This window comes from Leiobunum rupestre, chromosome 1 (assembly GCF_980474605.1).
Source record: "Leiobunum rupestre chromosome 1, qqLeiRupe1.1.hap1, whole genome shotgun sequence".
Lineage (NCBI taxonomy): Eukaryota > Metazoa > Arthropoda > Arachnida > Opiliones > Sclerosomatidae > Leiobunum > Leiobunum rupestre.
In genome coordinates this window covers 78428068-78572246 of record NC_143384.1, presented here as the reverse complement: position 1 = coordinate 78572246, position 144179 = coordinate 78428068, and the positions used below count along the sequence as shown (strand labels likewise).

The 144179-nt window shown below is 35.2% G+C and overlaps 2 protein-coding genes across 3 annotated transcripts; both read right to left on the bottom strand.

Annotated features, from left to right (window-relative positions):
- Positions 1 to 57421: 57421 nt before the first annotated feature.
- On the bottom strand, positions 57422 to 96104 carry LOC149966732 (ATP-binding cassette sub-family C member 1-like). Of its 2 annotated transcripts, XM_090154065.1 has the most exons (22): positions 95961 to 96104; positions 95819 to 95880; positions 94747 to 94887; positions 93903 to 94028; positions 93086 to 93260; positions 91237 to 91491; positions 90751 to 90954; positions 90223 to 90369; positions 90059 to 90161; positions 89157 to 89344; positions 83678 to 83854; positions 82378 to 82545; positions 76723 to 76949; positions 74725 to 74821; positions 73030 to 73563; positions 71394 to 71593; positions 70931 to 71057; positions 67466 to 67567; positions 65586 to 65732; positions 64611 to 64936; positions 58978 to 59172; positions 57422 to 57610 (listed from the first exon to the last, which is right to left on the bottom strand). In XM_090154065.1, exons 2-22 carry the CDS (start codon positions 95839 to 95841, stop codon positions 57493 to 57495), a joined length of 3780 nt encoding a protein of 1259 aa, XP_090010191.1. In that variant the 5' UTR covers positions 95842 to 95880; positions 95961 to 96104; the 3' UTR covers positions 57422 to 57492. The 2 variants fall into 2 exon arrangements, with proteins under 2 accessions (XP_090010191.1, XP_090010200.1); XM_090154074.1 differs by lacking the exon at positions 65586 to 65732.
- On the bottom strand, positions 95906 to 128321 carry LOC149966731 (ATP-binding cassette sub-family C member 1-like). Its single transcript, XM_090167596.1, has 6 exons — positions 128193 to 128321; positions 108421 to 108597; positions 99583 to 99696; positions 98972 to 99109; positions 95961 to 96101; positions 95906 to 95911 (listed from the first exon to the last, which is right to left on the bottom strand). Exons 1-6 carry the CDS (start codon positions 128238 to 128240, stop codon positions 95906 to 95908), a joined length of 624 nt encoding a protein of 207 aa, XP_090023722.1. The 5' UTR covers positions 128241 to 128321.
- Positions 128322 to 144179: the final 15858 nt, after the last annotated feature.

Genomic DNA, 144179 nt, shown 5'->3' with positions numbered 1-144179 from the left:
TCCGATTTAAAGTAGAGTTAAGATGTTTTAATAGTATCTTTCTACCTATATTTGCGTATCGGAAAAGTACGCCAAGTAAAGGGGTTTTTGAAGTATCTTTCCTCCTATATTTGCGTATTGAAATCTATTTTAACGTATTGAACGTAGAGTAAGAAGTTTTTGTAGTATTTTACTACCTATATTTGCATTTTGGAAAGCTATTTAAACGTATTAAACGTCAAGATGACTTCGGCCCATAAATTCTGTAACATAACCCAAATGCATCTATTACTATTTCTCAATATAATTTAAAATGGAATTAGAATATATATTTGTATATCGGAATGTAATTTAACGTATTCGTATACCCATTTGAAATGAGCTAGTCGAGAGCTTTTTTATTTTCATTAACCCCACACACGTCTTATACAACAGTTTATATCTTTAAAATATTGAAACACTAGAGAAAAAGATACGCAAAGATAAAGAAAACGCAAAACAAGCCAGTCCTGAGTAAACAAAAATGGACCAAAATGGACCAAAAGTACCCTAAAAGCGACCAAAGTCACCATTACCGGCCCTATGTACCCCATTTCTGAACAAAAGTACCCTAAACTGGACCTATTAGCTTTATTATAATGTTACACTCCCATACATATTCACCTAAAAGAAAAAAAACTTGCGGTCCAATTTTGGGTACATGAAGTATTTTGGAGAGGGAACCCTCTTTACCGCGATAGGCGCGAATACGTGTATGTGGATTTATCCGGTCCTCATAAGGTATCACATGTACGGGCAAAGAAGCCGTTTCACTCTTTACAACGTACACCATTTCAATACATTCTCAACTTATTCCGTACGCTATTTAAAACACAAGATAAAGAGAAACAAGCCGAACCATTTGAGCTAGGAGCAACAAACACAAGGAGAACGCAGCTAGCCTTTAAACACGCTAACGAATGGTTGTGTACAAATTTGATTGGACGAGCGTCACGAGCCTTTACGCTGAACGTTTTACGGTCTGGGGGGAAGACACTTTCCGAATTTTCCCCTTCCGAAGGCAGCAGGCGCTAAAGCGTATAGCCAATGAAAATTGTACACAAGAAAACCCACGACTTTTGATGGGTTGCGTTCTCCTTGTGTGGGGTGTTGTGTTTGTTGCTCCTAGATTTGAGAAAAACACTTTTCCCATTGTGAAAGTGGAATTTAAAATAGGTCCAATTTTAAATTCTAATTAACCGTGACCCGGGTAATCCGCGCACGCACAAGGGTATCACGCGCACACTATATCCCACACAGGTTATCAAGAACATATGTTTCACTCTTTACAACTTACAACATTTCAATACATTCCTAACTTTTTCCGTATGCTATTTAAAACACGAGGTAAAGAGAAACAAGCCGAATCTGAAAATATATATAAAAAACAAATCGTCGCGAGAACGTGAAAAGACAGACGAGGGTACTTATACTTTTAAGATTCTACGTCATGGCGATAATTTTCCGATAATCGTGATTAAAAAGTCCAAGCCACACATCTCGAGTTCTCCTCCTGCGACGTCGCCGCCAAATCCTTTTCGATTTTAGCAGTCCCATCTTCCGTCGTCTTCCCGTTTAGAAATTCTATATCTATCACAATGGCTTTTTTATCCATATAAAGAGAGTGGGTTATACGGCAATTATAAAATTATTTCCACAAAGCATCTCTCGTACTTATATAGCGAATGCTCGTTTTTTAACTCCCCGCTTGAAGCTTCGGTGCTCGTGAATAATTATTTTTCCAACTTCTGATGCTCGCGTTTGCGACGTCATATTCTCAGAGTTATCTCCCCACGTCACGATAATTTCACCCAATCAGAACGCCCGGTTTCCGAAACACCGAGCACCCCGTGCTTAAACGGGTATGATCGCCTTGCGCCACCTTTGCACCCCCTCTTGCACCCCTTGCAACCTTTTGCGCCCCTGTGCTTAAACTGGTGCTATGATGCTACTCTAGTAGTTTAATTATCAAATTGATATTTATTAATTTTAATTTGTTAAATGATTATAAATTAAAAAAACTATTTATTTTAGTTTTTATGGGACACTAATAATGTCTATCCAAGAGTTGCTGAACACACTATCTCCTTATTGAAAAAGTGTAACAAAACGTACGTATAATGATTTAAATAAGTTGGGATCTTATAAATTGTTAAAGTTCATATGCACAACAAAATAAAACTTTTTTTATAGGTAGATATACTTTAAATATAATCAAAAATATTATTAAAAAAAATTATTATAAATATAAAATTAGTTATTAATGAAATAAAACGCGAATAGTAGCAGACGAAAAGTTTCTAAATTCACGGGGAAATCACAAAACGGAAGTACGCGCGCGCGTCTATTCAGTGACGTCATCGGCGAGAGTCCCATCACATGAAATTTTACCAAGACTCTGCTACAAGCTCTTTTTGGATTGTAAGTATCCTAATTTTTATTATTTCGACGGTTTGTTTATTTATTTATTTGAATTTATATTTGTAGGTTTTTCTAATACAATTATGGCACATAACGTTGAGCCTTATCAATTTGAACCTGAAGAAAGCACCGATGAAAGTGAAAATGAGGATGATCATATAAATGATGGTAGTTCATCTGATGATAGTTTGAACCTAGAAGACAGGCTCATAGCTTGGCCAGTTATTTAATTTTTTATATATATATATATAGTATGTAACTTTCTAAATTAAATTTTTATGTTATTGTTTAGGTGTATGTGCAAGAATTGCGAAATTATGCCCAGTGCTTTGGAGTGTGTGAGGTTTTCAATTAAATTGTTTGGAAGTGGCTGTGTATGCACAGCTTACACAGCTTATGTTAGCCAAGAAATGAGAAGACTGGCGGGGAATGCCAGAAATTTAAACCAAAATGAGTAAGATTATTATTTTGAAGGTTACTAAATTACACTAAGAGGCTAATAGAGGGTGCTACAGCGTCCATTCTTTTGGCTGGATATTTTTTGCCGGCAGTTTTTAAAAAGTTATGTTACAAAATATTTTAATTTTTTTTTTGAGGAAATTCCGATATACAGCCTATCGTCAATTTATACGATGGATGTATACAACTATTGGCTTCAGAAATAGGGTTGTAATCCCGGAATGTGTCGTTCGCAAGATAAGAGAAACATTTCCCTCTCCAAATTTCGTTTATACTAACTTTATGTATACGTAGGGTGGTAATTTTTCTATTTGGGTGTAATTCTTTTTTTAAATTAGCCAATTTCTAGTTAGTTGTTTCCTAGGCATTTAATAATTATTTAAAGCATTTTAGTCATTTTTAATATTGAAGCATTTTGTGCTTTAATAATAATTCAATTGAATGTTAGTCATTTTTAATATTGAAGAATTTTGTGCTTTAATAATTCAATTGAATTTTAAGTCATTTTTAATATGTAACTATTTTAAATATTGTAAAAGCCTAGTCTCATTTATAAGCAAACTTTTATTAAAAAAAACACATTGGTGTTATATAGATAAAAATTAATATGGTTCTATTTTATTTTTTACCAAACCTTGAAACATGTTTCGCTATTAACTCCGATTTTTCAGGATGGTTATAGGTGCTAGACATTGGAGGTGGTACGGATATTTTTGTTTTCTAATTCAAGTAGCTTTTCAGCCGCTTTGTAGGTTGGTGACACTCTCCTCCTTTCCAAAACCATTTGTAATAGTTCATTTACATAATCTGTAAAAAGAACAATGTTCAAATTAAAAAAAAATGAGTGAGTTGGTCAATTAGCGAGTATTATAAATTAATAGCAAACTACCATAACTAGCATCCTCTTTAATAATTGATACTACACATTCTCCTTTTATGGCCTTTGGAAAGTGCATTTTGAACTGTGGGTTTCCCCCTACAGTTTCTTTTTGTACCCTCTTACAATTTTCATTGTTATGTAGTGCGGCAAGACTTAATCTAAATTAAAAAAATTAATAGTATATTTATAATTCTTTCAACTTTGGTTTAGAAGTAATTAAATTTTACTTGCATAACATTCCTTCGTAAAAGAAATGTACTTTTTTGGGGGCTTTTTTTTATAGCTGCGAGTGATATCCTTCTAAGCTACTAGTTGGGCCTTCACTAGATACCATTTTGATATCATTACACAGTCGTGTATTTCTGACAATCTTGGAGAGCTGTACATGGGCCAATGAACCTAGTTGTAGAAAATTAACATTCAGTAAACAATAAGCCATTTAGTTTACCATAGAGCTTTCTAGAACTTCGCGAAACTGCTGGAATTTGTCTCCTAAGGTTGTCTCACCGAGGCTTAGTGTGGTTAGCTGCCGGAAATACAGGAGTTCGCGCGAAGTTCTAGCTTTGTCCGCTAGAAGGCTCTAGTTTCATACCTTCGTGTATCCATTTCTTTTTTCTCCTACTTTCATCAATTGGTTGATGCGTGCAATTTTCAAAGTATGGCAAATCATGATTTTCATGCTTATTTGAAACGTGATTAAGCAAACTTAACCACTTGTCCCTCTTTTCAAGCGATCTTCCAGGACTACTACAAGCCGACCAGTGGAGATGATTCTGGATACTTGGATTCCACTCTCCAATTCGGTCACAATCAGTATATTTAGAAGCTTATGTTAACTTTTTACCAATGGCTTTCGTTATATGCCAAGCGTCGAATTGGTGCTCTAACACCGGATAATTATCTCTAAGATACTTTCGAACTTGTACATGCCTATCTGTAACGAGTGTTTGTAGGTAGGATTCTTGTTCTTCCACAACCTTCATGCATCTTTTAAGTCCTTCAAGTTCCATTTCATTTGATGATTTCACTTCGTTACATTGCAAGTTGAAATGTTACTATCTCTCCATTGGTTAGGTTCATTAGAGTGTAGGATCCAAACTTCGCATTGTGACCTAAATGAAGAATAATAATTAGGACTTGTGACACACAACCAGTTCATTTAATCCTTACCAGGGCTGTACATTCTCGCATCGCCTCCAAATTTATGTCTTTCTCCGTTCATTTTACATTTTGACTTTATTTCATTTTCCTCTTTTTTCCATCGTAAAAGAATACTTGGGTAGAGATAAAACTTTTGAATTTTAAAGAAAGTTCGCAGAGAAATGAATGGTATTTGCATAAATTTAAACATGTTTATCACAGTAGAGGAGAGACTTCCAGAAAATAATCTTGAAGCAGCGACAAATAAATTTCCAAAAGGCATCATTCCACTTATAGGTTGACTGTTCCAAGTTCTTACGTGAAGTCTCGGGCATTCAGACTCCACCGTAACCATAGTTCCAACTATACGTTTGATTCTTGCGATGCAAGGGAGGTTGCAAATGAAACAAGTTGAAAAAAGAGTCAACAAGCAGCTTTCAAAGACAATATATTTGCGTTCAAACGATTGTGGTTTCTCTTCGTCATCCGATCCTGATTCAGACCTATAAAACATCCACATTTATTTATATGGAAAGGTTTTATTTAAAAGATTTTCTTACTCGGAAAAAGTATCGGGTAGAAAGTCTGGGTCATTATTAGGTTGACTAGGATTACGTTCTGGCATATTTCCATCACTGCTCTGAGTTTCAAAACTATCATTCTCTGGGACATCTAAATTGTCGTTGGCGAATACAATATTACATTGGGTTGCTGTAGCAGAGGTTTTTTTATCATCAGTTTGAATACCTGCAACATAATTCCGAGCAAATTAGATATAGTTATAAATTATTTATAATAAAATAAAAATTTAAGTAAAGTTACATTTTCTTAGAGTCTTGACTTTCTTTGTGGTACTTGTTTGTGTGTAACAAGAGAGTCATTAGTTCGGGGGCCTTGGGTTTTAAGGTCAATAATCCACGGGTCAGTTTGACAAGCAGTATGCACTCTTGAGTCTTCGTTTGTGTCAAAAAAATAAAAATTTAAGTAAAGTTACATTTTCTTAGAGTCTTGACTTTCTTTGTGGTACTTGTTTGTGTGTAACAAGAGAGTCATTAGTTCGGGGGCCTTGGGTTTTAAGGTCAATAATCCACGGGTCAGTTTGACAAGCAGTATGCACTCTTGAGTCTTCGTTTGTGTCAAAAAAATTAGAGACAGATTCATAAGCCACAGTAGTAGCTGAAGCTTCAAAAATCTTTTCCCCACAGGTAACCTCCGGTTCGCTTGTTACATGTTCACTGAGCAACTGATTAACAACATCTTTACGTCTTCGTTTTTTAGGGGCTGGCCTTTTAATTGTTTCTTGGGCATCTTTACTCGACTTGGTTTGATTATACGAAAAATTCGTGGGCACAGCGTCTGATTTTAGCTTACGAAGCTTTTTGCCAGTGAAGCCAATGGATAACAAAAATTCATCGCTACTACCTGGTTCAAAACATTCCTTTTCAAAGTGCAGTTGACATAATCTTGAAAACTTGGTTGGTTTAAAGTTTTTTCGTTTAATTTTTACAATCCATTTCTTTAAAAATACTTCATTAGCAAGGGGAAACCGAAAAAAACTATTTCCAGGTGTTGCGCTTGAAGATGTGCAGCCATACGTGGAACAATAACCCATTTTTATAATAGCGCGAGGCTTACGCGAGCTTGGCCAACGTTTACATTTAAGAAACTCGGGTTTCCACGTAAATGTAGTCAAATACAGTGGTAAAATAAAGAATGTAAATCAATTATAAATAAATATACGAATATAGAATAATATATATACATATATTTATATAAAAATAATATAAACAAAAACGAACTGTTCAGGGGCTTATGCGAAAGCAGCGAAACTCAACGAAAAAATGCGGGAACATTCACTTCGATGACGTCTAACGATAAAATTTCCCGAGCATGCGCAATGACAAAACCGGATATAAGTCAGAGGCGCCTTTGCTTTGCAGGGAAGCATCTCCTTGATAGGGGGCAGTGCATATGAACTTTAATACTTTCAGAAGCTTTAATCGGAATGCAGATTCGTGCAACGAATAAGACCGATGAATTGTCTTTTTCACCAGAGTGGATGGCTCTTTTTTTCATCCGTCGTCACATAACCCTTACGAAAATGGTTAATGATATTGGAGTCCAAAACAATACCCAAAATTAGACAGCTCTTAATTCGATTTAAACGATCCCTTGAAACTCAAAATTGACGTTTGATTGATTCAGATATGGATTCAAATTTGATCGCTTTCGACGAACGGTTGAGTTTAACCTTTTCTCAATTCAGGAGATCATAAACCACTGAAGCCTTTTTTTGTTTTTATAAAATTAACTTAGAAACATTGAAATTCATAATTATAAATTATCCAACAATTTGACGAAGCAATCGAATCCGTGTTATTAAAAACCATTTTCAAGACGTATTATTCACCGAGTTTCTGGTTTCCATTTTTTTAAAGGTGTCTTCCCAAATGACTGTAAAGTCTTTTGACCGTTGATCAACAGCTAGAGTTTCTACGTCACAGATTTTTACGCTTTTATTTAGATTGGCCTCCCACTTTGGAAAAGGGGGCCAAAGCAGTTCAGTTCAATATTATTTTGTGCAATATATTTGATTATTATCCGCTGGCCCATATTTTAAAATATCGAACGACTCTAAATGTAACTAACTAATAAAGTAACACCATTATCCTATTAAGATTTAAAAAATTAATTTGCGTTAATTAAATTAAAACATATCTTAAATCCGCAAGTTTTTGAAAGGATCATCTCAAATTTAAATCTATGCTCATGCAACATTACAGAACCGTCAATTGGTAGTTGAAATTTCGATTTCACCAACTTAATAAAACCAACTATTAATAAGTTCGGATCAGAACTCCTGAAGCTATTGATATAATTATCATACATTTTCAAAACCACATTGATATTATGGCTTACCTTAACGGGAAATCCAGATATTGTTACGTTTTCTTATTTTTGATTCGTGGCTACGAGCGTTCGAATGATGATGCAACCGTTTGATTAATTAAATTGAAATTTCATTACGTAACCCTTTCAAAAACAGAAAAAAAATACACTTTTTTTATTTAGGTCAAAGATCACATTCTTTATATATTGATTAAAAATAAGTGAACGGTTTATCTACAATGTAAAATCAATGAAAAATTCGAGCAAATTTGCATTTGAGGCTCGTTTATTTTCCAAATAAACCACATTGTTTTTTTGTATTTAATGAAATACCGTGACATATCGTCTGCCCTGTCCAGTGACTTTTCGAATACTAACAAAGGTACGACAAGTGGCTTAGATTTCTTGCACACTGCGATATTAAAAAAACTAGTGATGTCCACGATCTATTAAAATTTGCGACATTGCATGGAGATAATGTCTACCAAGAATCCAATAGAAAATATTTTTTTGTCAGAAAAATTGACTAATTGTTTCTATAATAACAGCCCAACGATATGACAAAAAATTAAAAAATTATACCCAATATAATATGTTACATATATATGTGAATGTTTTTCAATACAAGTAGACTCAGTTTTTGTCAATGAATTCTTTAAAAAAATCAAATTTGACGTAAAACGGCATGTTATTCTTTTTATTTTAAACTATTTAAATATTTTTAAATTTTGTAAGATTGCGTAATATAACTTTGTTAGCTACTTGATTCAATCCTATTTAAAGCATTCGTTTCTTAGGAAATACGCGTTTTTTAACTTTTTTGTTCAATTGGTTTCAGTGTAGTTCCAGTATCTCTTCAATCTCTGAGTTATAATTGGACCTCGTGGGAGAATTATTTACAAATAGCCGTAAGACGAACTTTAAATCCTTGAAAGAAAACATTTTTGAAAAGAAATAAACAGAAAATATTAATTAATTAATATAAATATTGTGGTTCTTAAGGATGTCAATAATTAAATAATCAACTAGGCTAATCCCAAAGGCGTCACCATAGTCCTTAAATCTAGGTGAAAGCGTTACATTACGTTAGATACTTTCGGCAAGCCCTTCATGCCAACTGTTCTATACCTTTACTATAACCCTCAAACTTAACAATATTTTATTTAAAGAGGAAAGCGAAGAACTCGGGTGGAATAAGGAGCTTAGAGGTGAGAGGCCTTAAAGCGCTGTTTCGGAGAATCGTGCATAATTGGTATATTAAACGTTGAAATAATACTACACCATCATACAAACACTTGATATTTTACGTGGGCCCATTAGAAAAGAGTTTACTGTTGGATAAAATGTTTAATTTAAATATCTCAGACCTTTTTATACAATATTAAAAGAAACTAAATTTCCATTAGAGATACAAGCTCCGATTTAAATAAGTTTTTTAAGTAATAATAATTCATACTTAACTAAGTACTAAAGTATAACGCATCATCAAGCACCGTAATCAACTGCAAATGTAAAAAGGAAATGGCATAGAAATGAGAGCCATACAAATGAGAGCGCTCAAGGTGCAATGAACCTCGAATTGGGTTTCAAAAGTGGCAAAGGTGCTGCTTGATAAAGCGCCAGAGTAAAGGTCGAGTGGTGATAGGTCTCGTGATCGGGGAGGCCATCGAGCGGGACCGTTACTTCCAATCGAACGTTGAAGCAATACAGCATTTAATTGAGCTACACCAGCTTAAGATTGATGTGGTGGTGCACCGTCATGCTGAATTCACAGCCGGCGATAGTCAGCCAGAGAAATGTCGTCCAACGCATTCGCAACTTCGTTATGTAAGAGCTCCAACTAGGTCTTCCCGTTCAGACGATGTGGCATAAAGAGTGGCCGATCATACGTTAAGTTGAAATTGTACTTTATGATGGTAAGCAGATCCCCAATGAATATTTATATAATCCCAAGTGCAGTTATTCTGGTGGTTGAAAGAGCCATATCTGTAAAACTAACATTAATCGGACACCAAGAGTATATTTAAAATTTTCTTCACACATGATTCTCAGCGAGTTACAAAACTCATAACGACTTTCCGTATCACCATCGTGAAGTGCTTGGTAAAGAGTCCCTCGAAACGGATGTAAGTTGTGCTTTCTCAGCCTCACAGGGTTATCCTGACGTCGTCACTTGTCACAACCCAGGTCATTTCTTGCTCTAATGATAATGCTTCGAGGGTAAACATTAAAATAAATAAGGACAGTATCTTCCAAGTTGATGGTTTGATGAAATACTCCATGGTAAATAAAATCTCAACCACTGCGGGGGAATCGTGAAACAGTATCACACACAGAAATAACTATGGTACATCATAACAAAACCCTAGTTTTTCTAATATTTGTCAATATGCGCAAATTCCTTTTAGGCTGTTGCTAAATGCGAAGTTTCCAGATGCTCAATTTCCCAAAAACGCTTGCATTATTTACCCTTTGAAAACAGTGATGCCAGATAGCGAAAATGAAATAATATAAATACAAAATGGGCCTCAAGAAAACCGCCAGAATCATAAACTTATTATTAACGCCTAACGGCTGAGGAGGCACGTCACCGACCAGCCTATTCTTATATTACATCGTTGGGCCATTTGCAAACGTACCTAGTGCCATCGTAGCTGCGCCCAGACCACGTGGCCCCACATAAATTGTTTATGTATAACCACGCTTATGAAAACGCCGATTAATTGAAATTGTGCTTATTAATGTCTGCGCATTTGAGAAACGCACTAATACTTAGTTTATTAATCTATTGATTCTCTTAAAGCCAATTTAATAGCTATAGCATATAATTTTCTGATCTGGAATTATTGTTTTCAAAGAGTAAATAATGCCTGCGTTTTTGGGAATATGAGCAATTGGAAAATGCTTTTTTTTTGGCAACTTTTCTTTTGAGAACTGCGTTCTTAGGACACTGCACATTTGGGAATTATGGTTTTGGGACACTGAGATTTTGGAAATTGCACTTTTGCGTGTATTCCGATTTTATTTAGTTTACCAAATTAATGTTATTCTTGGTTTTAATTAGCCTCTCGAGAAGAGGTCATAGCCGATAATTTATTAGGACGAATGCGTTTAAAATTTATCCAATTATGATTAGTTGTTTTTAGGGATACGATGCATACCTTTTTACGTTCGAAGAAAACTACGAGTCTCGAAGAAATGCTGTTTTCTCTAGTTGGTTTTTTTCTGAAAGAATTCAACTATTTTCTGTGAACCCAAAAATAATAACGATAGATGTCGTTAGGAAGTTGTTTGAAATTGAACCAGAGGTACCGTAACACTTTCGTGTCTTTTATTTTGACAATTTTTTTACGAGAGGTTATCTCTTGTCACAATCGTTTCCTTATATTTCAATTTTCGAAGCAAAATATTTAACTAAAAATTTATTTTATTGAAAAACGATTCTCATTTCGCGGATCACATTATATTTTCATTCGTCGAGTTATAATTAGTAAATTATTTTTCGTTCAAATAATCGAACGCCCTTAATTATTCAACGATATCGTAATAAAAATTAAAATAGTGGCTCAGGAATTCTAAATCCCCTAAGAGATGGTGATATAATTAAAAAAAGCAATAGTCAACAGGCTTGCTCTTCTGTATTTGCTTAAACAATTCCACATTAAATCTCTTTCTCGCCTAAGTTATAGGTTAAGACTTGATTATTCAATTGAATTATAATGAGTTAATTTCCTGCACAATAAAATTTTAATTATTGAGCAGACGTATTTTCAAATTAATAAATAGCCCTTATAAGACTTAAATGGCATTTTAAATTGTGCATACTACGATAAGAAAGAATTTAATTGTGATTTTTGTTTAACAAATTAAGATAAAAAGCTTAAACTAATCAGGAAACGATAAACCAAAACACTAAATTAAAATTTTTTAACGAATCTACTCAACGAAAATTAACTGCAAATCTTACAAGTATCCCTTAACTATAATTAATAATCATCGAGGCTAACACACAAGGCTGCACCCTAAGCCCAAGTCCTCTAGTGACTTGAAAAGCCCTTCAAGCGAACAGCCTTACTTAAAAATAATGAATTTGTTCTTTTGGTAGGTTTTTGAGCTATCCATTTTGGGATTGTTTCTCATCGCCTTTATGCTGAGTCTTGATCTCTCACTAAATTGTGAAAAATCTACAAAAGGAATTTCGATAAAAACTCTAATATATGTACAGAAAACTAAGGAGATTTTAGCAAACACGCTAGTTTTCATAAACAATTTGGTCCCGGCACTTTTCATTAAAGGTAGGAAAGCAACCGAAGAGGCAAATCATTTTTAAGGTTAAGTAATGGTAAAGCATGAGCTTCCTCCGCCGGAGCCAAAGGCTCAAACTGATATGGTTAAACACCAATTTCAATTTCATCGTCAAGGCTCATGTTGTCATCATTATCTACTATTGATTCGCTATCTTCAGAATCGTCTATAGAACTGGAATAATTTGTTTCATTCCCAGATGCACTCGAATAAAATTTTTCATTACCGCTTTCACTACAAGAGTAGCGGTTTTCATGATTTTTTTTGCTATGGAACCCTTAATTATCCACCAAATTCTGGCGGAACCCCAACTCATTTTTTACTTATTTAAAAAGACTCTTGAAAAAAAAATGGCCGCGATGCAAATTCTCGTAACCCTATGACACATCATCAACACTTTCGAGAAACGAAAGAAAAATAGAATAATTCAACCAAGCAACAAGTTAATTCAAATAACTAGGAATCAAGAAAATGTCAATCCAACTACCCACAGTAATACAAATTTTAATAGCAGAAATAAGCAATAAACAAATATAATAATAACCCAATCAAACAACACGGTAAATAAAATACTTAGAAATCCAGAAAAAGTCAATCCATATACCCACGGTAATGAAAATTGTAATAGAAAAATCAAAAACACCTTATCGTTAACAATTCCCGGCTTATAACACACAAAAAACTCTTAACTGAGTAGTGAAGGCTAAACAACAGCGCGTATCACAAAATAAATAGAACCAACGTAGCCACATTAATCAAAATGTATCACACATTTATACTTTAAAATACGAGTACGGTAAGCAAAACGAAAGGGCTTAAATGGCCCAATTCACTTGAAAAGTAATTACGGATAGACAAAAAACTATGTAGACCACCCAAGGATTCTAACCTTTGTCCCTCTTATCTCAATATCTCTGCCGACCACGCTAAAACAAGATTTGACCTTTAAAATTTCATACGTAAAAAATGTAGACTTTAAATACTAAAAATATACTGTTCCTTTTAAGCTGAGCTTATAATTTTCATTGATCCGTAATACATGTCGGTGGTTCTGTGGTAGAACACTCGCCTGTCATGCAGGGGGGCTAGTGTTCGTATAATGATACTCTGACGTATACCGTGAACATTTGTTGGAAACCCTGCCATTTGGACGTTGACACGTTTACCGTAACCCTCAGCACTCGGTCCGTCCTAAACGTCGAAGATTCTTCACGTACAATCACAATTCGCAAAAGAAAATTATAATATACCTAATGACAAAAAGAGGGCGCTTTTGGAAAAACCTTTTCCCTGATTCTAAGAAACTGCGTACGCAGCGATTACGCTTTGCTCCGGAAATACGAACGCCTTCGCAGCCCAGACAGACAGACACACCCACACACACACACCCACCCTACGACAGACACGGTGATTGTAATACCCCTCCTATGTCCCCTAGGAGAGGTAAAAATTAAAATCGTTCACATGTCTAAACACGACTAAAACGTAACACTTTTGTAACTGCTCTCCTCAGAGCCACCAAGTATAATTAACATGAAGCGTCAGAAAATGCCTTTTGGTCCCTTATCTTTCCTCAAATCACTTTATTAGGCACTTAAGACTTAAAACTTAATATTCACGGCTTCATATTTTTTAAACAGTTGACTTATTTCGGTCTATCTAATTTTATTTTTAAATTGTTATTTGTAGTATTTACCGTTCTCGATTTCTATCACCTCGCCACGAAAAAAATTGTATATTTTTAATATGTCTGAAATTTTCAAATGAATAAGTTAACCTTTGAAAATCTGTGCCTTAAAAATCTAGAAATTCTCTATTTTATACATTTTGAAAAGTAGCTTACTCGAGGAATTTCAAACACTTTTCCTTGTGCAGTGTTTCTAAAGGAATAGGGCGGCAGTAAAACGCCCTGAGGGTCGATTTTCGATTAGACCCCGGATATTTTCTATGCATTTCGATTTGTAATTTAAAAATTAGAAACTAAGTTTCAAAGTGTGTTTCATCGTATTTCGAATATTGAATCGAATATTTATTGTTCGAAATTCTCGAACCTCATATATCTAATCGGATTCGTTACTATAAATTCATGCGAAGTGAATTTTGATAATCGAATCGAATCCTCCCTTTTTTCGTTTACTTTTAGAACCAGCTGTATTCGAAAAAGTCGAATATCGAATCGAATTTAGAAGGAAATTCGATTTAGATTTATAATAAAATTTTAATTTAAAATTAAACAAATTCGACCAACTTGTATAACACGAATTCGTATTTTCGAAGAATGAATAAACATCCATCAAATCGAATATCGAGCCTAATCGAAGATTCGTTCGAAACGATTCGAATCACCGAAATAGTTTCGATAGCAAAATTGTCTCCAGGTTAGAATGGGCAGACGTTTTTTCAGCGTTGATATACGTAAACGTTCAATTTTTATATCTTTATAGGAGTAATATTAAAATCCAACTTCAAAGGCTTAAAAACATGGATGTGCAGTGAGACGCAGTCTCGTTGTCTCACGTCTCTCACTAGCTTATTGAGTTAATTAACCCTGATTTAAATAATAGTGTACGTACGCATACTCAACTGGGCAAATTCAACCATCTCGCCGACGCTTTATCGAAAACCGTATAATTATCTTTGCGCTTCTTAGCCCTAGTATACGAGACAAATAAGGTCGAAATATAATTCCAAAGAATTTAGGCCAAGTGGTTTAGTTTCAACATTGCCAAGTGGAAATTTTTCGAGTCAATCGCGGGTATTGATTTCATTCGATAAAACGTGTAGCCTTATTTATCGGATAAATCAGTATGGTTTACTCTTACGAAATTTCGTTACGTCGTGCTTAAAGTCTTATTTCTAGTCAAGGCAGTCTCTGTTAAACTTGCTAACAGACGTTATCGGCGCAATCCAATGGACCAACGCTGCATTTCTGGCGTCACTTGAAACGAAAACACGCGGAACAATATGAAAATGACATAGAAGGGCTAATGAAGATGCAACGTCATTAGCGAACAAACATAAAAGCGGTCGCTTTGTTCGGCTTCTACTTTAAGTCAGTCAGAGTGTTTAACTTGGCAAAATAAAACGCGAACCATACCTCGGCGTCTTCCGAAGATATTATTAGAAGTAAATGTATTATTACCTTATAAATAAAGTGTTATTCCCTGCCACTGACACCATAAAGACGATGCCATGGACCGTTAGGCTTCATTGAAATGACAAGGTTGTGATGCTCACAAATTGCAGCTTGTGATAAATGGCGCGTTGGAGGTTCAAAAAGTGTGGAACAATTGATAAAAACACGTTTGCGATTGGCACATTCTTTCATTCATCCACTGCAGGAGCCAAATCATTCAGCAAATATAACTTTCCATCGGTTTTGCTCAATCGTCACCTCCTCTAGACGTCGTCACAGTACATACTATGGAATACTTGCAGAATAAAAGAGTAAAAAGTCATGGTTTAAGCATTAATTAAAGTATTTTACCTTGCCTCTTTTTATTTAAAATATTTCTAGTACATACTATCTACTACTTTGATTAAAGACATACAAAGTAGCATTGTCTCTGGAATTGGTCGAATGCATGGAGAAGAGACGTTGCACCAAAGGTTTACCAGCGGCATTAACAACGCAACTGCAGGAAACTTAGGAGTCGTCGTTTCTAATTTTAAAAGTAATAGCGGAAGCCACTGCCGACTCATCCATCACGGCCAGCCTAATTGTTCCACTTATTTCAATTCTGAAAAAAAAGATGTCAGTTCCACGCCAGCAAATAGAGTTAAAGCCTTCCGGGACGAACTGTTACACAATTGAACGACCGATTGGATCTGACAATGTACCATCAGTTGGTAGTGACGTTTGTTGACCCACGATTAAAAAACTGACTTGCAATCATTAAAGATAAAACAGTACTTGAACAACCAATAAGGGAACCGCAACGATGCCAACGATATAAGCAAACCAACTGAGATTCCAGGCCCAGCGTAATTCAAACAGTGATTCTGGTCAAGACGGAAATCGAGATTTAAACATACTAGACGTTCTAATCCAAATCGTCCGTCGAAATCACATACAAGTTCATCTTTGAAGATTCCACGTTCAAATCCAATGCACGACGAGATTGAAAATAATACCAAAAAAGCGGTATTGAAAAGAAGAGGCGATCCACTGAATTAGTGGAAAACAAATGTTCCGTCTGTCTTCTTATAGTGGAAGTCGCATCCAGTCTCCAGGCCTCCAGTCTTTGTAGAAATCGCTGGTATCCAGTCCTCAGTTAGTCACCGATTAAAAGCGTGTTCAATCGTTTTTAATCTATTAAATGCGAACGTACACATTTGAAATATATATATATATATATATATATATATATATATATATATATATATATATATATATATATATATATAACGATTGGCGATAGTGGTACACTTGCCCGATAATTAAATTAAGAACGCGCTGCCTAATTCAGAGATAAATATTTGGAACCGATAGATGGCGGTAGATTTATTGAACCTAAAAAATTCGAAGCTCGTTTTGAATTATTATGAAATCTTTGTTTATCACTCGTCTTGGTGTTTAGTTCAATAACCATTGAAATTCACAACATTGCCTACTGTAAAAGGAAACGTCAAATCGTGACGATTCAATTCGATTAATTCGGGATTTTGAAACAAGCATTCGCTTCATACGAATATCACTAATCGAATTCGATTTGATATTCAAGGTTCGAGAATTTTAAACCACGCAATCAATTTGATAATCGATGTACGATTAAACAAATTTCGAATCATACATGTAGTTGTCAATATTTAATTACAAATTTAACAGCATATTCGGGAAAATACTCGATGTCGAATCGCAAATCAAATATTTGCAGTTTCGATCAGGGTCCAGCGAATATTTGATTTCCGATTCGACATCGAATATTTTCTTGAATATGCTGCTCGATTTGTTGTTTAAAAATTCGCTACTTTATGTATGATTCGAATTGTGTCTAACGAATATTTGTGAAATAATCGATTCGATTCCACGTTTGTCTAAGTTCAATAGGGCTCGATATTCTATTCGATGGACATTTATTCATTCTTCGAAATTACAATTCGTTAACAAAGTCGAAATTCTATTCGATATTCGATTCTATTTTCGACTATGTCGAGCAGCTTATTCGCAGGGCCAAAATTTACAAGATTTAAGATTTTATATTTCTTATTGGTGAATAGTTACCTTTCTAGATATTTAAAAACGTATTGCCCCTTTTAATTAAAGCCGATAAAATTAATCTTCTAAAGCTCATTTAATTTGGACTGCTAAACCGACCGAACCTCCTGTTCAATGGTTAGTCGTTTTTTTCCCAGGACAATGAACTGTAAAAACAATCTTGTAGCTCTTTCTAGAATGATTTACTCAATATAATATTTTGGTTTCATTGGTGTCTCGTTGCAGATTACTTTTCAAAGAAAATTTCCATTAGAGCACGAACTCTTTTAGGTTGTTGGTTAATTTGTAGTTTTTTTGCTACCAATTCATTGTTATGTTTTCAAAAAGCCAAGGAAACTGTAGTCTATGACAAAATAAATACCCTTGAAGACATCGTTAAAAAACCAGATTTATTCTTTTTTGTGAAAAAAGAGTATTTTGCTTACAATCGTTTAAAGGTAAGAAGATTTAATTGTTAAAATTGAAAAAGAGTTTCGCATCAATTTTAAATGCTTATTTAAAAGAGTAAATTAAAAAGGTTTAAAATTATTTGGAAGAAGGTGAAACTAGTTGTATAAAGTGGACCAAACAGTTCACGTTAAAAAAGGAAATGGAAGAAAGTCGTACAGTAAATACACTCTAAAATATGCTACAATTGGAGAGAATCACAAATGATTTTGTATCATAACGCAACAATCCTTAATATTTTCTAGGTATTTTATTATTTATATTGTAGGAACTAAAAATTAATTAATGCAGAATTCATTAAAAGCACAAATGTGACATAATAACGAAAATTTATATAAAAACCATATTTATGGAAAATAACAGGTGGTCGTTGGAGCAAAAGGATCTTGGACAACATTATAAGAATAACATTCACTTTTAATCAAAGTCGCAAATATAATACATTTTTTATTTTCAGGTATTTCTATGAACTACTAAATCTGAAATATTTAAGCGTAATAAAAAATGTATTAGTAGTATGTAATATGAGCGTATGTGCCCACAGGCTATTGGTTATCGACGGGGTATCGATACCCTCTAAGGAAATTAGAGCAAGGTGATGTTACACTATTAGAAATATAACGGGTTATCGACTTTTTTCGCTTATGAATTGGAAACAATTTTGACTTCACGAATGTGAACATGTAATTCGACCTACGAAATCAATGGGTTTGAGTTCTTTGTAAAAATTTAGTTGCGAGTATGGACGGGACCCATCCGAATGCATATGAACGTGTAAAGTGCAAAAATTAAGTTAAAAAGGACGTTGTTTGGTTATCAAAGCCATCCCACAAGTTCAAAAAATACCCTAAGAAATGTAAGACGGTATCTCACCGGACACCGTACCCCATAGAATTAACATGGGTTATAATTTTAACCGTATCTAGATAACGATCACCGGCTCAAAATCGACCGTTGTTGTTTCCTCCCCCCGCGCACGTGTCGGGTATTCATCCAAGTATAACTAGCATGTGTTTTGAAAAAGGTTAAATAATTAATTAGATCAACAAGTTTATATATTTAATGCGGGTTAATTACCTGTGTGTACGTGTTTACGTAAACAAGTGTTTTATTTTCATGTAACATACCAGTGGTTACGGTTAACGGTAAATACCCTTCCATAAACTGCAACCTTGTACCTCTTCGTGGTGGAAGGGAGTAACAGGTGGAGGGGAAACCCTTCATGCTGGCCAACTAAGGCTCTGCTTCTTCCTTAAGCAAAGGTGTGAGGTATCGTGCTGAGGGCTGAGTGGTACCGGGGAAGCGTAAATACGGTATCGTGAACGATCCCCTCGGGGCACCAGGCGACACCCCGTTGTATTTTAGCCTTCCGCCAGGACAGAGGATGAAGGGCGGTGACTTTTTACTTTCCTCTTTTCTCGTGAGACCAAAATGGAAACACAAAAAAACAAACAAAAAAACCAAAAACCGGGCAAGGGTTCGAAAGAACCCGGCCTTAAGCAAGGGGAGGGTTCGAAAGGACCCGAACCAAAGCAAGGGGCGGGTTCATCTTCGGATGTTACCCCCCCCCCCCCTGTTTCTAACCTGGAGGGGGGACTTTCCCCTACAAGAACCCGGCCTAGCCTTCAAGGGTCTGCCTCTGGCAAGACCCAGTCGGTGAAGCAAGGGTTCAAGGGGGAGAAACCCCTCAGTAAAACTCAAAAGCGGAATCGACGCCGCAGGGAAAGATTGATGCAGGAGGAGGTCTCTGGTAAGGACGACCCCCCGCCATCACTTTTAAAACGTTCCAGGGAAAATGACTCCCCTGATTCCCAGTCTCAGGTTTCCAAAAAGGTGAAGTCTCACGACCAAACCTATGGCGAAACCTTAAGCTCCACAAAGATGGCCATCGTTAAAGAAGGCTATCCTGTGAAGACCATCTCCGCAGAGGAAATGGGCACCATTCAGCGTGAGGTCCTGAAGCGGATAGATGGGTCACCTTCGGGAGACCCTCTACCTCGTTTTGGGAACTTTCAGCTGGTTGGGGGCGCCATTCACTACCTCTGTAAGGATGCGTTTACTGCGGATTGGTTGGTGGGAGGATTTGACCAGAAGGAATTGGTCTCCGGGGGGTCACGGCTTTCAGTAATGAAGGCCGTCGACCTACCGAAACCTTTCAAGGTAGCCTTCCGCACCAAGGACGTCTACACCAAGGATGGCAATGTCCTCCTTCGTAGACTCAGGACCTACAACAACGCGCTAAATACGCAATGTTGGAAGGTCGTAAATAAAGCCGATGAGCCGACTGCCATCCGTTGGATCTTCCAGGTGGATGGAGAGTCGGTTAAGGCTATCAAGGAGGCAGGACACCGAGCCTTAACGGGTCTGGACAGTGGTATCTTTAAGATACTTCATGAACCTGACCCGACAGCTCCGGTGGATCCTGTAAAGGAGGGTGGTTCAGTCGAACCGTCTGCCTTGGAGATCTCAAGGATGGAAGATGAGGCTCTGGCTGGCGGGGACTCCGGAGAGGACATTCCAATGGAAGATAATCTCGTGGAGGAGCTAAAGGCCTTTGCTTTGTCGGACACCGACGAGATCAAAGAGGTTGTACCACTGGAGGGTGCAACAGGGGGGCAGGCTAGGGATGTAAGTCAGACCGGTGGGTGTGTTGGGGTTTCCACAAACACAACCACCACTGTGTCTGAATAGACATCTAAGGCCTGCAACCGAGCTCACCTTAAACCAAGATGAGTGTAAAGGTGCTGCAAATTAATTTGCACCACTGCAAGGCAGCCACTGCAGTTCTCTGCAGGAGGTTCGCAAAGGAGAGCTTCGACGTCGCTCTCATACAGGAGCCATGGACTGCCAATGGAAAGATACTTGGTCTCCAAAATGCAGGTAATATATTCTATGATTATAACTCTGCTACACCCAGGGCTTGTGCACTGACACGCAAGGGCATTCATGCCCTTCCGCTCTCAGTGCACGGAAGGTGGGGAGGTTACTATGGCATCGGCATACCTACCATACAACGATGCTCTCCCCCCTCCCTCGCAGGGGGTGACCAGATTGGTCAGCTACTGTGAGGGTTCGGGGAGGAGGCTAGTCATCGGTTGCGATGCTAATGCGCACCACGAAATCTGGGGCAGTTCAGACTGCAACCAGCGCGGTAACGACTTAATGGAATATCTGGTTAGTACCAGACTTCACATTTTGAATAAGAACAATGTACCAACTTTTGTTACTTCTAACAGAAGTGAGGTCATTGATGCAAATGTCGCAGATAAAATCAAGAACTGGCATGTGTCTAACGAACCGTCTTTGTCGGATCACAGACACATTTGCTTCAATATTCTGGTCAAACCTGTATGGGCTTGTACCACTATTCGTAACCCTAGGGGCACAGATTGGTCCGGTTACAGGGAAGACTTAAATTTCTTCCTAAAAGGTGATAAGCCACGGCTGTCATCGGTGTTGGATTTTGATTTGGCTATTGAACGCGTTCAACAGTCCATTATCGACTCCTATCACCGCATTTGTCCGGCAAAGCCTGCCAACCGGCCAAGGCTAGTGCCTTGGTGGAACAACGAGATTGGCAGGCTGCGCAAGGAAACTCGTAGGCTCTTTAATAGGGCAAAGAAGGGGGGTGATTGGGATGCCTATAAACGCATCCTCACCACCTACCACAAGTCTATCCGCGATGCCAAGAAGGCTTCATGGAGAGACTTCTGTGAGAACATAGCGGATGTTCCCAGTACGGCCAAATTAATGCATCTTGACACCATTAAGTTGAAAGATGGTAGTTTTTCCACGTTCGGTAAGGACACTCTGACACATATGTTAGATGTACACTTTCCGGACTCTAAGCTCACTAGCAATGGTAACACTGACAATCGCCCTTTGAGGATCAATCGAACCAAAAGGGAAGATTGGGCAGTGGCGAATAAGGTCGCCACGCATTCCAGACTTATATGGGCTGTAAAGTCATTTAAACCCTATAAGTCCCCGGGACCGGATGGGATTTTTCCTATCCTCTTACAGGAGGGCATTGATATTCTATGCCCTATGCTGCTGAGAATCTACAGGGCTTGTATTGCTCTAGGGCATTTACCTAGCACCTGGAAGCTTTCTCAAGCGATCTTCATACCTAAGCCTGGTAAATCTGATTACCTGGAAGCTAAGGCATTTAGGCCAATTAGTCTTACCTCTTTTCTCCTAAAAATTCTGGAGAAAATGGTGGACAACTACATTAGGGAGGAGGTTCTTTGCAACTCTCCACTGTCGGCTGCGCAGCATGCTTACCAGAAGGGCAGGTCTACTGAGACCACCCTGCATGGTATCAGCAGCTGCCTGGAAAAAGCAATTGAGCACAAGGAAATTGCGTTAGCAGTTTTTCTTGATATTGAGGGAGCCTTTGATAAGGTCTCCAGCGCAGTTATACTTAAGCTGCGAAAAGGTTTGGTATCAATGACACATTGTGCCTTTGGATCAAATCTATGTTAAGTGACCGAAAAGTGGTATCCTCCTTGCTGGTTGACTCCCTTATGGTCTCCACCAGTCGTGGTTGCCCACAGGGGGGCGTTCTTTCTCCCCTTCTGTGGTGCCTGGTGGTGGATGAACTCGTTCGGAGGTTGAACAGGGGAGGATGCCGCTGTTTCGGTTACGCCGATGATATTGCTATCATCATTACTGGGAAATTCCCGGCAACAGTGAAGGACGTAATGAGGAGGGCCCTAGCATCAGTTGAGAACTGGTACAGGGAGGTCAACCTCATGGTTAATCCTAATAAAACTGTCTTGGTTCCTTTTACTCGTAGAAGGATAAAAGGTATGTTTGAGGGTATTTCCTTATTTGGAAAGGACCTAGTGGAGAGCACCAAGGTGAAGTACCTCGGGGTCATCCTGGATAGCAAACTAACATGGAAACCACATCTTGACTACATAGTCAAGAGGGGCAAAATGTTATTTTGGAGAACTAGAAGTGCAGTTAGCAAGACCTGGGGCTTAAGCCCCAGGGCTGTTTACTGGCTGTACACCATGATCATCAGACCTATCCTGTCTTATGCAGCTGTGGTCTGGTGGCCAAGGGTTACTTTAAGGACTGTGCAGTTTGATCTGCGCACTCCTCAAAGGCTGGCTTGTGTCGGCATTACAGGAGCCATGAGAACAGCCCCAAGCGCTTCTCTGGAAATACTCCTGAATATGCTTCCTCTCCACCTTTTAATTGAGGAAGCTGCCCTTTTAGGTGCCTATAGGCTTAACCAAAATGGCTGGTGTAAGGCTAATAATTGGGAGCATAGCCACACCAAGCTCTTTCAAGATATGTCCAATCAGATGCCGATTTTAACAATGGGCTCTGATCTGATGGTTACTAAACTCCACTTTAGTAAACCTTTTGAGGTCAACTTCCCTAGCCGGGCGGAGTGGAGTCACTTGACCCTCGGTACCAGAGGAGAGATCGTCTGGTTCACTGATGGGTCTAAGACACACTATGCTCTCCCCATCTCCCGAGGACTTGTACGCGGCTTAATCTCCAAGTTTATGTCGGATCGTCAACTCAGACAATGGTCTGAAATTGAGGGTCAAAGGCAGGCCAAAGAGTTCACTCTTGGCCCATCTAGGGAGAGAGCTAGATAATTACTCTCGCTCTCTAGGTCCAGTATTAGGATTGTTACTGGCCTACTTACAGGTCACTGCCATCTTAACAGACATTTAACGCTTATTGGGGTCAGTGATGACCCGATTTGCAGATCTTGTCTAGCTGAGGAGGAAACTGCCTCACATGTACTCTGTATCTGCGATAACTATGCAGCCCAGAGGTTTGAGCATTTGGGTATGTATCGGTTGGAGACGTATGACGTCTCTAATATCACGGCCGGGCAGATTTTAAGCTTTATGTCGGCAATAGGACTTATTTAAGTCACCCAGTTTGGGGATGCACAATGGACCTTAGGTCGAAGTGTTTGGCTTGCCACCCCACTCAATAATAATAATAATAACGGTAAATACGTTAATGGAGCGATGAACTATTTTTATGTTGTTTTTAGGGGACGCTTTTAAACAAGGGGTCTCTTGAGAACGCGTTTTGTAGGAATTTGTCCCTATCTGAATATATGTACGGTTTGTTAATGATAATACAGTCTATTATTATAATAAAAAGTCTTATTATTAAGTCTACAAACAATTATAATGTCAATCATTTTATATTTATAAAAGGCGTCAATTTTCACCATTAGTCTTTTCGCAATTTAAAACTCCAGTATCTATCGATATTTTAAGAGTTTCTTTCGGGTATGCTAACATTTTATATAGCACATGTCTGGGGGCGCTTTCCAAGAAGCTGTCCGTATAAATACTTTTATGTATCATTTTAGGGTTCGTTAGTTAATGATTATTAACTTTATATTTTGTAACATTAAACCATTAGACCGCTTTTAAATATGTAATGGATCAATGACATGTTTCGCGTTTTACATTCATGGTTGTTTTTATATATATAATGAGCTTGGGGTAAAGTTTTAATGTGTAACAGTGGGTTAATTTTATATATCTCACATGTACGCTTCAATTGGATTATTGATGCATGATTCACTACCTAGAGAGGACTTAGTTTTTTTTAACCATTAGGTTTCAAACAAGTTGTCCCTATATGAAGAAAATGGCAAAATTTTCAGAGCACTCCGCTATCTTCTACGTTCCGTGGAACGGCGCAACCGAGTAATTATCCCTTCGAATAAATGAAATCATTCTCCATGTATTTGTTTAATAAGGAAAAGGGAGGGAATTAATTAGGGTATCTTGTTGAAGAATATAATTAAAAAGATGAGTTTTATTTACAGCCTCTGATGCGAGCATTTACGAGTTACTGTTAAGATAAACCCTATTTCCAATACTTATTTGCAGAATTTAAAAGGCGATTTGGGCAGAAAGGCTATAGCTCAAGCGGAACGGACTGGAGGTGTCTACGTGGGATTTCATGGCGGTGCTGAAATAACGAATAACTTTAAAATGGATACTCCTTTCGTAAGATTAGCCGCGCTTCCAACCATCTATCTGTTGGAAGTTGTGTTCTACCTGCCTTATTTTGATTCTGAAATAGACCGCGTATATATTGGAACAGAAATAATTGATGAAAGGTTACTGGCTATACCTTTTTCGAAAACTATATCGCCACTTTGCATGGAAATCGTAAACTTGGGGTACGTCTTTCACCAAATAACGTAAATGTAAAATAGTAACTATTTTGAAGCTACAGAACTATAGACCACTTAAGTTCCACAGTCAGTTCTGGCGTCATACGAAATTAGAGACTTTGACACATACAGGGTGTTACGGATAAGATAACCGAAACTTTCTATATGCGTTCTATGGGTCTCTATGAGTAAAAAATGTCTAATAAACATGGTTCCTAAAGTGCTTCTTTCAGAGATATGGGCTCCCAAAAAACTACCCCAAAATCCGGACACAGCCTTAAATCTGGTAAACAATTTTCTTCCTTGAACTAAATTGTTTTCATTAAACTATCAATTGTTTTTTATCGAGAAACTTTAATAACAAGTGGCAAAAGTTCATTAATGTCCTTTTAGAAGTAAAATGAGTTTGAAGACAAAGCCATTTTAATTCTATTGACACGGTTCCAAATAAAACAAAAAATTTTTTTCGTTACGGACGATTTTAATTATCAAAATTAAAGATACAAATGTCCTAAGATTTCAAAAAGAATGCTTTTAAGTTTGTCTAATTCGTTCTGTGGTTAATATGGCACGTCCAAGAACGCTTATTGGGTTAGAAGTTCAAAGATTCAATCGTTCGTCTACTTGGTAAAACCAGTTGAAATATTATTGGTACCTCTCTCCATGTTACATGCCAATCCCAAAAAAAAAACAATGTTTAAACTTTGTGTCGATCTGACACCAGTCTTTTAGGAATCTACTGCTGGTTGAATCTTTGAGCATCTAACCCATTTTTCTTGAGCACGTCCGTGCAATAAGCGTTCCTAGACCAATGTGCCATATTAGCTACAAAACGAATTAGACAATTTTAAAACCATTCCTTTAGAATTTTTATGACATTTGTATCTTTAAATTTAATAATTAAAATCGTATCACTAAATTAAAATGGCTTTGTCTTCAAAATCATTTTACTTCTAAGAAAGAAAATGAATTTTTGCCTCTTGTTATTAAAGTTTCTCGCCTCACGGATAAAAACAATTGATAGTTTAATGAAAACAATTTGGTTCAAGGAAGAATATTGTTTGCCAGATTTAAGGCTGTGTCCGGGTTTTTGGGGTAGTTTTTTTGGAGCCCATATCTCTGAAACGAAGCACTTTAGGACCCATGTTTATTAGACATTTTTTACTCGTAGAGACCCATAGAGTGCATATAGAAAGTTTCGGTACTCTTATCCGTAACACCCTGTATCATTCCGAATCAACTCTGGTAAATGTTCAAAATAAAAAGATTATTGTTATAATAATAAAAAGGTTTGTACTAAAGGTTTATATATAAAATAATCTAAATAATTATTTTTCTACATAAACATCCCATCCAAATTTACAAAAATTGATGTGGAAGTCCGTTCCTCTGAATCTCGGTGCTTAGTTAATGAATTAGGCCAGTAACAAGGCGCTACTTGAGGCAAATAATTCTGTAAAATGCGCGGCAGAGTGGTAAAAAGCCACTCGAGACAACAGCTCTTTAAATTCACTAACCTCAACCATCAACTTTAAGGAAGTAAGGAAACTAAATAATAATTCCCCTCCACCCTGACGGACAGATAATTCAATTTCAATATTTTCAAAGAAATACCATTATTCTGATATAAGACCCACTAATTAACAAAAAAAACTAAAATATTTAAATAATTTAAAAAATGTTTAGTGATAATTTTATGTAATATAGGGTTTTACTTTTAGCAGGAGTAAAACGCTATATTAAAAGTAATGCGACACGAGTTTCTTAATCTGACACGAGGGAATTGTTTTTTACACGATACATTTAGTTTGTAACCATAACAGTGCATTATGCGACCGATTCAGAACTAAAAAAAATTATTACGAATAACGTTAGACTTTAACAGAAAGTGCCTAATTTTTATGGAGTCTTACACATTAAAAGGTTTAGTAGATAACTAGATTGAGTTGGTCTAAGCGGTATAATAACCTGGTCTCCACGAAAGTAACAACGAAATATAAATTGCAACATTACCAACCTTTTATCGGTTTTCAAATTTTATGTTACGCCTGTTCTTCAACATAACATTTAAACGTTTATACACACTGAAATAATTTCATTAATTCAATATACCGGGTGTTTTGAATTGCTCTGACTGGGGCTCTGACTGGGAATTTTTGTTCAGAAATTGCAAGAGATAGAATTGCGAAATTTTCAAGGTATTAATTCTAGTGTGGGATCGCTATAAATCCTCAATTTCAGAAAAATAGGAAATAATTTCGGGTTTATGTAAATAATATTTTTTTACCGGTAGGTGATAGAAAAAACGTTTCAATGAGAAGGTTGTAGAGTGCTGTCGAAAATGTTCAAAGAAATTGGTTTCATTGGAAAATAACACTTTTTCACGAAGATATGAGCTGATGAAAAAAACAAGCTGTCCATAGGGGACAATAGCCTTCGCATTTTTGTACGTAAATGAAAATCACGTTAAAAGATTAAATTCCTTAAAAAAGTATATGTAATTTACAAAAACGCCAATTTAGGCCTAAAAACGTATCAGTGGGCCAACTGCGCACAAAGGTCAATTTTTCAATTAGTATTTTATGTGAAATCTTTTGGTTTTCAACCATTCTCTAACGTTTATTGAGTCTAATCACCATGTCCCTAAATTATTCTCATGATCAGCCTGCTTTTATGGTCGAGTTATTTTATGGTGAAGCCAATCGTAACGTGCATAGGGTTAGTGAATTGCTCACCGTTCGATATCCAGATAGAACACCAAGCCACAACATCGTTATTGGAGCTGTTCGTGACATTCAGACTTAAGGAAACGTCAATCCCACTCTTCACAATCACAACTTCCATCCGTATCGAGCGAACCTCCACCAAGCTCTGCACGAAGGAGATCTGGAACGTAGATTTGATTTCTGTAACTGGCTAATAACCATATCTGATGAGAACCCAAATTTCATCAATCAAATGCTGGTGACCGACGAGTGTTCCTTTGGGAGAGATGGGCCTTTCAACCATCAAAACACCTATATGTGTTGTGACGAAAATCCTCAATGGGGTTTTCCTCACCATTATCAACAACAACTCTGACTGAGTGTTTGGGCGGGTTTGCTCGGGGATCGAGTTATTGGCCCATTTTTCCTCCCAGCTCGTCTTAATGGACAACGCAACTTGGCACTTTTGCAGAACGAAATAGCAGACGCTTTAGAAGATATTCCGCTGGAAGCTTACACACAGATGTGGTACCAACATGACGGCGCACCACCCTACGTAACTAGATTTGTGGTGGAGAATCTTACCACCGAGTTCCCTCAGGAACGGTCACGTTTGATGGGATGCAAGGCCTCCGGACCTAACACCGATGGACATTTTCTTGTGGGGGTTGATAACATCGAAGATTTGCGTCACCGAATCATTGAAGCCTTCAAACTTGTCACTCCTGATATGATCAGACGCTCGTTTTAAAACATGCGTCATCGTGCCCAAACATGTATCGCGGCAAACGGAGGTATCATAGAACCTCCTTTGTAAAATTCGTGTTTATACGAATAAAATATACAATTAAATCTTTTAGACATTTCTTTCATTTACGTACAAAAATTCGAAGGCTATTTTCCCTATGGACAGCTTGTTTTTTTCATCAGCTCATATCTTCGTGAAAAAAAATTCTTTTCCAATGAAACCATTTTCTTTGAACATTTTCGACAGCACTCTACAACTTTCTCAATGAAATGTTTTTCTAACACCTACCGGTTAAATTTTTTTTTACAAAAACCCGAAATTATTTCCTAAATTTCTGAAATTGAGGATTTAAAGCGATCCCACACTTTAAATAATACCCTGAAAATTTCGCAACTCTATCTCTTGCATTTTCTGAAAAAAATGCTCAGTCAGAGCAATCATAAACACCCTGTATAAGTACGGGAATATTCGAAAATTTTTGTATTAATTTTTTTTAAGATAATATTTTTCATGGTGGTTCTATTTTATTTTACCAATGACCTTTGGTTGTTATTAAAAAATGACGTTGTTAGAGATTTACACGATATGAAACACACTGAAAAAGAACTACCCCTCATTTGTTGAGTTTGCTTTTAGCGCTTACGAGCTAAACGCCATTAAAAATTACGTCCATGTAACAAAAGTTGAAAGCCATGGCACGGTGGGTAGAAATGTTTCTAAAAGAACTATAAAGTTTCATGCAAAGTGGTTTGCTTGTGTACAAACTGCGGTATCCTGAATTATCTTTTGGCTGAAACGCTGATATAAATAACTATTTTGAAATTGACAAATTATATTAATTTTAACCGCGGTAATGTTTTATCTGTACCATGTCCTTTTGTTATCATGTCCGATAATTCAAAATATACTCATATTTATTAAGTAATAGTTTTTAATGCAAAATCATACATAGTCGAATTTTCATTTACTAAAATCGAACACTTTCTATTTAGATTATTGCGAATCTTTGAGTCAAATGTTTTTGAGGAAGAATGGAAAGAAGGTGAATTCAATTGGGAAAAAGTATAATTTCGAGATCCCGTAGAATCAAGCATCGCGTTAAAAATTCACGACGTTTTGTTCATTTTATTGTTAAATTGTTTCGGATTAATGTTTGCTTTGATGGTAGTTTTCGTAGAAATAATATATAATAGGTGCACATAGTGTACATAAGCCACTAGGAGAGCTAACTACACTAACTATTACCTTTAACTTCAACATGTTTATATGAAAAAAGGAGCCTTTTGTGCTGACTCTAACCGGCCCAGTACCGACATCTAATGGATGAATTTTTCAACAATAACGAAAATGCTACTCTCTTTCGAATTTGATCAGAAAAAATATTTACAATTAAATTTTATTTATTTTAAAAATTGTTTACCTAAATTAAAGCCTATGGGTTTTCCATTTTGAAATATGGTATAAATATAACTAATGATGCGATAACTGCCGAAATTATTTGTCGATTTACGTGAAATTTTCTACATTACGTTATCTGACCGAATAAATAAGCCCCTTACACTGTGATAGAAATCTGGCGCCATTTACCAAAATGGCAGAAATCAATATCTCATAATGCGATAACTGCCGAAATTATTTGTCCATTAATTTAAAATCTGCCGTTTGCAAAATAGCGCATAAAAATGTATCTCTTGATGCGATAAATTTCATATTGTTATTAGAAAAATCATCGGAAAATTCATTTAAAATGGATACATGTCGGCAAATTCAAATAATATTGGGTAAGTTCTTATATCATTGGGTTAACTGAAATTATTAAGGTTAATTTCACATTAAATTAGGAAAGGAATAAATTTAGGTGAATTCGTATAATTTGGGTAAATTGAAATAACATTTAGTTCAAATTACATTGTTGACATTCATATAAATTGGGTTAAATTAAACTATATTTGATGTTTTTAATAATATTTAGTAACTTCAAATAATATTAGGCAAATTCAAATAATTTTGTTTACATTGGCACAATTTTGACTAAATTTCAATAATATTTGGTTAATTGAAATAATAGTGGGCAAATTTAAATAATATTGTGTATACATGTATTTATATAAAGTTGGTAAATTGTGTATATTTGAATATTATTGGGAAAATTCCAATAATATTGTGCAATTCACATAAATTTGTTTACAGTCTATTAATTTTCACTAAATCCAATTTATATAGTGTAAGTTCATTTACCATTGGGCGAATTTGAATAATTTTGGTAAGTTTATATTATTATAGATTATTTGGTAAAAATAAATATCGGAAAAATGTGTATTATATTTTGTAAATAGACGAGTAAAGAAATCAGCTTTTAAAATTTTGCAACGATTTTCCCGAGGGAATTGCGGGTAGGAGAAGATAAAGATTAAAAGGTTGCCAAGCGACAAAGCAAGTCATAAGCCGTTGCATCATCTGTAAAAAATGGAAGTCTTACCCATATTGCGAAAAAACTGCTCCCTTACCCAAGGATAGGGTTTGCAAATCACCTCAATTCGCCATTTCGGGGATACAGTGTAGACTTCGCTGGACCTTTGATTATAAAGGACTTCGGAAAATCCGAATTGGGACAATCGAATGGTTCGACTAAGAAGAAAGCCAGTACAACGGAGTCATATATAGCCTTGTTCACCGGTGCTGTGGCAAGGGCGATTCATTTAGAACTGGTGTCAAGTTTGGCCACAGAGTGTTTATTACTGGCTCTGAGAAGATTCATGTCCATAAGAGGATTGATCGAAATTATGTATTCAGACAACACCCTGATTTTTAAAAACGCAGACAGAGAAATAAGCAGGCTTTATCACATCGCTCAAAACAGGAGGGTCCAGTAATTCTGCAACTCTAAAGGCATTAAATGGAGCGAAATTGAAGAATGGTGACGTAGTTCTGATAGTCGAAGACAACCAAACAAGTCAAACTTGGAAGCTGGGAAATATATCATGTTTTGCGAAACTATCTAATGGGAGCATTTTGAAAAGATCAGTTAAACTGTTGTGTAACTTAGAAACTGGAAAAAAAATTCTATATATATTGAACTTATGAGACATCGGGCAGGAATGTTAAAGACGAATTATGTCTATAAGTTCTAGTTATTATCGTATCATATTTCTCCCCCCCCCCCCCTTTGAAAATAAACAAAGCTTGGTTCCCCTTCCCGAAGAAAATGGGAATAGCCCCCTTGTTCAGCAGGTGGTGTAGTACTTTATATAAAAATTCATAGATAGGACACTTTTTCTGTATGAAAGGTGTTTTCACTAGCACTTATTTCCTAGGAACCGAAGTATGGCGTTCGACGTTCAGTCGGTATCTTCATTTATTGAATTCTCTCAACATTAGCTGGAAAAATATGAGGAGTAAATTAGTTTTACAAATATCTTCGTGTTCGGTATTTCGGAACAGTGAAAAGGAATTTTTAACAACATATAATTCTTACCCATACGATTCTTCTTTTGCGATATGAAATATAAACTTAACTCAGAATCGCAGAACGGTCGGTCAGTTGGCTGGACGATGTTCATTTATGGGGATTTTTGTGAAGCCTAGTTGTTCTATAAATATCTTTAGCTACTTTTCAAAATGTGTTTAATGTGTTAATATTTGTGTGGTCAGTCAGTTGTGTTTGAGCTCCCCTCATTCGATTTTTCAGTCACACGCCAATCGCTCACGGCCATATTTTTTTTTATCTCTTACAGGTCTTTTGGCTATAGCTGTTGACCATTTTTTTTCTATGGTTCCTTTTTTCTTTTTCAGGGCATGTAGAAAATGCTTTATCGTTTTCATTATTTATAGTCGAATGTTCAAAAGTAGTAGTTACATGGTCCTTCAACTTTAATTGCCGCAAAAAATATTACGGTAATGTACCTCTGTATTTTATCTATTTTCCTTCTAATCTGACGACTATTTCGAAAAGTAAATATTTACCAGAAACAGCATGTATAAAACAATGTTAAAAACTTAGATTTTAATAACAAATGTTGGTTTTAAACAATAGGTTTAATATGATGGTTTTAAACAATAGGTTTAAGTCAAATGTTTAGACCTTTTCTTGAAAATTAACGGATTGTAAATGCTATAAGCAAATTAAAAATATAGATTATTACTTGTTACAAAATAATGGAATTCAATAAGAACATTTAATATGATAATTAATATGTTTTATATAATTGATTTTGGAAAAGGTATTCCAGTTAAATTTTTAATTTTCAAAAACGCCTACTCCTACATTATTTATTTATCAATCAATAAATCATTTTATTATATGAAATCGTTATTGCGCGTAAAATAATTTATTTAAGATTTAGTTATTCCCGTAATTATTTCATTCGGTTCATGACAAACTGGTCATTAAAACCAAAACATCGTTAGTCAACATCAATTCTTCGGCGTCAAATTCAATCCGAGCATGTGGCGCTGGTTGAAAACTCGGAAGAACTACTGTTGCATTGAGTTCTTCGTCACGTCACTACATGTAGACGAGTTAGGCCCATTTTATGGCCCCTTTTTTAAAATGAAATGAAAGAAGAGAAGGAAGAATATTTCTTTACTCGTCGATCGAAATTATCAAATCGTTATCAAATAAAAAAATTTTGACAGTCAAATTGTCTTTTCATCTATTAAAAATACCCAATATGTTCTTAAATAACATATTTTATATTTTATTTTGGAAAAAGAGAATTGACTGTCAAACAATTTTAAAAAAATATAATCAATTTGACGTTTTTAGTCATAAACAAATTAAGTAGAACGCCTGACGTACAATAAAATAAATATGGACATAAGTGCAATACCAAACACTTAAAATTTCCATTTTAAAGTAATATTATTATTATATTTGTTTATGTAATTATATATTTTTAATATAAAAAATATTATAATTTAAATGAAAATAATATTTAACCAATCGCGTAAAGTTTGATCCCGGGAGAGTAACTTTCAATGAGTATCGGAATAATAGAATTTGACCTGGACATAAATGAAAGAAATTTGATCATTGGGGCCCTCTTTTCCTCATTATGGTGGGCGTTTTTCAAGTTTGCAAAATTGGTCTACCCTGGCCAAGAGTCCACAATCAAAAGAAAGTCTTCGTTAATTTTTATCTCACTATATATATAAATATATATATATATATATATATATATATATATATATATATATATATATATATATATATATATATATATATATATATATATATATACATATACAGGGTGTCCACTAAAAAATGAACCAGGGCGAATATCTCAAAATCTCTTTTAGATACGATTTTCAAATTTTCAAGTCGTTTACAAGATGTAGGGGGAAACCTAATGCGAAAATGTCGATGACCTTGAAGACATGGTTCAAGGTCATTGAAATTTTTAAACTAAAGACCCTCAATCGTGATGAGGATGTGTGGCAAATTTCAGTACTCTAACACGAGTATCTTTAGAGTTATCAGCTCCCTAACCTCGCTTTCGAAACGTTATCAACTTAACGACCTTCTTGTTTTTCATCTAGCATTTCTCGGCTTCCTATTGGTCAAATCCGATCAGGTCAAAGCTATTGGTACTTAGAAAGTCACGTGGAACACTTTTCTAATTAGAACCAACTTTGTAACACTTACGGTTCTCGAGTTAGGTTGGAGATGACCTTGAAGACATGGTTCAAGGTCATCAACATTTTCGCATTAGGTTTCCCCCTACATCTTGTAAACGACTTGAAAATTTGAAAATCGTATCTAAAAGAAATTTTGAGATATTCGACCTGGTTTATTTTTTAGTGGATAGATATATATATATATATATATATATATATATATATATATATAGTGAGAAAAACATTAACGAAGACTTTCTTTTGATTGTGGACTCTTGGCCAGGGTAGACCAAATCTTCAATATATGAGAAACGATTCGGTATTAATGGATACCGAAAATGTCAATTGAAAGTAATACCTGAGAAAACTACGTCAATTTGTCAGCCCCTAGATACAACGTTTCACCGTCCATTGAAATATTTTTCGAAAGAAATATGTTCCACAGCCACACTTGACTTTACAGCTTAAAACTCTGTGGATGAAATCACATCGAGAAACAACATCATTAGATTGCACTCGTTGCTACATAACCAACTTTCAGCGCCGATTTTGAAACCGATGATGCAATATTCCTGGTTTTCCTCTGGACTAAGCGACGAAAAACCACTATTCTACTCGGTTAAAGAGGCTTGTTGCACTTTTGCCGCAAGTGATTCGATTTCGTGTAACCGATTGAACTGTTTTAATAGCCGGTTTTTGGAATGTGCACAATGTAGATCAATTTAATGCTTTTCTTGTTTTTATGACGATTATCATATGCATTATTAGTATTTTGTATTAATTCTGAACGTTAACTTTATCAATTAATGAATTTTTTCAATATATTAACTCACGTCAGTAACTCAATGTTACCCTGAAGATGGCCTAGGTAACTATAGTATGTTTTCAATTTATTCTTTTTAAATTGTGCTCAATAAAACCGTTTTTATGTTGTTTTATTTATTATAAATCAAAAAGTAGTCGTACATTTTCATTATATTACACTAATATAATTTATATTTTCTAATAATACTAGTTGGGGTACCCATTATTATCCGGATTAATAGCAAACATGTTATGGCACTGTGATCGATTTTAAGCCACCATTTTTCAAGATGGCTGGTTTGAGAGAACATAGAGTGCTGCAATTGTTGATTTCATAAAATGTCTTAATGCTTGCCCAACTTGTTGAAATGTTTAGCCAATGCCTAAGAAGGAGTTCATAAACTCTTTAGTGGGAGAGAAAACGGAAGCGGGGAGGCAACATTTCAACAAGATGGCCAAGGTTATTTTATAAAAAGAACTATTATCAACTTACTTTTATTTCTGTCCAGGTCAAATTCTATTATTTCTATTCTCATTCAAAGTTACTCTCCCGGGATCAAACTTTAAGGGATTGGTTAAATATTATTTCAATTTACCAATTTTATATAATGTATTATTGGAATTTACTCAAAATTGATCGAATGTTAACAAAATTGTTTGAATTTGCCTAAAAGTATTTGAAGTTACTCAATATTATTCAAATACATCATTTGAATTTCTCCCAATTTATATCAATGTCTACAATGCCAATTGAACTAATTTAAAATATTTTAATTAACCCAAATTATGCCTAAATGATGAATACAACCATAATTATTTCAATTAATCCAATGATTTAAGAACTTACCCAATATTATTTGATTTTGCCGAAATGTATTCAAGTTTCCTATAACTTTTTTATAACAATAACAATACGGAATTTATAGCACCAAGAGATACATTGACGTGTGTTTTTGTAAAAAACGGCGTATTTGTTTCAAAAGAAATAGGACTGATTTACTCGGTCAGAAAAAGAAACGTAGCCAATTCCAGAATAGTTGACGAAAAATTACGGAACTTCTCGGACATGCCCCATTTTGTCAAATGGCTTCGGAATTCTTTCAAAATAGAAAGGACTTATTTATTCGATCATGTAATGAAACAGAAAAATTTAGATTTATCGTCGAATAATTACGGAACCCATATGACAGTGAGACATTTTGACATCCGCCATTTTGCAAAATGGTCTCGAATTTTATTAAAATTTATAGGATTTATTATCTTTAATAGATAATGTAAAGTAGAAAATTTCAAGTAATTCGACAAATAATTTCGACAGTTATCACATTATGATATCTGCCATTTTGGAAAATGGCGTCAGATTTCAATCACAGTGTAAGGGGCTTATTTATTCGGTCAGATAACGTAATGTAGAAAATTTCACGTAAATCGACAAATAATTTCGGCAGTTATCGCATCATAAGTTATATTTATATCCACCATATTTCAAAATGGCGTCGGATTATTATTGGAAAACCCAGAGGTCTAATTAACTCGGGCAAATAATGAAACGTAGAAAATATCGGATTATCCGACTTATCGCACGACGAGTTTTATTGATATCCGCCATATTGGAAAATGGTGTCGGATTTCTATGAAAATCTATACTATCTATCAATCTATCAAAATGAATAAATACGACCAAATTTGCTTTGTATATTCTACCTATATTTGATAGAATAACGTATTTATTAATTTTGAAAATATACCATAAATTCTCAATGTTTCTTGAAAAGCGGGGGTTTATTTTAAATAAAATTGGTTTGTCCATTGATTGTTTAAAAAAAAATTGAATAAAAAAGAAAATGGCGACGGATACCTTATACTATAATTGTACCGCAAACTCCTTAACCGTTAAATTTATTTTATGTGTATACACAATTTTTATTTGGATACATTAAACCCATGTTATTAAAAGTTAAATACCTGTTACATGAAAAAAGGGCAAAATCGCTGGAATGACTTAAATTGGGTTACGACAGTGTAGCAGACGACTGTCACGACTCCCCGATTAGAAATTAGGGCCAAATATAACCTTTCCATAACAGAAATCTACCTATCATGTTTTTGAAGACCAGATAAAGAGGGCGTACGGAGAGTTTTTTGAATACACGCGCTAGCGGACATACTGCTTTACAATTAAATTACTTGTCAATTTACTATTAAGGTTTCGAGGTTCAAATTTAAGCCAACTGTTTTAAAATATATAAATTTCCATCTGATCAATTTATATATAAAATTTACGAAAAGGGGACGAAAATGGACTACAATTATTTTCAAACATTTATGAAATATACTTTGATATCATACATTTTTTAAAATTATTCTCAAACAATATCTATAAATCAAAAATAACATCAATATCTGATCCTTTCTAGGTCCCATCTTAGTCCTCCCATCTTAAATCTGCCTTTAAACTACATTTTTCTTTTATTACTAAAAAGGGTTGTTTATTTAATAATAAATACTGCCGAACAATGGCAGCTTGTTGTTATCACGGACAATAGTATAGCTAGGTTTAAATAGTGTGTTGAGTTTTCTTTCCCTTACGGAAATGGTGAATCCTAATTTGATAAAATTAACTATAGTTATTAATAATAATAATTCTGAAGTTTTATTTGGGCTTTTAGTTTTTACAAAACGATTAGTTAAGGGCAAGTCGTAAATGACGTTTTAGCCTTAGCGAAATGGGAATACAAATCAAGTAACCGCAGTAGAATAATACACATCGTCATCGTCATCAAAATTGACGTCATCATCATCGTCGCCATTAATATCAGTGTCGTCATCAGCGCCGTCAGAAATTGGATTGGTTGTATATCTTTCTTGTCAAGTTGTCATAAAGCTGGCTGTTAGTTTAAGGAGGCATTTTATACTTCTTCCGACGCATCATAATTAATCATTTGTTATGGAAAATTAATTCATATTCCAGAAATAATATTTCGTCGAAAAAAACATAACTTTATTGAACCGGGGTTAAAGCAGTCGATTTGACGAGTTCTTCCGTTACTAGGAATTTAAAAGTTGCTCAATTACGAGGTTTAACTTTTTTATCTAATCATTAGTCCCTCTTAATTGGTATGAAAATCCCAAGGAGTGAAGACCGTAATCTATTGAAAATTAAAAAAACACAAAAGTATGGTCCATTTCAACGCAAATAGCAGATGACAAAATTTAAATTTTTAGACAGAGTGAGTAGAACCAATATTTCCCAATCTAATTTTATCAAACACTTCCGATGCGCAACGTGAAACCATACCATGGACAAACAGCGCAATTAAATAAACTTTGAATAAGACCTTATTAAATTTATTAATGTAATCCAGGGGCGTAGCGAATGGCGTGTGGGAGCGAAATGCTTTTGCGGGCGAATAGTTTTTTAGATTAAAATTCTTACAGCCAAAACGGCATTTCAATAGGTCGAAACATTTCTAAAGGCGGCCGTAACGCAAAATGAGGAGAAAGATCTTTCATTGAGACCACCGTTCTCTGATCGCAAGCAACTTCAGTCTGCGAGAAAACTGGTTCCACCTTTGCTTCAGAAGAACGAAACCTAAAATAATACCTTTTAATACTCAAGGTATTAAATAATTCCCATTTGAGCTTGGAAACCTCCACTTTTACCAAATATAATCTGTAACACCGCTAGCACGGTTTTATAAGCAGGCAGTATAAAAATATAGGAATATAATCATTTAATTTAGTTGTTCTTAACTCACCAGCTAGAAGGACCATAGTTTTTATATAACTCAGGTAACCTACGTTAATTAAATATGTTACAAAATATACGATTTTTTTAAATGGAATCATAACGCAATACTTAAAATTTTTTATTACACTGCTTACAACGTTTTGTTTTCGAAAAGTTAACCAATAAATGAGACGAGATTAGCTACTATTTCTGAATATTTCAAACCTGGAAACGCTTGATCTCTTCAAGCGCCAAATGTAGAAAGCACTCTAACCGACGCTAGTAGGGACATGGGAGTAATTTACCAAAATCATCAGCTACATTCACTGCTAGGTGAGCGCGAATAGCGGACATCGTGATGAGCAATGGCCCACGTTTTGGTATTGTACTACGGTCCGAAAGCTCCCAATCATTTTATTTTAATAAAATCATTTTTTAAATTCCATGAAGTAGCAGTACTTTTTATTATAAATCATTACAACAATTTGAAATAGAACCATGGAACAAAATTTTAAAATTCAAGATAAGTCTATTATCTTATCAATCGAAGTCACTTTTTAAATTGTTTAAAACGATTGTATAATTTCGTGAATTTGTGTTCATGTTTGAAAGTTAAAACCTCTATCCAAAGACGAAGGAATGAAATTGAAAGCCCAAAGACCATTATTTTCGTGACACTCGAGAGGTCCGGCATTCCGATTAGGAAAATTTCTTCTTTCTCGCAAATTCGTCGATTGGCGGAATGGCCGTACATCAAGTGTTCTTTCCACAGCTTCAGGAGACCCGACAATGTCAGGGATCCAATCCTATTTCAGTAAGTTATAAACACACGAGTCAAATTTTAAGTTAAATTATTTTTATATCCTTGAAATAACCCAAGATAATGGGGAATATATAATAATTAAAATAGTCAGCCTACTATTAGCAAAAATAATGTAGAACTCGTTTACTAGATTTGTAATCACAGCCTTGCTCGTAGTCAATAGGGACCTAACCGCATGGTATCATACCGTACCTTTGTTTATAGCCGCCATGCTGGTATGCTTTTTTTCCCCAAATTGAAAAAAGGATGGGTGATGTATTTTCTATGTCATGCTGCCAATTTCCTATAGCGTTTACCCATGTATTACAAAACTAAGAAAAAACTAACCCCATAGTTACTATGGTAATAAACTATAGATCGCGCCCTACAGCCACCGTTCGAGCCTTTTTTTCCTGGGGTCTCGTGCTGGAAGTAGGTAATCCTTCTATGGGAAGGTTCTCTGTTTTCGTATCTAGGGTACGAGGTCAATAATAGCTTTGACAATCTTAATATTTCGCCCCATTCGAAACGCTCTAAGGTCACACCTCCCAGTATTTTATCTCCACCGGTTTAACGCCGCGCTGAAAACTGACGGAGGCTTATAAGCTCGGGTGCAGCGCGCGTGATTCTTTTCGTGGCGAAATAACCAAAAGTTACCTGGCAATTATGACGTTTCTTTTTGTTCTGGAATGCCAGTATTTAAACTGAAATTAAAAGTGGGCACTCTAATCCCGCTATTCGGGAACATCAATGCTAAAATGGCTTTGTTAAATTGAACCAGAATGGCTGTCAGAAATGAAAATGAACGTCGCAGAGATATAAACTAAGCGATCAAAAGGAGAAATATTATTCATACCTTGAATAGATCTTGCACCATTAGATACAAACGTTCCATTAGTGTTAAAAAAATCTCAGATTATGTTAACTTAAAAAATACAGTAAAACGATAATTAAAAATATAATTACACTTCATTGAACTGGATCTTGCAAGAGAAATTAAGACTCATGCCCATGGCGAGATTCTCGTCAAACAGTGTCTCCTTTATTGTGTAGTATTTATCTTCAGCGTTATTTTGACGCATCATAATATCCATTATGTCTGAGCTGGTCAAATACGCTATCTTTCCTGATACCACGCCGTCAACTGCCTCGGAATAACTGTTAATAGTCTTCAAATGTTTATGTAACTTTTTCCCACGAATTGTTTCCTATTTTAATAGTTGAAGTTTCAATTTTTTTATATTTCAACAGAACACGTGTCCTGTAAGCCCATGGATTATCTTAAATAAGGGGGCCGTGAATCGATCCTTTCGAAAATTTCTAATATCAAGTAGAACATCGAAACGAATGTAGAAAGAAACCCGAATGAAATATAAAACATTTCTAAATAGTCGAATACGAATCGAGTTTTCGCAGAAATAACTTTACTTCCATCAAATCGAATAAGGAACCGGAAGTGACCTTAGAATACAGAATTTCCCTAAATTTGATGAAGAACGAATTAATCACCCGACAATTCTTTGAGTCAAATTATCAACTACAAAACTTTGCGATTGATTAATTCTGTAGTTCGAAACCTGTTTACAAACACTACTGTTATGCTACGAGTTGTAAGAAACATTTTGACAAATCCGTCGATTAGTTTTCGCCACAACGAAAAGGCTATAGGAATAAACACAGTTTTTGATACTTATATTTCAGAAGAACTTGTTAGATGTCTAAATTAAAAATTTTAATTTTGAAGATGTAAGAACCCACTCATAAAATGGATTAATTTTGGGGATGAACGTTTAACATTGACAAGTTGGCTCATCCACAGCTATTAAATGTCATGAACATGGTGTACCATTGTTCATCGGATTGATTGTATGGTTTGATTCATACTACTTAACATTTATTTCTGAATATTTTCTAGGCAAATTTGTTTACCCTTTAATAGTAGCTATTGCTGTCCTTCAACCAGGGGCGTTATAACATGTATATTTTTGGGTGATTAACTTTTCGCCCACTCGAGCCGAAGGGGCTGTTCACCGAACCTTAGGGAACTCGAAACTCAAGGGGGTTGCTGAACGTTTAAGAGAATGAGGCTCGAGGGTCTGGGTGCTGCTAAAATATTACCGAACTAATACAACGTACTTTCAATTTTACAAACTTAACTACAACTTTCCAGCTCTCAAAACTGCCCTTCGAAGTTAATTCCACAATCTTTTACGTTGAGTTCATATCAAAATTATTCACGTTGTATGGTTATAAAATGTAGCTAAATCTGAATTACCAAGAAAAATTAAACCTTTACTAGCTACCATATTCCACCCCATACGTGATTAAAAAACCGATTCGATTCGATTGTTCATTATTTGAGTTTTGGAAACGAATATACGCTTCGTACGCATTTGTAAGATTAATTTCAATTTGGTATTATATATATTAAAATAATAAATCGGATCGTAAATTAGGGGAAAAAATCAATGTTGAATAGTAACACCGAAGACTCGCCGGGCCCTATCTTGGATTACTTACGTCTTTAGTTATATAATCATGGAAAACGGAATCTTTAAAAGCAGCCACTTTTAATTTTCCTTGTTCAACAAGATCCGTTAGCTCACTGATATCCTTCAGCGGATAAGTAATATATTTGCTCGTCGAGGCGGTCAGTTTACTGCTGTAAAATGCGTTCCAAAAGCAGCAATAAAGAGGCCATAATAAAATCAAATAATATAATGTCCGTTTAAAAATGAAATCTTTTTTGAATTTCTGGTTGGGAGCTAGAAATGTAAGAAATAAAAATTTATATATTGAATACAATAGTAAAGTTATCGTTAACTTTTACCTTCTTTCAACAGAAAACCTAATAAATAGAGAAAAGGATTGACAAAACTGTAGGGTTTGTGATCAGATAACTTAATCATCAGAGTAAGAATCAAAGTTGACAATAACACCGAAAGCAATAGTAACAGCCAAACCTAAAATGTTTAGTAAACAAATTTGTTACGAAAAGCTTTATTAAAGGACTTAACTAAACTAATTTTTAAAGGAATTTATTAAACTATTTTTTAAGGGTTTTACTTAACTATATTATAAAGGATTTTACTAAACTATATTATAAAGGATTTTATTTTTTTAAGGATTTTCCTTAAAAATTTTAAGTCTACGAATGTTTTTAACTTAAGCCAAACTAAACCAAAAACACATACATTGATTAAATAATTTTATAAAGTTGGAATGTATCTATGCTTATCCTTTTACCAAAATACAAAGCTACTACACTATTCTGTTGTAAACCGAAAATTAATATATAGTGTAATTAACTTTAAATCTAATGGAGATAATTTAAACTATCAGGTTGTAATTAGTGGATAGTAAAATTATGCAACTATTGCAACAGTAACAGTGAATTTTCTATTGCCAATAAGCAAAAGCATGCGAATTGAAATCTCGATACCAACGGTCAAAGAAAATGGCTTTAAGAAAAAGTTCTGGGAAACCTCCGTGAGCAGATATATGTTCGATTTGAGAGAAAATGAAACTTTTCCGACGAAATACGGATCCGAGAAAGCCATGACTCGCATTCTACTTTGAGTGATCGTCAAACCCGCCAGAGCAATGTCAACTTCCTGCATTGAAAGTAAATAGTATTGAAGATCCTACTCCTCTTAAATGTCATTTTTATAAAATGCGACACATTACATTATCCTGTAGTTTTCGGACAATTCCTGTCCAGGTATTGCTCGTGGCGTTGTAACTTCCAAATCGTTTGTTCAGCTGGAAAGTGTAGCTGAAAGATTTATTTTTAACTTGAACCCAATATTGAAATAAAAATAAAATGAAATATTAAAGCAGGCCATGCTTTTTATTTTGATAATGCAAATACGATCTATACAAAATATCAGAACTCTTTTCACAATACACCCCTTATTTAATTGTTCCCACGATAAAATCTTTAAAATATCGCAATCCGTATGCATAATCTAGATTTGCTTATATTCCAAAATTTAGAATACACGTTTTAAACGTATATTGTTTACTTTATTCGTGAAATTTAAAAGTGTTATTATGACTTTAATCTTCGTCCATGTGTCAAAACACTTTCAGAATCACATGCTTGGAATTATGAAACTGTATTTTCCCAAAAATTGGTTCAACCTACCTCAGCTTTAGAGTGTTATGTATGGCTTCCCAAATCTTCGCTTCAAAGCCTCTAAGATTTACGTTCTCACTTTCGGTGTAAACATTTAGTAACATTGACTAAACAAGAAGGAACAACCATGCATTTTAAGTTGGAATAATTGAACAATTAGTCATTTTGGGACAAAAAAATAGTAAAAAAAGATGAAATCTCTATTAAAAAAGAAATAGATTGATATTCCAATAAACGTTTCATGATAAATTGTTCGATTTTGGCTATTATTTTGAATTTTCCGTTTTCCTTTCCCCTATCTTTCTCATGCACAAACGGGCTCACACTAACAGTTTCTTATTATAAACTTACTGTACCTCATTAATGAAAGACTTACTTTCACAATTCCGACAGTAATATTTTTCAAAGAGCATGATTTTCTTAAAGTCCTCATTTGACTATCAAAATAAAGAAATTATGTAATGGTAGATATTTAATTTACCTTCGGCAAAATTAATTAACATTATGCCTTAAAACGCGACATAAAAACTTGTTAAAACTAAAAGACAAGGAAATATTGGTGGCACTGAGCTGGAGGAGGGAAGTGCTTCGAGGCGTTAAATGAGTAGCGAAATGGGCTTGTCTTGAACAATCGCCTCTCACCAATTTTCGACCGGATTCTTAATTAGAGCTAGTTGTTGGGATCAAGGTTGCTTTGCAATATTGTTATTAAAAAATATCAAGTATAATAATAGCAACTTATTTTGTCTTAATACTGGGCTTTGAAATTTGGTCAGGTGTTGAAAAATTTTTCTTTAACTGAGTGTTTCGTAAAAACTATCAAAATAACATTTAAATACTCGGTTATTGTTTGCAAAATCAAACTCGATGCCGTTTGTTACGCCTTTCAATTAGAATTCCGTAAACGTTAGAATAGTTTTTGTTCTAGGCCCAATTGTTTCACAAATAAACATAAAAAATATACATTTTATACAGAACAGAAAGACTAATTTGAAGAAGGTGACAATTTTATATTTAAGGCATGAAAAATTTTGACATAAAAGCAATGGTTCGTTTTCCGAAATATATAACTGACTGATCAGGTTTCTACCAAAAGAATTGGACTTAAATGTCAATAGTGAATAAGGGTCACTATAAAGGAAAATGATTATATTGTGTGGTCTAAAAAATCGTTAACGAAGAAAATATATCGGAAAACAGAGAAAAGCTTTTTATAGGAGCCGCAAGACAAGCAATTTCCGTTTCGCTTTTTTTGTCAAATACGTATCAAACATTTAGATCAATAGTCAAAGTTCAAAAAGTTCATATACAAAGCTAAAATTCTTTAGTAATGTTTCCTATACGAGTCAAAATGTTATTTTATTTCATATTTATCTGAGCGTTTAAGGAATTACTGTTTCTTTAAAATAAAATGAATAAAAGGTATGTCAAAGTTCCCGAAATTCGAAACATAAGATAATTGTATTAGTTAACGAAGGTTAGTTGACAGTAAAAAAAAATAAATTTTCCAGTGCCAACGTTTTATTTATCAATTATTATTGATGACTGTGATACAGTTTACGTGATTTTTTTAAAACTCGCGCTGGTTTTTACCGTCTTATGCTTTACTGAAATCTTCTTTTAAAACATCTTTATTGGTAGGTAAGTAGTAGAGTCGCTGGAATATGTTTAAAAGTGCCAACAAATAATGAACAGCGTGCCGGCTAATCTTTGTGTAAAAAATGGTAAAACACGCGAAAAGGTAGAAAAGTCTATAATGAAAAGGGGTAAATAAAGCTAAACCCTAAAAAATTAAAAAACTTACGGTTACTTAGATCAAAAAGATATTCGATTCAAAAACAAATTAAAAATGTAATAAAGAGGCCAAAATCTCTTATATTTCCAAAAGCAAATTTTCCTAATAGTTTGATTTTTTTTAAATCATTAGGCTTTTAAAAAAATGTATATATTTTCTTCAGAAAGTGTTCATTAATATATATTTCTTGGGATATCCCAACCCCATAATGCTACCTTTATACAATAACGCTTTATTTTAATATGTATATATTTGTTTCAGGTAGTGGTGCTCCATAAGAGCCCTCCAAATACGTCAAAATTTTCGGTTGCAAATGAGACAAGTATTTTTAAAGCGCTGGAATTAATACTTTAAAATATTTTCTTTAATTAAGGGTACCACTGACTAGGGACAGTAACCAAAGGTCGCTGGCTGGATTCCTAGAGGAGGCGATCTTAATTTTATCATAATCTCTGGTATGGAAACACACGCATTGATATCCTTGATTAACGAAAATCTCGTATGTTAAAGTAAGACCATATATTTGAACAAACTGCCGCAATAAAAGAAAACATTTCGGTTCAAACAAGAACCAAATCATTCCAGAATATAACGACGAATAATAATTTACATATTAAAAGCTTTTTATTTCGAATTGGTTCCAGAAGAAAGATGAAACAATAGCAGTAGTTCTTTCTAAAAACAACTATTTTCCCCCTTGAAAAAGGAGGGGTAAAAAGAAAATATGTCTTTGCATAAAAATTATATTACTTGTCCTACAGAACTGAACTCTACACTCTTTGCTTTGGCCGGTTTAGTGGAGAATTAATAGAAATGATTAATAGTTTTCAGAGGTGTTCGATAGAATCGATACTCTAATCAGCACTGGCTCAAGAAGATGTTGATCGCTGGTATTTTCTGAAACTTGCTAATAAACCATGTTCGCGAAACGTCCTCGAAGGTAGGAAATTATATGATGGCTTAAAAAAGTGAAAGTTTATTATACCCAGAAAACGAACCATCTTAACTATGAGTTTTTACGCCATCAAGTCACTACTTGACTTAGGCCTGTGTGGTTCCTTGGGTATTAGCTTAGATGTTTAGTTATTTATTTGTTCTCGTCATATGCTGTCATCTGGAGCTACTCACATTCCTGTCATACAATAGAATAACGTAGCATTATTGGGTAATTAGCTTCAACAACCTCGAATTGATATCTGACTATTGCGTTATCTTCCCAACGACACTAACATTGAATTTAATCAAAAACCTTAGCTTTATCGCACAAAGTTTCCTAAGTTGGTTTTGAATCCACTTACCTTTTTAATTTTAATATTTTTCCTTATATATATATTTTGAGATATTAAAATTGTTTTCAAATAAATTTGGTATAATTATCTTTAAGAGTTACATTAAACGCAATTATGGATAAGCCAATATCTCTTAGCCCCTTAATATTTGCTAAAATTGTATCAAATAAATTGATTTAATATGTTAAAGGGTGTTCGTGGTGCCTTCGCGTGACAAACATTTTATATCAAGGCTTTAACGATTTAACCATTAAGAGGGTTTTTATAAATTATTTTTTCATTCTTATAATTTAAGACCGCTATGATAATTACCTTTTGAACAAAGCACCGGGTCAAAATTGTTTCAAATATATTAAAATTTAAATATTTAATCACTTTTAACGGTTTCTCCTTCGTTTTTTAAGTGACCAATTTAACATCTATCCATTCGGTACACACTTATTGTATTTTCACCTATTTTGGGGATGCGTTGCTGGTACTCTTAAGAAAAACCTTTTGGTGTTACCCAAAAAAATGAAATAAATCGGCCTAGAACGCTATCCCTTCTTGGGGGTCATTCAATGGCTCATGGTTTGCTTATATCTGTTATTCTTGGCGTAGTTTATTGATTTCGTATTATTGACAGCAGTGATTGTAATAAACAATTATTGAAAAATACTATCTAGGATAATATAATAACCAATCTCAATGTGGGAAGAAAATAAATAGAGTTGGTGGGATCTTTGTAAATACATGTATAAACTGAGCCCGATGGGCGTACTAATAAGGTTAAGCGACGTTTCATATCGAAAATCTAGGCTCCAGAATGCATAGCTACAGATAATTTTCTTAATTTCTCTATCAATATCTCAATAACCGGTGTTCACTAGCGACACTTTATTGCAATTATTGTTTTGCTTCATTCTCCGATCAAACAAAGGGGATTGTTGAAAAATGAGGGCAGCGAACAAAGGGTTTCGTTTATTGTCTGTTTGGGCGTTTCTTTGCATTGGATGGAAAACATTCACTTTTATCGATTATCGAATGTCGAAGAAAAGCTAAATAGCGTTTCAGAAATCAATTTAGTCGTGTTCTACACTCTTGACTTAGTTTGTTTAATATTTCTTCCAATATTTGAAATACTTTACGTTTTATTACGGAATATCGTTATCTAAATTAATAACAGTTAGACCAATGGTATCCAATTAGCTATTTCAAAATTAAACCGGGTTCTCTGTGTAATATAAACTAAAGTAGTTTCGCTATCTCTACCAAATTCTAAGTTTTCCGTTAAACATGCGATCGCTTGAAGCTGCTAAACCTACTCATTGCACGATATTTAAAAATGTTGGACTTTATAGCGCACTCTTTTTCAAGATTTGGTTTGCTTTTTCGTTTATCTCCATTCATTCGTACGACTGTGGTGTTCTGCAATATCTTTACAAAGAAGGCAGTAGTTCAAAAATTGTGATTATTATTTTCGACACAATACTTTCGGCCATAAGTTTTACCGTGACACTCTATTTCATAATAATAAAACGAAGGAAACTCGTGTCTTTAATTCGGAAACTGAATGTATTGTACGAGTCAAATGCAATGGGAAACGAGATGCAGAAGAACGTGAAAGGAAGGTTGAAAGTGTGCTTCATTGGGGCTGGAATTTACAGCGTAATTTTATTAGCATTGTCCTGTTCCTTCGCCCAGTACGCCAATTGCGCTGACTATCGATGGGCTGCTGATTTGTTAAGCTACGGACCAAACTACACGGAGAAGCTCTTTAAGTTGAAGAGCACAATAGTTTTTGGCTACGCGATTTACGGACAGTCGTGCTTGGCGTTCGGATTTTTCTTATCGATGTTGTTTTCGGTGATACTATTGATGATAGACGACTTAGTGAAGCGTTCCATCTCCACGGTCAATCAAGTGTCATTTAATCGGCAAAACTCTTTCGAGAACTGGAGAACCAATTATCATCGAATTCGTGACCTCGTTGATCGAACCAACAACGTCATGCATCACTTCACGTTGGTTTGGTTCGCTTTCGCCCTCTTGACCACTTGCTTCAATTCCAGCAATTTCGTCGAGCAAGCTAAGGTCAGCAACGCTTTTCGGATTTGTATTTTTTTCTTTATTAATTTTCAAGATTTCTTCAATTTGACAATGATCACGTTCACCGCGTCCAAAATTTACGAATCATCGGAGTCTCTCGTAGAGCGTATTCCTTATTTGGCCGATAAAGCGTTTGCGAGTGGAAGAACGTGCGAAGTGCGCTTACTCTATCAAGAAATGACTTCAAATCCAATTGGAATCAGAGTAGGCGGCTGCTTCCTTATCAGTAAGAGCTTTTTTTTGTCCTTCTTAGGAGTGGGAGTAACTTACGCCGTTGTTGGAGTACAACTGTTTCCCGATGCCATCAAGGGCGTTCACGGAAATGCCAGATCGTGTTAAAATATAAAACCCGTTCTCGTTTACTTCTAGTAAAAATAATTTCGCTATTGGTCTTAGAGTGTGTACATTGCATCTCTTTAGAGATCGTTGAATTAATCCTTAAAAAGATTTAAATATATACTAAATTGAAACGAAATTTAAAAAAATATTTTTGTCATCTTTTGTAATCGAATACAGAAATAAAACTAATTTTATTGAGACGAATAAAATGAAATCAAAGATAATTTTTTTCAAAAATGTCGAATACGTTCGGATCTAACTTTTTAGATCAGTAGATTCGATTTTACACGTTATTACGAAAATAACGTTCTGTTTAACTTAAAAGTATAAAAACTGTTTATGGTATTAGAGTAGAGTTTACTGTGTACGGGAAAATTTAATAAACGAATGTAAAACAGAACTTAAAATGTGCTTAAGAAGCTGCGAACCCTTAAAAATCAATTCCGGTCCAGCAAATCGCAAAGCTATGTCGATTGACGTAGAATCAACCGAAAATGTGCTAGAATTATTATTCTTATTATTTTTTGCATAGTAAATCGTTTTATAACCGCGAGTAATATCCATTACATAGAAACAGAAAAAAATAGGGGGAAGTACGCTTCTAGTCAGCTTTGGAAAGGCGTCACTTTTCACGAATTTTCGCGCCAAAACGGTTTGGCGGGAAATCGCGGATGAATACATCGTTTAAAAAGTCATTTTTCTTAAATTGAACAATTGTAACATATTGCCCTTCTCATTATCTGCTATTTGAGTTAAGGCGTATTTGCTTTCGTCGATTATAGCCGTGTTGAATCAAAACAAAAGTAGAACTACTTTTTCAGTTTGGTTTATTATGCGTAAAAAGGCGTTTTCGTGGGTCACACGACGACTTCTACGGCTCAAAGCTACAGAAACGTACTTCCCCTATTTTCTTCTGATAGAAATAAATGAAAGTTTTATGAATAATAAAAATTTTGGTGGTTAATTTATCAGTTCCGCCAAGCTCTAGTCAGGTTTCAGCAGATCTAATTTGCCTTAAAGGAATTAAATTTATAATTATAAAATTGATTTAAATTTTTGAATACTGTATTTTATTTAATGGACATTTATTTCCAGTAAATCTGTAAAATGTCCAAAAAGCAGCTTTCCGGTAAATCTGTCCGATATACAATGGTCAGCTTATCCTGGAAACCTTTTAAATATTCAACGGACAAGCTTTCCTGGACACCTGTACCTAATATGTTCGTACCCATTTCCCCCTAGGATTGGTTTGTTTTGGTTTAGGGAAATTTTGCATTTGCAATCAGTACAGCCTTACTACTTATTTTAATTCTATGAATAAAGGGTGAATCACCCTTTAGTCATAGAAATAAAATAAATGGTAAGACTGTATAAAGTTGCATACGGTCATGGCAAGGTTTGCCTTTCGCGCTATCACCAGATCTTCTTGTTTCAAATGTTTCGTTGTTTGTCTTCGTATACATTCAATTCGATGTTTGATATCCTAAAATAAATGATGTCACATAAAGTGAATAATATTTTGTTTTAAAAAAATTCCTCGCAAAAGACTTTCTCCGAATCAATCAAGCGCAGATCAGAAATAAATTTCTTAAATTAAATAATTACAAAAACAAATTATGCTGTCTGAGAGCCATCATTTTGCGCATGATTTGGTTCAAAATCCCATTCTTTTCTAACAGTGTAGAACCGAGCAGGTCCTCCTAGTTCATGACGAAGCCTGATTTGTGAAAGTCAAACTGATTAAAGGTCCAAGTTCAATTTGTGATTGTAGATAATTTTCCTGTGACAAACGCGAACCTAATTTTATTTCACGAGTGTCAGTTGAGAGCGGAAACTAAAATTATATTAAACATGGGTAATTAAGCTACAAATTACTCATTTTACTAAAATATTTAAAAAATTCCCAGAAATATTCTGCAGTAATGGTCAAATTCTAAACTTCAATATTAAGTCAATGGAAATGTACGTGTCTGCTTAAATCAATCAATTCCAAAAATAATATGTGATTTGTTTAGCACCACATTTAAGGTTACTGTTTTCAATTGAAGGTGAAAGAAACTGAAAATTGCGTTTTGTGGTATTCTATTATCTGTTTCGAAGGTGTTGAAATGAAGATTGAGTGGTTTGGTTTTAAAATTCCAAAACATGGGTGAAATACCCCACAATAAAATATTTTTCCTGCAATGGACAATTTTGTGGGATGCTGATCTTAGATAAAAAGCAATGATCACGTTGCCTTATTAAATAGATTTTAGACTGGGATCAAAAGGAATATCAATTAAATTAATAAATATTTTGTATAGGCATCTAAATGGTAATCTTTTTCGATGAGTAAATCGCCTGATAAATACGTAAATATTACTTATAACGCTTTTACCACTTTCCAGTCATATAACTTAAAATTTATTTACAACAAAAATAGGAATTATTTAAAAGATGAGTATTTGGAAGAATACATGTTCTTATTTGCCTCTGGTCGGACAGATTTAAATTCATCATTACACAGAGTCAGTACCTTGTTTTGAGCGAGACAATCGACTAAAAAAAGTTATATGTTGCACATTTATAACGTGAGAAATACGTCGCATTCAAAAGCACCCTTTTCAGCAAACGAAAGTTAGACTCGGTTTGGTAAGGGGTAAGAGCATCATAGAATTTCAACCGAAGTCTAAGATAGATCGATAGTAGGCTAGAAGACATTCTGTATGTTCCTGAGCTAGACGTCGAACGTATCAAAGTCATTGGATATTTCATTGTATGCAAAGCAGGAATGGCCCATATAAAAGGAGAAAGATAAAGAAACCCTACCGCTAGATAATAGGTCGGCTTTTCAGAACCACCAAAATCCTTATAATGTCGTCGTTAACTTTATTGATGATTTTATTAAATATTATCATCAGTCTTATTTAAGAAGTATATGAGATAAGTCTTTAAGAAAGTTCAAGAACAACGGTCGGAGATTACCCCAGTACTAAAGGTCGGAAGTCAAGCTTGTGACAACGGTGTAAACATCAGTTATCGCTTTGACCATTACTGAAGTGTTTGTATATAATTCTTGAACCTAATGACAGATGGCGCTAGCATCTACATATTAGTATCTACTCCAAATTTAAAATAGGAAATGTCATGTGCACAAGTTGGCGGCACTAAAAAAAAGAGAGAGTTACTCCACCGAATATAAAGTTAAATGTACGGGTTTGGTGTGTTAATTAAAATAATGTTTTGTTGTTTACAAGAGAGTTATTCTGTAGTTAAACAGTAATTTCAAAATATAACAATTACCTGTTGCGAAACGGCATAGTCCGCCAGTTAACGATTTCAAACGCTCATAAACATAATACGAGTTCTCATGATAGAATCGAGACTACCAAAGCCGTTTGAGCCAAAGTAATACACAACCATCTGATTCTTTTTCTTTTCAAATCAGTATAAAACAAAATTCCTAAAGAACTTTATATCGAAAAACAGTAGTGCCGCCAGCGGTAGGCACAAGTAGACACGTTCCTACGTTTAAAAATTATGGGCCTACTTAGGGGGCCTCCATTTAAAGAACTATAGGCCTACTTGGGGCCTCCAATTTAAGAAAAGGTGCCTACTTTAGGCCTCCAATTTAAAAAAGGTGCCTTCGTGGGGCCTAAAATTCATTGAAAATATGACTAGTTGACTACGACCTTTTTTATTCTTGAACGGCCGGTAATCTTTGCTTTCCACTTTAGAAAACCAGCCCCCTCAGGGGGGGCCCCTGCAGCCTAAAAAGGGTATGTTAAGCGGTGTTAACATTCCGAGTTTATTTGTAAAGGGGGATCATTGTAATTCGAGGAAAAACAGCTGCTTTCATAAGCCGCACACGTTATCGTAAAAAGTAAAAATGACCTCGGACCTTAGCTCCCCTCCACCTCGTGGCAAGTTCAAAGAGTAAAATATCTCCCCCCCCCCCCACAAGATGCAAATCGAGAAAGGGGGCCCCCGCACCTGACACCTGTTCGTCCGAGAGCTACCGTGTTGTCAAGAATGTCGTTTGTTGATAAGCGCAATATCGTCCTAGAAGGGGTGGGCCTCCACCATGGGGGTAAAACTGGTAAGCTCCAGCTTATTTGGGGGTTTGTGATTCGCCCACTGGGTCACGGTCGAAGGCCTGTGGTCACTCTTATCTTTTTACCAGAGTTTCATTTCATTTTGTGCGCTTCTTCAAAACAGTTCCCTACATTTCTTTCTCAGTCAGTTAATTTAGTGTCCTTTTTGTTTAAATATTTTGGGCAAGTGCCGACTTCTACCTCCTAGATGTTTAAAGAAACCGTACTGCGCTTGTTTTAAATAAAAACATTAAGGGCTAGTTAATATAGTTAGTTGGCTTTTTTCAAGCTTTTTATTTAGTACCTAGTTATTTTTTAACAAAACTATATTAGTGGTGTCTGTTTTGTTTTAATATTTTTGGCAAGAGCCGACTTCTACCTCCTAGAGGTTTAAAGAAGCCTTACTGCGCTTGTTTTAAATAAAAACATTTCGGGCTAGTTTATACAGTTAGTTGGCTTTTTTCAAGCTTTTAGTAGCTAGATATTTTGAATCAAACTATTGGTGGTGCCGAGGGTGGTACCATTCTTTAAACTAGCTTTTTTAATACTATAGTGGTACCATTTTTAAAAGGCGTAATATCCGGAGTTTTTACTTTAAAAACTAAAACCAGAATGAGTTCCCGAAAGTTTATGCCGGGGTCACAAAAATGCCAAAAATGTAAGAGAGAAGCGAACATAGTTAGTAGTCAGAAAAACGCAATGGAACGATTTCTTCAACCGTCAGCTAAAATAAATAAACTGAATTCAGGGGAGACTCTAGGTTTTACAGACTGAAAACAGTAAAAAAAAAGTTGACTTTTTACCCAATGTTAATGTCAGTCCGGCTAAGGGGGTAGTTCTAAATTCTGAGTTATCGGAAATTTTGGTTGAATCCTCTAATAGAGCCTCGAGTGCAAAGATTATTAATTGCTTTAGATATTAGATTAGATAAGGATTGTCTGCCCGTTCAACCTAACCTCGCGTCTTTTCCCAAAACCCTAATGGGTGGTAAAAACCGAGGCTTCAATTCTTCTTGGTACACCAAATACCAAATTCTGAAGCAAACGGTAAAGTTTATTGTTTTTGTTGTCGGCATTTTTTAGGTGGCAGAAATACGGGATTTATTGAGGGGTTTTGGGAATGGAAAAATATGGCCAAATCTTTACACCAACAGTCTTATAAAAAATTTTCAGACTATTTGGAATCGAAATATCGAGGCTCAATAGTATGTCAGGTTGATCAGCATCCTAAAACAGACGTTGCTAGAAATAGAGATGTCTTAGCTGCTCACGTGCAGATAATAGTACTGGGCGTCCAACAAGATATCGCTCTTCGGGGGTATAGGTCGGATGGTGAAAATGGGAATAGGGGCAATTTCGTAAAAATTTTAGATTGATTAAAGAGAAATTGTCCCGACTTAAAAGCCAAGTGCGAAAGTATGCCAAATAATGCTAAATACATACATAGCACTGTCAAAAATGAGCTGATTAACCTTAGTGGAAATTTTGTTAGGCGAATGATGGTAAAGGAGGTTAATGAATCAGGTGGTTTCTTTTCCGTAATTGCCGATGAGACTACAGATAATGCGGGAGTAGAACAGCTGAGTGTTTGCATTAGGTGTACTAGAAAGGAAATTGGCGTAGTAGAGCGATTTTTAGCATACACAGGTTTGCATAAGTTCGACTCTGAAAGCATCAGCTTGGCTATAATTACCCTTTTGACGGAGAATGGATTGAAAATTTAAAATTGCGTTGCTCAGACTTATGATCGGGCCAGTGTAATGAGTGGGCACTAAAAGGGGTGAGGGTTCAAATAGAGAAGGCAGTAGGTGGAAATTGTCCATACGTCCATTTCTATGTTCCAATATAGTCGCGGTTAGGGAATAACTCGCACTAGTTCAAGCGATCTATAATTTCCAAAGAAATTCAGTTATCCTGAGTTAATGTTTTGATTATTCTCAAAAAGAGCTGGGCTACGAAATAGTTCTTAAAATGCCGCAAAGCTGCGACACTAGGTGGTGGAGCAAAAAAGGTCTGCATTACTTCAGAAGTAGATTTGAGTCTGCTCTATTAGCATTGGAGAACTTGGTAGAAAATGGTAAGCCCCAATCTACATCTTCCAACATCTGCATCTTAAGTCCAGTCTTTGTATAAACTATCTTTGTGTCTATAGTTTTCTTCAAAAAGCGTAGGACATGCTGGACTGCTTTCGAGTGTTCGTCCGTAGCTCGGTCGTTATATTGGCTCAAATATATAACTGCAAAAGTCAATCCAGGTGGTGAACCACAAGCTAAGTACAACAAACTTCCAATGGCTTTTCTGTATGGATTGTTGGTTAATATGTTTGACTTTACTTCGTTTGAAAGTACTGTTCCACGATTCAAGGGTGTTGCAACTCCATGACAGTTGATCATTTCTAATACATCTAAGATTTGTTTTGCGTATTTTTAAAACAAGATCGTTGTTAGGTTCCAATCGAAAATATATAATGCGAAATACAATGTCCTTTACCGGTAAACGGTAAAAGTTAATGAAGCTTACTTGAAGAATTTAGCAAAATAATTAAATATGTATGCGTTGATTAAAAATAAAATTAAAATTACTTTTATACGGCCACATGGTGGTGGTTTTAATTTTTCTTCTTGAAAACTAAAACTTTTACCTATTAAAAATTTTGTTTTTAACTAAATCATAAGTGGGGAACTCGAAAAAATAATCTGTTTCAACAAGATAAAATTACCCTTTTTCAAGGTTAAAGTTTTAACTCTAAATGTGGATTCCCAATGATAAGTTTATATTTTTACACTATTTTTTTACCTTTAAAATGATACTTTTCATGTTTTTTTAGAATAACATTTGACTATGAAATCGCTCCCTCAATATTAAAAACATTAAAATTTTAAGAGGCCCTGTGTTTAGAAAATGTTTCGACATTTACAGTCTTAAAATGAAACAACGGTCATTTGTTACTAACCACTTGTTATTTTTTACCTCTCCGAGGGGATAATTTCCCCTAGGAGTGGTTTCACAATCACCGTGTCTGTCTGTGGGTCTGTCAGTCTGGGCTGCGAACGTGTACGCATTTTCGGGGCAAAGTTGTATCACTGCGTTCGCAGTTTCTTGGATAAAGGGAAAAGCTTTTTCCAAAGGAGCCCTCTTTTTTCATTGGGTATAGTATAAATTTGATTCAATTTGCGTTAGTTCCTGGCGGGCTTCGAACACAAGCCCTCCAGCACGACAGGTGCGCGTTCTACAACAGAACCACGGATACATGTTACGCTTGACTGAAAATTAGAAACTATTCCAAGGATAGGTATATTTTGGCTCGACAACTTGTTTAGTTTCAAGTTCCACTAGCCCGCAACCGAGCAGTTGAAGATCTAAGTTCGGCCAGCTTAGAGCATGCGAATAATTTGCATATTATGTTGTTTGTTTATTTAGGCCTGGAAATGAGTGTTCGTCCCGCGTAAGGGACCAGGTCGAAAATTGTTTATTGACCGGGGAAAGGTAAAATATTCCGGGATTTGAGAAAATGGGCAAACATATTTTTGAAACTAGGTGGAGAAAGTTTGTTTTTATGACATTTACGCTCGCCATCCGTATACCTGGTACGAGAAAAAACACTTTCGCTTTGAAACAGGCAACGGTAGCATATAAACATTAATATTCCTCTTATCGTAAAACGGTTAGTCTCAATATATTCTTCTTTCAAAACTGCATATATATTTAAAATTTATTTTTAAAAATCATATTACCTACACTTTTTCATACGTTTCTGATAGTTTTCGAAGAGTGTCCAGTCACTTATCGCTACGTATTAATTTAAAAGGATGGCGGTTTATTTATCGATGATAAGCTTTTGTTCAGATAAGTGCTGCATTTAAAACTTTTTTTTTAGTCCCTATAAATCTAGAAAGGTTACCAAAGAACCAGTTTTCGAATTCTTTATTCACCATTTTCAGTTAGAGTGTATTGAAATATTTCTCATTAATACCGTGCTGGACTCAGATAACGATATTAATCAACTATTTGAAGAAATGAAAATGTCCGAAAAGTCGGAGCGGACATATGTTAAACAAACAATTTCAAAATTGCAAAGCTTCTTTTTAACCGACATAAACTAATCCATGTCATTGAAATTTTTAATCAATAAAAGACCATTTTTCAAGTAGTAATGAAACCTGACTTTTAAAAATTGACCTGTTACCCTAAATGTTTGAGGTCAAAATTCTCATCCCTGATTTCACATATTTGTGATTAATTGCATCCGCATCCGTTATTACCGTGAGCAGTCATATTAAATGAAATTAAGAATATTAGAAAAATAATCCAGACAGGTTATTAGTTTTAAGATATTTATTGCAATTATAGATATTGTTGAGTCAAAATTTTACGAAGATTTCTTTAACGGACGCAAATCCAACTACGTCAATCGGCTATTGCTTTAATAAACCCGCGTGTTTCATGAGTGCAGATAATAACGAAGTATTTTCTTTTTGAAGATCTTGAGGTCTCCCGAATTCTGCGATTTTTCCTTGGGACAGAACCAATACCCTTGAAATAATTAATTCATTAGTTAATTAATCGCATAATATCATGTAAAATCAGAGTATTCTAAAAAGTAAATTTGTCAAACTTCCCTTTAAAAAGATGCTTATCACTTCCTAAAGGTATTAAAAGTAATTTTCAAAAATGGGTCATTTACTTCTTATCATTAAAACTAGCTATAATGAGTCACACGTTTCCACACAAAGTGCATATTTTTAAAATTCAAAAGCCGTTTTGAAACTTCAACGTATTTCAAAACTATTTCCTTAATTTATTAAAATTTGAATTGTACTGTCTTATTTTATAAATTATTTATTGAAGGTTATCAGAAGAATCTACTTAATAGAAAATAAATATCAAAATGTTTGGAAAGAGCACATTTTTGTTGCAATTGTATTACTCGAAAGGAAAGCTTTAAACTAAATGTGGCAAGACATTTTTCTTAAAATATATTTACTAAGCCAAATTGGTTTAAGTTAAAGAATCGATAAAATATCATCAGTGAATGACACCTTTGGATTTAAATTATCTATGCGTACCCTTTCCTTAAATTGTTTGTTCCTTTTCCATTACGATACTCTCGATTAGTATAGGCAACAAGCAATACAAAAATTTAGGAAACAAACATAGTAAAAGTAATTGTATTTTGAATAAGAAATTTGTATTTGCTTTCACATTTAAGTAATTTTGTACATTAAATCGTTGCCTAAAAAGGGAAATCATAGATTTTGGCAAAAAGCTTAGAGACATATGCTTTTTAAAAGTTTGATATCATGTCGTTTATTTGTGACAGACGACTGCGATATTCGTTATTGGTATCAGAACTCATCAAAGACTTTATACATGTTTATTTCTTAGAGCCAAAACCACGTGACTCAAGCCATGTGGTTTTGGATTTTGGCGAAAAATTAAAAAGTAAAATATTTTAAGTTAAATGTCGTTTTTTAAGCATTGAGTTGGGAATATTAATCGAGATCCAATCAAATCTGCTCCCCGCGAAACAAGTTTTTGAAAATTACGAATGTGCCGTCTGCTCTAAAATGACGAGCAAACGTTATCATATGACCCGTGGCGCCATCCATTATTTTGAAGAAAAAAAATCTTTTTGCTTGAAAACGCGTACAATTTGAACGAATCATTGAGAGATAGACGGCGCCACGGGTAGAATGATAACGTTTTCTCGTCATTTGGGATGCCGATGGGAGCAGACGACAGTATTCTTATTTTTAAAAACTTGTTTCGCGAAATACTGAAATCCGACGTTTCGATTGGACCTCTAGATTAATATTCCCAACTCAATGTTTTTAAGTACCTTGTATATAGAAGTATAATATTCTTAACTGATTTCGATACTCGTCGATAAAGTGTATTACCTGTCGTAATCCATGATGGTGTTTATTCTGTGCGCGATGGTGATCACCGTGCAAGATTTAAATTGCTTCCGTATAGTCTTTTGAATAAGCTTGTCTGTCTCCATGTCTAACGAAGCCGTCGCTTCGTCCAATACCAAAATCTTCGTCTTTCTCAGAAGCGCCCTGGTCAGGCAGACCAATTGTCTCTGACCGACGCTAAAGAGGAATACATTTACTCAAATTATTAAAGTAACATTTTGCGAAATACACAGTGACACTAATTATATCCCCTTATTATTTTTGAAAAGATACGTAAGTTGGATATCGTTCCCCAGCCATTAGAAACTAGCACTGTGTTTTATCTAAACAAGATCGGCTAGCTCATATTATACTTCCACTCCCGCTGTAACGTATCAAACTAAATAGAAACATTTATGAACATTAATTCATACCCATTATGTAATAGTTGAAAGATCTTAAAATGGATTAGCAGGGAGATTAAAATAAACAAACGAAACGCCGATTGCGATCAAAATTTCCAACACTAACAAGGAGACGACCCGAGGTGATAATCACCAATTTTGTTCAAACTCGGGTACAATGTACACCTCCATGTAACTTGAAAAACCTGCAAGGGAAAAGTTGCGACGGGCTTTCGTTTTGCTATGGCAACCGAAAACGTTTCTGACAACATGATTTGGAATTATTTCCATTGAAAATAACATGGGAATCTGAAGGAATTTAAGGGTCCCCCAATTGACCAAATTGCATTTAAACTAGATTAAATTTAATTTTTAAAATCAAATTAAATTTGTTTTTAACATTTTTGAAATTTTCAAAATGTTTCATTTTTTAAAAGGTTTCACAGGGGGGACCCTTAAAATACTTCAGATTCCCTTGTTATTTGCAATGGAAAAATCCCAAATCATGTGGTCAAAAACGTTTTCGGTTGCCACGGCAAAACGAAAGCCCGTCGCAACTTTTCCCTTGAAGGTTTTTTAAGGTACATGGAGGTGTACACTATATCCGAGTTTGAACAAAATCGGTGATTATCACCTCGGGTCGTCTGCTTGTTAGTTTGTCTAGCCGGCTCGTTTCCCTTCGTGAGAAGTGATTCTTATTCGACACTACTTCTGAACGTACCAGGCTGTGGTAGCCGTATGGTAGACGGAGCCAACCACTAACGCAGTCTCCGTGTTATATCCCTCTCTCATTCTCGGATACGAGCTTGCAGTAAAACCAATTATCACTCGACACTACAGCTGAACGTGGTAGCTTTTTAACGCTCACGTTTTTCAGAGTATTTTTCGAGTTAAAAGTGCCGTATAGGCCCAATTTTTGGTTATTTCCGGTTCATGAGGGTCCCATATTTTTGGTTTTAGGACCGTTTTGCGAAACGGTACATTCGCCTGAAAAGTCGATTTTTCGGCTTTTTAGGGTTATCGCCTTTTGAAACTTTATTTCGCCGATGGCTACTTAGCCTAACTCCGTGATGCCCGACTAGTCGCCATACAATCCAACTCAACCGTCACCAAACTAAACTGAACCACGACCTCCCGATTCAACCGAAGAAAACCATATTTCGATCCCGACCCAATGACTCTTCTTCCAACAAGAAAAACACCTTAGCTCACGGTATCCTGATCGACTCTTCCATCTATAAATTTTCGAATAAAGAACTAATGGACGCCGTATTCAAGGTACTTTTCAACTGTTTTAAAAAAATTAGACCTGGGTGACCGATCTCAAGACCAATGGTATCACCTCACTCTGGTGCAATGCCACGGGATTGGTACTCCTCCAACGCGGGTGGTTGTCTCCGACGTACCCTCCCATTTTGAGAACTCTGACCTACGGGAGATGATGTCGTCGGTCCCATCAAATCTCTGCGAGCATCCTACACTGATCCTGAACTCCCTGGATTGCAAAGTCTTCGACGACAAGTAATGATCAAATTCCTAACCACCAAAGCTCGCGAGAGTCTTCTTGAAATAATTTTTGTAGAACTCGACGATGTACCCTACACGTTTTTCATCTTAACCGACATCAAATGTCGTCTCTGCCATGACATCGGTCACACGCGTGAGTTTTGCCCTAAAAAGAAAGACTCCGTCGATGACAACCACGAAGGTTATCCACATTACGTTTAAAATTCCTCAACCCAGGAATTGTCTATACCAAATAAGGAATAAAGCTACAAAAAATATTGAAAAATTCTCTTGCTGCGTAAAAAACATAGATTGGAAATTCTTATACTCCCAAAATGACCCTAACGCGGCGTTTAATAGTTTTTTAGATAAATTAGTAACTATATATAACAACTGCTTTCCCTACGTAATAGTACATAAGAGAACTTCGCACTTTTGGATAACAGATGACCTAAAGAGGGAAATTAAACTTAAAGATAGGCTGAGGAAAATAGTAATTCGCTCGCCCACGGACCAAAACAATACGAATTATAAAAACCATAGAAATAGCCTTAATAATAAAATTCGCAACGCCAGAATTACTTACTACAAAAATTTATTAGTCGACTCGCACTCTCCAAAAGAAACGTGGCAGATTATAAATAACATTTTGGGAAAAAGTAAGAAAAAAAAATATCCGAATACCATATCCACCTCCCCTGATACCTTCAATGAATTTTTTGTTAATTCAAAAACTACTAATATTCATATGGCGAATGATGCCTCTTATGATTTAGTAAAAAACTGTGCTAACTCAATGATGCTATTTGAAACTGACGAAACTGAAATATCCAGTATAATTTCGAGCCTAAAAATGACTCAGCCCCAGGAAAAGACGAAATAACGCCGAATATTCTAAAATGCGTGGCTCAATATATTGTTACCCCACTAGTATATCTTATTAACTTGTCATTTAACTCCGGCACTTATCCTAACATTTTAAAAAATACTGTAATAATTCCAGTGCACAAAAAAGGTGATATCGATAACCCGGAAAACTACAGACCGATCGCTCTACTTTCAGTGTTAGCAAAAGTATATGACAAATGTTTTTACATCCGACTAATAAAATATGCCTCTAAATTCAATCTCATAGCCGAAAGGCAGTACGGTTTTAGAGAAAAGTGTGGGGTAGACTACGCTATAGCTCACGTCTACAATAAGATCCTGACGTCACTAGACTCTTCTAAAGTGGTCTTAGCCGTCTTTCTCGACCTAAAAAAAGCTTTCGACTATGTAAGCCACGATAGACTCTTAAAAAAGTTAAACATAATGTGAATAAGAGGTCGAGCATCAGATTGGATTAAATCGTACTTGGACAATAGATTGCTACAAACAAAGATTAATGGAATGTTATCAAATAGTAAAGCCTCTCATTTTGGAATTCCCCAAGGGTCAATACTCTCGCCAATACTCTTTAACCTATATATAAATGATCTAATAATGCTGTTCAATGATGATTCATTAACCCTATATGCGGATGACTCACTCCTACTGGATAGCGAAGACAACATCATACGAACAGTCAGAAAAACAAATAGAAAGTTGGAAGATATTAACAATTGGCTTAAAGATAATGACCTTGTATTAAATAAATCAAAATCTGTATATATGTTTATGTCGAATAAGGAAATATATGTGCCCCCAAATATCAAAATCGTACTTGAGAACCACATCTTAGAGAGAGTTGACCATTACAAATACCTGGGCCTTTGGTTTGACGACCGATTAACGTGGACAACACACGTAGATTATATAGCTAAAAAAATTTCCAGTAGTATCTACGCTATCTCTAGAAATCGATTAATCTTTAATAAACAAACTATGAGAAATTTGTACTATACCCTGATCTATCCATATCTTAATTTTTGCACTTTTATTTGGGGTAACACCTCTCAAGGAAATTTAAATCGGCTATTAATCTTACAAAAAGAATCGTCAGAGTCATAGACCTAAAAAGTTACTATGAACATACGGGCCCAATATTCCAGTCCCTTGGAATCCTAACTATAACCCAGATAATAAATTACAACTCTATAATTTTTATATATAAATCAGTCAATAACGAAATTCACAATGAATTTAAACAAAATAACAGCACAATCTATGAATTTCGTCAAAAAAATGTACTACTAGTGACAAAATCGAAAACTACCCGTAGACTAAACTCTGTTTTTCACAAAGGTATAAATTTTTTTAATTCTCTACAGTTAGATGATGTAAAAACATGTACAGCTTTAAAAAAAATTGCGAAAGAATATGTAACAAACTTTTCATAACCCTAGCTTTATCTTTACCATTAACTGTTTTTATATGTAACAAATCTATTTATTTTTTATACCAGTAAAGTGTGGGCTTAAAAGTCTAGTAAGACTTAGCCCAACCCCACTATTGTAACAGAATTCATCGACTAATAAACAATTATTATTATTATTATTATTATTATTATTATGCTTCCACCGTTCCCAAGGAAATCAAAAACGTGGTAAAGGCCGCCCCCCTGCCTCTCCCCAAAACGAAATGAAAAACATTCGTCCATATTTTTCGTCGATTTTTTCAAAAAAATGGACGACAACTTAGTTCATCATATCAATCCGGGCCCCCTCCATAAAAAATCCTGGGTGCGCCACTGTTTATAGGTACTGAAAAATTAAAATTGGTCGTTTCGTCTCAATTATTTTAATTATAATTAAAATTTTATACCGGGCGGGATAGAAATGGGTTAATATTTTTAACAAATAACTCTAAATTGCGGAGATATATCTTTAAGGGTTATCTCGAGAAATTAATACCACTAGGGACAATTCTTCCGAGGAGAGGTATATTTTGGCTTGCCAACTTGTTTATTATGTAATGTTTGTCGACGTATTTAAAAATTGTAAACTGTAGTTAAAAAAACTTGTTATAATAATCATATTACATAATTGTTATAATCTTAATAATCGATTACCAACAATCAAGGCAACGGCTAGAAAATGCCATTGAACCGCGGGGGGGGATATGAATTGTTAATAACAAACCATAAAATTTTTAATTTATAATACACTTAATCAGTTACCAATCACCTACAAACTTTGCCTCGAAAAAATGGGTAGATAAGTGGAAAAAGTAAATAATTGTCACCCTCAAAACATTAGAAAAAAACACAGTCCCGAACTTGTAACAAGATGAAACACGTTTGTTATTGATCCCTTCAACGTCCCTAAAGTATTTATCGCGAAAAATAATATAGCGCTATATACTGGTAAAATATTTCGGTGTAAAATGTCAATGGTAGTAAACATTGAAGAGCTACCTAGTGGTAAAATATGGGAATGAAAATATCCAATGAAATCAATGCTTATTAATTATTGACCCCTAAAAACCTTCTTAATACATTAAAAAATAAAAAAAAGTTACAATCCGGTACGTGTGGAAAAACAAAAATGTCGGCCACTGAAAAGTTTTACAATGTCAAAATTTCCGCAAATAATGATTGTAAGGTAATTAGTGCTAATTATTTAAAACATCCGCTGCTGCAAGGCATGCGCGTGGGGAAGGTTAAGCGAATTGACGCTTAGTACACTCCTTCGCGCGCCGCTACAGGAATTGGGCCCTAAACTAAATTCGCAATTTGTATACAAGTAATAACGGTGATTTTTCCATAGTGTTTCAGAGTCGTTTTTTTTTAATTGAATCTAGTCTGACCTTAAATTGGATCCGCCTTCCGAGATTTCGTGATTGAACCCTTCTCCGTACGTCTTCACAACATTCTTCAAATGGGCGAGTTCGAGTGCTGTCCACAGTTCTTCGTCACTGTACGCGTTGAAAGGGTCCAAGTTGAATCTAAGCGTCCCCGAGTAGAGAACCGGGTCCTGTGGAATGATGGTGATTCTGGATCTAAGATCGTGTAGCCCCAGTTGGCCTATATCATGTCCGTCGATAATGATATCTCCGCTCGCTGGCTCAATTATCCGAAGCAGAGCCAGAGCCAAAGATGATTTTCCAGATCCAGTTCTTCCTACCACTCCAATCTACGTATTCAAAGAAGAGATTGAACTTTTCTTATGGCACTACAAAAGATTTCATTTTAAAAGTAAATAATTTGGTTTAAATTATCTGTATTCCGCCCTCTTGAGTGTCCTCAGCTCACCTAATACAATGTTTTAATTATTGCATGTATAAAATATCTTGATGTCAGTATTATCTTTTTATTATTCACATATTTTGCTATTATATACGTAGACAATGTTTTAAAAATTTTATTGGAAAGCTACCGAAATAATTGTTTAACTAAACAACCGAATTGTTGATTTCGGTGAATTATTTTAGCGTATAAAAGTGTATGCAGTGAAAGATATAGATTTGAAAAGGGGAAATCGGTTGAAAGTTATTTTTAACATAATTATTTTTTAAATGTTATAAAAATACGGATGGGAAAATAAGTAAAAAAAGCAGTACTTCCTTTTATTCGAATTGTCGTAACCGACGTTTGGGGAGGAACTTAACATGATTAATCAGGTTCGATAGTGCTTTCCATGGGTTGATTACTAACATATATAAATATTTAGCTATCATCAGTTATAATTGGGTGTAAATAAACATATTTTTGCGTAAGTTAAGGCTTTATATTTCATTACTTAGATTGGTTTTTTAAATAATTTCTAATACATGATTTTGTACCTTTTCCATTGGACGTACATCAAATGAAATGTTTTTCAGCACCAGATCCAACCCTTCTCGATAGCGAGTAGAATAATTTCGAAATGTGATTCGACCTTTCTCGGGCCAGTTTTTAGACAAACCCATATTTGGTTTTTCCCAATCTGCCTTCATAACCAAAAATATAATACACAAACGGTCAAATACGTAATTCATGTTTTTCAATACAACATTATGACGAACCAAATATAAAATATTTTCATAGGAAAGTTCGACATTAGAGTTTAAATTATATTTTGTTTTATTTTAATTTAAAATAATTTAGAAAATGTTTTAATATAAAACGATCTTAAATAAAATTTCACCGCGAAATTTCATTTGAAATGTTTCTTCCTTTTTCTAAACTTCACAACAGTGGTTTATCTATTAAAAATTAAATATTACTAGATTTAAACTTAAGCTATTTATATGGAAACGTAGAAACTTGTGTAGATTGAGAAAGGCCTTACGAGGCCGAAAGCTCTCGCAACCGGGTTCTTTACACCCACGGCTTTTTAATAAAAAATAACCTTAGATACATCCTCCATGAGTCTTTCCTTAAAAGTTCTTCATTATTAAAATTACCATGGACTTACACACGTTTCTGAAAAGTAAAATTGTTTATTAAAAGTTTCGAAATTTGCTTTTTGAAAAGCAAATGTAAGTTGTTTCATAAAAACAAATCCTGGATTTTGGTACCACTTTCGAAAGAATGAATAATTTATTTCAAATAATTAATCCAATTTTTTCAATGAGAATTTATCTAAAATTTTTAATTTAGTAAATTACTAATTGAAATTTATTGTATATTATGATATGTATTTAAGGTTATACGGCAATCAGTTCTTCTGGTAATAAAAATGTTTTAAAAGTTCATTGGTGTTTTTAGGTTTGCATTGCACACTTATATATATTCAGGATGCCAAATCACTTTCATTTATTAACTGAAAGTCGAATGTTCAACGCAATACCACCTTCTAGTAAAAAGGCAGAAAACATCTGTGGCCACGAAAAATTAGGTTGCGTTGTGTTTAAGTTTACAAAATTTATCTTCAAAAAATTATTTTAACCTCGTGGTACTGACTGACGCGCGATGTACACCGAAGATATTTGAAACATCTCAAATTGCCATTTTCTGCAAAGACGTACCCATCAATAACTTCGTATATAGATAGGAAACTTTATGTTGTAGAAGTGACGCCAGAATTTTGGCCGACATCTGGTGCCGGCACCCAAATAAAATTAATTGGTGAAGTTCGCACTACACGAAGTCCGTACTAGAACCTTGGTGTAACGCAATCCCAATTGCAAAGGCTTAAGCAAGCTATATGTATTAAAAGTACTTTTTCTTGAACTGAGAGCAAATTTAAAAAATAGCACTAAAGAAATAGCATTCAGAAAAGATTTCAAGTTTGTTTTAAACGCTATTTCTGGTATATTTAAAACATTTACCTTGCAAAATACGTTTATTTCCAAAACTCCGACCTCAAATTCCTCAATACTTTCTACGCTCTTGAGAACACAGCCAACTGGCGCAGTCAGGGCAATCTCGTGAGAGTCAGTTTGCCCCATTGAAGTTTCCTATCTATATACGAAGTTATTTTATCTATGGACGAACCCTTTCATTTTTCAGTGCGTGATAAATAAATTCTTAATTATAAAATTGGCAGTGACGTGTTTTATATTCTTTATTCTTGTCAAACTTAAAGTGCTAAGCAGAGACACAAATATGGCGAAATCTGTTGCTTAATTATAGCGAAAGTAACTTACAAACCAATCACTTAAAATTGACTTTATAATTATTAGATTAACGTGACCTTTAATGTGTCGTAGAAAATATGTACTCTTAATGTACTACTCACTTCAGGTTTCAATTCGAAGTATTCGAATATCCGGCCCAGATTTACGGAAGAAGTGTCAATGCTGGATCCGAAATACAATAGGATAGTCAAAGAAGGAATCAACTGTTTAAAATAAACATGTTTATGATTAAAAAAGAGGGCTCATTAAAATTTATGTAGTTATCATTATATAATTTGAGATATGAGGTTTATGGTCCAAAGATGGTTTTTAAAGATCTCGGAAATTAAGCATAATTTTACACTTTCGACTGTAAATAAATCAGACCACTAAATAACATGATGTATGAAAGACCAAAGATTTGTAGAATTTTTTCTTATTTGGCCAAAATTCCCTCCAGATAAATTTATGACGAAAGATTTTTTAACTTCTTTGCGTTGTATTCTTTTGATTCATTATTCAACGAATGCTCTGGTCAATTGTGCAATAATTAATAACTCATAAGATTGGTCGATACCAGATCTTGAGAAGCATTTTTGATTTTCTTAGCGTTCGTATCGCGAACAAGCCGACTTAAAATTTTAATAAAACTATTCTTATATAGAATACCCGACTCAGCGAAAATGGCCAAATAAGTTTCTCTGGAGATCTATTATTAAAAGGGTAAAGTAAGGTTTTAATCTATTTGTTTTTAGTATGTGAGGATTAGTTAATTTTAAAAGAAAATACTCGCATGTTTGCTAGGTTTAGTATGTTAACAGATACTGCCTTTTTCGAATCAGACGCTCTAGGTTATTCTTTAGAATGCCCAATCCATGAAATTCAGCATATATACCCAGGATTCAAATGTGATTGTTAACTCTCTAATTGCAGCTATATGCTTTTTCTCTTGCTTTTTTACCTTTTCAGAAACGTCTACAGTTTCTACAATTTATCCTCCAGTGTAATGTCAGTGTTATCCAGGGTGTTTCAGAGATGTCTGACACAAATTTACAGCCGTGTTCTTCGGTTAACACGGAGTGAAAAAGGTCAGACGTATTGTTTTCCTAAATGGAACCGTATCTGAGTAATTGGCCTGCAAAATGCCGAAAAACGCGCAAATGTGCAGTTTCTATAAGTCCTTCGACCCAATTGTTTCCTTTTACTAAGCATTGGTTTCTCATCTTTTTCAATGATAAACAAAACTAGTTTCAAAAGTGCGTTATTAAAAAGGATAGAAGTAAGCTACGTATAGAAAATTGTTTTAACAATAACAAGGTGTTTTTAAGTGACTACGCCTAGTAAAAAAAGCTAATTATTGAATTTCTTTTTTTTTATTCTTCTAATGCCATAAGTAATTACAAATTAAACATCTTGTGAGGCGTTTTGGAACGAATCTAGCTCAACGCCGTGTTTTTGATCCGAATGCAATTACACTAAATTTAGTTGACTTTTGTAATTAATGGTCTCATTAAATAGTCACCCACCAAAAAATGTTGTTAGTCTACAACACATGTTCTAATAGTTTTTGGAAGGGTAAAAGACTCAAATTTTCAATAAATTGAGAGGCCTCAATAATTAAATCACATTTCATATCTTAAACCTGCTATGCTATAGGGTACTTCACGAATGCTGAATATGCCGATATGCAACCTGTGTATGAATTCGCACAGGGAATGCGGTGGAACTGCGGCACTTGTATCAGGAGCACTTTCCTCAAAGACAACTTCCAAATCGACAAACGTTCACGGCGGTTGACAGAAAACTACAGCCCACAGGATCCGATACTGCAGAAGAAGACATTCCAGCAGACGTTGATAAACAAGTACTTACTATCTTCGAGGATGATTCTACGACAAGTACACAAGTACCACCCATTCCATTTACAAAAGGTTCAATCTTTAAATGAGGCCGATTATAAAAGACGAATCGAATGTTGTCAGTGGTTTCAGGAGCAAGCTAACGACGTCAATTGGTTAAGTACGCTCCTAGTTTCTGACGAGGCTATTTTTTCCCGCGGCGGAATCTTCTATTTACATAATCTTCATGAGTGGCAGCAAGAAAATCCGAACGCGACTTCCGTTAAGTCACATCAAGTGCAGTTTAATCTCTACGTCTGGTAAACCATTTAACCTCCAAATGAGTAGTTCCGCCCGCCACCGTTATGAGCGCAACCATAGTTTTCGGTCGCGAACTCGTAATACACCTCAAATCTTCGAACGGGTTCAAGAATAATTGGCGAGTGCCCCAGGTGATCATTTTGTACATTTTTTGTAATTCAGTTAAAATTGTGCTTAAGGCATTTTAAGAAAAAAAACGAAAATCAATAAGTAACTTTCTTTCTATTGAGTTGGTCACTATGAAACTATTGTTAATTTCTTCACGTAGAATACTTCTTTCAATTAATAACAAACTTTTGATACAAGTGATCGTTGTCGTATCTTTTTGATAAAAACCGTAAGCTTAGTAAAAGGTAACAATTGGGTTCAAGGAATAATAGAAACTGCACATTTGCCCGTTTTTCAAAGTTTTGGATGCCAATTTTCGACTGCCAATTTCTCGGCTATGGTTGAATTTAGAAAAACATTTCTTAGGACCTTTTCGATCCTTGTTACCAAAAGAACACGCCTATAAATTTGTAAATTTGCTAAATGAATTATGTAACTGTTATTTGAACAGATTTTTTCCTTCTTGCATCAAGTGCATTACTTGCTAAGTGTTTTCTTCTATTAACAAATTCCATTTCAGGAGTACTCGCGCTTTCCGTGTGTGCAAATTGTCGATCCCATTAACAAGTTCTGTTCAACGCTGATCAGATGTATCAACCTTGGACATGTAGAAATACACCTACGAAATTGATGCAAATATCTTGGAAATAATTGATTTTAACATCCACTTATTATTGAAATGTAAAATAAGGCTTGGTTGGTAAAAAAATTACGGAAAGAATGGTTTCCGATAACATGCGCATATGGTTTGTTGCTGAATAGTTAATTTTTTAGGTTGTTATTCAATTAGTTTTTCGGTTGACCGTGGTTTTTATGTTATAATGGCAGTTTGAAACTTATTTTGGGAAAAATTTTAAGTTTGAAGGTCTGTTTTGTGCGATTCTTCTTCCTAAAGATGTATAGACTGATCGTTCATTTGTTTTAGTATTCGGGTGTTTTCTTTTCATATTGTTTTGTTCTACACAAAGTTTAAAATTTACCTGGTTTTTCGCATTAGTTTTTTATTTGTTGCCGTGCAACTGAATGTGATTTTGTGGTGTGGGAATGACCCACTAAAGTCAAAGCAGTACTAATAGCAATTCCTATTATCTTGGTGAAAGAATTTTACTTTGATCAAATATTACGTTTTGTTGGGTATTTTGTGCTTATTGGTAATGTAGTCTTGTTGGTGTAGTATTTTCAAATCAATTTAGAGCATTGTTGTTCCAAACTGCTTGGACATTTTGGGTGTTGATTTAAATTTACTTGTGTGGAAAATTCAATTCAATGCAGTGCAACGCAATAAAATAAAATAAATGATGTCATAAATTGAAACCCGACCGTGTTCATGTTGTTTAAAATGTATCCAATGGTTTCTGGTGAAAAGGAATCTTTGGCAAGTACTCCCCAAAGAGCTGCAACAAGAAACAGTATAGATCCTATCACACTCACTCTGAAAGTCATCCACCTGAAATGGATAATGTATAGTTTAGTACAAGAAGTGAAAATATGGTATGAACTTTCAATAAGTCACTTTAAATAACTCAGTTAAAATAAAATTAGGTGAGCGCTTTATGTTTTAAGGCTAGGATGAGGAAATTGACTTCTAACTAAAATCTAAGTTTCAATAATCATGTATGTTATAAATTTGTGATAAAAATACTCTTCTCCGACTGCTGCTTATTTTATATTCATCAATCATTTATCGTTCTAAGCAAGAAGAACGGTCTCACAAACACGCGTAGTAGCCAATAGGGCTATAGTGAATAGCTTCTAATTAAAATTGAATGTAAAACTCTCCAACCGTATTGACATGGCCCAGGGATAGTACATTGATTCGTTGTCATCAATTATTAAGAATGCTTTTTCTATGAATAAGTCGGTCGCTTTGAGCGATCGAATGACGCTGGCACCGGCAAAAGTGTCCGAAAAATGAGTGAACAGAGGAGAGCCTGTACTGACGAGAAGGAGCTTCAGTTGTCGGTGAGCTTTTCTGAAGTAACGCTAAAGATAAAACGTTAATTGTGTAAATCCTTCAATAATAGAATATCATCAATTGTAATTATTTTGGGTGCAAATAGTATTTCAGTGCCTTTAACAAATTTCATCAATTTAAATATTTTTCCGACTTCTAACGAATACTTCTAACACCATAAGATATATTTCTCAATCGCCTTAGCTTTTACGTTATTTTCTCATGAAATTAGATTACCCCAGTTTTTTTATCCATCTACATATAACATAGAGCTTGTTCGCGGTAATCTGAATAAAAACATTAATAAAAATTCATCTACTTTCTTTATGAAATTTGTAGACTGTTTTTAATCCGAGATATTAAGGTCCTCCGTTGAGTGACTTATTTGGGAACGCCGTTAATACTCAGATTCCAATTAGGCTGATGCCCAGCATCTTATATTAACGCTTTCTTTTAAAAACTTTATATTTTATTTTTTTTTCATTAATTTTTAATTTTTACTCAATACTAGTTAAACCCGTATGTTTGAAGATTTCCAAATTTCAATCATCTCTTAAAGGGTACGCTTATTGGCCGTTATTGGCAAACTAATCTAGGCGCCTCGTTCCTCGTTCCTGGGAGATGACTTACGAACATACTCCCACGCGTTGCCTAATCAAAGCAGCACCCTGTATGAAAGAGCGAACGCAAAATGATGATTAAGAATGCGAAATATATTTTAAGTTGTTCAAGCAGATAAAATATTTATTTAAAGGTGAGCTAATATTAGAGATATGAGAATCACTTCATAAAATATTGCTCCAAAAAGAGTCGATCATTTTACTTTATCAATTATTATTTGCCTATTGAAGTCGGCGAAACATTTGGGCAATTTGATTTTCTAGGACTTTCAATAAATTTTGCTAATTCTATTAGCAAATCATGAAATTAGTTGATGATGTCCCTTAAATTTTACTTTTCACTAATTGGTTAGTGAGCAAAATAGAAGTCTGACTTCGAGGGATCTTTGCTGATTTGAAAACCAGAGTGAGGAAAACAGTGGCGGTTTGAGATGGCTGGATCCCCGGGGCGGCAATGTTTCGTCGGCGGGGCGGCCTCCTAGCCCACCTCTGCCTAACTATGGCCCGCCACCTACCAAACGTTTTGACAGGCAAATGGCACCCCCAGCTACCCTGGCACTCGGGGCGGACCACCCCCTCGCCCCCCTTACGCTGCCACTGGAGGAAAAGCAAAATACGTTCAATTTAAATGAAACTAAACAGAAGATAGGATTGCTGAGAATGTTTGTTTCTCATTTGAAATCAGTTACTTTTGGTATACAGCCACCGAGAATAAGTCTGCTTATCATTTATGGTTCAAATTATGGGGCACGAATACTAAAAGGTTTGGCACTACATTCGGTTTTTTTTTGGTTTAACAAACGTATTGGTTTTAATGCTGTTTTTAAATTGAAATCTTTCTTTACCATTATGAATATGAAAGGTACCAAGCATATAGCAATCCCCATTAAAAAGAATGGAATTTCCACAGATACAGCTATTAAGAACATCACTGTCTGAAATAATCCCAGGGAAAACATCACTGCGTAATAGTTCATTCCTTGGTCCGCTTCCTGAATGTCAGTTGTGAATCTGTTGAGAATGCGTCCAACGGGAGTCGTGTCGAAGAAGGCTGATGGGGAACGAAGTACTGACCAAATCATTTTTCGATTCATTTTTACCGCGGCTTTGGTCATTGAAATTAGTAAAACAATTGCAGAGAAGATTGCAAAAGCAATATGAAATAAGTTAATTGTTCCATAAATTAATAGCCTCGTAATTTTCGACATCGTGGCGTTGTTTGCTCGTGAGTCCCTTGGCCGAAAGTCTTCAGTACCAAGAACTATCCAATAATTTGAGAAAACAGCTAAAGCTTGAGTACAGGAAAGACCGAAGATGATGGTGAAACATAAAGTGAAGCCAATCAAACTGAAATATTTCTGTCCAATTGAACACGTTCCCTGAAAAAGGTAATAACAATAAAAGTCAAGTTGGAAAACCAAAGTAGAACCTCTCCTCGTACGAATTCGAGTTCATCGCACGTTACCTTCAATCACGATAAGGTTAAATGTTTTACAGCACTAAACTCTAAGGAAAATTAGAGGAAAAGCCTTATCGTTTTTAGTCGTTCCTAAACATAATGAAATTTCGTATTTCATTAATTTCTTCCCCTTTTTATTATTTAACTTATTTACTCTGACTAGATTATCTATCTCCCGGACCTGTTATAATAGAAATTTCAAGAAATATTTCTTGTTTTCGCAATTTTTTGGCCAGTAGGCAGAAGAAAAAGGGTTTCTGGAAAAAGCTTAATAGCATACTAGGTTTTTTTTTAAATTAAGTAAGTTCAAAATCTTACTTTTCTCACTTTAAACCGTTTGATGTGCTTATGTACTGTTATGGTGCAACCCAAATCGCTAGAAATTGTTCAAATAAATAGATTAAACCGTTCATTTTATCACTTTTGAGGAATAGTTCTGCCCTATAAGCTAGTGCGGAATAAAAATATTATAAAGACGATCCCCGAGAATACCTGTCCAGCCGATTGGTGCAGACGCTTTGTGCCTCTAAAAAGACGAAAACCTGGTGGGCCCATACGTGTCTTTACCTTCACTGTAAAGACTATTAAAGAATACATTGATTCCTTAGTTTCCGTACAATTATTTATTGTGAAACTCAAATTATAAGCACACATTTAAAACTTTTTTTTATAAAAGCCACAAGTAAAGTTACGTTTACTAGGTAATATCTTAGCACAAAATGACAGTTTTGACAGATTCAATTAAATTTTGCAGTTTCAAAGTATCATCGACAAGGTTTTCTTAAAATATTTTTTCCTTAACTTACCAATGAAAAATTAAAAAAAATGTATAAATGAATATATTTTTTTTATACTTAAGAGATCCTTTTAAAAAATAAAAATTATATTGAATAACTTTATGTATCAAATGAAATATTTGAAACCACAATATTTGCTGAATAGTTATCTGCTCTGGTAATGTTAAAGCTTTGCTTTACCGCCACAGTTGGGATATCTGTAAATTACCAATCCTGTTGCTGAAGTTAATGGTAGGGTATGAGATTGCCTTGACTAACATTTAATATTTAAAAAAATCTCTTACCCTATCTTGAATAGTTTTCTCTTCCAAAATTAATTTCTTTCCAACGACTTCAAGACCAGTATCTGATGTTTTATATTTTTTCGCTTTATTAGTTTTCCTAATTTGAATAAAATTTGAATAAGTAATTTATTTTATAGCAGCAATTGCAACGTTTTAAATGTTTTGTGAAAGAAAGCTTTTTCTTTCTATGATAAAAACGTTGATAGTTAAAAATTTAAAGGGCACAAGTCCACGGTAGTTCGGATTATGTGATATCTACAAACGGTGTCTTTTCTTAGAGTATTGGTTTTAATTTAAATTTATCTTCTTCTTTATTGCTGATAAATGAATTTGTTACTTTAATACTGGTTGAATAAAAGCACTTGCTTTTACATCATCGTATCTACCTTCAATCTTTCCCAATAACAAAGATCTTGCTTATAGAATGTGCAACACAATTTTTTGATTTTGTAGTGATGAGAATGGCGAAACTTTTTAAATAGTTGACTAATTTTGTATTTACTTTTTTCGGGGATGAGCATTTTTGTAATGAAAAACCTGGCTTTGAAAAAATATTTTTATTTTTTGTTGCAGGTGCCTTTGTTTTTAATGCGTTTTGTGTCGAATGATGAGTCGAGTTTTGGTAATTTTGCAGTCCACCTCACTCCTAGCGACTTAAAGTTACTTTCAGAAATTTAAGACAAAAGCTCTCGTTTATTTAATAAATTGAAGAACATAGCTCTTGTTATTTTAAGAAATTTAAGACAAAAGCTCTCGTTACTTTAATAAATTTAAGAACATATGCTCTCGTTACTTTCAGAAATTTATGACAATAGCTCTCGTTATTTTAAGAAATTTAAGACAATAGCTCTCGTCACTTTAATAAATTTAAGAACATAGCTCTTGTTACTTTCAGAAATTTAGTACAAAAGCTCTCGTTATTTTAAGAAATTTATGACAATAGCTCTCGTTACTTTCAGAAATTTGGGACAAAAGCTCTCGTTACTTTCATTATTTTAGCATAATAGCACTGGTTATAAAAGGTCCTTTCACAAATACAGTAAAGGAAAAAAGGTTTTGTTTTAGTATGTTAAACCGATGATGGCTCGTTAAAATGTTATGTACATAGGACATTTATTTAAGATACTCTAACAATTTCATACTTGTTTTCTCAATAACAATAGAATGAGAAGTTTACTAAAGTCTCCCATTTTTTATCAACGCATCTATTTCATATAAAAATTAAATAGTTTTCTTAATGAATCGCGTGCCCGTATTGCAATCGCAGCGCATAGAGTGCTGAAATAGTAGTTGGTATTTTTTAATTCTCACAATTTAAAAAAATCTAGAATTCGAATATTTTAATTGAAACACATTATAAAGGTTGGTTTCGTTAGAAATAATTAAATGTAACCCGGATTTGCTCGGGAACAGACGAGGACACATAATTTGTACAACTTTCTACTAAGATTAAACATGATATTTATCAATTCTATAAATTTTTATAAATATTTTAGTTTAATATTCAACTTTGTTACGAAAATATTTTATTCTTCATTAATCAAGAAGTACAGCTTTTCCATGAAATGTATCTCCCTTTATAAAAGTTCAACTTAGGCATATTTTGATAGCTTAGAGCAGCGGTTCCCAAAAGGTGTTCCGCGGAACCCTAGGGTTCCGCGGAAGGGTCACAGGGGTTCCGAGAATTCGCAGCGCGGCCATCTTTGTTTGTGTCAAGAGTCTTTTAAGATATGTAAAAAAAAGAGTTGGGGTTTCGCCAGAATTTGGTGGATAATTTAGGGTTCCTAAGCAAAAAAAATTGGGAACCGCTGGCTTAGAGGAATAGATTGTTAATAACTACTAAAAATTTATTTTGATCAGAACCACCCTGTGAATATGCATATTAAGAACTAAATAGAACGCGACTACATAAATTTGCTTAATTTAGGCTCAGTTAGCCCCTCATTTGCTAAGGTTTATAACTCGTTGCGTTTCAATTTTTATAACCATTTTACTTACCATTTTGGAGTAGGTATACATCTGCTAATTGTGGCCGTCTTTTTCTCAATTGACCCAATGTTCTCAGTTTCTTGTAATTTCAATTCAGTTAAAAACTCTTTAAAAGCGCCATCTTTCGTTAGCAGTTCTTCGTAAGTTCCTTTCTCTTTAATTTGTCCTTTATCCATGACGTACACAACGTCGACAAGTGAAAGCAGAGATAAATTATTAGTAACAAGTGCTCTTGTCTGAAAATCGTAAGAAAATAATTTAATGAAGTCACTTTTAATTTAATTAAGAATTTGTGGCTTCAAGTAGAATTTATATATTAATTTTTTTGTTCTATTATATGTTATGTTTGTAGACTTATGACATGTCAGAGGCAAAAGAATAGAAAATTTTCAATTCATGATATATTTTTAAGGTTAAAACAAGTTTTCCCGATAGCAAACGTTTAGAAGCGCGAGTGCATCTATGGCATCTGGGCACAGGAATTATCTTTCCCGACATCGTAATGATAAGACTCAGAAGATAGTTTACCTCCTTACAAAAGAGTGTACTTGGTGTTTAGAATTTCGGCTTTAATTCAAGTGGTACGAGCAATTAAAAGTCAGTTCATATTTAAAAGATTTCTCGAAGCACTGGCTTATCAGTGAGTGCTTTAAAATAATAATTGATAAATAATAGTTTGGGCAGTTATTTGTATTGTTCACTGTAATAATAATTCTTTACTTTCTTTATTAAAAAATCTGTTCACTTGAAATAAAAACAATCGTCATTAAACAAAATTTGTCTAGTAAATAAAGTTAAATTAATTTCTTCGTCCGGACAGCTTGTTTTGTGGGTGTTCCTTTTAAATGAGTATTCTTTAACTATACAGGATGTCCGGAATTGCTTTGACTGGGCATTTTTCAAAAACTATGAGAGTTCAAGTTGCGAAATTTTTAGGTTACAATTTTTAATATAGGAACGCTTTACATTAAAATTTTCAGAGTCTAAAATGATAAACTTGTATATAATTACTGAAAAAGATAAATTTTCATGGAGATACGCGGTTACATAAAAACAAGCTCGTCATTGGAGGCAATAGTTTTTAGAGATTTATATAAGAAATGACTAAAATGGTTCATTTTTTAAAACAAAAGGATATTTGTATTCATACAAATACACAAAATTTACAAGGTAGGTTCTATGACTCCTCCGTTAGCCGCGATACAGGTTAAGGCTTGATGGGTCATCTCTCAAAACAAGTGTGCAATCATGTCAAGAGTGAGAAGTCCGAATGCTTCAATGATTCGTTGTCGTAAATCTTCGATGCTCGCAACAGTCATCTCGTAACACGTTCTTTAATGAAACCCCACAAGAAATAGTCCATCGGCGTTAGCTTGGAGACCTCGTAGGCCATCGCACCGGACCGTTTCGACCAATCTAACGCTAAGGGAACTCGTTCTTCAGATGCTCCACAACACCTTGAGGTTGATGGGGTGGAATACCATCATGTTGGTACCATAGTCGTCTGTAAGTGGTGAGCGTAACGTCGTCTAACGTGACTTCTACTTCGTTTTGCAAAAGCTCCAAGGAATTGGTCCATTAATAAGATTTGAAAAAAAAATGGGCTGATAACACGATCCACAAGCAAACCGGCCCAACAATTTAGTCTAAATTGTTGTTAGTGATGGTGACATGTGCTTATTTTGTCTGTTGAAAGAGCTTGGTGGAGGGTTGCTCTAATCGGAGGGAGTGGTGATTTCGAAGAGTGTTCCACACGTAGTACCTTGACAAATCAAAATCGCCACTTGCACGGCTAACGATTGCTTGAGGATACGCGGTAAAGTAAGCCCGAAAGGTGTCTTTCATGTTGAGGGTTTGTCGACCTGCTCCATTATCCCTTTGTTTAAAACTATGAACCATTTAAGCCATTTCTTACATTTACGGACAAAACTCTAAAAACTATTGCCTCATATGAAGAGTTTTTTTATTACCTCGTATCTTCGTGAAAAATTGGTCATTTTCATTGAAACTTGATTTATTTTACATTTTTCATAATTTCCTACAACTTTCTCATTACAGGTTTTCTTTTAGCATTTTATCCACAAAAACATTTTTGAATAACGGTAAGTGTCCCCATATTTAAAATAAAACCTAACTATTGTTGTTTTTGAGCAAAATGACCAGTTAGAGTAATTATGGACACCCTGTATACATTTAATTTTTGAAGTCTAAAATTTCATTTCCGAAAATATGTAATATAAATATTAATATTTTTTAGCAATTTTTAGCAAAATAAATGCTTCATATAATTGTAAACTTATAAAAAGATATTCACTTATAGAACCATTATCGGCGTTTCATTGAACTGTAATTGAAGACCTTCAAGGATGTGAAGTCGTCAGCGTTTATAGATTAAGGAGAGCTTAAGCAAACTTCCATGTAAAATTTGAGTGCTTTAAAATTTTTGAATAATATTTAAAGCTAATTTTACGCCAATACGCACTAGTCCCTTCCATTTTTCCAACTCGGTCGGATGTGAAAACGTAACATAGAATCATATTTTGTTTTGAGTGGGCTACTATAAGTCCTTTGAAGTCTTTAATTTCACCCAGGCAAATTAGCATCCAAAAAAAAGTAATTTAAATAGGACTAGAAACTGAAAAGGTGGTAAATTTTATTATCCGTAAAGAACCTCATATATCTCTATTTAAGAAAGCGATTGATGGAAAGAAACAAGGGCCTTTTAGTCTGATTCCCTTTAAGTTCTAGTATTCCTAACACGTAACCAGTAGTTCAGACTCTTAACTTTCTATTTGTCTCGCCACATTAAACCGAATGGCGATTACTATGGTGAGCATAGAAAGCCCTTTTTTCGTATTTTCTCTGTGTGCCAGGCTGAATGACGAGTTGCGCTTCGTGATATCTATCCCCACTATTTCAAGGAAAAGATTCAGTAAGTTAGGGGTAGAATAGTCCAGAAATTCAAAAAGGAGATGGTTATACAGGGTTTTTTTTTTATTCCATTGGGCGAGTAGCGTAACTTTATGAAAGTCAGAAATTTGTTAATATGGTGTTTAATGCAATAAACACCGCTGAAAAATCGTGGATACATTAGCGAAGAAATTAATTTAATTAATTAAATATATTAATGGCGATTTAAATTACGTAAGATCTGGCGACCTTGCTGGCCAATGTGTTGAACCGTTTCACCCTATTCCTCGTTTTGAAATACAGTATTTCCCATTTCGGGGGTCATGAAACCACATTCCGGCTCATTTAGCTATTGACTTTTCCTATTAGTTTTTTTAATATCATAGGCCTGTGTTTGCATCTAGTCGTTTTCGAAACCTATTTTAACCCTCATAGGCGAGAAGATAAATAGACCACAGGTTAAAAGTTCAGTAAAAACCTTGAATTTATTTAGTATTTAAATAACTCTAATACAAACTGTGTAACAATATTGTCGTAATCAATCTTAACAATCATGCCTCAATATTCCAGAGCTGATCGTAGGGAACTAGCGGCCATTTACTACGTGGAAGGTGGAAGAAATTTGCGACGAGTGAGTGAGATCTTTGAGCAACGACATCCAAATAGAAGACCATCCATAATTACTGTAAGGTGAGCTGTAAATGACTTTCACCAGTATGGTAACGTACAACCTCGATTTCGTGGGCCTGGTCAGCGGGATTTGGACTTTGAAAACTCCGTTTTAGCCTATTTTGCCGCATACCCACGTAGTAGTTGTGCCGCGGTGAGTAAGGATTTGGCTTGCAGTAAAACTCGCATTTGGGATTTTTTACATCAGCATAAGTACCATCCTTGCAGCGCAACGCTTCACCACGGTTTACAAGATGGAGACGCTCAACAACGGCTGGATTTTTGCAACTGGCTGCTAAATTCCGTGCACTATGACCCACAATTCCTCCGCAACATGCTAATCTCGGATGAAACCTCGTTTGCAAGAGACGGCCCTTACAATCACCAAAATAATCATGTTTGGGGAGACACAAATCCACACTGGGGATATGAACACCGTCAGCAATTTCAGTTTGGGCGCTTGAATGTTTGGATTGGCCTTGTTGGAAACCGGTTAATTGGTCCAATATTCTTACCGCAAAATCTAAATGGCCAGAGTTATTTAGATTTCTTGAGAAATAAGCTAGAACAGCAACTTGACGCACTGCCGTTGGCGCAACGAGCAAGCCTGTGGTTTCAGCAAGACGGTGCCCCGCCTCATTACCACAGAGCCGTGAGTGATTACCTAAACAACGAATTTCCACAACGATGGATAGGGAGAAACGGTCCCGTACACTGGCCAGCAAGGTCGCCCGATCTGATTAAGTTGAATTTCTTTCTTTGGGGCTTCGTCAAGGACAAGGTGTACGCCACTCCGGTTGAGACCCTTGAAGAGCTGCGTCAATGAATTGTAAGCGCTTGCCGGGAAGTAACCCCGGAAATGATTCAATCCGCCTTCGACAATATGATTGTTCGTGCCCAAGCCTGCATCCCAGATGAAGGTGGTATTTTCGAAACGTACTTATAAATTTTGTTTGAAAGTAGATAAATAAAATGTCTCTTTGTTTTTTCAAAAAATTCACATTTTTCATCCTACGAAATTAAATCGTGTAATACCTCCTTCGCCATTGTCACCTCGATTTTTCAGCGGTGTTTATAGCATTAAACAGCAGATTAACAAATTTCTGACTTTCATGAAGTTACACTACTTTCCCAATGGAATTCAAAAATAGTTATTTTAGCTTGCCCAACTTGTCACTTTTTCAAGTCGTATTTTTTCAGTGAAATTGACGTCTATTTTTTCGCGCCAACATCATTTGTACATTTTCGTTGACGCTCTACAATTTTCTCATTGACAATTTTCTTATAGCACCTAGCGGTTAAAATTTAAGTTTTCAAAAAACCAGAAAATATTTTTCGATTTAGATGCAATTTTGGAAGAAAGTGTCCCCTGACACGTCTAATGTACAGTACAAATTTAAACTTTCTAGAAAACATAGTTTTTGAAAAAAATCACCCTGTATACTGGAACTACAAAGTGTAAACAGAAAAGGAGCGTCTACCGTTACAGTTAAACTTGCATTATATTTTTTGGAAGGTTCCAATTTCTGTAAAATGGGAAAATTTAAGGAGGTGCTTCAGAAATCTTTCAGAGATCTTAAAAACCACTGTTCCAAGAATATTTAAATTGGAAAACTTTCTAAAATATTTTTTGGTCATATCGATTTGGTTGGAGAACTTCGACTGCTATTCGATGGGGAATACTTTTCAGCTATTATTTAAAAAGTTATATCGTATATATTATCGTTAAATGCCTTGTAAAGTACCTCACTAGCTCTACTCTTACAGGGACCCAGGATTATTTCTTGACTTGAGTTTGGATGTCTTAGACCAAACCCTAACTAGAAATTTTGCCATCATACTATGCAACCAGCCCAAATCGAGCGTGAGAAGCAGAACCTTTGATTTATATTCAAAGAAGAACATTCAGTTGATATCCGTTTGGCAATGCAAACTAAAATATTATTGACAACTAAATTTGAAAATTCCTTTAGATGATTAAAAATTCTAAAATAACAGATGAGAAACCTCCCACCCAAATAAAATGCTAATGAGGGAATTCAAATGATATTGTGTAAATGTGCATCAGTAAAGTCCCGCGCTTACTTTATTCCTAAGTAGACCGTTAGGTCCTATGACTTTTTGAAATATGTGATTAGCGGTATGGCTGTCTACAGCGCCCAAGGGATCGTCCAACAAATAAATGTCTCTGTCCAAGTAGATGGCTCTGGCGAGACTCACTCGTTGCTTTTGTCCTCCACTCAGGTTGATTCCCTGAAATATTATAATAATTAAAGTACAGTTTTTGGTTGATAGCAAAATTTGAGTCTATCCTACTTTCTATTTTTACAGTTAATGCGAAAATATTTAATTAGCTAGTTTTTATTAGACTATAGGTATTATGTAGGTTATGAAAATGAAAATTTAACTTTCGCGGGATCGAGTAAGTTTTCAGTATGTGCGTTTTTCGAGCAGCATACAACGTATCATGGTTGAAAATTTGCGGAGTTATGTTGAATGTAAAATTAACACTGCGTAAAGTTCAGGCTGATACATAAGCTAACCCTTGAACAAATTAGCGACAAGATAAATACAACGAAAATTGTAAGAACTAGTTTTGCTTATTATAATACAATAAAATATCCAGAGTTGTGGTGTGTTTAACGCCTTCAAAAATCAAAGCTCGTGTGATCATTTAAAAGCAGATCTTAAACTGGTTGAAAATGTAGTTCTTCTTAGATGATTTGAATAATTTTAAATCTTGTGTCAATAAAAATGAATCAGACTCTATCTTACTTCAATTTGATAGCACCAAATTTACATATGATTTTAAAGTGGACAATTCGAGAAACGCTTAGTTGGGAAATGATCTGCATTGCTTTCTGCTAAAACGAAACTGATTATCCATCAATAAGAATTGCTGAAATTTGTAGTATCCTACAAATTATTATGAAGGAGTATACTCCTTCTTAATAACCTCACATCTAAACGTTTTCAACTACAAAATGTCCTACATTTTAAACGAAACCATAAGAGTGATAGTCCAATATGCAAACCCTCTGTTCTTTCTCCATTTAATTGTTCAAATGTCCGACTTGAAATTTTCAATTAAAACATTTCGTAAATCATAATAATTACAAAAATATTGTTTTTTCAATGAAGGAATTTGACCAAATTGTATTACAGTAGCCTTTACGTCGCCGTCTTTTACCTTTACGAGTGCGTGCTAGATTTGCGACGAGTAATGGATTTTTAAGCTATCGTTCAAATTTTGTGGGCAATGACTTATACTTTTTATTTCTACTCATCATTCATTCTTAAAAATAAATCCTACGAACAATTCCGACATGCAGTTCCGAAATTCAGTGAAAAATTAAATTACAGAAATTTGCCAACATCGTATTACTTTTTCCCCAATTTCCGTTTCGTCGAAAGCCGGCAAAATATCAATGTCTTCATCCAAAGCGCACGCCTCAATGATCCTTTCGTACTTTTCACTGTCCATTTCACCGTTAAACAAGATATTGCTCTTCAAAGAAGCATTCTGAATCCAAGCCTGTTGAGGGCAATACGCCACAGATCCCTTTAAATAAATATTTTTGAATAATAACTAAATCAATTATATTTTTATTTTAACCATAATGTATTCATTGATTTAGGTTTATATGCTTAGAAAACGTTTCGTAGTGTTAATCGATGATGTTGTTATTATGGTGCCGTATTTCAACCAGAGCATCCGCACAGCTCAAACGTTCTCACAACTTACACAGTCTGACACAGAAAAGTTTAAGTGTTAAATAACTACACGTAATTTACATCATGTAGGTTTTATGTCCAATTCTTAAATTTTGGATACATATTGTTAAAAATCGTTAATCTCTGTTTATTTTGAATTAAAACGGTCTAAATATATATTAGGTGGTTCCATTTTACTTAACATTGCGTATATACTAATCTCCACCACTCTCCCCCTATTCGGCTTTCCGTTGCTACACAACTCGTTTTGAAATTTTTAATATTTAGGTTTAGTTTCTCAATTCGGTGTTATAGTCGCAAGCCAAATTTTCCGCACGGTACTGACGAGTCCCAAATAGGACGAAAACGGTCTACCGTTGGAATTTCTGGCTATTTGATTTAACTTAATTTTTCACTCGAAGATCTATGTGGTCCGAGTTTCGCGTCTTTTTCTTAGCTCCGAAGACCTATCGGTACGAGCTATTAGTAAGTTTTTAAATTGTTTAGGGTATAGCTTTATTATCCCTTTTCATAATGGACTAATCTACTTATTCGCTAATTTTATCAACCTAAATATATATTAGTTAAAATTTTAAATTTAAAGTTAAACATTGATTTCGATGATTCAATTCAAAACCGCCCTTTTAGTGTTTGTACACACAATATATTAAATCTAACTAAAACCTTAAATTACTCCAGGTCCATTGCTTCGCTTAAAAGAGGCTGATATTATTCCCGCCTCATACAAATTATTAATATTATAAATGAAATGACATGGGGGTCATTCCATGACAAAACGCCTGCCACAGAACACCCGACCCCTTTCGATTTTGCCCAAATTTTGTATACAGGGTTTTTTGGGCCTAGGAAAACGATTTTGACAGTTTCATAACGATCGGTTCAGCCGTTTACGAGATACAGCATACGCGTTTTTTCAAAAGTACGCCTTTCCCCCTAAATGTTTTCTACTATATCTTAAGACATAATTATCGCAAAATCACATGTAATACCTCATTTTAAAGACAATGTGCACCCTAATATGAATATTTAATCAGAAATGTCATTTGACGTAAATGTCATTTGACGTAAATGTCATTAAAATCTGGGCCTTTAAATAATTTGACCTTTGACCTTGCCCAGACACCTCAGTCGTAGGTCAACGATTTTAGCATTTTTAAAATTCCCACTATCGAATACATAATAATCACTCAAAATCTCAAAGTAATATTTGTAGTTTTCGAGATATTAATTTTTGAAATTTACCCCTCAAATTAATGAAATTGCTATTTTATACACGAAACTAGTTGACCTACTAAATAAATTAAAAATATTATTATTTTGGTAATTTTGAGTTTAGAATATCAAATACACTAATTCTTAAATTAAGTTGAGTTATTTACATATTATTTTTAGTTTTGCATGTTATCTGTAGACAGAAGACATCACTAAATTGCTTGTCCTTAGTGTAGTCTGGCGTTCAATATTATTGTAGCGTATCTTACTGCACCCTAAAATGGAAATGTGCTAGATATCTCAAGAAAACCCAATATTGCTCTTAGTCATATCGATTACGTTTTTAATAACGTAAAAATGTTTTAATATCTTTTTAATATATAATAGTTATAATTGAGTAGTTAAATATATTAACAGCGATAATTGAGTAGCGAAATAGAATTTATTTAACTGTATATTCTCGAACAAAGCCCTGAAATGGATCGAAATTGTTCGTTTTGGAGAGACAGTAGTAAATGTCATTTGCAAACACTTTCGAAAACAGTTGGTATCAACAACCATCTGTCCGAGGATGACAAATTAGTTCTTAGCAGCCGAACAGCTATACCTATGTCCAAAATAAGAAACATATGTCGTCACCATGAAGAACTTTTTATGAAAAGGTATTCAACGAGTCAAAAGAAGTGTATGAATCCTTTTGGGACTCACGACGCTGAAAGAAAGAGTGGACTAAAAACTATTTCATTGGATTTGTTCAAAAAATTAAAGTTACGAGGAATTGAAGTTATCGCTGGAAATAAGTTGTGCATCCAGTGTTTTATGTCTGCTGGAAAAAAAGTAAAGGATGAACTCCAAATACAGTTGGACGTTTCAGAAGTTCACACTGCACAAGAATCACAAGAAAGCGATTCTTTTTCATTTAGTCAACCTTGTTCATCGGGAGATGCGACGCAAGACGACAAAGCTATAGCTTTAGTGGCAGTTAACGAAACTCTAATAAACTTGGGAGAATCTCCTGTTAAAAGAAGTAAGAAATATATTCAATTTGAAAGAATTTATATATGTATACATATATAAATACATATATTTTTTAACTTTTGTACAGAAGGTTTGTCATCTCGCCAAAAAACAATTCTAAGCAGGACTAAGTTAAACGCTGTGAACAATTCATTGAAACGCAAATTAGAAGAGTCAATGGAAATTTCTCTTGATGAAACAGACGATAATATGGTTACGGACGATGTTTTTAGAAAGCTCGAAGAACATCGATTATATGAGAATATTTTGAACGAACTGAGAGAGAAATTCAATAACTCCAAGACATCATACGGCGAAAAGCTTCAGATCCTGACCTTGTCACCATTTGGAATACAACGCACAATGGAGGAATTTGGAGCACCAGAATACATGGTCAAACGAAGCAGGAATCTTAAATCTAGTCAAGGAATTCTTTCGCTACCAGAGAAACAATCGAAGGGATTAATATTGACCGAAGACGTTAAATCAAAGGTCGTTGAATTTTACGAAAATGACGATAACAGTCGTATGACACCTGGACAAAAGGAGTTTGTGTCAGTTAGAAACCACGAGACAGGTCAAAAAGAACATCATCAAAAGAGGCTTGTACTGCTGAACCTGAGAGAGCTCTATAACAAATTCAAGGAAGAGCATGATTTGACGTTAGGATTTTCGTCATTTTGTTATCTACGACCACCTTGGTGTGTATTAGCAGGTTCGTCAGGTACACATTCAGTGTGTGTCTGCACCTATCACCAAAATGTCAAGCTAATGATATCAGCTCTACCGTCTCCTTGTCCTTTAAAATGTGATATCGATTTCATGGCGCTCACCGTGTGTGACACTCAAAACAGGAATTGTATGATGAGGGTGTGCAAGGACTGTCCTGGGAAAAATGGTCTACTTGAAAATGAATATTTAACGAACCTTTTAGAAGATTTTGAAAATATAAAGTTCATGCAATGGGTGACAACTGACAGCACAAAGCTCATGACCTTGAGCGAGAGTGTTGAAAACTTTTTCGACTCTTTGGCCATTAAACTACTTGAACTAACGCGTCATCATTACACATCTAAGTCGCAATCTAATTATCTTAAAAACCTCAAAAAAACTCTAAAACCTGGTGACGTAATTGTTCTCGGTGATTTTGCGGAGAACTATTCCTTCGTAATTCAAGACGAAGCACAAGGGTTCCATTGGGACAATTCTCAAGCGACAGTGCATCCCTTCGTAATCTACTTCAGGGTAGTCGAAAACGGAGAACTTAACCACTTAAATTTTTGTATTATCAGTGATACCAGAACACATACAACCAATACTGTTCACAGTTTTTTAACTTATCTAATTCCAAATATAAAAACACATGTTCCTAATGTTAGAAAGCTAATTTATTTTACGGATGGATGTGCTGGACAGTATAAAAACAAATACAACTTTTCTAATCTCTGTTGCCACAAACAAGATTTTGGTTTGGACGCTGAATGGCATTTTTTTGCCACATCTCATGGCAAGGGACCTTGTGACGGAATTGGCGGAACAGTGAAGCGTAAAACAGCAAGAGTCAGTCTTCAGCGACCAGTGACTGGACAGATTTTGACTCCAACAGATATGTTTAATTTCTGCCTATCAAACTTCGAAAATATCAAGTTCATCTATGTTAAAAACGAAGAAATTGAGCGACAAAAGGAACTTTTAAAAGAAAGGTTTTCTAAAGCCATAACAGTAAAAGGAACTCGAGGGTTTCATAAATTCGTTCCGAAATCGTTAAATGAAATCATGGTTTCTCCGTTATCTAATGACGATTCGCTAACCACAGTTAAGGTTTCGACTTTAGAATTGTCAGATACTCGAAATCAAGAGGCTGAAAACTTTAAAGTGGGAAATTTGGTAGCCAGCGTCTACAAAGGCCAACTTTACGTTGGATTAATTGAGGAAGTATCAGAAGAGTTTGGAGACTTCTTTGTAAACTTTTTGCGTCCCCCTGGTATTTCGGACAAATACACATGGCCCAGAAGGATCGATAGCAGTTGGGTGTCAAGTGAAAATGTTCTATGTGCAATTGAAATTCTTGTAGGTTTACCAAATTCGAAAGGCTATCAAATCAAAGAACACGATAAAAATAAAATTACCAAAGCCTTTTCCATGTATAAATAAGTTTAAGCTGTTTTGTGTAAATAAAAAATTAATTGGTGTGTAAACTATAAAAATAAATGGTTTTGGTATTTCATTTTGTGTGTGGTGGGGTAAATTTCAAAAATTAATATCTCGAAAACTACAAATATTACTTTGGGATTTTGAGTGATTATTATGTATTCGATAGTGGGAATTTTAAAAATGCTAAAATCGTTGACCTACGACTGAGGTGTCTGGGCAAGGTCAAAGGTCAAATTATTTAAAGGCCCAGATTTTAATGACATTTACGTCAAATGACAACTCTGATTAAATATTCATATTAGGGTGCGCATTGTCTTTAAAATGAGGTATTACATGTGATTTTGCGATAATTATGTCATAAGATATACTAGAAAACATTTAGGGGGTCAAGGCGAACTTTTGAAAAAACGCGTATGCTGTATCTCGTAAACGGCTGAACCGATCGTTATGAAACTGTCAAAATCGTTTTCCTAGGCCCAAAAAACCTTGTATACAAAATTTTGGCGAAATCGAAAGGGGTCGGGTGTTAAAATTAAAAAAAACTAGGTCGTTTTGCCGCAGAAATATTAAATACCTCAAAGGATAAACACAGGAAAGTAATAATAGTAATATTAATGCTAATAAATTAACAATAACATATAATCAAATAATATTTCTTATATTAAATTGTATTTAGACATTTCTATTTTATGAATAAAACAGTTGTGTAATTCAGGAAAAATTTGAATTGTGTCACACAATCTCACCTGAACTGAGATGTGTCCGTCGCACTTTTCCATTTCACCAAGGATAGCTGACAGAAGGGAGGATTTCCCAGATCCGACCTTTCCCACAACAGCAGCCAAAATTCCTTTCGGAAATTTCAGATTAACCCCGTTCACAGCAGGTTCGCACGTAGAATCCCAAGTGAGAGATCCGTCGATTATTTCTATTGCTTCAGATGAAATCGGACATAAATTATAAAGTTGACAGTTGAAATAAGTAAGGCTTACATTCTATTCTTCTAACGGTCAGTATTATCCTAATTGACTAATGACAAAATAAATAATAATTGGCCGAAGAAATTAAATTATTACACTGAAAGTTGTAATTATTTGTTGGAGCAGCGTGAGAACTCCCCGTCAACATAAACTAAATTTATTTATTTATTTATCAACTTAATAGCTACTGGATTATGCCTTAGTTTATCGAAATAAAAGAAGACGACTGTTTTAATCGATTGAAACGAAAAAAGCGTTCAACAATAAAAATAAACGCGTGTACATGCAAAGATTGAAAACAATATTTGAACCGATTGACATACACGCTTTTTTCTTTTTTCCTTTCCCCTCTCATGGTACGAAAAACTGGACTATGATCCCATCTGATCGTCTCGAAAATAGTCATTGTCCCTAAGTACCATGTTGATGTTATTTTTATTATTTAAAAAATATATTTTAAAATTTTATTCTAAGTAAGAAAATTAAAGAAATTTAAACGAAATGCGTTCTACTCAGTATATTGCGTTTAAGTTGGTAGATGTTTTAATTTTATACGATTAAATAGTTTTGGCTTTTTTTGAACTGAAATCCTCACCCACTCCGTTTACAACTCGGGAAGTCCTGACCACTAAAGGAAACAAATACTTGTAGTGAAAAATAAATTATACCGTTACTGATGTCCTCTTTAGCGTTTGAAGATATGGTTTGGACGTATGATTCTAATTCATTGCCATTGAAAATTCGGTTCATTCTTTTCAATGAGATCCTTAACTATTAACCAAAAAAATTAATAATTTCCCTGAAACCGGAATTTTTGTGTTTTAAAGTTTACCATTGAAAATTGATATACAAAATTTGGCAACAGGGTGAAATTGGTATTTATTGCTCCAAATATTTGCAAGGATGTAAACGCAACTGAAGGTGACAAAATATTTGAGTTGTCCAACAAAACGAATAAAGTGTAAGACAAAAACGAGACCTAAAACCGTTAATAAAATATTTTATTTTTTGACGTAAATATGGTTTATTTATTTTAAAAATTGCTAAAAGCGACTTAGCACTTCTAATAATTTACTACTTTATACTACAAAGTAATAATGAGAATGGATAACTTAATTGATCTTAGTACAGAACAATTTCACCGGAAGTTATTATATAATTTAAATAAGAATTTTTAGGCCCGCGGATCAAGAACGCCTAAGTGTTTCATGCATCGAGATTTAACAACAGATACCTTTAAATAAATCATAAAGCGATTGTTCAGTTAAAGTTCAAATATTTAAAAATAATCATTAATTTCAGATAATAATAATATTAATATAAATAATATTTTCGTGAAGGACATTAAACTCTTACTTACCAGGTAGGGCGTAATCTGAGGTATGCATAAAATCATGGCTTCAATAATAGCTGATTTCCTCAAATGAGTGGCTTCTTGGTCCCTGAGCTCGTTGATTTTAGCCTGGAACGACTTCTCCCAAGCGTACATCTTCAGAACACGAGCTCCAGTCAATATCTCGTTCGTCAATTTAATTCGCTTGTCTTTTGAAACCATCAGCTCTCGCTAGAAAGTACAAACTACATTTTAGGTCAAGGATAATGAATTATAATTTGAATTTAAAATTACGGGCTATTTTAAGAATGTTGATATTGAACGCTTTTATGATATCGTATTGTTTATCATAGAAGAAACTAGCTCTGCAACACTATCACCTTATGTTCTACGACCGGTTATTTTTTCAGAAAAACACTTAACCTTACTTTTTCTTTTCTACCATATAAAATAATAAATACGACAGATGCTATTCACTATAGACAAGTATCTGTAAAATAATAGTTTGCTTACTTGGTAATTGTTGGACAACTTCGCTAGTAGCTGTAAGAATGCCACTGATGATACGATTAAAAAAATAGAAAAAAACGCCGTTTTTCCTAATACTGTCCACAGCAGATAGGTGCCCAATGCAATAGTTACCGGGACTGTCAGAACTAAATGGTAAGATATAGCCACAATGCGCAAGCGCAAGGAATCAACGGACAAAGAGTTCAGGATGGCCCCAGAAGCTAAGTCGCTACGACCTTTGTGAGACAACCTCAGCGCCTGAAAAAAAGTTCATAATTTAACAATTCTTTTATTTCACTCTGGGACTTAAATATTTTGATTGATTCTACGGAGTGTATATAAGGTTTTTAATTTATTCATCACAAGCAATTTTGAAAAATCTATTTATTATAGATTTCCAAAATTTTAGGGAAACTTATTAATTTGTTTCCCCCCCCCCAGTCTGAACACGTTTCGTAGTCTTCAAATTAAAACGTTTAAATAAGAACGTTGTTGGCCATACGCCGACTTTAAAAATCAAATAGGTTTTATTCCAATAGACCAAGATATGAAGCTATGAAAGAGAGCAAGTTAAAAGTGGCAAAAATAAAGATTTTTGGAGTGATAACAGTTAGATATTTGAATTGTGTGCCACCCTTTTGAATTTCTCAAAACAATATGGTTAAAAAAAACAAAGCTTTTACTTTCTAAAAACGTTTTAAACAAGTATCTTTTATTTATGTGAAACAAAGTTAAGTGACACGTTGATTATTTAAAGAGTTGCTCTTCTGATTTACAATTAATTTTGCAAGATAAAAATTAATATGTATTGTGCCTCATTATTCTCTGAAACGCAAGCCTTGATGATTTATTTAGTTGTTATTAAAAGTAATCAAAACGCAAAAAGTTAGGTTTTTCCTGAGAATTTGCTAGCACTTCGTCATTTGGATATCGCACTATGGTACGACTTTTGCCACTGGTTGAGCAGTATTGCACATTTAAATAGTGATATTCTTCTACCAATGAATTTTCACTCTCGAGAGTGCGAAAAAAGCAAACCACTCCTAATGCGTTGAGTTTGCACGAGAAAATACATTTCAATTAGACTCCAGTAACTTGGGAGATGGACTGGTGACGTTTCAAATACGAAATGGAAATCTGAACTTTTCCAAAATTAGAAAAACGTGGTATTTAGAATCTAGTTGTCTAGTGGAATAAAAAAACATCACCTGTAATTTGTTGTTGTTTTGTTTGTTTTTTAATGAAAATAATTATTTTGTATAATTGCGCTATGCTTAAAATGTTTTTTTCTTTAAGTGCCAATAAAGCTTTTGCATACTATGACCAATTACTTGTTATTTTTCGTGACTACTTATCTTAGTTAGAATTCGGTCTTTTCAAACCGAACGAAATTCATTTATATATAATTAAGCATTCTCTAGACGTTTCCCGTTGAAAGTTTTTGTCTATCACTTACGGGTCAAAAAAAAATTATATTTAAAAAAAACATGGTTCCTACTTCATACATCTGCCCCGAAAATTTTAAATCTCTACCTATTAAAGTTTTTTGAAACAAATGCCCTGTCGGAGCAAATTTAGACACCCTGTTTTACAAAGTTATATATTATGACTTTTCAACAAATCATTTCACACGTTATGGAAAGGAAATATGTGTTATAACTTATGATGCCTGCTAATATGAAGAAATTTTACATCAACTCAAGCAGCAACGTCTTTTACATTTCGTTACATCTATGTTAAGTGCTTAGGCTAACAAAAATTTTAAAAATAGTAAAAAATCATTATCGAAACGTTTGGAGGATGAATTAAGTAATCCCGAATAAAACAATAATTGTGAACACCAATAACTCACCTTTTTATACAAAGAACTAATCGTTGATGATCGCAAAACAGAAGCAGTGGTAAAACCCAGCTTAAATCGATAATCGATTAAGCAATTTCTAATATTCACTATTACAAAAAGTAAAATGACGAAGAGTATTCCATGCCACAATGGAGCATCGCTTGAGACAAAATCGATTACCCACCTAAAACAGTATAACAGAACGGGTTATTACATTATGGTAGGGGACCGTACGCTCTATGCTCGGCAGCGCGTCACTCTGCCGTAGCGAAAATTGGATAACCCTGACTGAAAGTGTAGAAATCTTAAAACTAATTTTAAGTAAAAGGTACAATGTTTCTGGGAGGATTAGGCTTATGATGAAATGACATGATCAACACCGTTGTCAATGTAACAGTTCGGTAAAGCAACTTTTAACCTTCGCGTCCTCCTCTCCGAATGCTTGTTATCTTTCCTTTTTGTAACACTAGTCCGCTAATCATTCTTTTTCGGGGGTCACATGACAATTTTTTGGTTTTGTTAGTTATTTTTACGCGTAGTTAAAGTAAAGAAGGGCTCTCCTCCGCAGTTCAATCTTGGACGCCGATCCAAGAAGCCCTACTCAGTTTTCTTTTATTTTAATATTTAGTATTTTTCTTAATGTTTTTGATTTAAAGTATTTCGTTTTAAAATATAGCCATTTTTAACGTGTCGTCTTCAAAAGAACCATACATCAAAGTGCTGGTAGCAAGCGCTAAAAGGGGTCTACAGAAATGCGGAGGATTTCCTGGCAAACTTTGTCAATAAAATCGGTATTTGGCGACATTCGAGATGTTTGAAAACTTACTTGATTATAAATGGCAAGAACAAAGAAAGTACGTCAGCGCATAGTTGTACAAAAACGGGGAAAATCAATGACTGTCCAAATGCTTTCATCAAAGCCCTCTCTATGTTCATTTCTGGCGACTCATTTCTAGAACCATTTAAAGTTACATCATTGCGGTTTTTATGGATTTCATTTCTGACAAAGAATAACACATTCTAGCTAATTATATGAAATGTTTGGAATAAAATAAGCCAATGCTTGCATTTATAATAAAATTTTTAAGTTTCCGTTATTTCAACTTGTTTATCTGAACATCACTTCATTTTTGTTTAAATTGGGTGATAACTAGGCTTTTTACGCTTAGTTTAGTAAATGCCTCGAAAATAATATTAATCAATAATAATCAGCTAGGTTAATTCGCAAAGCACCACCTGAGGCCCAAGTCATCTCTAGATTTTTAAAGCTATTTATTCAGGTGGCCGGGTTACACTACTCAATAAAGCAAGCTTGGCAACTGATTTATTTGCAAATTTTAAATGGGTATTGAGCAACAGCTGGCGGTCAGGAGCTCCGGTGCTAAGTGAAGAATTGCGAAATGCAATCCTATTAGTATGTAACCATAGAAACTACAAGAGGAATAGAAAGAGTCGATGAAAAGTGTTACGGGCAAAAGGTTATCCGCTCATTTCCGCTTGAATCTAATTGGCCATCATTTTTAAAGCTTTTTTTTTATTGGACCAGTGATAACCGGAAATGAAGGGAGAACCTTTTGCCCGTGTCATCTTAGTAAAGCACTTACAAAGGCAGGTCCATCTATTCCTGTGGTAGTTTCTATGATGTAACAGTTGTCATTATTCATTCTTACTTTGTAATTTTATTGCAAGTTTGTAGATCATTTTTCATAAATGACTCGAGGTGGGAGTTGGTGTTCTTGGATTGTAAACTTTTCCGTAGTTTAGGGACATCGGCTCTTCTTAATTGTCTTTTATATCCAACATATATTAAACTGAAAACAAAGTAATGCTAAAATCGCAATTAAGAGACGGCTTTAACTATATTGATTGATTTTTCCTAATCGCACAAACATTTTCCACGACACCTTTTAATTTAATCACTAAAAATATAATAATAATAATAATACTATTTATTTTGAAAATAAAACAAGCTTTGCTGGCAACCACGGAGGCAAAGCCTATTCGTGGTGGTTACCGGGAGCAAACAACAAAATAAAAAAACCCGATTCAATAGATACAGAATCAATTAAAAAAATATTTAAGAATTATTTAAAAAAAAGAAAAGGAGAGTGAAAGTTAAGAATTTTGATTCAGCCAATTTGTCAAAAGAAATTCAGACACTAAAGAGGGAAAATGCGGAATAGTTAACGGAGCAGAGGCCTCCCTGATGTCTGTGGACAACGTGTTCCAGGTTCTAGCACTCCGGATGAAAAATGAGTGATCCAGGGTTAAGCATCTAGCAAACATGATATAGTATGAAGGGCCAGAATGGCGAGTACTAACAGTCATAAAGTCGCTAAAAATAGAAAGTCGTATCTCTGATCAATTTCAAAAGCGTGACCATATCAAAAACATCTCTACGAACAGATAATGGTAAAAGACGAATGTTCGTTCGCTAGTAGTTTATCGAAAGAGAAATGGCCAGGGTAGTTTGTTCGCGGCGACTTCAGGTAAAAACGAGTAAAGGATCGCTGAACACGTTCCAACGTGGCAACGTCCTTTTTCAGATAGGGATTCCAAACAGGAGAGGCGTATTCAAGAACTGGTAAACACATTGAGCGAAAGAGCGTAACGGATGCGCGGGTATGACCGGTAGAACGACGAATTAACATATTAAAGAAAATTAAGGTAACCATCGTCACTCAATTTTGTAACGCGTTCTGTGAGGTTTTAAATTTAAAAAAGGGGAAACCCTGGACCAACCTGTTCAACCAAGAAAAGGACATCAAGGAGAGGAAAGAAGCCCTTTCTTCTGGGTTTTCATTCTGTTTAAAGAAGTTACTCCTTACATTAATTCTGTAGTTCAATGATTATAAATTTTACTGAAATAAATAAATTAATTTACCTGATCGAAGACATCATCATAGCCTTGGGGTTTTTGATTATTGGGTTTTGTATCCCGCAGGGAAGACAGAAAAAGAAGTAACAGTACTAACGAAAATTCAACGATGAATAATGAAAACGACCAAACGTTTTCTATATGCCCCTAAAATAAAATAAAAAGTATAATCGAAAATAGTTATATTGGCCGTTAAACGAATTTCATTTCTGCTTGGCTCAAATGAATTTTATTTAGGTTTTTCACCTTTCTGGTCTGGTACGAAGGGATTAAGATGGCTGAATATGTTTATCCTTACTAACAGTGACATATGTTTAGCTATAAAATAAACGATCTCGAGTTGCATCCAAACTTGCGAATAATATTAAGGCTAATGGTCATTCTTTATTAAATATGGTGTATTGTAAATGAAAATTAATTCCTCCATTTTCATAATAAATATCATTTGAAAGGTTAAGCCATCTACTTCTCAGTGTGGTAAATATTTCATTTTTATGACGTATACTTTATGAAAAACCAGAAAGAACCTTCGTTTTTAATTTAAAAAATATGTATTATAACTTTAAGCAATGAAATTTAATTAATTTAATTAGGTGAACAATTAAGTAAAAGTAGGCGGGCTTGTGTCAGCATCACAGGAGCTATGAGAACAGCCCCAAGCGCTTCTCTAGAAATTATCCTGAACAATTCCTCCTCTTTATCTTTTCATAGAGGAGGCTGCTGGTATGGGAGCCTATAGGCGCAACCAGAATAGGATTATAGCCCCTCCAAGATTTACCGTATAATTTTAGTCAGAATGTATTGTCTTACTAGCAATCTCGGTTTCTTTGAAAGCCTACTTGTTTATGCGGAAATTGCCGCTATCTGCTTCTGTGTTGACTTTTGTCTTAAAAAGAAGCTTCATGGCAAGGTTATCCAAATTTATTCGGATAGTCAGGCAGCCCTCAAGGCTCTCAACCAGTTTCAGATCTTTTCAAAACTGATTTATAGCTGTTTGAATCTCCTCTCGGAGCTAGGCACCAACAATAAAGTTCAGCTCTATTGGGTTCCTGGCCATCGGGGGTTCTATGGTTATCAGAAGGCCGATGTCTTAGCCAAGAAGGGGGCAGAGGCTGGTTTCCTTTGGTTACGGTTAACTATTGACCAAAATTTAAAGTTTGATTCCCACATTAATACCATTAAAAAAATGACGATCGTGTATCGTCTAATTTTATGAAATCCGCGGCTTTCTTTCTTTAACATGGATAAAAGCTGTAAATTACGCTGTGGTACAATCTATTTTAAGCTGTGGCATAATTGCTTTGGGTGGTACTTTTAAGTCGATTATAGAGCCTTTGGAAATTTCCCAAAGAAAATAACAAGAATATGTTTACGTGGGAATACTAGCTTGGAACACAGAATAAATCTATATAATGACTTTAAATTTTTTCCATAAGACAACTGTATGCAAAAACCATCTTAATGTCTACTTTTGTAAAACGCAATAACCTATTGAACCATAATGTTTACAACACCCGTTCGGCTTCAGATGGTCATATAATACTAGAAAAAAAAACAAAATCATTTGGCCAACAAGTCCACTTTATCTTGGATCTAAACTTTATAATATATTAGATAAAAATATTAAATCCTGTAATAATATATATTTGTAAACAAGTTGGCAAGCCAAAATATACCTCTCCTCGGAAGAGTTTTTAATTTTAAGTGAAGCGTAACTGTGGTTCTGCGGTAGAACCCTCACCTGTCGTGCAAGAGGGCTCGGGTTCGAATCCAGGCCGATTAAGAAATTATACTACACCCAATGACCAAAAGAGGGCGCTTTTGGAAAAACCTTTTCCCTGATTGTAAGAAACAGGGTACGCAGTGATTACCCTTTGCCCCGAAAATGCGAATGCGTTCGCAGGCCTGACAGACACGGTGGTTGTATAACCCCTCCTAGGGTACAAAGTCCCCTCGGAGAGGTAAAAAGAATATCTATATGAGTAGCCGATTATGGATGCAAAAACTTGTACGATTTTCTAGGTTTTAATTAACTTTTCTCTTAATTTGTTTCATTTTAATCCTCGTAATTATACTTAACTTATTGTTTAATTAATGACTTTGTAATCAAATTGCAGCAAACAAACGTCACAATGATTATTGATCTAATGTTTTCCCCCACCACGCACGAGTTTTTGCTTATGTGGAAATTGGGGTGATGTATGTACAAAGGTATATCTTATAAATGTTTTAATGCATGTAATCAATAAAATTATTATTATTATTATTATTATTAGTGCGGTGCTAAAATATCCAAATTTGTATTTAAAATATGTGCTTATTAATGCAATATCTCTGTTTTTATGACTTACAATTAACGAGTTACAAACAAAGAACTAAGACATTTATTACTTAAAAAATATTTTAATTAATTTTAGGTATAATTTTTTTTATTCAGTCATAATAAAAATAGCTTCTAACAGCTAGTTTGATGCTAAAATTAACGAACTTGAACGATAAATGACACAGCAACTTCTTGAAAGGCGTAGTTGAAATAAAATCGACTTTTGTCGTGTAAATAAGCTACCCTGAAACTGTTATTCTTGGTCGGAAACGCTTGATTCACTATACATGTATTTTAGTCGCTATGTCACGTAACTGATCGCAGTTAGATTAGAACAAACCCAACTGACTGGCGAGATAAATATAAAATCATTTAATATTAACTAAATAAAGCATAATCAGGTTTTTAATTAACTTCGAAAAATTAAAAAACAGCCCGTTTTCTTTCCAACCGTTCTGTTTTTGCATTAGGCTTCTTTGGTCTCAAAATCATTCTAGTAAAACTTTGTTGATATACATTTTCCTTTTGAGTACTACACTAGAAATTTACCTTTTGTATACAGAATTTTGGTTTTTCAAAATTTCTAATACGGGGATGTTTGTAAAACTGATTTTCCGTATAAGCAATTGCAACTTACTTTATGTGTAATTAGTCCTCAATGTTTTTAAAATGAAAATTTTTTGTATAACTTTACCTCATTTAATGTTGACAATACAATCGAATTTAGCGAAACAATTCCAGCTATTGTTGAGAGAAACCAATACCAGAAAATAACACCTGAACGTCGAATGCCGTTCTTCTGTTCCAAGCAAATAAGAACTAGTGACAGAATCTGTTACAGATATATTTGTTAGAAAGTAATACTGCACCTAATCTAGAGCTAAATCCTTTAAATTAACTAAAATAAACTTAATTTTTCTATCACTTCATTTGGTCTACTCTCGAATTGTTAGTATTTTTGAGGATTAGTGGAGCCTGTTCTGAGATAATTTGCATATATCTTTAAATAATTGTTAAATGTATGTTTTTTTTAAATATTTCTTTTAAAATAAGTTTTTTGTTCAGGCACTAAACACTCCTTAACAAGATATGCCGGATGTTTTACTTAAGTTACAATCAGCGGGTTCGTATAATGCTCTAGCCCATAAAAGGCGAGAAGGGGTGAAGTTTATCATAGTGAAAGCTACGCTAATACCCATGTGTCTTCACCACTGATTGGAATTAAGAAAATTGATTAATACTTTAATTTTCTAGCTAGAGTAACTACTAGTGTAAAGTCAATACCAAATGTAAGAAATATTTTACTTGCGTCAGTAGTTTCAAGAACGAAGGAACAATATATTCAAAGAAAGGCAGATTCCGGTAAGAGTTGAAGACTATTTTTAGTAAGTGAACTGCTAATAGTAGAGCATTTGCAATCTATAAATCATGAAATTGAAATAATTATTTTTAAAAGTGGTTATGAAGAAGCCAAATATCTTGATTAATTTCTTACTTCAAAGCCAAATTTAACTTGTTGAATATTAGTTTATTATTTTTATGGTTAGTAAAGGAAATGAGAAACGTAAGCCTTAATTATTTGTCAAGACGAAAACATACTGTATAGATTATTTTACGGAGAATAGTCGTGGGGGAATCCATATCTGGACTACAAGGGGAGGGGACCCGTTAAGGGAAAGAAATTTTCAATTGTGGAGGCATATGTAGTACGGCCGTGGCGCACGCCACATGGGGGATTGTAAAGGGGCCGGGGCGATACGCTCGTAAAAGAGTATATAGTTCTTTAAAGTGCAGTTACAGCTAGGGCGAGGCTTTCCCTTCGTGTTATTGCGGCAGTAAAATTACCTTACTTACTCGCCCCACAATCTTTTAAGTAAAACGTAACGTTATTTATTCCTGGTTATAGTAATAGATAGTGTAGGGAGCTGTTGGCTCGCGTGGCATGAAGGGCTTGCCACCACCCTCTTACGCATTGCAACTAGGCCACCTGAATAAATGGCTTTAAAAGTCGCTTGATGACTTAAGCCTAAGGTATTGCCTTGGTATTAGCCTAGCTGATTATATTTTACTTATTATTTGCATGAAGACAAAAACTTAACGGTTAGATTCATACGGCTAGCATAAGTCAGGTAATTTTGGGGATGAAATAGGTTTAGTTTAAAATAGATTTTCAATGTTCCTGTCGATATATTTACAATTTTATTCTAGAAACTTGAAACGCATGTTGTTAAAAATTAAATAAAATACTGATATTGAGCTCATTTCTCTTGTTCTAAAAAACATTCAGGGCTTAGCCAGTTTGGAAACTACAGGATCTGATAAAATTGTATTTATTATTTTAATTACAATATTTAATTGAACATTTTATTAAAATAAAATACGTGTAACTGGTCAAATTAAATTTTCGAGAAAATGTTGATATTACTTTGCATTTTTATGCCTCCGGTTTGTTCGGACTATAACTTAAAACGGTTGTACTAGGTTAGTTCGTTGCTTTGGTGTTAATAGTCATTGATTTCCGTGTGACTTTTCAAATATATATAACCAAAGAACAAAAATTAAAATTTCAGCTACATGCAAATCTTGGCCTGCAGATAACATTTATTTTTAGGATTACTATATCAACGGTGATGACGAGTATTTCCATATCGGAGTATCTCATAAGAAAAAGCCTATGTTTCAAATAATAAATTAGTATGAACCCAGTAATCATGAAATATAAAAACAAATTGAATATATTACCTTATATTTAATTTAACAACAAATTTTAGACTCTTTCTCACCCTCACCAGAAAATTATTTTACAAAAAGTCCAGTATAAAATACTTAAATAGCATCAGTTAACTTAGATTTAAATTTTGGTGGTACTTATTAAGGTTGCATTGTTATTTTAAAGCCTAGACGGAAATTCTGGTAGAAAATAAGTGTGGCTTTAGTACAGGGTAGATAAGCATTTTTTGGTCAACGAAGGGGGAAAAATATGCTGTTTCTGAAAATTTCAGAAACGAAAGGTGTTATGGTCCTATTACATCCCCCAAAAGTCCCCAAGCCTTCGAAGCCGGCTTTCACCGCCATCTATACCGGAAGTAGTCGTAACTTTAGAATATTGCCGATTTAAAGTTAATAATTTTAGACCTAATATTAAAGATTTTGATAAAAAAAGTTAAAAAAAAATATTTTTGAAAAATTTTCTGAAAATAATTTCAAAATAGCTTTGTTGTGCTAAAAATAAAAATGTTTTCGTTTTTTATATCGGTCAAAAACAATTCACCTTATTAAGCGTTATTTAAAACCCCGCCACGAAAAAAGGAAATACACCTCGCTAGTTTTCACGATATTATTTTGTATAATACCTCGAGCCATAAAGGTTGCCATGGCAATAAGTTAAAAACTATTGTTAACAGAGTAATCGAGACGTAATAGTTATTAAGATGACTGAAACTAATTGCGTTTTGTTTTCTATGCCCTTAACAAACGATATTGTCGTAGTTACGAAAGGAATTAAGACTTTAGTGGAATGTAGCGTTCAAAGAAAGGACCAAGTTAAAGAAAAATTGGATAACGTTACGAGTATTGCTGTTCACTCGTTGTGAAGACGAAATTACACACGTTCTTCGAGCGTAAAGGCATACATTGAAAAAAATTATAAAGGTGATAATGAAGAAGTATCTACAATCTGTAAAGAGCTGCGTTCGACAAAGGACTCCTTCGATTTTAAAGAGAATTGCTTGTTTTGTGGGAAGTATTTGAACGAAAAACAAAGCACCAAGCTAGAATGTAAATATCCAAAAATAGTTTTTGAAGTAGCTACCCTTCAAATGATTAATCATATTAGAAAGAGGGCCGTAGAAAGAGCTGACCAACTGGGACAACATGTTCTACTTAGGGTAAATAGTGTAATGGATTTTATTGCGGCTGAAGCTAAGTACCATGAGAAGTGTAGTTTGGAATTGTTCTGTCACCAAGAGACTTCGGGGAGACCAGGTAGACCAGAAGATCCGGATCTAAAAGATACGTTTGATAAACTATGTAGCTACGTAGATTCAAAGGATGAATGCCAGAATTCACTAAACGAACTTTTGGAAAAAGTTTAAGAATTTTCACCTAGTAACGAAACTTACAGCACGAAATACTTCAAGTTGAAGTTGAAATAGAAATATGGATATAACCAATCTTTCACAGACGTTAAAGGTTAGACTTGTATTGTTTCATTTAAAGACACTTTTGGAAAAATATTATACGATAACTGGTACAACAACAAAATGAAAAGCTTAAAAGAAGAACAAATGAGAGTCGTTAAGGCAGCTACCGATAACATAAGGGAAGGAATTAGATCCGAAGTATATGATAAAAACTTATATTCAAATTACGATTCAGAGATTTATATCGACGATATTAATATTCATATTCCCGATATTTTAGAAGTATTTATTGAATGGCTTACCAGAATGAGGAACGACACTGAATGTTCCAGAAAACGACGTTACGCCATAATAGAAGCGATTATTTAGATGTGTAGGCCTAGGTCATTTTTACCTAAACACTTAACAGCTGTTGGTGTGTACATACACCGAAAATATGAAACTAGATCATTGATTGAGCTTTTGCACAGTTTGGGATTTTCTTTCAGGTAGAAAGAAGTCATCCGTTTAGAGGAATCTGCTATTCTAGGACAATCAACGTCAGTGGATCGAAATTCCTGTATCCAATTTTCATTTGACAACGCCGATTTCAATATTCAAACATTAACTGGACATGGTACTTTTCACAGCATGGGAGGAATCCAGTGCGTAACTCCGGCTACCGAAGCCAAATGCGATGGCTTAGGAATACCTCGAAGAATGCAATCGTCAAACTAAGAGGTATTATCTCGATGGGTAGTTCCAATTGAAGCTTATAAAAAACCAATAATTTCTGGACTCATATATATCAAAATCAAAGATATAAAATACATTGAAACCTGATAACCCTTAATTTTTTGGTAAACTCACCAATTTTTTAATTTTCACGTACTGTTTGAAAAAAGCCCAGAGTCCTAGCTGGAATGGATACATGCAAGTAGTCCACAAATCTCAAGATTTCTAAAAAAGTGACGTGTGCGTTGTGCCATTTATTAATCTGGACCCGAGTAATCCTAGTGCAATCAATACTGCTATTAAATACGCGAAATTCGAATGCGATGAACAAAATCAAAAGACGTGTGTGGTTACTTTCGATCAGCCACTTTACTGGAAGGCACGGGAAATGGTTGCATCTTCAGGTAGTGAATTAGCGAACGTAGTAGTTAGTTTAGGATGATAAAATACGCGAAATAGTAGATAAGTCCATAATTAAAAGGGATAATATAGCTAAATCCTAAACAAATTTGAAGAAATTTAAAAACTTACTAATAACTCGTACCGATAGGTCTTCGAGCAACGCGAAACTCGGATGAAATAGATCTTCGAGTAATAAACTAAAACTATCGGTACGAGTTATTAGTAAGTTTTTAAATTTCTTCAAATTTGTTTAGGATTTAGCTATATTATCCCTTTTAATTATGGACTTATCTACTATTTCGCGTATTTTATCATCCTTCTCACAGTCCATAGGTGGTTTCTTCTAACTTAACTTATCAGTTAGTTTAGGAGGTTTCCATTTGCGTATGTCCTTTTTAGGATCAATAGGGTTCATTATGCCTGGAAGAACTCTGGGAAACAGTTTACGCGAAAGCGACCGTTATTCATATGATGCCCGGGAAAGCTTACTCGAGGGCTCTAAGAGCTCATTTTCTGACTCAACAATCTTTGGCAGACCTTTTACTCAACGAAATCCTTGAAGACAAAAATACTATTTCCACAGAATTTAACAAGGTTTATAGTATTATATTGTATGGAGAAATATCAATCGAGGACGCAATGAGGAAAGATTGCGTCAATGACGTAATCGATGCCAGGAACAATAAATTCGAATAATTGAAAATTAAAAACATAAATGCAAAAATTCGGATTCAATACTTTAAAAGTGTATCAATCGTTCTACTTTACATTCGAGCAGGAAAAACTACACGCCATTAAAAAAACGTTAGCCTTTTTTCACTCCGCGGGCCATATTAACTACGCTAAAAGTGCCTATTTATACCTTCAGGACATGATGGAAATTCAAGATAAAATTCCACCGAAGGACTTAGAATCACTCACCCAAAACGGATATTTTACAATCAGAAGATTGGACAGATTCTGGTCTGATAAGACCATCGAACAAGTGCTAATGCGATAAATGAAAACTTCAGGAGGCTTAACACGGGGCCGTGGTATATCGGAAAGCACACTGGCCAGCTGGGGGTTGACTTTACCATCTTGCGCAAAGGTTTGTGACGCGTTGGAGCGGTTCACTCAAATGAATTTCAATACCTCAGAACAGAATATTAAATTACGTTTTTCAAGAACGACAAATGATAACCGGAATTTCGATATTTTCAAGAATTAGCTATTAGACCATTCACCGTTTAGCATTGAAGAAGCCAATTTAATGTCCTTGGCAACTGGTTTAGTAGCTGACGATACAGTAAACTGCTTTTTAGTGAAGGAAATTGGAACTCGTGCAATTTCAAAGACGATAGGACAAACCTTTCTTGATCTTAAGTTGAAGAGAAGAGACAGGGTTAAAACAATGGCACTCCGGAAAAACTCAGTTAAAATTGTTAATCCCGAACAGTTCTTCAACAGAATAGCATGTGTAATCAATAGCAAGCCCAGTGGCCTTAAAAAGTATATGGCCTATGACTCTCTCCTTTTTGTTCGACAATATATCGATGCGCAAAATTAAAAAATCTATTCTCATTGAAATGTTGGAGCCGTTCGCACTACCAAGAGACTGTTTACCACCAAACTCAAGATATGTCGTTGACGGCTGTTATTTACTTCATAAAGTGATATGGCAACGACCAGCTACAAATGGAGCTAAATGTAAATCATACTTGTCTTATGTTATAAATCATTTCGGCCATAAAATTCGATGGGTATGGTTCATCTTTAAGCACTAAAGTCGTTGAACAAAACCGCAGAACTATTAAAAATCTTCCGTTGATATCATAGTCCCGGAAAATGGATTCGCAACCGTTGGTCAGCAAGATTTCTTAGCAAATAGCAAAAATAAAACCTTATTTAGCGAACTTTTATCAGAATGCTTAGAGTGTAACGGAATTCAAGTTCTTCAGGCTGAAGCTGAAGCTGTCGCAACCGCATTTGATCTCAGTACAAGTAACAGCGATGAGAATATGGTCGTAGTGGAAACTGACACTAATGTCTTAGTAATCCTGGTTGCACTGTGCGAATCTTCTATTGACATGCTAATACCAGGATTGCCAGGAAAAATGGATAACATATTCGCCGTAAAAACAATGAAAGAAAACCAAGGACCTTTGGCTAATACATTGATGGTACTTCACGCAATATCAGGAAGTGATACAACGTCAGCTTTTTAAAAAAACGGAAAGAAAACTGCCCTAAAATTATTGAAAAACGACGAAATTATTCGAAAACAACACTGCAAATAAAAAGTCCACCACTAGATCACTATTGTACACATTTGAAGCACAGAAAGTGCTCCTTTTGTGCTATAGAGGTGAACTATTGTGATCTGCATGCGTTCTCTTAAATTCAGTTGATGTACCTTATGTGCACTATAAGAGTTCATTGTGATCCGTAAGTGCTCAAGGTCCACATGGAGAACATGTCACACTTTTGGAATACTTGTTTGTATAATTTGGTACGCTACATAATCCCTTTTGGAGCACTCGTGAATACATTATATGGCACATTTCCTAATCATTTGAGTTTACATAAAGATCACTTAGTGTATTTTCTTATTTACCTCCATTTAGTCTGATGATGAAATCTATACTGATCGACCTAGACAGACTATTAATTGTTTTGAAGAGGCACACACATTTTATTAAAAGAAATTAAAAATTTAAAAATTACATGTATATTTTCAGAGGGGTGCAAAAACCCAAAGGCCAGGGATAAGGGCCGCGAGCGCTACGACAGGGCTGTACCGCCGCGTTCTTTGCCAGCTCGTAATTTAATTTTTTTTCTTGAAATGTTTTGCGTGTATTTGGTTTTTGAGGAGAGCGCCTAACTTTCAAGAATTATGAATTTTTATTTTTCTTTAATGTTGTTCTGGTTTCAGTTGAGCAAGTTGGTACACTGCAAATCTTTATGACATCTATAAGAGCACCTAAAAACATCGGTTAAACACATAAAATGCCTTCATATCTCTTACAGATGTTCCTTATGTATGACTTAGATGCTATTTACATATTTACAAATGCAATACAGATGTTCAACGTGTACTCTAAATGGTCTAATCCGTACTCTATATGTCCATAGGACATCTGTTGAAGGGTCGTTTAAGGAGCGCCTGTGTTACATATTAATACCAAAATACATATGTCTTGCCCTCTTGTTGAGATAGCTGACCGCGGTTTTCAAAGAGTAACGGTTAGGTCGTGGTTCACTCATCGGACTTTGCCAGAAATTGCCATGCAGATAAAATTATCATCACAACAAATAAGTAAGTAGAATTTAATAATAATTAAGTAATACTTAAGTAAATAATGAAGTCATTAAAGTTGAGTAAATATATGCATTGTATTTTTCATATAAACAAAGGGCCTAGGCTTAAGGAAATACTGGAAAAGTTTTTTTTTAAAATAGCACACCTAATAGTATTTAAACCTTCACTTATAAACAACCTTACCCAATACTGACTAACTATAATTAGAGCAATAATAAGGGTGGTTAAATAATTTTGGATTCAATAGTTTTATTTTTGAGTGAAAAATTTGCATGAATTAAAGTAATCGCGTTGAACAGAGGTTCAGTGTTTTCAATTTGCTTATAAATATAGTTGAAAATAGGCATTGTTAATCTGTGTTCACTCATTGATGATGGTATTAGATGGAAAATTTTCATTTAGGTGAATTTTTCAAATTTGAATTTGAAATTTTGATACCCTGCACCCTATACCATTTATTGAAAAGCTCAAGCAATTTTTTTTCAAATGTGTATAAACCCTCATTAAAAACAACTTTCCCCAAGTCTGAAACGTTTTGTAGTTTAAAAATAAAGTGGTTAAATATTTTTGGGTTCAATAGTATTTTTGGGTGAAACATTTGCATTAATTAAAGTTATCGTGTTGAACGGAGCTTCAGTGTTTTCATAATTATATGTAAGCGAGGTTGCCTTTAAATATGTCCGTGAAGTTTTCTTTGGCAGGTCTACCACCAACGTCAGACGGAGCGCGACTGCATTCCTTAAGAGTATATTTGCAGGTAACGATAACTTTTAAGACTCAAACCAAAATATATTTTTAGTAAAACTGTTCTCCTTAGGTGCAACAGTGGCTTGGAAATAATTTATCACCCACTCAGTGGGGTTGGCAAAAGTTAAACTCGGGGCTTCGTCCATTCCCATCTCTGAGGGAATGCGCACCGGATGAACTATTGGAATTAATTAGCTGTAAATGTAAAGCAGGATGCAACAAACGTTGTAGTTGTAAAAATTCTGGACTTCATTGTTGAGCCATGTGTTAGCATTGTCGTGGAACCTCGTGCCGCAATGCTCCGGAAGTAGACATCGAAGATGATGAATGACTAACTAACTTTCTAATAATTCTTTCTCATAATTTTTAACATATAATATTTTCACTAAATAAAATTTTAACTTAAATAACGCTTAATAAGTTGAAATGTATTTGACCGATATAAAAACGAAAACATTTTTATTTTTAGCACAACGAGGCTATTATGAATTTTTTTTCAGAAACTTTTTCATAAATACTTTTTTGATCAAAATCTATAATTTAAATTCTAAAATTATTATAAAATTAATTTTAATTAAAATGATTAATTTAGGTCGGAAATATTAATATTCTATCATATTAATAAGATCCTAAGACGCATTTTCATCAAAATCGGTGAAGTGGTTCAAAAATTACGACTAATTCCGGTATGGCGCGCGCTTTCCAAGATGGAGCCGGCTTCGGAGGCTTGGGGACTTTTGGAGATGATATAGGACCATAATACCTTTTATTTCTAAAATTTTCAGAAACAGCATATTTTTGTCCCTTCCAAATGCTTATCTACCCCGTACTACTTACTTTTTTGGTGAGATTTCGAGCTGTCCAAGGAATCTGAGGTCTGTCGGACTGCCTGAAGCTTTGAATATCAATAAAAAGGAACATCCACAGAAAAGCGCACGGAACCCATACTAAAATAGTATTCTGAAAACACTCGCTGAAATCTGGATTAAACGTGTTCCACGTCAAATTGGAATCCTGTAAACAGAAGTCGGTTCTGAATTATTTTGAAAATCAAATTTCTAAGTACTACTACTTCTTCTACTACCGCTAGTAATGAACTGGTGAAAATTATAGTCTATAAAGAAAAATATTCAAAATAACATAAGCATGTTTATTTAAAGGTTGAGCAGATTTGGTACGGTAATGAAAAGCGCTGAAGAAGCTTCTAATTTTATAAATCGTCGCCTTAAATTCAACTTCATTTTCATGCCCAAGATTCAGCATTATCGACGCTATACTGGCATTATTCATACTGACAACAATAATTTTTTAGCAATACAACATTAATATTATAATATCTACGGTAAAAAGTAGTAAAGAGATAGCTATACGGCTGCGGTTCAATTGCGAACCATAGATAATACTCGCTTTTCCATATTTCAGCCTTTTTAGCATAGTCCACAAAAGTACAAAATACAATTTAGGACAATTTATGTGACAGAATGTCGCATTAAATTCGCTGGTAATAAAACTTTTTTCATCAGCGCTGTTTGGTTTAAAAAGTAAAAAAAGTTTAAAAGATCCTTCTAAAAGCGTTTCTACGTGGCAGCATCTTCCGGGGACTTAAAGGCCCAGGGCCGATAAATAAAAATATAAAGGGAACCCCGGCAATTTGAGAAACAAGCTGAAAATTGGCCTAAAGGTAGTTTTCGACAAAAAATATTTGAAAAGTCCCGAAGTCTAGGACGCTTGCTTCACCGCCATTTTCCAAGATGGCCGCCGTGCATTATAATATGTTAATAATTATACATCTGCAACTGAAATCGATATAATAAAAATTCTTACTTCAAATGCATTCTTATAAGGTACTCTATTAAGAAAAACAATTACGCGTGCGACTTCCGCCGCAATTTTCCCAGATGGCTACCGACTCCTAAAAATAAATGTATAAACAAAGTTAACCTAAAATTTAATGAAGCCATTTTTTACAAAATTTAAGTATACAATTTGATTGAAAAAAGATTTGGTACAACTATAAGAATCAATATAAGCGTCCGTACTTGTTTTAATATCTCGACGCGAATGGTGTTTTATAGACATCTCTGTTCTCTTACGGGCCGAATCATGTTAATCAACAAACATGTATCTTCTATTCTATAGCATCGACTAAAGGTTTTAAACCCTCCGATTTGTTTTGCTCGCGAATGGCAATCGTCACTGATCAATTTTCTTTGGGCCGGAGTTCAATGAGTCCCTTCGCACTACTTAAATCCCCAAATTTTAGCTAGAGGTTAAGGACTTTTTAAAGTCAAATTAAAAATTCGCGCTTTTCGAGTTCAATCTCTCGCTCTTTATATGGCATCTACAGATCGCGAGGCTCGACACGTAACTTGTACTGACGCAATTTTTAGTTATTTTTACCTCACCTCCGTTCGCCTGAGGCAATCTTAGGGGACCAAACGAGTCATTTCGCTAAAATCCCCTTGTACTCTTTAACAATATCTTCCTGGTTTGTACCGCCATTACGCGTTCAGCCAACATTTTCTTCCCGCCCGAAAATTTTAGATCTGAAATTTGTTAATTTTCCCTTTCTTAAAACCGATGAAGGCTTAAACCTAAAGAACGACGAATCTGAAACTCTAACTAATCAGGTTTAAATCGTCTCGCGGATCTAACGGACGGTAACGGCCGGTGGTTGTCACAACAGAGACTAATTAATTCACGGTCTCCGTTTAGACTTTTTGTAAACCAACGCTTTTATCCACACTTTCCCGGAAGTTTTTAATAACAATGGTATTAAACCAAACACTTCGTTCGGAATAGACCTTTTGTCTATTTCTGCTGAGTCGAGGTGTGGCCCTAAGACCTCTCGTTTTATGCTGACTGATAACCCCCAAACTCGAGGTATTACCCAATGTCTAGTAAGTTGCGCCTTTCCGGGAAAGCCGCCGTCTCCTATGAATAATGCGTTTTTTTTTTCAATACCTCGTGGTATAGCTGTAAAAAAATCGGTTCAATATTTTCGACAGGGACGATAGTTTTCTTACGTCTGGCAACGCTGTTCTCTAAAAAGATTTCGCGCAAGCGCATTGAGATAAGAGGAGTTCCAAAACAAATCAATTTATCTCACCTCTCCCATTCAGCGTTAACTTTCCGTCTCGCGCGCGGAGAGGCCGGCGATCAAAAAACTCGCCGTGTTCAATTATAAAAAATATATATTCCCTCCTCTAAAGCAGCGCCGTCGCGGCATAAGACTACTACTACTACTACATATCAGCAGAAGGAGATAAAGGGGAAGGATGGCACTGCCCATATGCTATAATGCTTTACGAGTGTAACAACAGTTCGACCAACCTCGAATTTCGTGATTTTTTCTAATTGGCTAACAAGCGTATGCCGTAATGATGACATACGATGTCGTCAGAATCGTCAGCTCACGTGACTCACTGACGTCGCGAAAGACGCGAAAATAGATTGCTATGGCGGCGAATCTTAGTAAATCTGTTCAAGTTGATTTAATTTCGCGGGGTAAAAGGTTTAAATCTACCCAAGTTAATATAAAGCCAAGTCAAGTTAAATGTTTAAGTAAATACGTTCAGGAAAGCGATAGTAAAAAGAGGGAACTAAACGATTCGGTAAGCCTTGTTTAATAACTAATTTTCTAACTTTGATGCTAACCCAAACTAGTCCTTAGTTTCCGGTTTTAATAATTTAATTATAAACAAATACTACTTTAAAAGGTAATAGTCAAAACTATTAATAGTTTTAATTAAAATCTGAGATAAAATACATACCTCCAGCTTTCCAAACAAACAAAGTCTACATCGTCCAGTTACTCGAGTCGACTTAAACAGACAACAAGGCGGAATTGTACCGCGGAGATCTCTCGGGACTACGTTTATCTTTGGGAGTAAATTGGTTTGAAAAAGTGTGTACTCCCGCCATATTTTCGCGCCTTTTAGAGGTTGGTCGGACTGCCGTTACAGTAGAGAACCCTGGTGTCATCCTTCCCCTTTATCTCCTTCTGATATCAGTCATAGCAAAAGTGCCACTCGATTTATATACAGCGATTTGGAACTAAAAGCTAAGAAATGCCGTTGTGTTTTTAAATTTAATAGTTAATAACCTTTTTGACGAGTATCTAACAAAAAATCCAATTTTAACTTTCGGACTCATCGTACTTCTAAAACCTCGATGTTATGTGTATTCAAACGAAGGTTATAAATTTCAGTGAAGGGCGCGCTTTTTTCATTTTGAGTGTTTTATTTATTTGGTCGAAATTAAGCTGTAAAATAATAATGAAAATATTATGATTTATTATATTAGGCTACTAGACTTATTAAAATTTTTTACGCGTGTCATTTACATGTATACTGTTTATATTATAATTTAATTCATTTACACGAGATAATAAATAATAACGACAAAAAGAAGAAAAAAAATATTGTTCACAAAGCTCTTAAAACAATACGAGTGGAATTCAAATTAGTTTAATAAATCTAACGAGGCAAAAAAAATCGAGTTATTAGACCTAACCGTAACTTTCTACCATAAGATCAGACGTATGCTCGAGTTATTTACGCAAGTGTGTTCGGGGAACGGAACATTATACAAACGTTTTAAAAATCACTACTGATTCAAGTACTTAGGCAATCTCAACTTGAATTGAAAAAATAATTTTGAATATTAGGAGGACGAATAGTAGCCAGTACCTTAAAGTAAATTTCAAGGTAGTTGCGTATCAATTTTCAAAGCTGTTTGCCAATTCGGACAATTTCATTGTTTTTTTTTAACCTTAAACCCCTTGATGATGCTCTTCTTAGAAATTTAATGTAAAGAAATAAATGACAAAATCATACCCAAAGCCTTGAGTGACACAAATACAGTAGCATCCTTAATTACGGACGACAGAAAGACTGGCAAACACTAAATTTCGGCAATTTGCTAAAATATTTAAACTTCCGAGATCTATTTCATATATAACGAAAAAGTCTTTTAAAACTAACGGCTATATCGGCAATATTTTGTTTGCCAAGGCTACATGTAGAATGAGAACAGATGTTTGAAAGAAGAATTGAGCTCTGTTGTGATGTAGACGTATTAGTAGACACGGTACAAGTAAGGTTTAACGCAGCACGTAAAAATGACGCCGCTACCAGCGCCGGTCCAGTAGTGTATCACGCATTCATTTATATCAATTTCTTCGTGAATTACGGTCCGTTTCAGTTAAGATAGTGTTAGGTACCAGCCACCACTAAGATTTCAATAGCTGCCTGTGTTTTGGAAGACCGAACCTCTGCTAAACAGTTAGTTAAGCTTCTGGCGTTGGCTTCTAAAAATATGGTAATTTTAAAGGCCTCAGTGCTTCACAAAATTTGTGCCATCTACATGCATCAAATGTAATTGCTAGCGGTTAAAATCTTCTGATTGCTCACTGTTTGACTAGCGTATACCTTGTGTTCTTAAATCTGGGACTAGGTACCGGTGTACATTTGGAAAATATTGTTTTTCTGTTCCAACCAATATTCCGTAATATAAAGTGAAACACATCAGTTTCGACTGCTAGCTCTAGAGTAAAGATTGGGTTTATTAACGGTTATTATAATTATGTTAACTTATGGATACTAGCAAACCACTGGAAACCGCCAAATTGCTACTACAATTCATCAGAAGGCAGCCACAAAGTCATCTTATGTTTACTACGAATTACTGAATTTTAAAACTTTATTCTGATTTTGTTTCGTTACTTCAAAAATTAAAGTGTGGAAAATTATCAAATTTCATTGGAAAAATTCAATTATACTTTTATGAGGTAGAATAAATGTATCCGAAGTTTAAATAGAAATTAAAATTAAAACAATTTGAATATGATTGGCATCTAAGACCTGCACTAAACAGGGTGTTTCAGGAAAGTCTGGAAAAAATTTACAGGCGTGTTCTTTGGGTAACAAGGAGTGAAAAAGGTCCTAAGAAACGTTTTCCTAAATTGAACCGTATCCGAGTTATTGCCACGTAATTTATTTTCAGAAACTTTCAAAAGTAATTAAATGTCAGCTTTTGTTGAGAAAATAACCGAAAATCGAGGAAAGGCGAAACCTGATACTGTAATTAATCAAAGACTATAATTGAGGAACATATCATCTTATTTCACCCTGCACAAGCTTATTGCACGAGGTTGAACGCTCCGAATGTGCGATATTTGTCAAGAGATCTCACTATTCAAATTATGCTTGATGTTCCGATTGCGCGTCTTTTAAGGCTAAAAGCTCCGAAAGTGTCACGGAAAACGATATTGAAACTTATGAAACCCATAAAAAGAAAACTAACGAGGCTAACGAAGCAAACGAATACGATGCTGAACGGCCACTTAGATCTGTTGAAATCGTAATATCAATGGTTTTACAAAAAGTTATCTTATTGCCAATTATAACAACTTTTAAAGAAGGCTTCTTCACACCTAGGCTCGTCGGTTTTAACGAAATATTCGCACCTCTGAAGACATTGAAAGCTGATCACTCCCAAAACACATATTGTGTTCTTTGGCATGAAGCCATATAGAGAGACATAATACAAAAGGAAACAAACAAAAGATATTTTTTTCTTTTACGCGGACAACTGTTCAGCACAGAACAAAAACTGGGTGTTTTTTACATCTCTAGTGCAGATGATCAATTGCCAACGCTTATGGAACGCCAAAAGTGTCACAAGCAACACTTTTGGACATGTCAAAAGTTTTTGACTAGTGCTTTTCCATCACCATTCATTGGCTTTTAATTTACCGAATCCCATCGAAGTTACAACGTTTCCACCAATAACACAGTGACAATTTAAGGTCATTATTAATTCAACCATTAGAAATTGACTGCTTCATTTGGGCGTACCTGGGGAGGAGTCACGTTTTTACTTGACTCGACACAATTTATACATGTCAAAATCAATTTTAGACTTGTCAAAACTTCATTTCGACTAGTGCTTTTCGTTTTGACTAGACAAATTCTTCACGCATCGTGATTGGACTAGAGGTTTTTAACGGTAACTGGACAGAAATATTATTAACATAATTATTGAAAAACGCCATTCTATTGGTTTATCAAAATTTATACAAAGCCTTTATTGGCCTATACGTGTCACGTGAAATAATTTAGTTACCTCCTTAAAAAATTTCATGCCTTTATCCCCTCCTCCGACAAATTGAACATGTCAAAAACTTTCTGACTAGTTAAAAACTGTAGTCGAGTACGCCAAAAGTGTCTCAATTCCCGTATAGAAATCTAACGCGTGCCGAAAGTGTCACAATACAACAGTTTTCGATTAGTCGAAACTTTTATACACGTCCAAAATACGAGTCACGTCAAGAATTCGGCACTAGTTCGGAAATGTGTCGCTTTAAAACGTTTTTGACTAGTATCGAAATGTCGCGACTAAATCTGCGACGCCTTTCAACCAATCACGATATTGGAAATTCAAACTACCCAATCACGAGTGATGTAAGTTTTTCGCTAGTGATGTAAATTTCTGTCGCTTAGCTCGCCAAAAGTGTCTCAATACAACAGTTTTCGACTAGTCGAAACTTTTATACACGTCCAAAATACGAGTCACGTCAAGAATTCGGCACTAGTTCGGAAATGTGTCGCTTAAAAACGTTTTTGACTAGTCTCGAAATGTCGCGCCTAAATCTGCGACGCCTTTCAACCAATCACGATATTGGAAATTCAAACTACCCAATCGCGAGTGATGTAAGTTTTTCGCTAGTGATGTAAATTTCTGTCGCTTAGCTCGCCAAAAGTGTCTCAATACAACGGAACGAGACATGTCAAAAACGTTTTCACTAGGCTCGATCTCAACGATTAAATCTGCGATGGATGTATTATTTCTTTATTATTTCCGTTTATTCTCCGATAAACCGACGACTACGTCTTCTGCTGCTACGTCAGTATATCGTTTTTGGTAGCAGACGATTCCTTTAATTTATAGACAGAATAACATAAATAATAGTGACAGGATTGGCAACTTCATAGACAAAAAGGATTTATGACGTAGCTTTGAATAATATTGCAAAATAAACTTGGCAGTATCCAGTACGAGAAGGCTGCGTCGGAATTAAGATTCATTAATTTTTTATGAGACGGTTTCGAAACTGAAAATAGAAATGGTGCGTCAAATCTCAATGCGATATTTTAGGAAAGGATCCTTTCAACGTGTTAGATTTTAGGAAGCGAGCTTTTTAAACAACATCAGGGTTGCCACACGTCAGGGAAAATAGGGAAATCAGGGAAAAGTCAGGGAATTTAAGAATGGACCTAAAAAGTCAGGGAAATGTCAGGGAATTTTTAGAATTTGTAAAAAGTCATGGAAAAGTCAGGTAATTACATTTTATCTTGGCATTATTTAAGGTTATTTTTTAGACCAGATCTATGACAAATTCTATGCTTATCATTTATTACCTTGAAAGTTTGGCTAATTTTTTCAACATTGCAATAACCTTTTTACTGAAATATAAGTTCATTAAAATTTATTAACTTCTGATAAAAGTCAAATATAAAATAAAAATTTGACCTTAAAAAGTCAGGGAAAATCTCTTAAAATGGTCAGGGAAAACAGGGAATAGTCAGGGAATTTGAATATCAAAATTTTGTGGCAACCCTGAACATGTTTAAATTATTTCAACTTTGTTTTTAAGACTGGCAAAATAAATGCTGCATTCCAATTTCTGTTAGATATTTTGAAGACCGGAGGTGATTTGTGTAAAACCAAATGAGTAGAAATCTTCTAGCGATGTTTTGTACTCAGGCATTATAAGCAAAGAGCATAGAAAGTGCCTGAACTAGAGATCACAGTAGGGATCGGCCAATGAATTGGTCGCCCCAGAGGATGGCACTCTGAAGAGCTCATACCATTTATACCTTACATGGAGAACCGAGGAGAAAAGTGTCTTTGGTACGGAAGTATTAGATTACTAGGTAAAGTTATACGCGCTGCCGAAGAATAACACGCCGCGAAATGTCAGAATTGCTAGCAGACGAATTGTACATGGAAATTTCTTAAAATTATTTTTATTAAATTACGATGAACACATTTGATGGCTATTTTTAACAATAGGTACTTTTGTTTTTTTTTGGGTTTTGTTTATTTTTTTAGATGTATTATTTGTCAAGGATTACAATAATGCAAAAAGTTTTAACCGCAATTTATTATTTAGAAAGTTATGATAAATTTAAAATTGTTACTTGCCAGCAATTTTTACCTAGGAAAATACGACATATTTCGAGATTTTTGTACGTGTTGGATGAGGTAGGACTGATGACGAATTAGATTTAACGACAAGATATTACTAAATTTTTAAAACGTGTGCAAACCGAAAACGTGTTTACGGCTTTTTTGGTTTTGTTATTGTTTTTTATTTATTAGTTGTCAAGGATTACAGTAATGCGAAAAGTTTTAACCGCAATTTATTATTTAGAAAGATATGATAAATATAAAATTGTTATTTGCCAGCAATTTTGGGTTAAGTGTAGAATAGCTGCCCCCACCCGATTTTTTTAAATATTTTTTTTGGATAGAGGGCAAGATGGGGATTACTTTAATTTTCATTTTTTTGGCGAAAATGAATATTAACAAAGATATGCCCTTTTGCAGTGGATTTTCCCTAGGACGATTCTTTAAATTCCTAGATTTTAATGCGTTGTGGATAACGTGGCGCTGATGACGAAAAAGAAAATGTGGAAATGCAAAACATACTAACTTACTTTTTTATTTCAGGTATTTTCGCCGTATTTCAATGCATCTTAGGGGTTTTGGCGGGTATAATAGGTTAGGTTATTTATATTATTAGGTTGGATTAATATCGGGTTGACGATACTTGATGCGTCAGGCTTGGTGCTGTCCTCTAGGTTGCGTTATAGATGGCCCATAGCTTTTTTTAGTATGGGGTTGGGGAGGCGCCGCGCGCCCCCAGCGCTCGAGCGAAGTGAGGGCGCGGCGCCGTCAGGCGCCAATACTTAGAATACATTCGACGTTGTATAAGTCAACATCACACAGACGACATATGATATGACATAGTATGGTTAAAAAACGGCTAAAATGCGTTGAAATGCGGGAAAAATTCCCAACCCTTAAAAGTTAGTACTGTTTTGCATTTCAGACTTTTTCTTTTTCGTCATCAGTCCTACTTTATCCAAAAAGTATTAAAATCTAGTAATTTAAAGAATCGTCCTCGTCATCAGTCCTACCTTATCCAACACATACAGAAATCTCGAAATATGTCGTATTTTTCGTTGTAAAAATTGCTAGCAAGTAGCAATTTTACATTGATCATATATTTTTAAATAATAACTTGCGGTTAAAACTTTTTGCATTACTGTAATCCTTGACAAATAAAAAACCAAAAAAACAAAAAAAAAACACACAATAAAAACAAAAGTACCTATTGTTAAAAAATCCCCATTTGATGGGACTAATTGTAAGAAAATGGTAGTGGTGTCGCTTTGGTTTTGAAAATCTTATATTTATCGCCATTCTACAACATGCTCTCTAAGGAGGAATGTCAGGCGAAAAAAACTTACTGATAATGCAAATTACCTTCCAGTATTTATAGTGGCGGGAGCATAGTTGGAAATAATTATGTATTGTTGCTAAAATGAGCATATTTTGGGGAAGTTGTTTGCTAGTATTTATAGTTTATTTCAACACGAGCGGATAAATCTGCGATGAAACTCCTCTATGTTTGGCCACGCAGAGTACAATTGGGAACGAGACGCGTCGGAAAACTTGTTATGTGTTATTGGACGAAACTAAACCCTTGTTTACGTTTTGTCAATGGTTTTAAATTACCTTTTCTAAAGTGGGGAAATTTCAAAATTTCGTTATTATTTTTCAAACATAAATTACTTAAATTAACACAAAATATCATAATATTTATCCCTGCTTAGGCTTACAACTAATAAAACGTTGTTAGTAATTACACTGTATTCAACCTTAGAGCAAGCAGAACACTGCTCAGACGAATGTGCTTTATTATCTGCTAGTTCGTTTCTCTTGTTCTTTTTGCTCGGGAAGACTAATTTCGTTACCATTATGCCACCAGGGTTAGACATAAGGCACTAAAATAAATGCTCTGACTACTAACATTAATCGAAATCTGGGGGGCTTACTAGTCAATTTGACTATTGAAAAATTTATCTTAATATTCATAACTAATGGCAAATATGGTGTATCATAAATCCATCATCCATCAATCACATTTTATTTAAAAAAATTACATCATGTAACTCAACTGATAATGAACTCCTATTTTAATTCTGACGGGTAAACCAAAATGTTGGCTACCCCATTTTACCCCACTATTCAGTGACTACTAAAATAAATTAAGAAAGTAGGCTCACCAGTAAGGCGGACTACTAAACAAATATCCGTATATCCAACACTACATGCCACTTGCGTGGGCAGAGTTTTCAGAAGTGTTCAAGGTAATTTAAAACCATTGACAAGATAATTGAATAAAATTCGTCTGCTAGCAATTCTGACTTTTCGTGGCGTGTTATTTTTCGGCAGCTCGTAGAACTTTACCTAACAATCTAATACTTCCGTAACGAAGACACTATTCTCCTCAGTACTCCATGCAAGTTAAAATTAGTTTGACTATCTCGATATTCAAAGATTACGACTTAAGAAATCGTATTACCAAAGTACAGACCCGTATCCTGAGCTCCTCGGAGTGCCATCCTCTGTGGGGATGAATTCATTGGCCGATCCCAACTGTGATCTCTAGTTCACGCACTCTTTGCTTATATTGCCTGAGTACACAACGGAAATTGGAAAGCAGCATTTATTTTGCCAGTCTTAAAAACACAGTTGAAATAATTTAAAAATGTTGTTTATAAAGCTTGCTTTCTAAAATCTAATAAGTTGAAAGGATCCTTTGCTAAAATATCGTTAGTCATTAAAAACAACACATTGAGATTTGACGCACCCTTTCTATTCCTCATAGAAGTCTCATAGGTAACTAGAATGCTGCCGTGTAACTGGCAAATGCACCAAACGCCGTGGCAGACGATCGCCAGATCTCAGCCAATCAGAGCTCAAAGAGTGGTTCTGCGAGGAATTTAATGACGTCACCTAGCTCCCGCGATAGTAGCGGAACCAAAGAGGATTATTATCCTCCTTGGCGGAACCACTCTACGGCTGAAGGTTCAAAACGAACTGGCGACAAGCTCGGCCGTAGGCAGTAGCATTCTAGTTACCTATGAGATTTCTATGCTATTTCCAGTTTCGAAACCGTCTAATAAAAAAAATAATGAATCTCAATTCTGACTTAGCCTTCTCGTTCTGCCAAGTTTACTTTGCAATATCATTCGAAGCCTACGTCTTAAATCCTTCTTGTTTATGAAGTTGCCAATCCTATCACTATTATTTATGTTATTCTTTCTTTAAATTTAAGGATTCTTCTGTTACCAAAAACGATATACTGACGTAGCAGCAGAAGACGTAGTCGCAGATTTATCGGATAATAAACGGAAATAATAAAGAAACAATACATCCATCGCAGATTTAATCGTTGAGATCGAGCCTAGTGAAAACGATTTTGACATGTCTTGTTCCGTTGTATTGAGACACTTTTGGCGAGTTAAGCGACAGAAATTTACATCACTCGCGAAAAATTTACTTCACTCGCGATTGGGTAGTTTGAATTTTCACCATGGTGATTGGTTGAGAGTCGTCGCAGATATAATCGCGACATTTCGAGACTAGTCAAAAACGTTTTTAAGCGACACATTTCCGAACTAGTGCCGAATTCTTGACGTGACTCGTATTTTGGACGTGTATAAAAGTTTCGGCTAGTCGAAAACTGTTGTATTGAGACACTTTTGGCGAGCTAAGCGACAGAAATTTACATCACTAGCGAAAAACTTACATCACTCGCGATTGGGTAGTTTGAATTTCCAATATCGTGATTGGTTGAAAGGCATCGCAGATTTAGTCGCGACATTTCGAGACTAGTCAAAATCGTTTTTAAGCGACACATTTCCGAACTAGTGCCGAATTCTTGACGTGACTCGTATTTTGGACGTGTATAAAAATTTCGACTAGTCGAAAACTGTTGTATTGTGACACTTTCGGCTCGCGTTAGATTTCTATACGGGAATTGAGACACTTTTGGCGTACTCGACTACAGTTTTTAACTAGTCAGAAAGTTTTTGACATGTTCAATTTGTCGGAGGAGGGGATAAAGGCATGAAATTTTTTAAGGAGGTAACTAAATTATTTCACGTGACACGTATAGGCCAATAAAGGCTTTGTATAAATTTTGATAAACCAATAGAATGGCGTTTTTCAATAATTATGTTAATAATATTTCTGTCCAGTTACCGTTAAAAACCTCTAGTCCAATCACGATGCGTGAAGAATTTGTCTAGTCAAAACGAAAAGCACTAGTCGAAATGAAGTTTTGACAAGTCTAAAATTGATTTTGACATGTATAAATTGTGTCGAGTCAAGTAAGAACGTGACTCCTCCCCAGGTACGCCCAAATAAAGCAGTCAATTTCTAATGGTTGAATTAATAATGAGCTTAAATTGTCACTGTTTTATTGGTGGAAACGTTGTAACTTCGATGGGATTCGGTAAATTAAAAGCCAATGAATGGTGATGGAAAAGCACTAGTCAAAAACTTTTGACATGTCCAAAAGTGTTGCTTGTGACACTTTTGGCGTTCCATAAACGCTTACCCCAAGTAAAAGAAGTTTTTGATGAAAGGCCACGCGCACATGTCCAGCGACAGCGCACACAGAAATATCGAGAGCGCCACGAGGAAAAAAAGAAAATAGAAGATCATGATCAACTGATAGATATCATAACAAAAAGCTGAAAAAACATTAAAGTTTTGGAACAAAAATATTGAATTAAATTAACTGAATTAGTCGAAGCCGGATTTGAACGAGGAAAAAGAAACGTATTTATACGTAAGAGACGAACGAACGAAGGGGCGTTTTGAAAAAACGGATTCCAAGAAAATATCTTCCCTACGCAAAAGCAAACATTTAGGGGAATATCGCTCAAAAAGAAGGAAGAAATAATAAAAATGTGTTCTCCAAGATGGATCCGTCCAGAGCATTGTTTTTTCATGCTCTTCCTGTTTCTCCAGACGTTCCTGACTAAGTAGCCGAGACATTGGTGAACTATAAATACACTCGAAATGCTTTCATTTTTTATATAATTATTTATTATTACCTAATTATGAAATTATTTGGTGCTAATGAGAAAAATGTAAGAGGAATTCCATATTGTAAAATTTTTCCTTTAAATAAAATTAGTGGTTGGTGGTATTATTATATGGTTGATTTTAATCTTTTATTAAGTTAAATTAAATTATTATATGATTTTTTTAATTACTTGAAAACATTTTCCAATATACTTTACAATACTTCCACGTAAAATGCATGTTGACCATTTTAATTGCTGTAGGAGAGTCTGATTAAACTCTATCACCAAAAAATATAGTCGATTTTACGAATGTTTTCAAAAATCGGTATACATAACAGACTAAAAGTATTTATTGTGTGTTTAACCTATATCAACCGTAATCGATATTGAATTTCTGACATGGTAAAACAAACTTAGCTGGATTGCTTATAAACTATTATATATACCGAAATTTAAATACTCATAATGAATTCAGAAAAAAAATGAATTAGATAAAAATAGCATTTTAGGTCAGATCAATAAAATAATGTGGAAAAACCTAAAAATGCTTATATCTGAAAACAAAGTTTTCGTCTTTAGTCGGTTTTAAATTTGCACAGCTGATCTGCTACTGCAGAAGGAGACGTTCCAGAAGTTGTGGTGGAATAAATACTTACATGTACTATCTTCGAGGATGATCCTACGACAAGTAGGCAAGTTGTATGTCAATTGCGATTCGACCATGTTCTTGTCTGGCGTATCCTTCGAGGACACCATTACCACCCATTCCGTTTACAAAAGTTTCAATCTTTAAATGAGGCCGATTATACAAGACGAGTCGAGTTTTTTCAGTGGTTTCAGGAGCAGACTAACGACGTCAATTATATAAATAAGCTCCTAGTTTCTGACGAGAGTAATTTTTCCCGTGACGGAATCTTCAATTTACATATTCGTCATGAGTGACATCAGACTATAGTATTTCTATATCCCGTGCACCGCCTAAGCATTACAGGGGTTTAGCATCATTTGTACGGGCGGAGCCACCGACCTGTTTACGAAGTTAGGAATCACTTCTTAAATAAACATACACATTGAAGTATACACCCGTATACGTAACACTCCTACTCACGACTCACTGAGTTCGTCATAGTTTACAACGACTTAACGCATTAAGCTTGTTTTCCACTAGCGCGCGTCATAATGTTATTTTCTTAACGCGCGTAAAAACGTTTGAACGTTTCAAAGCTGAGAAACGCGTCGTTGCGCGCGCCAGTGGTAAACAAGCTTTACACGTTCCAACTCGTTGATCGTTTCGTTTTCCAGATTTCGAAGCCCATCATTCTGCTTGGAGTGGTCTTCTTATCAAATGGTTCGTCTTGGCACAGTTACGAACAAAGTGCTCTGAGTCTGCTTCCAGGGCACCGCATATGCATTTGGGCGATGCAATAACCCCTAAGTTGTACAGGTAAAATGGAAAATTTACCTTGTCCACTTAGGATTTGTGTCCAATAGTAGTTCGTGTTGAAATAACTTTAACTTTCTCACTCACTTCCCACGACTCCTGCCCCGTTTGAGTCGTCACCTCTTTTAACCACCTTTTGATCACCTACTTAGTTGGCTTGATCTCCTTCTTCTCCGGAAGATTGTTTGCTGACTTTGCGAGAAAGTCTGCCCTTTCACTCCCTACAAACTCACTGTGTGACTTTATCCAAGTAAACGTGACTTGCGTCACCATCCATTTCATTACCTTACGGATCCTATCACATAAGCAATGATAGTTATTATGAGTTCTTGTTGCGTTAATAGCAAAGTTACAATCGGTAAAAACCTTTTCACCATCACCTGGACGTTGCCCTGCGTCCACAACGAGCATATACTCTCATGCATTGCTAAGAGCTCCAGAGAAAACCCACCCACCTTTCCCTTAATACGACTGGCCATGTTATAAACTTCCACACCGTTCCTATACGCAATGAATTCCTCTTCGTCACCCCTACTAGAGAACGAACCGACAGTATAGACCTCTACCCCATTTCCATTGGGTAGTTGCTTTTTGATGTTTATATTGCCTCTGACCGCTGGGTGGTAATCCCTGGGTAGAGGTAGTTACTACCTCGTAACTCCACCTCGCAGTGCTTGCTGTCCTCTCTGAAATAAAAGGATATGAACACAGCAGCTTCCCAATTCACCACTACGTCCAACGGTTGTATACAAGCTAGGACCCTTAGCGCATCGCTTGAGACAGTTGGGTATGCACAAATTATTCTTAGTGCAGCAATTTTCTGTATCAAGCTCAACTTCCTCACTGTTCTGCATAATCTTCCAACTTGCTCCGAAAGCGTAAGCAACCACTCTTACAATTCAGCCATTGTAAATAGTCCTCAACGCTTTATGGTCACCCGAACACCGACTTCATCGAGGTGAGGAAGAAAGGTAAGCGTGTGACTTTCAACTTGTCAACGTTAGTCATGTTGACCACTACCAACTTATAGATTGTAAGTCTTTTCATAAGGCTCTTTGCGATGAAGGTGATTGCCACCGACTTCTTTATGGAAAATCTCAGCTTATATACTTAGCTCCACTCAATCAACTTATCTACGATCACCTTTCCCTTGGTTTCTATAGCAGGCCTGGACGTGCCCCAAACAAGTGATTGCAAGTCATCCACGAAAGCCTGGGTTTGAAAATCCTCTGGATAATCAATTCTCAGTGCGCAATCCATGACCACATTGCATGAACCCTGAGGGCAGCCGCAGGTCAGTACTCTCCGTATGCAAATACTGGCTGCCCTCACCACTGCCACTATATCTTTCAGATAGTTAACATACGTCTCGTAAATGTTTTTGGACACTTAAACTTCCTCAAACCGTGTAAGATTCCAGGAATCCACACATTGTCAAAAGTACCTTCTATATCTATAAGACTGGTGTGACAATTATTCGCCTTGTTATCCCTGCTACGGTTCACCATATTGGTAAGACAGTAAGTCGTTGACCGCCTATGTTTAAACCCATATTGCTTCGCACTAAGCAATTTGTGACAGCAAAAAAATCATTAGTATACGCGACTACCCACGCACCCGATGAAGCGTGAGGTCGGGGGGGGGGGAGGGTTACGAAGCGGGAAAACGCGTTTACTCTAAGATTTCGAGTATTTAAAATAAGGAGAGAAAACATTTTTCCTTGTTAATTGTGTATCGGGGTCTTTCCATTTGGATAACGAACAAGGAAACTACCCGAGGTGTTTATCCCCAATTTTCTTCAAAATCGGGGAATTGGTAGACCTTGGTTTAACTTGAAACTTTCTAAAGGGAGAAGAAGTAGCCCAAAATGTTTTTGACCAGTAAAAATTGATTTTGTCCTGTTTAAATAGCATGGGAATTTTACAAATTTTTATGGTTCCCTATGCAAATATTCGGAACTTTAAATATATGTTGAAAAAACATAAATACATTGATAAATTTGGGTAAATATTGTAACGAATACCTTTAGCACTACGACTTGTTTTTTGTTTTTATGCCCAATTTCCATCCCACCAAATTCATTCTGTATCCATCTATATATTCTTAAAATCAACTTTTGTAAATAGTCGGAAAAAGCTGTAAAATATTTAGGGGGAAACTCCTGGCTCTCGCGTTCCTGTATTGTATTTAGTTGAATAGAAAGTAACGCTCCCGGCTCAAAGGGGGTAATGACGTAGTAATCGTATGAGGTTCCATGACATTGTGAAACCAACCCAAGTGTGGTGACATATGCACGTGATAGCCTGTGAACCGCGAGCCGATGGGTATTGAAGGGTCGAGCGAAAATAACAACCCTCTCGGCAGTTGGCATCTCAACAAGTGAATAACCTTGCTCCGCTGAAAGTCATGAAAAGTTTCCAAGCAAAAAAAAACTCTTCGGAGTCCTGTCCGCAAGGAACCAGTTGTAGCGCCATATCGTTCGACGTCAGTCGGTAAGTCGTAACTAGCAGCAAATTCGCCTCACCCTGGAACAACCAGCCACAGCCATTGCTTGTCGCTGATGAATTCGTAGCCGTATCCTGCCAAAGACCATCACCGTGGTCAAGAACTATCGCCGGCTTCGTGGACGAAACACCAGGATAGATAAGAAAAACTACTCTTATCAAACCGTGTCCCGTACGTTAATTTCCCTAGGGCTAACCCACCAAGTCAGCGGTTAAAAGTAGCGTCGTGCTACTCGGAATAGTCGTGCGAACTAGAGCAGTTAAGTCATTAGTTGATCTTCATCTTTATTAATCAGTTATTTGTAGAATATCCATTCAGTGCCAGGACGTATTTTGTTGTACAGTATTAGTTTCGATACTAATTAATTAAATGTATCTTCATTGTTTAATTACTGTAATCCGTCGTTATTCTTAAACAAACCTACAATTACTCGTATCTTGTTACCTTAATTATAATCTAGTTCGTGAGGCTGATAGTTCTTAAATTAATTAATTGAAATTCTATCGTTATGGAATGACTTGGTTGGAGTATAGGACCCAATTTTAAAATTTAACAGAATTTTCTAGTATTTACCGAATTTTTCATGGATTTTACTGAACTTTCCTTTATTTTATCCAAAATGCATATTTAATTGATTTGTTTAGTTTTTTTTAGAAACAAAAATTTCTAAAGTTTACACAATTTCGTTCAATTTCCTCAATTTGTAAAATTTACTTATAAAACCCGAAATTTTTCATTAAAAAATAAATAAAGTGTGTTTTTTTTATTTACTCGAAAACTTATTTTATTCAAAAACTATAATCGCTAGAATATTGAAATTTTTATGGTTTGTTATTCATGCCGGGGCAGACTGTGTTCTGAAAACTCATCGATTTCTGAAAATATTAACACAATTTTCAAAATATTCATTTTTTACCACTAGGAGCTTGATCAAATTTTTCCAATGAGAAAACTTGTATCGTTAGTTCGATGAAAAAAAATATTCCACTAAAATAATGTCTTGAAAAAAGTTGTGCGAGCCAGAATAAACTTTCAATACAATACTTTTACTAAGAATTAACTTGGGTAGAGTGGCTTAACCAATAGTTTCAACATTTAAAGGTTTGTAGGTGGTTAAGTTTTATTTAAAGCATGTTTTCCTCAACCCTGTTGGTATTATGGAGAGCACCGAAGAAATCTACCACGGTGTGTGAGATTTTTGCAGAACGGCATCGAAATAGGAGACTACCTGTAAGCACAGTATGGCAAGCGGTAAATGACTTTGAGTGTTATGGTAATGTGCACCTAGGTTTCGTGGTTAGATACCACACGATTTGGAATTTGAGAACAATGTGCTTTGGTCCCATTCGACCGAAATCCCATTCGTTCGAAAACGATTTAACATTGAGTCCCAATCGATCGAAAATACCCCAATTGTGCGGTTTACAGCCCAATTTTGCACGTTTATATTATTTTTTATAGTACATCAAATTTCGTTTTTATGAGACGTTTTTTAAATAGGTTTACTTCTTATATAAATAAGTGTTGATAGTCTTATTGACGCAGTTGCTACAAACTTAACCATTCACATTAAAAAATGAAATTGTTCGAATTATTGTATTCTTGATATAAATAAAAAGTTCAAAGCATAAATATATTTATAAAAGCGCGCCACCCTAAGGAAGTGAGAGACTAACCTAACCTAACCTAACCTAACCTTACCGTTAGTACACCTGTAGCAATTTTGTTTAGGTATAACGTTTTTTGCGTACCCTGCTATATCTCGGGGCAGAAGTAAAAAACAAAACAAAAGGTCCCAATGAACCGAATCCGCCTTTTTGGCTATATTTCGGAAACATATTGAATTCGGTCGAATGGGATTTCGATCGAATGGGAATATACCAACAATGTACTTGCATATTTTCTGCATACCTTCGCATTAGCTATTCCACAGAAAGTGATAATTGGGGTTGTAGTAAATCTCGACTTTGGAAAATATTACGCTAAAAGCACTACCACCTGTACAGAGCTACGCTGCGCTAACGCTTAGGAGACGGAGATCTCAAAAGACGATTTGACTTCTGCAACTAGTTACTCAATACTGTTGACAACCATCGCCAATTACTTTCTGTAAAGTTGACCCTCGCTGCCAAAAGTTTTTTAAAACGTAGTGAAACCCAGCTTTTTATAACTGCTCCACCAAGAATTATATTAATCGTCACTAATCACTATCTTGACAAACTGTGGTAATTTGTGGCTTTCCTTTCGGTTTGAACTTTTTTTTCAGGTAAGCCACGTATTAGCCTTGAGTATTAGCCTAGCTGATTATTATTAGTATGATTATTATTATTACCACAGTAACTATATAGTATGTTAATTTGGAAAAGGCTTGCCCCAGTCCCGCGATACAAAGAATAGTATTGTTTCCAATTAATGTAAAGTCAAATATATTTCTGCAGAAGCTTAAAAGCTATTTTAATTTTATTAAATTTGGTCAATCAACTTACCCAGAGCACGGTATCGCACATGCCATTGAAACCCGTAGTTTCACTCATATCCAGAAACTATTCAAAATTGTACCAACAAAATATATTGAAAATTGAGAGTTCCTTCAATCAAGGGACACAACTATTTATATAAACAAATTCTTTTTGGCCCTGGGAGAATCTGGCACATAATGTAAACCATTTGATAATCTCTAATCTTATCTTCATTTTGACTTTAAAGTATTAAACTTTCAACAGTTTGATTACTTGGCTTAAGACCAAGAAATAACGATAAAATTCGTGGTAGCTGAAAAAATAAATCGTCAAGCCTCAGAAGAAATAAATATTTTATCTGTTACAACAAAGATTTCATTTTATAACTAATATAAATCGAGATTAACACAAATCACTTTAAGTTTATAAAGCTTATTATAGCAAATCGTTATCCACTTATCCCATTTATTCGAAATAAATTAATGAAATAAAATTTCCGTTATTTATGCATATTAATTTGATTCCGTTTCTTAAACAATTAAGGGCAATACAAAAAGTCAAAAAATTTTCATGCTAGAAAAACGAGTATAAAAACATAATAAATAAGGTTAGTATTTGTTTTAATGGTATCGAGGGTGTGATAAATTGCCAAATATAAACCATGCTAGATCTCAATAGCCTACTGCAACATTTATCTGCAAATTCTCGACCCTTTGTACATAAGGCCGCTTCATTACTTTATTTTTTCCCAAGTATTATTCGATTTTTTTATTGTAATTTAATTTTGGGCTAACTTTTGTTATAAAAAGAGTTTCTGTAAAATAAAGGAGGTCAAGTGTAAAAGTTTTTCAACGACACCAATTTCTTTATTTAAATTTAAATTAATTTTTGTTTGTCCAACATAATTGTACAATTGATTTTATAGATTCCATTTTTTAACATTTTATCTATTTTGTCGTACCTTTTTTTACAAGTCTTTCGATTTTATTTCTGGGTTGCCAACTGATTTTTATACCATGTTTTTTAAATATATTATTTATTTTTTCTGCAGTACCTGGTGCATGGGTGATTCCCATATAAAGTGGTTTTCTATTTTCTTATTTTGTTTTTATGTTTTCTAGTTTACTTTTAATGGCTAAACGATTTTTTGTTTATATATAGCTTTTTCCACTATTTTAATATGTAATTTAGTTTTTTATTAAGTTGGACTTGGTTTGAACAGATTTGAAGGGCTCTGTAAACTCGGTATACTACAATTTTTATGAAAGACTCCGGTTTCTATGCCATTTGATTTTCTAAATATATTTACGTCTAAAAATGGTAAACAATTGTTAATTTCGGACTCAAATGTGAATTGTATATTAGCGTCTATTGAGTTGAGGTATTCAAAATGGGTTTGGAAGTTTTTCATACCAGAACTCCATTTTAGAAAAACGTCATCGACGTAACGTAGTCAAATCTTAGGAAGAGTTATTTGAGTATTATTAAATACTTTCAAGATCTGATAAAGAACAATTTTTAAGAACGGTTTCGGAAAGTCTTTAACACAGAGGGGACCTTTTATAAGTACGTTATCAGGAGATATGCTTTTCAATTTCCTAAACATATTTGAATTACTTGGTAAACGTTTTTGACGTTGTGTGCAAATCTCCTTTAAATACATGATACATCTTTGCTGAATTTAATTTTTTTTACCTTCTGGTAAAATACTTTGTTTTAACTCCTCGCTAAACGCTAACCCAAAGTCAACGTGTTCCATAGGCAAAAATATTGTTTTCATTTTTTCGAAATCAAACGAAATTAATGTCTTGGCGTCTTTATTGGTTTTGTACACCCCAGGCTAGAAAATTCTAGCAATTACCATTTCAAAAACTGCTTGAACTCCCCAAATATTTTTGAAAGATCCCCGTTTTCTAATTCAAATAATTTAGTCATCCGCCTGAGCTCTTTTAAAATGGGGCATATAAAATTTAATAGAGACGATTCACTGGATCGGAATATATTTCAAAAAGGATTCTGGCCTCATAACATTTCTCTCTTTTGTTAACAATATTAAAATGACAATGCAGGGAATCGTACTGAGTCAAAATTCGTTCGACACAATCTGCCATAACTAACCAACGGGTGGTCGACAAGGACAATAGTTTAAGTGGAGTTTCCCCATCATTAATAGTGACGTAAACCTCTTTGTATTGAATTTTTCTATTGAAACTATGAGAAAACCAATTGTACGTACTTTTGATTAAATATTCTAGCGAGGTTGGCATAGCTTCGAATGCCTTTTTCGCGACCAGATCTAATGAATGACAAACACATTTTACTAAAATAAAATCAGGTGATTCCTTTCTTAAATGTGTAAAAACCGAAAAGTTCGCGCCACACAACGTATTAGCACCATCGGTACCGATGCCTACTAGCTTTTTCATATCTAAAGAATAAACTTTAAAAAAATTGAGAAATAAGATTACAAAGAGCTACAGACGAACCATCTGCTACTGAGATAAGGGCCAAAAATGTGGTATTAAACTTGAATTGACTAAAGCTAAAATACTTAACGGAAAGACATAAAAGTTTTTCAGTACTTATGTCTGTTGACTCGTCTACAAGAAATGAATAAGGGGAATCTCCAATATCTTTTAATAGCTCTTTTTAAAAGTAAGGGGAAAACACATTTTGTTCGATGCATTTGGTACTTGGTAGACCCAAACTCGTCTGAGAATATTTCTCCTAGCTCGTCAACTGCCAAAATTGAAGTATTTGAAGCAACGTACGTGGCTATGCGTTGCTCCATCCTCTTCTCTTCATTCAAGATCTTATCCTGGTAGGTGTCTTCGGACATTTTTGAAAACATAGATGTTACGCTGCATGCTTTGCGGTCACGGATTTCCAAATGATGGGTTATTTCTTTTGTGTTTTAGAGTTTTGGAATGCTCCACTAAGTCGTTATAGTGAGACCGATTAACGGTATGACACCATAGGCATTTCACCGATTCGTCCCCTTCCTTTCCAGATATGAAATCTAGATTAAGTAACCATTTAAATCAATATATTAGTTAAGATAGATTTACCTTTTAAAACAGAATCCCTTAACCATTTCGCTTGAAATTTCTTTTTGTATTGAGCCCATTTTCCCATATTTATAAATATGTTACATACGTAACGATTTAAGAGAATGTATTAAATATAAACCACAAATTAAGCTGAACCTTTCCCAAAGAAAACACCGCCGGGTATACACTCTTTTTCGCGCCTGTTTCTACCCCTCTTTTTTCCGCCCGCTTGCCGGGCCTTGCCCGCCATTATCTATTACCGTCGGCCGGGGGGGGGGGGGGTTCTAAGCGCGGGACCCGCCTTGGGTTCCCGAAATGAAGGATGGGGCTGAAAGGGGGAAAACCGGTACCCCGTTACTTCGCCTTGAATTTTTGGACCCAAAAAAACCGCCACCCACCCAGAGGTTTTTTTCCCGCAACCCAATTTGGGCGAAAAACCGCCCATCAGGCAACTCTGCAGGCTTCCAGTTTACCTGGAACTCCATACTTCAATAATTGGCGTTACGGGTCGTTCTGAACGTGTCCTTTTCTTCTAATGAACATTTTTTTGTTCAACTTCTTATGTAAAGCCGACCAATTATCTTCGCTTTAAATAGAATATACAATTTCTTCGATACGTTCAACGTCTATCTCAGAAACATACGGATTACAGCCTACTATCGATCTATCTTAGACTTCGGTTTGAATTATCTGATTCTCTATCCCTAGTCTAACTTTCGTTTGCTGAAAAAGGTATTTGTGAACGTGGTACTCTTTCTACAACATTTTTTTCACGTTATAATTGTTTAATGCAGTCCTTTGCTTTATTGCCGAATTTCCGCAAGAAAAGCATTTAAAATTTGGCTGTTTCTTGACCACTTTCGGGCGGTTGCCCATTCTTCTTTTTTCTTCTACATAAAATGCCGTGTCCAATTTTTCTTTGCCGTGGTTGGTAGCTTTTCTTCTCCTATCCCGTCTAGTCTCTTCGTTCGTGAAACATGACTTGACGATACGCGTCGTGATGTTGTATACCTCATTGTCGGATATCGGCCAGCGCATAAGTATGATAATTGCTTCTTTATCCGTGGGGATTCCAAATCTGGTTCACTTGTTTAATTTTCCTACGGTTTTCTGCGAATCTACGGAAAATAGAGCTTAATATATGATATTTATATCATTCTGTATCTCATATAACAAAAGTGTCATCATAGACCTCCGCGTAGCGGTTTATTAAATGTGGAAAAACTTACCCAAGAAAATAGTATTGCAAATGCAGTGCGATCGATAATTTGAATAATCAATCAATTACAAAGAATAATAAGTAATTCCAAATGCTTTAAAACATATAGAATTCCATTTTATGAAATATATTATTCTTCAGATTTTCGATCAAGCTGAAGAAGCGCAATTTATTTCCTTGCAGCTTCGGATTTCGGTCTGCTGAGATTTACACGCTCAAAGATTTATAGCTCTTAACTAAAAATTGACTTACGCTGTAAAATTAATTAATTTTTTTATTAAAGATTTTTTAAAATATGGGAATCTGGATGTCATGTTTCCTCTAGTCATACTTCACGCAAGTTCTTCAGAAGAATTCAAACGAAAACCATGCCCCTGACGTACAATCAAATATTGTTCAATGACTTGTCGAAATTGTTTCTGTATTGGTTAATGATCAACGTTTCGATTTTTTTGTATTGTTAATCCGCGTAACACTTTTATTGAAGCAAGGCGTTTGGCAATAACTTATCACAGGAAGAGTATCTTGGTAACGAACTAAGGTTAAAATCCGGAACCACTTTAAATGCCTTCATTATCTAAATATTATCTTCTTTAATTAATGAAGCCTTTTTGCAGAACATATTGCTTTCCAGTGCTTAGATCTCTTTTACGCTTTTTCATTTGATAAAATAAAGAAATGAGTGACTATATCAAAGTCTTGGTGATGTAAGGCTGACAGTTTATATATATATACGTGAACACCTTTGCTGTAAAACATTAATTTATTAATAACACTTTTTGAGATGCATGTATAAAGTTGTTGCTTTTAGGGGCTAGAACTTAATTTTATACAGTTTGAATGAAGGTATATTATAAAATGGTAAATGACTTTCAATTTGGTACTTTTGGGTGTGCTGTTAAGTACATATGCTACCATAATGATCTAAGCATATTGATTCAGACGAACCTTAAAAAAATATATATGTACTTAACCAAAATATTTACCGTGACTGAATCATCCTAAGCAGGTTTTACTTTTTGAACTACATGTAATACGCTTACTTGTTAAAAATATATTTCGCAGATAGGAGCGTTTTAAGAACCTAACATAACTGTTTCACTGTTATAGGTTATATATCACCGAAAATATAAAAATGTCTTAAAATACACTTCGAGACTAATAAAAATTAATGTAACATTTAAGTTACACCAGGAAACTATAGAGGTATACACTTGGAATGTCTAAGGTTCCATTAGGACGGTGATAAGAAAGCGAGCTTTGAAACGTTCAAACGTTTTTACGCGCGTAAAGAAAATAACATTATGACGCGCGCTAGTGGAAAACAAGCATTAGACGTAATACGACATTTCAAATTCATTGGCTCGAGGTTTGACGCGAAAAGAATGCGTCGTCATGGTAACAAATAGGCGATCTTCCCGTGAAAAAAGGCTTATAAAACAATGGATTTAAAAACCTCATTTTGTTATCGTACTTAATATTTTAAAGAAATTATAATGTTCTTCGCGAAAGAAGTAGTGAAACCTAATTTCAAGTATTTGTATGGTTATAAAAGAGATAATCGGGTAAGCTAATAATATTGCAGGAATTCTACAAAGAATCATTAGTAAGTTAAAAAATTGACGAGGTAAATATTTCAAGATAATGCATCTGAGAAAATTATATTAATTATGAGGTGAATTATATATTTAAAATTTAGTTTGTACAAATGTTACTTATCCTACTAGAACAACTGTAATAAAGATAAAGTTTATTGGTATATTAAATTTATGTCAAATAAAAATAATTAAAAAATGCCCAGAGGACTTTAAACATAGGATTTCATACCTTACTGTTTATAATGGTGTTATTATTGTGTAATTACATAAGTTTGTTTTCTTATAAATTGTATTTTAATTAAAACCAAAATTTATTTTTAAATATAATTGTATTCAAAGTAAAATAAACTGAAATCATAAACACTTCAAAATAATCTCCTATTTATTTTTCATTGGCTTGAATTTCAGCATGACCATAATAACATCTATTTCTGTTCTTGAATCTTTCAAAGATGAGTCCGTAATGACTTAAATTTGCATAGCCTTCAAAAACCGCTCTGTCATGATTATATCTTAATAGAATATTTTATAGAAAAACATTATATTACAATGTTATACAATTAGCTTACCATTTATGTGTTCAACATTTTTCCAAGAAAATATTTGAAGAATACTTAAGTGTTTAGTTATTGACTTCTTGTAATGTATAATATTTATATTACTTTAAATAATGTTTTTAAATATATATCCACTATTAGATTATTATTGTCATTATTCTGGACACAAAACAGAAACAGGTCTGGTTGTTTCTAAATAAGACTTTGTCTCACGTTGTGCAATATTGTTAATTTCTTTTCCTTCCGTTGATTCAGAATTTAATTTTTCGAAACACTCTTCAACAATAATATTTATTAGCTAGACAATAAATTTATCGCAAAACCAGTGAAAATGAGTAATATAATACATGCAGCCAAAGCTAAAAAATTACATACTTTATCCTCAAGACTGCAAGCTCAAGTTTCATTTCTGACAAAGATCCCTGAACCGGTTTCATATTAATTATTTAACTTAATTAGTTAAACAGCCTTTAACGTAAAAATTACATTACATTAACTTGTAAATTCAATTCAAAGGAAAAACAGTAAATCAATTTATAATTGTGGCCTCCAGCTCGGCCTAAGGACGCCATTTTATTTTTAAAGCCTCAAAGCCACCCGGTGACTACCTCCGGTACGGGAGAGTTTCGTTTGGCCGACTTCTCATTCAGCCGGCAACAAAATACACGTTACGCCGACTGCACATTTGTCCGACCAATGGACAGTCGGCCAAATGGACAGTGCATTTGACCGACTGCTCATTTGTCCGACTGTTCATTTAGCCGACTGCTCATTTGGCCGACTACTCATTTGGCTCACTGCTCATTTGACCGACTGCTCATTTGGCGGTTGGACGATACTAGGTGCGTTTGGCTAGGTACTGTCCTCTAGGTCCCGTTTTAGAAGGCCCAGCTTGGTAATAAAGAACTGGGCTGGGGGGGTGCTGGTTCTTAGAATACATTGGCCGTTCTATAAGTCAACCTAACACTAAGACAGGCTATAGTATAACAGTCGGTCAAATGAGCCGTTCAGTTGACCGACTGAGCAATCGGCCAAATTAGCAGTCGGTCAAATGAGCAGTGTGTCAGAATTTATAGCCCGGTGTACCTAGTAACAGAGACCATACCACTGGAGGCCTATCATCATAGTACCCTACGCCAGCGTCCACCTAGCCCGGACAGGTGACAAATCCAGCATGGGTAGCAGTACCCTACTACTGATGGTCGCACCTTGGACGCAAGCCACTCAACCCAGCAGAAGGAGCAGCAACGGGTGGAAAAATACCCACTTCGCACACAGCAGTGGGAGTAAGAGTGGATGCTGTAGCAACTCCAGCCGACACCCTACCTCCTAAAGGGGAACGACGAGCACACATAACCCGGCACAGCTGGCACTGGAGATCCTGGTGTGCTCCAAAAGGCCGGGAAACAGGACCACCCTGCTCTCATACGGAGGCCTGCCGCCCCACAGCACGCTACTTAATCCGCCGAGGCGGCCAGTTTGCACGGACCCTCTCCGTTAGCCTGAGCAGAAGCTCAGTGTCCAGCCCAAACCTTACCAAAGTCGGAGGTGGAGATAGGACCATTTGATCAGAGCTAACATCTCCCTGTGCGCCACCGTCCTTATGGGTTACAAGAGCCAGACCCCGACTCCCCGGTAAAGCCACCAGTTATTGCACACTCTAACCCATTGAGGGCCCGGTCAAATGAGCAGTCGGCCCAATGAGCATTCGGACAAATGAGCTCTCAGTCAAATGGGTTGCTCATTTGGCCGAACAGGTTTTTGGATAAAAGGGTAGTCGGCCAAATGAGTAGTCGGCCATATGGTCTGATCATTTGGACGACTGAAAAGTCGACCAAATGAGCTGTTGGCCAAATGGGCAATCGGACATATGAGTAGTCGGCCAAATGAAAAGTTGGTCAAATGAGGAGTCGGCCAAATGTACCCCACCCTCCGGTACTACTTTTTTTTTCAAATACGTCATTATACTAAGAACCAATGGAAAGCGCCCGCGGCTTTTCAACTGTCGCAGAATGTTCTATCATCAAAATACCATGGATTCAATAAGAAACGGATTTATTGGATTTAAGTTGACAATATCTATAGATATTTCGGTACAGCCCATTGAGGAGCTTTTACTTGTTTTTCATGTAAAAACTGTATATAACCTGCAAATTAGTCGCTTTGAAGAGCCACCAATTGTTAATTATCTAAAGCAGGAAAAACCCCCGAACAAAACCTTGTCGAATCGTATTGGAAATTTAGTCTGATTTAATTAAAATGAAATTCTTTTGTATGATGAAGTAGAAAGCGGTACCCAGTGGTAACAGACCAACTGATATAACCAATGGATGACGCCCTCAACCCCAGGCGTAACATCTTAGTTTTGCCATTTCCGTCCAATTGAGACATCCTAGTTGGATTTTAATAAAACTCGCTCAACATAACCATAGTTTAAATATGTCGCGAACATTTCTTTTTTATTGGTTGGGCTTATTGACTTGAAGTTCGGAAACCTTTCCAAGTTCTACCTGTATTGAAATTAACCTTTTTTTTCTAATCTTTCTTAAAGTTAAGAACTGATATACTTGACACATCATCGTATGTAAGGATAAGTATTATTTCTGTTCCTTAATATCTAAACCTATTCAACTCCTTTATTTAACTTTCACGAGTAAACAAAATTACCTAGAAAAACAATGAAAATGAAGTGAAAGGGTAAGAAAATATGCAAACGATGCACCTGGAGGAAAAGTGTTCACCGGTTACCTCCTGATTTCAACGACCTATGAAGTGCATCTACGCTAAACCGTCCCATCCAAAAAAGCCGAAAGTTTCATTGGCCACGGTCTTAAACAAGTATCGATTTTCTATGCCCTCATACTTGACTTTCATCTTTGGTTTGACTTGCATCGGCAGCTGCCCAGAGAGGGGCCGTGGAAGAAGACGTCTTATAGGATGGCGCCAGAATGTCAGAGCAGGTGAAGTCATCCCCCCAGACCATGGGACCAGGATTATGCCATCGGGGTATTTCCGTCCTCTCGCTTTAAGTGTGGGGGCTCAAGAACGGACGGGACACTAGCGGAAACAAGGGCGCGTTTTAAGATATCGTTCACCGCGCTGTGACGCGAAAGCCAAACCACGCTTTTCTTACAATAAAAACCGTGGATGCCGAAAGAGTCAACATAACTGCCACAGTGGCACGTGTGTGGCACACAGATGCAGGCACCCATACGAAGGCCAACGGCTATTCGACTAGAATCGTCGCTCAAAAATGTGCCCAGGGACAGCGAGGGAAGCGCGTTTAACCAACAGCCCAACTCATTCTATTCACCGAGATCAGGGCAGTAAGCTTGCTCTTGTGTGGTGTACCCATTGAGGTAAAACCTCACGAAACGCAGGGTCTGATGAGTCGGAAATAGAGGCAGGGAGGATATCACGTACCAGTATAGTGATAATAAATACGAAAACATTCTCAAAAGGTAATCCAATCTTTTCGAAGGCATTGGTAATTTACGGAATTTTTAAGCTCATATACATATCAATAGTTAAATGTCAGCTATAACGAAACACCACTAGAGAATCCCTTGCTATCAACGACCAGAAGTGGAAAAAGAAATGGGAGTAGTTTTCTGATTTCCTATGCGTTCTCGGCAGACAATCGCTCTGTAGCTGGGAATGACAGAAGCCAGGTAGGTTAGAGAGAAAGAAGATAATATCCTTTTCAACATTTACAGGGAAAAAACTAATTGCTTTAAGATGAAGGTTAACTAGACCTATTACATGAAAACTAAAGTCATTTACACAACGCACAACTAATGACTTATTTTCGACAGATTTGTAAGTGTATTAATATCAAACCACAATTTTTTAAATTATTAATTTTTATAGCAACAAAAATTTAAATGTGTTGAACGCATAGTCGAACAAAAAATTAAATTAATAATAAAAGGAACGGCACAAATATTTAAAGCATTAACGAAATGCATAATTAAATACTTATAAACGATTGATGTATTGGAGTCTTAATATCAAAATATAATTTTTAATGTTTTTGAATTTCTTAAAGCAAATAAGTTTAGCCTTTAATCGAAAAGATAAATTTAAAATGTGTTCCACATTTAATCTAAAAATATATACATTTCTTAAGCTCGCTTGTAGGTGCCAGAAAAGACAGTCTTATTTGAAAGATGTCGTCTTTCACGCCACGAGGGGCTAAATGACATTTTAAAAGGCGCCCTTATATCCGCCGGTGTTCCGACGGGCTAAATGACTATTTAAAACGTGCCCTTGTATTCGCCGGTGTTCCAACGGGTTAAATGACTATTTAAACGCACCCTTATATCCGCCGGTGTTCCGATGGGCTAAATGACTATTTAAAACGTGCCCTTGTATTCGCCGGTGTTCCAACGGGTTAAATGACTATTTAAACGCACCCTTATATCCGCCGGTGTTCCGATGGGCTAAATGACTATTTAAAACGTGCCCTTGTATTCGCCGGTGTTCCAACGGGTTAAATGACTATTTAAAACGCGCCCTTGTATCCGCTGGTGTTCCGACGGGTTTAATGACTATTTAAAACGCGCCCTTGTATCCACCGGTGTTCCGAGGGGCTAAATGACTATTTCAAACGCGCCCTTGTTTCCGCCGGTGTTCCAACGGGCTAAATGATATTTAAAACGCGCCCTTGTTTCCGCCGGTGTTCCAACGGGCTAAATGATATTTAAAACGCACCCTTGTTTCCGCCGGTGTTCCGACGCGCTAAATGAGTATTTTAAACGCGCCCTTGTATCCGTCGGTGTTCCGATGGGCTAAATGACTATTTAAAACGCGCCCTTGTATCCGCTGGTGTTCCGAGGGGCTAAATGATATTTAATAGCGCCCTTGTTTCCGCCGGTGTTCCGACGCGCTAAATGACTATTTTAAACGCGCCCTTGTATCCGCCGGTGTTTCGATGGGCTAAATGACTATTTAAAACGTGCCCTTGTTTCCGCCGGTGTTCCGACGGGCTAAATGACTATTTAAAACGCACCCTTGTATCCGCCGGTGTTCCGATGGGCTAAATGACTATTTTAAACGCGCCCTTGTATCCGCCGGTGTTTCGATGGGCTAAATGACTATTTAAAACGTGCCCTTGTTTCCGCCGGTGATCCGACGGGCTAAATGACTATTTAAAACGCGCCTTTGTTTCCGCCGGTGTTCCAACGGGCTAAATGACTATTTAAAACGCGCCCTTGTTTCCGCCGGTGTTCCAACGGGTTAAATGACTTTAAAACGCGCCCTTGTATCCGCCGGTGTTCCGACGGGCATAATGACTATTTAAAACGCGCCCTTGCTTTTGCCGGGGTTCCAACAGGTTAAATGACTATTTAAAACGTGCCCTTGTATCCACCGGTGTTCCGAGGGGCTAAATGACTATTTAAAAAGCGCAATTGTTTCCGCTGGTGTTCCGACGGGCTCATTGAATATTTAAAATACACCCTTGTATCCACCGGTGCTCCGTTGGGCTAAATGACTATTAAAAACGCACCCTTGTATCCGCCGGTGTTCCGACGGGTTAAATGGCTATTTAAAACCAGCCCTTATATCCGCCGGTGTTCCGACGAGCTAAACGACTATTTAAAACGCGCCCTTGCTTCTGCCGGTGTTCCGAGGGGCTAAATGACTATTTCAAACGTGCCCTTGTTTCCGCCGGTGTTCCGACGGGCTAAATGACTATTTAAAACGCACCCTTATATCCGCCGGTGTTCCAACGCGCTAAATGACTATTTAAAACGCACCCTTGTATCCGCCGGTGTTCCGATGGGCTAAATGACTATTTTAAACTCGCCCTTGTATCCGCCGGTGTTCCGACGGGCTAAATGACTTTTTTAAAACGCGCCTTTGTATCCGCCGGTGTTCCGACGGGCTAAATGACTATTTAAAACGCGCCCTTGTATCCGCCGGTGTTTCGACGGGCTAAATGACTATTTAAAACGCGCCCTTGTATCCGCCGGTGTTCCGACGGGCTAAATGACTATTTAAAACTTGCCCTTGTTTACGCCGGTGTTCCGTCAATACTTGAGTCGCGCGGGCTATCGTAGAGAGATGACAATCGACCTGAGGGATTGTTTTTGGTTCCATCTACAGGCCGGAAGTTACTGGTGTGGGACTTTACCAGCACCGATCCACTAGCATTTGGTAATTTGACCTGTTCTTCTGCAGGTCTTTTCGGGGCCGCTACCCAGGCTGAATTGAAGAATAAGCCCAATTATTTTAGGCTGGAAAATCGCTTTTTGTTTTTAGTCGTGGCTCTTGGAACTCTCAGTTCTTTCGTTTGACTCTAATCCACGCCAATAGTCCCGGAATATGTGAGACGCGTTCCATTTTAAACACTTCCCCCAGGAATTGTTTATTTGCTCTGTCCTTAAAATATATTTCCTTGTAACTGTCTTTTTTTCTTTTCATTTTGTGGGAAATTGCCTGATTTTAAATTTTGTAATCTATGTATTAGTTTTATATTATTTATTTCTGTCGATTTGAAAGAAATTTTAAGTAATTCTGCCCATCAACACGATTTGAAAATATGGGCCAGTCTAATTTGTACTTGGGGGGTGATGACGGATTCTAAGAGTGTGCATTGCACATGTTGTTATTCAGATGATTAAATGACTCATATCTCGAGTAGAAAAATTCATCTGAAACTAGGAGGAAAGTTATTTCCATCAGGGATGTTTAATAACCAGTAACAAAAGTCATAACGTCGTTGTTTTGTTTCATCATGAAGTGTCTGGTGTACTGTCACACGGTACAGATAAGTTTTGACGATTTAAGACTCTCCAGACAATCCTAGGTTATCGCTTGCGTTCAAGAGTGTCCAACAAAAAAGGAGTGTATAGTTTCATCCGTGTCGACATTATAACGACCTTGTCCACAGAACCTCCGGTCGACGTTTCCAGTTTTGTTTAACTCAGACGACTCGAGGAACGGTGGTGTAACCCGGTCTACTACAGTTCAGATAGCGCCTTGTAAATATCTGACTAACCCGAGTTGTGTTTCAACTTCGTTCACCTAAATTCAGTTCTATTATAAAAGCACGCTCTTGAAGGAAATAAGCCACAAATAATTAGAATGGTTGCTAATAATGTAAGTGTAACATTAAATAACAAAGTTATCACTGATCTTTGACTCACGCGGGCAATTTCATAACCTTTGCGTTGTATAATTAATGTTTTAAGTAAGTTTTATTTATTCTGGGTCTATTTGAAAGTAAAAAACTATATCAACTTTATTGCCGCAGTGAGATAAATCATACTTTTACTAAATAAATTTAAATAAAATCTGAAGGATCATTTCTGAAGAGTGAATCAAAAGCACCTTCTCATTTTCCTTTGATGATATCAACGGCTTCTTACTGAATTATATGAGTCACCAAATACCCTTCCTTTTAACGCAATGTTAGTTTGAAATGCAATGATTTCGAAAGTATTGATAATAAGCCCGTAAATCAGAGTTGAAGGTCATTCCGGAAGCACCTCGTACTTCTTCTTCTCTTCACTATAATTCACCTATTTCATGATATCGTGAGTAGTTTATAGAAAAAATATTGATTTCCGAAATAAATCCTTTGTTTGGCAAGAGACATCAAAACCATTTTCTTTCAAGACGAGTAAAACCAAAAGCTGTATTTGAACAATGTGTATAAAGGCGCCCATCAAATGATATTCTCGCTCAGTCCTATTTATTTAATATTTACTTTGCCTTTTACCGTGTTTGCGTATTCATGCAAAGAACTTAAGATTTAAAAACTCTATCAATAATTTTATAGATCGAAGAGAAACTTAAAGGAATACAATGTCATTTTCATATTATATCGCTTTATTAACGGTCAATGTAATACAGGACTGCATGATTTCAAATTGTGTAAATTAAATAATTTTCAGTTTACATAAAGATTTCATCAATTGAACATGATTCGTAGATCAACCAATTTCTAATAATTTTACCAGGAGTTCGCTCATGTTTCATCTAGAGGAACGCAGACCTAGCAGGTATACTGGCAGGTTTGATAACGGTATTTATAATATTTGCACAATTGTGTGTATTTTATAATATGATGTTCCTTATCACTCCTTTAGTCTAACGGCACATTGTTGTTCCTTGTGGTAATAACTGTTCGTTAAGTAATTAAAAAGTGTCTCGATGAATTAGAACTTTTTCTATTGGAGGAGATTACAAACCAAACAATAAGGTCGCTGGGAGCTTGCCAGTCCCTTTTTAGTTAGTAAACAAAATTTTGGTAACGCGATAGCTGTGCATTTTCTACAAGATTGGCTGAAAGTTTGTTTACAAATTTATCAGATAAAGTGAATCAGTCTTATCGTTTTCGATTTCAATCGTACATCATCTTGCAAATGGCGAGTCTAATTGTTAACCTGGAACTATAGCTATCTCAACTATCTTATTTCGATGAAATTTGTTAGTTACACTGACGAGGAGACTACCCTAGGTGATAATCACCGATTTGGTTGAAACTAGGTGGGTATGTAGACTTTATGTTAACATGAAATTTCACCAAGGGAAAAGTTGCAATGGGGATTTGTTTTGCCATGGCAACCGAAAATGTTTTGGCAACACAGTATGTATATTTTCCAATTGAAAATAGCATGGGAAACCAAAAAAAAAGATAAAAATGGACAAATTAAATTAATTTTATGATATTTTGATGAATTTTGGTCAATTTGATAAAAATATGTAAAAATCAGAATCGGACAAAATGAAGAAAAGCGAAATGTGAAGATAAAAAAGTTGTATTTGCCAGCTAATCGCCGAATCGACGATAATAAATGAATTTTATCAAATTAATAAAATGGAATTAAGTTGTTTGAATTTGATCAAAATTAACCATTTTAATAAGAATTATGATCATTATTTTTTACAGGGGGACCCTTAGAAGTGCTCAGATTCCCATGTTATTTTCAATGGGAAAATATACATGTGTTATTAAAATCCTTTTCTGTTGCCATGGCCAAACTAATGCCCATTGCAACTTTTCCCTTGGTGAAATTTCATATTACCATAAGTTCTACACAACCACTTAGTTTCAACAAAATCGGTGATTATCACCTCGGGTAGTCTCCTCGTGAGTGGCGTAATTGCCGGGTCTGCAATTTAGGCGGGCCCAAGCGAAATAAAAGAACCATTAAGAGCGCCGTAACTTAAACAATTTTCGTGAACAAGCCCTAAAGCCACTGGACCCGGAAAATGAGCCCCATTTATTCGGATTTAAATCCGACTCCATTTTGGGAAATTTATTTGTTTAAATCTACCACCATCTTGGAAATTAGTGGATAAATTTGTGTTCCTGAAGTTATAACTGCCACTTTCCTAATCTTTAACTAATTTTTATAGACTAATTTATGTTGCTTGGTCATATATTGTTAATCTGAATTATTGTTTTAGTTTTAAGTACGCCGAAATCGAGAAATAATATACATAAAAATATCCCCAGATAGGCAAAGAAATTTTCTCTGCGTTGCCCCAATTTAAATATTGATACATTTTTATTGATTTATTCCTACTCGGAATTTTTAAATTAATTCATTTTTCATTAATAAATATATCCGCTTAGA

Coding starts and splice junctions, on each gene's coding strand:
- LOC149966732 (XM_090154065.1), bottom strand. CDS start 95,841: ATGTCCTTTTCTTGGTTGAACAG. Junction 93,261..93,902: donor TTCTTGCCATTTATAATCAA/GTAAGTTTTCAA, acceptor ATACTGTTTTAG/GTGGGTAATCGATTTTGTCT. Junction 90,162..90,222: donor TTGTATATCAATTTTCAATG/GTAAACTTTAAA, acceptor TTTGGTTAATAG/TTAAGGATCTCATTGAAAAG.
- LOC149966731 (XM_090167596.1), bottom strand. CDS start 128,240: ATGAGTGAAACTACGGGTTTCAATGGCATGTGCGATACCGTGCTCTGG. Junction 99,697..108,420: donor CTCGAAATCTCACCAAAAAA/GTAAGTAGTACG, acceptor CATGATTTATAG/ATTGCAAATGCTCTACTATT. Junction 99,110..99,582: donor TCTTGAAACTACTGACGCAA/GTAAAATATTTC, acceptor TATCTGTAACAG/ATTCTGTCACTAGTTCTTAT.